The sequence below is a fragment of the Cryptomeria japonica genome, chromosome 4, assembly GCF_030272615.1.
Source record: "Cryptomeria japonica chromosome 4, Sugi_1.0, whole genome shotgun sequence".
Lineage (NCBI taxonomy): Eukaryota > Viridiplantae > Streptophyta > Pinopsida > Cupressales > Cupressaceae > Cryptomeria > Cryptomeria japonica.
In genome coordinates, this window is record NC_081408.1 from 774,506,715 (window position 1) to 774,650,893 (window position 144,179).

Genomic DNA, 144,179 nt, shown 5'->3' on the forward strand with positions numbered 1-144,179 from the left:
AAGGTTTTGCATCCGTTGCCTTTGTGTGGCCAATTTTGTCTCTCTCTTAGATTGGATGGATATTTCGTGTTCCTCTTCAATTGGCACCTCTTCAATTGACACCTCTTCTTCTATGGTATTCAATTTCCTTTGTTCACGAAGTTGCTTCATTTCTTCTCTTTTTTTTTGCATTCTTAGCTTCACACTCTTTCGGTGTTACATTTTTTGGTCGTTTCCTCGGCATGATGATGATGCTGCATATGTTAAAATGGATATATGAAATTGAAATTATTTCATGTATTCCTTTTCTAAATTATTTCATAAGATCTTAAAAAGGATGTATGAAATTGCAAATTTTGTTTTAAATCACTAAACAATTAATTTTCTTATGCAACTTCCTTCAAATGCATTGTTAAATCTAATGTAAATCTAATAGGATTATAATCAATTTTGACTCACACTTTTATTCTAACATTTAAACAAAATAACACTCAATAGGTATTTGAATTCTAAAAACAAGAAAATATTACCTCAATTATTCAAATTTGATAAAAAAACTATGTTCTTCCTCTTTGACGTTGCCAAATGAAAAAAAGGTGGTGGAGAGCTAATGGAATGTATAAAATAACCTTGCATAAAATGTCAACACCATGCAAAAAGCATTTTTTTGTCTGATCATGCGTAGAAAGAAGACAAAATGAGAGAATGTGGGCTTGGATCACAGGTCAAGGGTCCCATATAACCGTTTTTTAGTGCAGCTCATTTGGCTAGCACCAAATGACTTCCATTGAATTTTTTTACCTTAAACTAAACACTAACTATATACCCTATAACCTTTTTTTGTGCAGCTCATTTGGCTAGCGCCAAATGACTTCCATTGAAATTTTTTACCTTTTATAAATTTCTACTCTATACCCTATGACCTTTTTTTTGTGCAGCTCATCTGGCTAGCGCCAAATATGGCACTAGCCATATTTGGTGCTAGACAAATGATTTCCATTGAAATTTTTTAACCTTTGATAAATTTCTACTCTATACCCTATAGTTTGATAGCCACAACCATAAAAATTAAACCATATGACTCTTTAGGACATAATATGGTGTCTTAGGACACCATATGACTCCTTAGGTGTCGTTATGGGTCGTATGGTGTCATTATGGTGTTGTTATGGGTCGTATGGGTTGTATGGTGTTGTTATGGGTTGTATGGACACCTAAGGGGTCATATGATGTCCTATGGGGCCATATGACACCATATGACCCCTTAGGTGTTGTTATGGATCGTATGGTGTCGTAAGGGGTCATATGGTGTCCTATGACCCCTTAGAACACCATATGACCCCTTAGGACACAATAGGGTGTCGTTATGGGTCGTATGATGTCCTAAGGGGTCATATGGTGTCTTATGACCCCTTAGGACACCATATAGCCCCTTAGGACACAATACGCTGTCGTTATGGGTCGTATGGTGTCCCAAGGGGTCATATGGTGTCCTATGACCCCTTAGGACACCATATGACCCATTAGGACACAATATGGTGTCGTTATGGGACGTATGGACACCTAAGGGGTCATATGGTGTCCTATGGGGCCATAGGACACCATATGACCCCTTAGGTGTCGTTATGGGTCGTATGGTGTCATAAGGGGTCATATGGTGTCCTATGACCCCTTAGGACACCATATGACCCCCTAGGACACAATAGGGTGTCGTTATGGGTCGTATGGTGTCCTAAGGGGTCATATGGTGTCTTATGACCCCTTAGGACACCATATGACCCCCTAGGACACAATAGGGTGTCGTTATGGGTCGTATGGTGTCCTAAGGGGTCATATGGTGTCTTATGACCCCTTACAACACCATATGACCCCTTAGGACACAATACTGTGTCGTTATGGGTCATATGGTGTCCTAAGGGGTCATATGGACACCATATGACCCCTTAAGACACCATATGACCCCTTAGGACATAATATGGTGTTGTTATGGGTCGTATGGACACCTAAGGGGTCATATGATGTCCTATGGGGCCATAGGACACTATATGACCCCTTAGGTGTCGTTATGGGTCATATGATGTCATAAGGGGTCATATGGTGTCCTATGACCCCTTAGGACACCATATGACTCCCTAGGACACAATAGGGTGTCGTTATGGGTCTTATGGTGTCCTAAGGGATCATATGGTGTCTGAGGACCCCTTAGGACACCATATGACCCCTTAGGACATAATACGATGTCGTTATGGGTCGTATGGTGTCCTAAGGGGTCATATGGTGTCCTATGACCCCTTAGGACACCATATGACCCCTTAGGACACCATATGACCCATTAGGACACAATATGGTGTCATTATGGGTCGTATGGACACCTAAGAGGTCATATGGTGTCCTATGGGGCCATATGACACCATATGACCCCTTAGGTGTTGTTATGGGTCGTATGGTGTCGTAAGGGGTCATATGGTGTCCTATGACCCCTTAGGACACCATATGACTCCCTAGGACACAATAGGGTGTCGTTATGGGTCGTATGGTTTCCTAAGGGGTCATATGGTGTCTTATGACCCCTTAGGACACCATATGACCCCCTAGGACATAATAGGGTGTCGTTATGGGTCGTATGGTGTAATATGGTGTCTTATGACCCCTTAGGACATAATATGGTGTTGTTATGGGTCGTATGGACACCTAAGGGGTTATATGATGTCCTATGGGGCCATAGGACACCATATGACCCCTTAGGTGTCGTTATGGGTCGTATGGTGTCATAAGGGGTCATATGGTGTCCTATGACACCTTAGGACACCACATGAACCCCTAGGGCACAATAGGGTGTCGTTATGGGTTGTATGGTATCCTAAGGGGTCATATGGTGTCTTATGACCCCTTATGACACCATATGACCCCTTAGAACACAATACGGTGTTGTTATGGGTCGTATGGTGTCCTAAGGGGTCATATGGTGTCCTATGACCCCTTAGGACACCATATGACCCGTTAGGACACAATATGGTGTCGTTATGGGTTGTATGGCATCCTAAGGGATCATATGGTGTCTTATGACCCCTTAGTACACCATATGACCCCTTAGGACACAATATGGTGTCGTTATGGGTCGTATGGACACCTAAGGGGTCATATGGTATCCTATGGGGCCATAGGACACCATATGACCCCTTAGGTGTCATTATGGGTCGTATGGTGTCGTAAGGGGTCATATGGTGTCCTATGACCCCTTAGGACACCATATGACCCCCTAGGACACAATAGGGTGTTTTTATGGGTTGTATTGTGTCCTAAGGGGTCATATGGTGTCTTATGACCCCTTAGGACACCATATGACCCCTTAGGACACAATATGGTATCATTATGGGTTGTATGGTGTCCTAAGGGGTCATATGGTGTCATATGACCCCTTAGGACACCATATGATCCCTTAGGACACAATATGGTGTCGTTATGGGTCGTATGGACACCTAAGGGGTCACATGGTGTCCTATGGGGCCATAGGACACCATATGACCCCTTAGGTGTCGTTATGGGTCGTATGGTGTCGTAAGGGGTCATATGGTGTCCTATGACCCCTTAGGACACCATATGACCCCCTAAGATATAGTAGGGCGTCGTTATGGGTCATATTGTGTCCTAAGGGGTCATATGGTGTCTTATGATCCCTTAGGACACCATATGACCCCCTAGGACATAATAGGGTGTCGTTATGGGTCGTAAGGGGTCATCTGGTGCCCTATGACCCCTTAGGACACCATATGACACCTTAGGACACAATAGGGTGTCATTATGGGTTGTATGGTGTCTTAAGGGGTCATATGGTTTCCTATGACCCTTTAGGACACAATATGGCATCGTTATGGGTCGTATGGTGTCCTGAGGGGTCATATGGTGTCCTAAGGAGTCATATGACACTATATAACCCCTTAGGACATAATGACCCCTAACGACACCTAAGGGGTAATATGGTGTCCTATGACCCATTAAGACACCATATGGTGTTGTTATGTGTCCTATGGTGTCCTAAGGGGTCATATGGTGTCGTTATGGGTCCTATGGTAACCTAAGAGGTCATATGGTGTCCTATGACCCCTTAGGACACCATATGACCCCTTAGGTGTCGTTAGGGGTCATTTTGTGTCCTAAGGGGTCATATGGTGTCCTATGACCCCTTAGGACCTAGAGAGAGAAAGGAGTGAGAAAAAAACTGAGGGAAAGAGGTGAGAGAGGGAATTAGATGGTTGTAAGGATGAAGAGGGAGATAGCTCGAGGGATAGGAGAATAAGGGAATTGTGAGAGCTAGAGAGGGGAGGGACAAATAAGAGTTTGTATCTATTCCACATTTAGCACACACCAAATAGGGAGAGTGCCAAATGTGTACATAGAAACCCCCATCTCACCTCTCCCTTCTTTATCTCCCTTCCCTCGTAGTTCCATCTCTCTCTATGAACTAGATCTCATATTCTCTCTCTCCCCTTACCTCTTCTCAGGCTCTTCATTCTTATAGATACATACTCTTCTTTGTCCCTCCCCTTTGTAGCTCTCATAATTCCCTTATTCTGCTATCCCTCGAGCTATCTCCCTCTTCATCCACATTTGGCGTGCACCAAATGTGGAATATGGACTACATTTGGCGTGCGCCAAATGGAATATCCATTCATCACATTTGGCGCACGCCAAATAGGGGGAGCACCAAATGTCCCGATTTGGGAAACACCAAACCTATGGTTTGGATTTGCCTTAGGCATCCAACCCAAAGGTTTGGACGACCATTTTAGGCTAGAGACGTGTTTTTGTCAGAACATTAAAAATTTTGACATATTTTTGGTCGTGCTCTCCATCAGGTTTGCACATGTTTCAATGAAGTTAAAAAAAAATACTGTGGTAAACTTGAGCTCCCCCTTAGCTATCCAAAAATGTAATTTATTTCAAATTTTGATTTCATTAAGTCTTTCATCTATAATTTCTTTTGTTAGTGTGTCCGTTTTTTGTCAAAAACCAACATGCACTATTTTGGGTCTAGATTTTTACACATTCATCAGATTTTGAAAAAAATTACATTTTTAGAAACTAGACTCCATTCTACAGAATTTTAAAAAAAAAATTTTGATTTTTGATTTGTTTTCAATGATTTTAGGGGGGAGCACACTCAAATTTCTATTTTTCAGGATGTGTCCACTTCAAAAATTAGTAAAAAATCATATACTCATTAAAAAATTAGCTGAAAATTTTGGCATAAACTTCAAGGTGTTACCTAGTTTTTCACTGAAGCGATTTTAAAAATTCAAAAAAAAAGTTAGCATTTTAGGGGGGCCACAACAGACGCTATGTTATGTTTTTTGCATAAAAATAGGACCACTTTTTGTGGCCCCCCTTTTTGAAGCCCTTAATCTCCACCATTTTCAAAAAAATTTAGTTGTTTAGAAAGTAGACTCGAAGCACTCTGACTTTTGTTCTTGTTGCATCTTCAAATTTGGAGTGTAACTATCTTCAATTTGTCGTTGAAGTTCAGACTTTGCTGATTTCAGAAAAAAAGTGGCATCTTAAGACCCCCTTTTGGTACCACAACTTGGTGCACATACCCGCTTCTAGATGGATTTTAGGATGCTGAAGATGTTCTTTGATCGTGCTTCAACTGCTTGAAGACATTGCTTTGGCATGGTGGACCCAAAATAGGTTTGATACCTATCTAGGTTATGGACTGGTATCATGTTAACGTGTACTCTACACGTTGCCAGGATGTTTTGAGATGTTTTATGGATTGGTTATTGTTGTTTTGGTCTTAAGCCGACATGTCATATCATTGTGATATTAATTTATGTAATGATCTTATTGTAATATCTTTTAGGTGGCCGACCTAATTGGTTTAGGCCTTAGGGTTGGTATAAAATGATGTAAGATCTTATTGTAATAAGTGTGTCGTGGTCGTGGAATGTAATATCATATTCGAAGGAGACTTGGTCGATCATAGGTGATCGAATTGGGATTAAGGAAGAGGTCAAAGGCCTCCGGTATTGAGCTTAACCGAGACTCTAATCAGGCATGGTAGATGCTATCTCTGGCAGTTCATTATTCTGGATTGTTGTCCATTTATCTTGAGATGGTTGTTGCCTCTATGTAGTCAGTGAGACTCTTTTGTAATGAGAAGTATGCTCTAGGCAGTATGCCTTCTTGTATGTGTAGGCCCCTCATTGTATCACATACTTTCTGCAGAAGTATCATCTGACTGTGGGTAGACTTCCCACTGTGGTTTTTCCCTTTCCTAGTTTTCCATGTACAAATCATGGTGTTATGTGGTATGGTTGCATTGTGTTGATTATCTGTTTAATTGTTAAGTTGTATTGTTTACCGGTATCTATTTCTGCTTTACTGGTACTTAATCTGGTTTAAGGTTATGAAGTGGATTTAATGATATAATCTGTCAACAATTGATTCACCCCCCCTCTCAGTTGTTCACCGATTATCCTAACACTACGTACTACCTCAAGCTTGTCAAAATAAGAAATCGCAAAATAAGATATACCTATAACCTAAAACACCATGTAACAACACAAGCACAAACAAGTGAGAAAATGCAACTCATGTGCAAGTAAATGCAACACATGGAAATCATAGCTTTGAAACTAATTGAAAGAAAAATTAAACCTTGTATGCACCTTCTACTATTATGTAATTTTTCCAATCAAAATACTTGATACTTGTGCACACAACTATGCCATAACATGGAGATCTACGTCTTGCTCTTCTAGGTGAGATTCAATAACATAACTCTGCAAAGAAAAAACACTCATATATATCAAACCAAACACCCAATAAATAGGTGAGAAAAACACTCAAAACCATGAGTGGTTTAGGAAAACCATTAACAATACCATAGGTGGTGTGTTGCTCAATCTAAGACACCAAATGCTAATGTGCTCCAATTGGTAAAGTATCTTTCTAACTACTTTTAGCATATTTCTTGCATTGTCATACACATCACATTTGACTATCCAAGCTTGGCACCCCAATTTTTATTCTTTCAAACATCCAAAGATGCTCCATGACAAGCGATCACATCTATTAAAATGTTGGTCACAATTCTTGTAATCTCTCTCTTACATGTGTTATGAATATGTCATATGTAACTTCCATCATGATGACCTTACAAATACCACATGACATTGACATATGGCCAAACCATGTTAACTCAAAGCGAGACAACAACCTTCTCACACGAGGCTAAAAATCATTAAAGATGAAATTTAGCAATCCTTCAAATGGGACACCACTCACCCAAAAGAAGACAAAATCATTACTAGAAGACAAAATAGCAAGTGCATAGAAAAAAGTATTAAAATAAACATTAGGAATGCAAGGTTGAGACACCTTTTCCCAACAACTGTCACCACCAATGCTTGGATGGCTAGCCTTCACATAGTTGACAAAGAGACTATTTATATTCATTTCATCTTAGACGCATGTTTGAAAAATGATGTACTACACTTGAACCAATCATATGAACACCTAAAACTTATCAAAGCAGACACTCCATTATTTAATACAAATACTAATTTAACTTACTTGGGACCTACATAGAATTGCTAATCAACATACATGACAATAAATTACCTCAAAGCACTATCATAACCTTTGTAGAAAGACCCTAATTACTAAAGGAGGAGATGATTATGTTGAAGCTAGATATGGGTGTAGGAACTTTGTTGTTTTCACCTCTTTGAATTGTAGTTCTCGTGTCTCTCCTCTCGCACTATAATTGGCCCTTCTAATTGGTTTTGCCAAACAATATTGCTTGTCATCAACAACAAAATTGTTTCTTTCACATCAACTCTAACAATAATATAATTTCATATCAATTTTCTCTCACATTAATACTAACATCAATAATGTGTCTATCATTCTCTAATACATCAATAGCAACGATTCATAATAGTTGTAACAAATAAAGATAGTCGAGGAGGAAATTCATTACTTCGACCACTGGATCACAAGCAACAATGGCCAAAACGTTGGCACAAGAAAGAAGAATGTTACATGTTGCATTCACTTGAGGCTTGATGGTGTCTATCATATTGAATCCTCATTGAGTTTGCATTTGGCCAAATCATTTTTTTTCTCATTACATAAGGGATGAGGTAAAGATCTTGCCCCAAGTGACTTTGATACCTCTCAGTCTTTCTCTCAACTAAAGATATTTCAACCTAAGACTTGTGTTCCTCGTCTCCTTAAAAATAAAAAAAAATACAATGAGAAAATCGACCTCTCATCTTCATCTTGAATTATAAGTCAACATCCACCATGAAAATGTTATTCTATCTTATGGCCAACGTGTACATTTACAGACCCAAAAAACTTGCATGAGTTATGAGCCAACGTGTACATTTACAGGCCTAAAAACTTGTTGTACTCACTGTTCATTCACGTACAGGAAAACATGAGAGGAAAATTATTACTGTTCATCTATGTACAAATCAACACACAAGGAAAAGGATTTTCAGACAACTTGTTCATTTATACGGAATAAAAGAGGAATTCCAGCCATTTGTATTTTGGACTATGCAAAAAATGCAACACTCTTTCAAAGGCAAGAGGAACCGTCCTTCCATTGGGAGAAGGGCCTTTCACTAATACAGCTAAAAACTTCAATTTTATTGACTTCGTTGCAAATCCGAAGCTTCACACAATTACAAAACAAACAAGTCGGTACAGAATTCCCTTAAGGATTCCAATACGGCACTTTATCATGATAATGATATATATGGAAGATATCAGTTCTAATTTCTATACATTCTTAGTTTCGTGGATGTTAAAATTGTCTTTTTTTTTTATCAATCATATTAGTTTCTAAATATTATTATTCGTGCAACTATCAAAGGGCCTATCTAGTGCAATTCCGAAGCTATTGGAGCAAAGGCAAATAGAGCTATAAAAAATTTGTTTCTCTTTGAAATTGGATAGATACGAAGTATAGTAGGATCTATAGAGAAATGCATTTCTATAATTGTAGAGAAAATTGAGTTCAAAAGATAGTATTATTGATTATCTTAGATTTCAATAATACAGACAATATCAAATTTGGTTTGTGACAAATTTTATCAAATGCATACTGACTAAGGATATAACATTATACATTTTTATTATTTAAAAAATCACAAATTCAGATATAAAAGATGTCAAAGGGTTGTAGCTCAATTGGTTGGGCACAATTGGCGAGGATGATGGTATGAGATATAACAAGCCATCCACCAAGGTTTAAATCCTTGCTAAAGTTACGCTAAAGCATCGTGATATTTTGTTTTATTTCTTCAAACATTATTTAATGACCACACACACACACATATGGGTGAACCCACAATAGTGGGTTACAATTTTTTGGACGAAGGAATTTTACTCCTTTGTCCAAATCACATATTCAACCACGTTCTATCGAATGTCACTTTCGATTGCATGCATTGTTAGATCAAAAGTTATTTTTTGATTTATTATTATTATTATTTTAAAGGGTTCAATCAAACCCATTTTCGATTGAACCCTTTTTTAGGGTTTTTTTTAAAGAAGTTTTAATTGTCGAAAATGACAGTTATTGTCATTTTCTACAGTGCCTAGGGTCCTAGCAAACAATGAATAGAGCTTTGAGGGAACCTCCGAACCAACAAATAAAGCACCCAAATTTTGAGCATCAATTCCTCCAGGTTGGTTCTTATGATATTTTATTGCAAATTTACAAGTACACACACACACACACACACACACACACACACATATATAGTTAAAAAAATTGCATGTGTGTGTGTGTGTGTGTGTTTCATTAGGAAAAAAATGAGGATTTTAGTAAGTTTAAAGAGATAAAGTCTCTTAAATATATTTATTCTATATATAAATATATTTAAGAGACTTTATCTCTTTAACTAACTAAAATCCTCAATTTTTTTCTAAGAAAAACATGAAATATAAAGTTTACCAATGAAAGAACTGCTATAATACCAAACACATCCTTGTGTAAATGTGACCTCTTTATTTGTATATTCCCATCATATTAGCTTTAATTTACCAAGAGACTCAAATCTAATAAAAGACATATGTTTCGACCTAGATCATTTTCCTTACTTCTCTACTCACACCTTTCCTTGGAATATTTACAAGTAAACAATACTTCATTGGCTAATTTAGAGTTGTTCCACCTCAAATCCTCTAAGAAACTAATGAGAAACCACTACCTTGAATCAATAACCAAATTTAAATTTGTAGATCCAATGGCCATCACCAAATTGCTCTCTCTCTCTCTCTCTCTCTCTCTCTCTCTCTCTCTGTTGTACTCCATATTTGTTACACATGAACAAGCTTCAAATTTTATGTAATTACTCAAGAATCGAAAAGCATATTTTAGGTGTACAAACTAGTATTCAAAATTGATCCATGTTTATGATTCAAATTTATGAAATTGATGCATATATTATGCACGTGTGTTTATATGATTGATGCATACTTGATTGATGTGCATGCTATGTTCTCATGTGCACGATGTATTCAATATTTTTAGATATACTATTAGATATGAAATTGGTTGCAACATGGCACATGTTACTTTGATTAGTTTGTCTGAGGATCTTTTGGAGGCATATGCATTCACTGCATCAGAGAATCATATCCCTATAGCAGAGGTCTAAGGTCATGTGGGTTCCATCTTTCATGATCCACATTCAAGATCTCATCATTCTCATCACCTAAGTGGGCCTAGTATTAGTGCACATCACAATCCACCTACAAATCATTTTTTGCATAGTAGACCGATTAACTTGATATTTTAGTGGACACGATTGTTTCTAGAGAGTCCAAGTACTATCATGTGCCACTTTCTATAGAGGTGGAGTTTATTTAACAAGCCCATGCTACAAATTTCCAATATATATGTACATGTATATGTATATACATCTACATGTATATGGATGTATATGTATATACACATACATATACATATATATACACATACATACATATATATATATATATATATATATATATACACACACACACACACACACACACACACACATATATATACATACATATATACATATATATACATATGCATACATGCATACATGCATAATTTTGGTAGGTGGAGATGCCTCTTGTTAGTCCTACCTTGAGGTCTAATTGTGTACATTGGTGAGACACAGTTGATGATGCGACCACTGTAAGGAAAACAGAGTGCGAAAATGCCTTCCAAATGTTAAATTATTAGAGAAAAGAAGAAGTCATTAAGATGCACAACAATGAAATAACAAAGTAAACAACAAAGGTACACAATGACATAGAGTACACCATATTTCAAGTGGGAAAACCCTTATGGGTGGAAAATCCACACACCAAAGCAAAATACTTGTATTATCGTAATTTCAAATCACATACAAGATACAAATTTCATGCTCTATCCTAGTCTCTATGCAGGAAGCAATTATATAGACAAAAGATTGTATTCAATCTACAGATCACAGTCTCAAATTGTTCTACAACTAATTATATTCGACATCTAACAAAATCACCAATCGACCAACCACAATTGCAACTGTTTTCCAGAAGTTTATATCTCCTTCACAGAAATTGGTTTGATTTAGTTCTCATGGCTTCCAATCGTTTGACCCATGAGTTATTAAACATACACAAAGAATTCACAATGAAACCGCACTACTCCAACTTGGATGAATCATCATCATCCACCTCAACAGGCCAAACAAAGTCCATCGTGGTCCCACCTTAGTCTCAAAGGTTATCGGCAAGAGTTGCACCCTCGACAATGTCTCAAAACTCTCTTAGCAAACTTCATTTGTTACACTGAAAACCACTACATGTCGCCAAGATAATTCAATGCCTTATCAATCTAATCTTATCAACAAAAAGTATGACCTTGACATCCTTCTTGAAGAGTCTTATCGAACCCCTCAGTCACACAAAAAACATCAGCTTATCGCGAAGACTCACCATTGTCTCAATGACATGGTCTTATCGACAAAGACATATAGCTTTGGCTAGTTTCTAGAGACATCTTACCGAACCCTTAAAGTTACACCAAAAAATCAATCTTTGCCAAGATCGAACACTTGCTACACCAAAAACATCTTTATCGGCAAAGAGAAGAGACTTTGAAGAACTCCTTCGGATGACTTACCGAAACCCCAAGCTACATCGAAAACTTCATTTTTTCCAAGACTTCACCAAAGTCTCATCGATATGGCTTTCATCGATAAGAATTACAACTTTGGCTTATGGCTTAGAGTCTCTCACCGAACTCTCATGTCACCATGAAATCCTATCATGGAGCTGAGACTAACCAACTGTCTCATCGAAATTGGTAAGTAACAAGACTTTCACGAACTTCTTGTAGGGTCTTACTAAACCCATGTGTTACACCGATATCCATAGCTCGTCATCAAGACCATTCCACCGTCACACTGAAACCAAAGCTCATTGAAGAAAGAAAGTAACTTTGGCTAGCTGCTTGGGGAGACTTGCCAAACTCCAAGGTTACACCAAAATCAGTGCTCTGGTAGACTTCGGTAAGACACTAAATAGGTCACTTTGAACTTTCTAAAACTTTTTCTTTATAAGAGGTTTCAACTACTAAGATTGAGGCACACTTCCTCAATATTCTCCCACTTGAAAAAGAACTTATTGGAACCTCTAGAGATCTTAGAGACTACTGAGAATCATGGGCTCTAAGGCCCATAGAGTTAGCACAACATTTGAACTTATTCATGCTCACAAGTTTTGTCAACGCATTTGCAACATTCTTCAGACTATCCACCTTTTCCAAATTATCCTTTCTATCTTCCACCATGTCACGAACAAAATGATACTACACATCAACATGATTCGTGCTGGCATGGAAGGTGGGATTTTTCACCAAACAAATGGCACTCTGACTGTCACAATGGATCAAAATATAGCCTACATTAAACCCAACATTAGAACACAACTGCTTAAGCCAAAAAACCACTTGACAAGTATGAGTTTCTGCCATGTACTCCACCTATGTAGTGGACCAAGCAACTACAACTTGTCTCTTGCTCATCCAACTGATTGTACCACCATTCAATGTGAATACATATCCACTAGTGTATCTTTTTCTCTTAATGTCTCTTGCCCAATCAAAATCCACACATCCTTGAATGCTTATAGTCCTTTGCAATCCAACCTTGTTTCTATGGTAACACATATCATACTGAGAAGTACCTTTCAGATATCAAAACACTCTCTTCACAACATCCCAATGTGGCCTTCCTGTATTTGCCATAAACCAGCTTAGTGTTGGCATTCTTGATGGCTGATGTTGTGATTGTCATTGATGGACACACACTTGTTATGAGATCACTCTGTGAATGTATGAATTATGCTCAACTAGTAATTGTTCCTAACTAGTATCATTTGCTAGTCTTTAGACTATCAGTGTTTTGCCGAAAGTGGTTACCTGTCTCAAGCGGTATGTTGACCCCAAGCAGTTTAAGGATCTCAAGCGGTACGAAGAATGAAAGTGGCATAACACATATTTCCCAATCTTCATTTTTGTCAAACCGACAACCGGTATTTTGCTTAAACCGGTAATACTCTGTGATGAGTTACCAACCGACATTTTGTGATGAGTTACCGTCCACCGATTGTTTTGCGGTGCCGACACTCTGGCGGTGCTTTTTGTGTCGTATTACAGAATATGTCTAGATGCATTGAACCTAGGAAATTGTATTGTAATCCTATTGGACCGACATGAAATCAGATTCCTTTATAAGGACATCATGTCTAGGGTTTTTATGTTATTGCTAGGGTTTAAGGCGGTTGATGAGTTTTTGGAAGTACGATCTTAACTGAGAAGATCAAGTTTGTGAGTTGTAACAGAGTGAGAGTTACTGAAGACTGAAGTAATGTTGAAATGCATTAGCTATGAGCCATAGTGGATCTAATCAAGCAATCTATGCTATTTGCTAGATCACTCACTTGTTGATTACTCACATCTTCGATAAGTCTGAAGCCCTTAACTGGGTAGGCCCAAAAGCCTTTTGTAAATCCTCTAACAAGGTGGTTCACATCTATGGATCTAAAATCCTCTAGCAAGGTAGTCTTTAATCGGACTTATTTCCTAATAGAGATTGAGATTCCTAACAGGATCTGTTCTGGTAAAGAACATTGTATGACCTTAACCCGTCTGACCTTAACCGGCCTGGTTCCTATTCTACAGATAGTTACTTGTGAGTTTCATCTCACTATGGTTTTTCCCATTTGGGTTTCCACATCAAAATATCTTGTGTTATGGTGTTTGTGCTTCTGTGGGTGAATGCATTATTTGCTATTTGGTTTACATGTGTGCTAACTGGTTTGTTTGCTAAGCTGCTTTGCCGGTTTACTGTTAGAATAGTAAAGTATTTAAGTATAGTGATTTTTGGCATACTAATTCACCCCCCTCTTAGTATTCATCAATTGGTATTAGAGCCAACCTTTCTATAAGTCTAACCAATTGGAAAGAGATATGGGGGAATACACTGTGAGGGAACTTACTCATCGGCTCACTCAGTCTGAGCAAGCCTATGATGATCTTATGGTCAAATATAAGGCCTCTCAGGCAAAAAGGAGAGAACATGCTGAAAAACCGATGGAGCTATCTAAAAATAGTTCTTCTGATGAAGCGGATATGTAAGCCCTAATTCAAGAAGTAGAAAAGCAAAATGAATCAAACTCCAACCTAAGAAAGGAGTTGGAAGGAATGACTATCCGAATGTGTCAAGAGCTTGAGAACCAAAGGAAAACTGAAGATCTTGTTAAGGACAAAGATCATGAGATCTCCAAATTGAAGCAAGATATCAGTGCACTTACAACTCACCTTCATGAGAGGAAAATGGAAAAAGAAGAAGTACAAGGTGAACTAAACATGGCTATCTCTGAGAATGCAACCTTGAAGGAATCCAATGCTGCTATTTCCAAAGAACTCTCTGAGTCAAAGGAAATACTTGCTAAGTTCAACAAGAGTACTGTTAAGCTAGAGCAAAATCTTGAATCGGCCAAACCTGTCAAGAATACTGATGGACTTGGTTACTCCAGTCATGAGGTAGGTGAGACCTCTGGTGCAAATGCTGAAGCATCGAAGAAGCAACCGACATTCAAAGGTAAAGGTAAGAAAAAGTTCAAACCTATTTTCTTTAACTATCTTAAAGAAGGACACACCGCTAATGTATGTAGAAGTAAGGCTTACAATAATTTTCCTTATTTTCTAAATGATAAGCCTAGATCCTATAGATTCAATGGTAACTGTTATGCATGCAACAAGTTTGGGCATAGAGCATTTGAATGCAGGTCTGTTATGAACAACACTGGAAGATATCCTCAAAGGACTCAAGGAGGTGTCCTAGAACCTCTTGTAAACCGGAATTCCAACCGGTATAATGCCTATGGCCAATGGTCTGGTGGCTATCAAGCGACAACTAGTTGGAGAACAACCTATTTGATTTGCCATGGTCATGGTCACACTGCTGCAACATGCAGAAGGAAGAATGAAAACATGAACAATGGACCATGGAGAGCACCTGGAACAGTTTGCTATCATTGCAACAAATTGGGTCACATTGCCAGATTCTACAGAAGTAGAAAGAGTATATCAGATGATATACCGGTTACTCCGAAAGGAAAAATTGATGTTGAAACTGTTCAAGCGGATATGAACAAAACCTGGAAGAAGAAACCAGCGATGTTGCAAGAAGAACCAGTTTCTGCACCTAGTGTGGAAATCACGGAACCGAGAAACTAAGCATCAGAAAATCTTAGGGGGAGCAAATGATGAAATTCTTTGAACCCCTAGTTTACACTGGTAAAAGACCTTAATCGGTATGTGATACCTATCAGTTGGCAGAAGACCAGAAACGGTAAAAGGCAAATTAGGGTTTACGCCCTAATAGTGGAGCATTTATTATGGTAGGTGGAGAATCCGTTTAAAAGGAATTTTCAAATCGTTTCTCACTTATCATTTTTCGAGCAAAGAAGTTTTTCAAGTACAGAGTGAAGAAAAGCAATTTACACTGTGATTCAAAGAGCTTATCAAAATCCTGAAGGAGAATCTAAAGCAAACATCTGTTGGAGGAGTGAAGAATGCAAAGCGCTATCTCTGCAACCAAAGAAGAGTGTGGCAAAGTTCAAACTACGAAGCCCTAAATTTTGATCTACGAAGGTATTTTTCATAATTCTTTGTTCATCATGGCTTCCACAACACATGTTAGCTCTAGTGCACCTATTGATTCTATGGACTTCATTCAACGAAAGTCGAAATACAATGCCCTATCTCAAGTACCTGCTGGTGTAATAGTGGAAGAAGGCATTTCCAATTACATAGACTGTAAAATTGAAGACCTAGGGTCTCTTGCAATCCACTTTTAGCTAGGACTATTCTATGGGAAGGATAAAAAGATCAAACCAGAGTATAGCATCTTGGAGAAGAAGAAGCTTCACAATGCGGTTTATTTCCTTGAATATTTCACAGATGATCACATCCAAATTATTCTAAGCAGGGTACATGGTGGAAAGATGTACCTAGAGCAGACACATGATATCACACTAGAAGCGATTCATGCCATCACCAGTTTCTGTAACACAGGGGAAGTACCAACCCTAAGGAAGGTCGGCAAGACTGAAATGTCCAAGCTCACCAGTTCGGCGAGCGACTCACGTGGAATGATCGTCAACTCAATCAAGGACGATCTGGTCAAGTATGCCTGCATGGTGATAGGATACTAGACATTTCATTCTAGTAGAATTAACTTTGTATCTGCTATAGCGGTAAATGCCGCTTACAGGATGATCAAGGAAGATGCATCGTTTGATCTGTGCACCTGCATGCAAAGACAACTTCTGTTAAATCTCAAATCAGTCAAATAGGATAATGCATTGAAGCTTAAGTTTGGACAACTACTAGTAGGGTTATTCTTCCACTTCCAAGGTTATTTCCCATGAGTTGGAGATATTTAGTGGTCTGTTGACCAACCGGTTACCAAGCAGATCAAAAAAAGCCTGCAAGCGGTTGGAACCAGCTATCCGGAAGCACTGAACAAATACTTTGATGAGTTCGGGTGCAAGATAAGCCAAAGGATAAGGATATCTGGTGATATAGTCAAGAAGTATGAGGAGGACATATGGTTCACATTAAAATTGATGTGTGCATAATGGAGGTGGTTGAGCCTAGACAAGAATAAGTGGAGCCTATGGGCTATGAGGTAATGTATGATATGCTGGATGGATATGCTTCTACCCTACTTGCCTCGCCCCTTGATCCTAAGGCAAAGAGAACCAGTACCTATATAGAAAGGGTTACACCGATTAAATAACCCTCAGCAAAGAAAGGAAGGGAAGTGCCTTTAGCATCGACACCGGTTACTTCATCTAGTCCCAAAGTGACCAAGCGGTCACCTACAAAGAAGAAACCAGAAGCGACACCTGCCAAAGTCTTTGAGAGGAAGAGGAAGACAAAGAACAATTCACTAGACTCAAAGGACACTGTGTTTGAAGAACAGCCTAAGAAGACTAAGGAAACGAAGAAAAAGACAAAGAATGAACCGACAACATTGGCACCGGTAAATATTGACATCTCTTCCTACATACCTTTGACACATTGTCAAAGAACTATTAAAAATATTAGGAGAAAGTTGCTGAATGATTTAGTAGATCATTTTGATGATTTCAATAATGAAGAAAAGGAAGAAGTTGAACAGGAAATCATTAAGTATTTATGTGTTAATGACTGGTCGCCATCAGATATCAATTCCGTGACACTAGATTCGTTGTATAATTCTTTAGACCCCAAATGGCGCATTGCCATTGGAAAAGAACAGGAAATGAGGGAGGAAATATTTGCACAATATTTTCCTGATGTATCTAACTCAGAACTCTATGAAATCATGGAGAACTTTAAAGGCCTCTTCTTCATGAGAAGAAGAAGACTCATGTTGCTTGAAGGAAAAACCTCTGAAGTAATAAAAGATACTCACTCTCATACCAAAGCCACTCTGAGATTGCATCAAGTATCTAAGGCAAACCAACAAACTGAAAAGAAACCAGAAATTGGCAAACTGGATGAGGTGTATAACAATGAAGGAGAACTGGTCACAGGACAAATGGACCCCATTGATGTTGATGCCTTAGATGGTGAAAATGTTACTCAGGGTACACCATCTGAAGAGGTAGGACATGAGAAGTAGGTTGAAGAAGAAAAGAAGCAACAGGAAGATAAGAAGAAGGAAGCAGAGGACAGAAAAGAGGAAGCAAAGAAGCAAGAGGAAGAGAAGCAAAAAGAAGCAGAGGATAGAAAAGAGGAAGCAAAGAAGCAAGCAGAGGAGAAGAAAAAGGAAGAAGATGAGGAGAAAAGGAAAGAGGAGGAAAAGATCAAAGAGGATGAGAAAAGGAAAGAGGAGGAAAAGAGAAAAGAGGAAGAAGAGAAAAAGAAACAAGAAGATGAGAAGAAGAATAAAGAAGAAGAGGATAAGGAAGAGGAGAAGAGAAAGGAAGCAGAGAAGAAGAAAGCAGAGGAAGAAAAGGAAAAGGAGAAGTAGAAAGAAGTAGAGAAGAAGAAAGCAGAGGAGGAAAAGGAAGAAGAAAAGCGAAAAGAAGCAGAGAAGGAAAAGAAGGAAGAAGAGAAAGTAGAAGCAACAAAAAGCACTCAGATGGAGACACCAAAGGCAACCGGTAGTCAAGCCAAACCGACTGACCTCACTAGTCCTATTGACCTCCAGTCTGCAAATGAAATGGAGCTACTACAGAGCATTAAGGTTGCTCAAGAATGCCTAGATGTGATAAGGAGGAAGAAAGAGCAAGATGTGATCCAAGTTACGGTGGACACTCTTACCGGTTTGATACCCGGTACAAACCTCCCCAGTATTGATTGCTCATTGGCACAATTGAAGCTCCTATGTGCAGTTGTAGATGATCAGGTGCAGAGCCTAGAAGAGGCCACAAAGGCAAATGCCAAGAAAGAACATCAAAAGGTTTTGAACACTACCCTGGTGAAGAAGTTGAATGAGCTTTGGTTAGAACTACAGAAGGCACAGAAGGACATCAAAGATGCAATGGATGAGGGCAATCTACTTCTCAACAAGATATGTCAACCTCATTTATTCTATGATGATGTGCTCACCCAGAAGAACAAATTGCAATCAGATATGCAGTAATTTATCAGTACTTTCAAGATGCCATATGATTCCTTCTCCACATATGGACAAACTGTTCACATGCTTCAACTCCAGTCTGCACGAATTGAGGCAAAAATAAGCAACTGGACAAGGAACTTGTAGGAACTTCAACTGGTCCTACTGCCAATATTGCAAATTCTCTAGAAATGCTATCTAAATCTTGATGCCCTAACGGTCACTCAAGAAATGAGCACGATAGATGTCATGAAAGAACAGGTCTCCCAGATGTAGACAGAGAAAGAAGTGGCTACCTCCCTACTTGACTCATGGTCCTTATCTATGAAGCAATTTTTGCAGGACTTTAAATCAGTTTTTGACAAATTTTACTCATTATTGTCATAAACATTTATTATTTTATACTAATGGAACAGGGGTTTGTCTGTAGTGTTTTTATCATTGTTGGCAAAGGGGGAGAAGTCTATAAATTTTGATATTTTGATACATACTTTCATGTCCATCTTTGATAAAGAATAGTATACATTATATTTTCTGCAAAAGGGATAGTGTATATGCTTAGGGGGAGTAACTTTGCTTATGGCATATTATTTGTTGTAAAACACTTAGATGTCAAAATTTTTCCTAAGTGTTGCCATCAATGCCAAAGGGGGAGATTTTTGGCATTCTTGATGGTTGATGTTGTGATTGTCATTGATGGACACACACTTGTTATGAGATCACTCTGTGAATGTATGAATTATGCTCAACCAGTAATTGTTCCTAACCAGTATCATGTGCTAGTCTTTAGACTATCGGTGTTTTGCAGAAAGTGGTTACCTGTCTCAAGCGGTATGTTGACCCCAAGTGGTTTAAGGATCTCAAGCGGTACAAAGGATCAAAGCGACAGAACACATATTTCCCATTCTTCATTTTTGTCAAACCGGCAACCGATATTTTTCTTAAACCAGTATTTTGTTTAAACCGGTAATACTCTGTGATGAGTTACCAGCCAACATTTTGTGATGAGTTACCATCCACCAATTATTTTGCTGTGCCAAACTCTGGCATTGCTTTTTGTGTCATATTATAGAATATGTCTAGATGCATTGAACCTAGGAAATTGTATTGTAATCCTATTGGACCGACATGAAATCAGATTCCTTTATAAGGACATCATGTCTAGGGCTTTTATGTTGTTGCTAGGGTTTAAGGTGGTTGATGAGTTTTTGGAAGTACGATCTTAACTGAGGAGATCAAGTTTGTGAGCTATAACAGAGTGAGAGTTACTGAAGATTGAAGTAATGCTGAAATGCATTAGCTATGAGCCATAATGGATCTAATCAAGCAATCTGTGCTATTTGCTAGATCACTCACTTGTTGATTACTCACATCTCCGACAAGTCTGAAGCCCTTAATTGGGTAGGCCCAAAAGCCTTTTGTAAATCCTCTAACAAGGTGGTTCACATCTGTGGATCTAAAATCCTCTAACAAGGTAGTCTTTAATCGGACTTAGCTCCCAACAGAGATTGAGATTCCTAACAAGATCTGTTCTGGTAAAGAACATTGTATGACCTTAACCAGTCTGGTTCCTATTTTGCAGATAGTTACTTGTGAGTTTCATCTCACTGTGGTTTTTCCCATTTGGGTTTCCACATCAAAATATCTTGTGTTATGGTGTTTGTGCTTCTGTGGGTGAATGCATTATTTGGTATTTGATTTGCATGTGTGTTAACTGGTTTGTTTGCTAAGCTTCTTTACCAGTTTACTATTAGAATAGTAAAGTGTTTAAGTATAGTGATTTTTGGCATACTAATTCACCCCCCCTCTTAGTATTCATATTGCATACATTAGGCTACCAATTGCACTTGCATAAGGCACCTTGGACATTTCCTGCATCTTAGAAGAAGATTTTGGACAATCTTCAACAAAAAGATTCATTCCCTACAACACTGGAACAACTAACTGCTTGCAATCTGACATGTTAAATCTCTCCAGGATATTACTAATGTACTCTCTCTGATTGAGTCAAAGATTTCTATATTTCCTATCCCTACTAATTTCCATCCTCAGAATATACCTCGCTACACCTAAGTCTTTCATTTCAAAACACACTGACAACTGAGATTTTAAATTAGAAATCATACCCTTATCATTCCCAATGAATTACATGTCATCCACATATACATCAATGATAAGAACATGACCATTCTCAGTTTTGTAATCCACACAATGATCAGATTTTGATCTTACAAATCACAGTGACAACACAAAGGTGTTGAACTTTTGGTACCACATTTTAGGTGTCTGTTTTAAACCATAAAGAGACCTTTTAAACTTGCAAACCAAGGATTCTTTACCTTTTACCACAAAATGCTTAGGATGGGACATATAGATTTCTTCCTCCAAGTCTCCATGAAGGAACAATGTCATCACATCCATCTTCTCAATCTCAAAGTCATAAGTTGTTGCAAGTGACAAAAGAAATCTAATAGATGTCAGATTTGCTACAAGAGAAAAAAAATATCCATAATCAATTCCCTCTACTTGGGAATAACCTTTCACGACCAACCTAACTTTTTACTTTCAACACTGCCATCCAGACCAATTTTCTTCTTAAATACCCATTTGCACCCAACTAGCTTTCTACCTTTAGGCAAGGGCACTAGATCCCAAGTTTCATTCTTCTTTATTGAAGGCATTTATTCATTCATAGTCTGCAACCAATAATCTAAATTAGACATTTGAATTGCCTCCTTCATAGTCCTAGGCACATCAACATTAGTAATCAAAGCATAGGCATAGTTCAAATCTAGCATTGAAAAACCATACCTATCAGGTTGCATCTTCTCTCGTGTAGACCTCCTCAATGGATGAGGTGGAGGTTCTTGTTCTTCTTCTTGATCACAACTCTTAGAATTGCTTGAGCTCTCCTCTCATTCAGGTACATACGGACATAAAAGTTCCTCCTTTTCTGTAGTTAGAGGAATTTCAACTTCAACTTCCTCTTTCTCTATCTTTTCAAGTTGTAGACCAACTAAGGTAGGTTGTAGCTTGTAAGGAAGTTAAGTAGCGGAACAAATTCCTACACTAACCTTGAGAGGAGGGTAATGGAAAAAAAAATACAGATAGTCACAATAGTTATAGAAAATAGAAATAGATATAATAACATTCAAACCATAACATAGTGATTTACGTGGGGAAAACCCTTTCGGGAGAAAAATCCCACACTCCAAAAGCAACCCAATATATTATTTGGCAATAAAAAATAAATTACAATATACTTGCAGAGAAATCTCTTCATAGGAGTACCACTAATCAAAGATTCAAAGGTAACTCAATAGCCATAAGACTCTTACACACAACCTCTATCTGATGCTCCTCATATAAAGGAGATACAATAGAAGAAATCGTCAAATGATATTACAAAACCATGGGCTAAAACCACCCAATGAGGTGTAGCTGACCTTATCTCCCTTCTATATGCCCTATGACGTGTTAAAACACACATCAACACGTGTCACTCCCTTTTACAACTCATTTATGTGATCAATGTATTTTATATTTCTTATTTCAGGAGTAAAAACTTATGAAGGCCATAACTTGTGAACCATGTGTCCAATTGATGAAACGTTTGAAGCACCAGAAAGCTCGCGAAGTGTTATATTGCCTCATAAAATGCTGCATCATTTATGACCACTTTTTATTGATTTTTGGGGCCTCTAAAGTCTTCAAAATCAAATTTAAACCTTTCATTGGACCCCTCCAAAATGCAAAATTTAATATCTTCAAAACTAGCTGTGATCTTGCGACGTAACTTTACCAAAATGCTTATCTAGCCAACCAGAAGCTTTGAGAAGAATTTCGCACCATTTTGTGCCCAAATGAAAACTTACTATAAATAGTAACTTATGTAAATGCAATGTTGAGACACCATTTTCCCAACAAATCTCCCACTTGTCGAACACCTTGCAAGAGAAAAGGGAGTATCAACACAATAAATCAATTGCTAGGGGCCATGATGCCCATATACTTTGAACACCATCTGAAATTCTCTGTGCTCACAGTCTTAGTTAAAGAATTTACAACATTCATCATATTTTCTACCTTAACCAGCTTCACCCTGCCATCTTCGACCACATCTCTGACCAAATGATACTGAACATCAATGTGCTTGGTCCAGGCATGAAATGTCAGGTTCTTAGCTAGGTAGATCACACTCTAACTGTCACAATAAACTATCACAACTCCTTGTTTTATTCCAATGTTTGAACACAGTCTCTTAAGCCAAATGGCTTATTTACAAGCATGTGTAGCTACCATATACTCTTCTTCAGTAGTGGACAAAGAAACCACAACCTGTCGCTTACTCATCCAACTAATTGCACCACCAAATAAAGTAAACACATAAGCACTGGTGGATCTTCTACTAGCAATATCACCTGCCCAGTTTGAATCCACATAACCATGAATATCAAGGGAAATCACGTATCCAACTGAATTACCATGATAACACAAAGAATACTCTGAGGTACCCTTCAAATATCTGAAGACTCTTTTGACTGCATCCCAATGAAATCTACTAGGATTAGACATATATCTGGACAAAAATCCCACAACTTGGGCAATGTCTGGTCTAGTATAGACCATAGCATACATCAAACTTCCAACTGCACTTTGGTAAGGCACTCTTCTCACATATTCCATCTTCGATGGGGATGCAGGACAAGAAAATTTTGTTCAGTAGATAATTTCATTCCAACTATAAAAGGAACACACAATGGTCTACAATCCTGCATGTTGAACCTGTTGGTATTTTGGTATGGTTTTGTAATTGATGTCAACACCTACTAACACTTATCAACTCTAACCCTTTGAAGAATTGGCAATGTTCACCAGCAAGCAATTGAGTTATGCACAGTCACCGGTGTCTGGTACACCGACAAGATATAATGTTCACTGACACTTGGAATGATATGGAAAACACTTGGTTATGTCGAAAACATCGTTTGGAAATTTTGTCTTGGAGATTTGATCGTTGGTATATTCATAATTGCATATTTGTTGTTAATGGCAAATAGGTCTAGGATAAGCATCGATAGGATTATCTATTCCAGATCAGCACGACACGCTTTGGAGATGATTTTGTTGTTATTGTAAATGCATAAAGCCGACATGTTGAATCAGTTATTGATTTACTTGTTAAATATTTTATTGTAATATCTTTTGGTAGCCAACCTACTAAAATTGGTCTTAGGTTATGGTATATATGTAAGATCTTATTTGTAAGATCGATATGCGATAAGGATAAGGAATTGTAAGAAGGTATATGCGAGAATAAGCAGAGCTATACATGCAGACATCATTTGAAGGTAAAGCAAGGTTTTTTGTGAAGACAATCAGAACTACACCGGTATTGAATCCAACATAGAAAGATGCTAATTTGAGTCAGTGTGACTCCTATTTGTGTTTGAGCAGTGAGCTCTAGGTGCTTGGCCTTTCTGCATGTGCAGACCCCATTTGTATACACATACTATCTGCAGTAGTATCATTTGATTGTGGGTAAGGCTTCCCACCGTGGTTTTTTCTCTTATAGGGTTTTCACGTACAAATATTGGTGATACATGTTGTGGATGTTATTGTCTTTCTATTTCATGCATTAATCTTTACTGGTAGTGCAATTAATTGATAAAACTGTCTATCGGCATAAAAGTTTGGTTTACCAGTAAAGTTGGTTAAGTTGTTTTTGGTTGAATTTATTTGACAACTGATTCACACCCCCCCCTCTCAATTGTCTCTAAGACCTAACAATTGGTATCAAAGCATAGTCCTGTTTTGTAGAAGTTTAACAGCTTGAGGAGATCCAATGTCTACTAACTATTTCAGGAAGGACAGTCCTAAACTTGATGGAACAAACTATGACATATGGAAGATCATAATGGAGACACATTTGAATTGCATTGGAAAGGACATCTGGGAAGTTACAAAGAATGGCTATACTGCTCCTACTTCCAGTCAACCTAATCCACCTACCTTAGGAAAATATGAGGAAAATGATTGCAAACCTAGAGAAGCACTTTTGAGCGCATTATGAGATAAGCAAATCATGGGATTATCAAATAGATCAACTGCTAAAGATATTTGGGATCACTTAGAAACATTGAATGAAGGAGATTCCACAACCAAAATTGCAAAACTTGAAAGCTTCTAGGTCAGGTATGAAAATCTAAAAATGGAAGAAGATGAAAGGATTTCTGCTTTTATGGAAAGAGTTAATGAAATTGTTTTGGGTATTAAATATTGTGGAGGAACCTTAAGTGAAGATGAAATTGTTTCAAAAGTTTTAAGAGGATTGCCACCGGCATATAAAATGAAGGTTACTGCTATAAATGAGTTGAGAACAATGCCTAATACATTAGTAACTAGGGTTACATTGATTGGAAAACTTTTAGCTTTTGAAATCGAGGAATTTGGTCATGTTGCTACTATAAAGACAGATTTAGCTTTTAATGCATCATCATCTACACCTTCATTTGACAAGTCTGATTGGAAAGTATTTTATGCAAGAGAACTTGAGGAAAGCAGGAGAGAAAATGAAGAACTTGAAGCACTATTTGCAAGAAAAATGCCTAAAGGTCCAGTTGGAAGTAAGTATGAAGGTAAAGCACCCTTTAAATGCTTTAACTATAATAAGATTGGTCATATGGCTTTAAGATGCCCTGATAGACATGATAGACTAAGAGAAGAAGCAAGAAGAACATACAAGCCTAACACTGAGTATCAGAGATACAGATTTAAGAAGAATAAAGATAAATCTTGTTATCTTGCTGATGAAGGAGTCACTAATGATTTTGATGAAGATCCGATAGACAATTAATGGATGGGTTTTTGTTGCTATAACAGAAGATCAACTGACACCTACTACTCAACCGGTAGAACATGCCCTGGCAGCTAAAATTGAAGTTAAGGATGAATGGATCATTGATTTAGGATGTTCACATCACATGATTGGTGATAAAGGTAAATTCTTGAACTTTCAGGAATATAATGGAGGCCTAGTAAGATTTGGAGATGACAAAGCTTGTTTGATCAAAGTAAAAGGTACAATATCTCTTGATGGTAAGCATAATACTGATAATGTTTACTATGTAGAAGGTTTAAAGCACAATCTTTTGAGTGTTGGTCAATTAGTTGAGAAAGGATTTCAGTTACAATTCAAGAATAGTAAATGCAAAATTATGAACAGAACTGGTCTGGAAATTGCAAATGGTAATCAAATTAGAGACAACATATTTCATTTGAATAAAAATGGAAATACATGCTTGATTGCACACATTGATTAAAGTTGGCTATGGCATAAGAGACTCTGTCATGTAAATTTTGATTGCACGGTAAAAATTAGTACTACTAAGGAAGTTAGAGATTTACCTAAAATTGTTAAACCTCACAATCCGGTATGTAAGGAATGCCAATTTGGAAAACAAGTTAGAGCATCTTTTAAAAGTATTCTAGAAAAATCAAATAATGCTCTTGACTTAATTCATGTTGATTTATGTGGTCCAGCTAGAACTAAAAGTTTACAAGGTGATAGATATTTCATGCTAATCATTGATGACTATTCTAGAATGTGTTGGGTTACTTTTCTCAGAGAAAAATCAGAAGCACTTGGGAAGTTCAAACTATTCAAAGCAATGGTAGAGAATGAAACTGGTAAGAAAATCAAATGTTTGAGATTAGATCAAGGAGGGGAATTTACATCTAAGGAATTTAATGCATTCTGTGAAGTGAATGGAATCAGAAGATTATTATCAACACCCCGGACACCACAACAGAATAGAGTTGTAGAAAGGAAAAACATAACTATCTTGGATGCAACTAGAAGTATGTTATTTGAAGCAAATATTCCACATGTATATTGGACAGAGGCAGTAAGCACAATGGTCTATACATTCAACAAAGTTCACATCAAAGGTGAAACCAGTAAGACCCCTCATGAACTATGGTTTGGCATTACTCCTACTCTTAAATATTTCAAAATATTTGGTAGTAAATGCTATATTAGAAGAGATGAGTATATTTGCAAATTTGATCCTAGAAGTGATGAAGGAATATTTCTTGGTTATTCATCTAAGAGCAAGGCATACAGATGTTTTAACAAAAGATTGCAGAAAATTTTTGAGAGTACGAATGTGAAGATTGATGAACAATTTAGAGGAACTTCAAGGTATATAGATTCTGAACCAGCAACATAAATACTGGAAAATGAACCTACATTGAATCAACCGGTACATAATGAAGATTTTGTAGGATTTTGCCAAGATCAAGGGCACAATGAAAAGCATAAAAGAGACAATAGAATGACAAGAACAAACTGTATTCTCATCAATATGCAAAATGATCAACTGGATTAACCAATACAATGAATAGAGACCTGCTTATATAGGTAAGGCCATATGGATGTATGAGCACACAAATATGACATGTGGCTCAATGAGAAACAAGGGTAGGTAAGAAATACTAAGGGTAGGTAGGAGAAATAATATAATATTCCACAAGAGGTGGATGACCCACCAAATGTGGAGTGTAACAGCAAAATAAGACCACAAAAGGTGGAATTTCTCCTACAAGCTCTATCCCTATGTGCACACTTCCCTAAGTGTCTCAAATCCAAACTACGAAGAGATGCATTATCCTAAGTTAACTTAAGTAAGTGTAATAATATCCAAAATGAATATTTATTTACACCAACACCCCCCCTTAAGTGCAACTTAGGGGAATGAAGACTCAAGTCAACAATGCAAGATGGGTCCTGACTACTAGGCCATGATAGGAACCCATGTACAATATTCAAATGCAAGCAATCTCTCACAAACAAAGAAAGGGAGAAAACCCAGTGGGAAAAAAATCCCCCCCAGAAGAGAGATGAATGAACAAAAGACTCTAAAAGAAGGACAAAACCTCAAAGAGGAAAAAGTCCCCCCCATAAGAGAGGAAGGAGAAGTCAGCTGACCCCCCCTAATGACACATCCCGCACCCCCAAGAGAGCTCGCAACTGCTGGAACTTACTCTCTGTGAAAGGTTTGGTGAATATGTCAGCAACTTGCTCTGCTGTAGGACAATACTGCAAATCAACGACCTGCTCCTGGATGAGCTCTCGGATATAGTGCATATGAATCTCGATGTGTTTGGTCCGCTGGTGCTGGACCGGGTTCTTTGAGATCGCAATAGCACTCTGATTGTCACAATGTAGAACTGTCGGCCATGGAGTGGTGAATCCAAACTCTGTGAGAATCTGCTAGAGCCAAATGGTCTTAGTCGCTACGTTAACAGCGCCTCGATACTTAGCCTCAGTCGAAGAGAGAGCAATAGCATGTTGCTTCTTGCTCTACCAACAAATGGGGCCTGAACCAAGGTGAAAACTGTAACCAGAAGTAGACTTACGATCAACTAGATCGCCAGCCCAATCGGAGTCTGTGTAACCAACCAAGTGAAGTCCTGTGCCTATTGCATAGTGAATCCCATAGTGGTGTGTACCCTGGATGTAATGAAGGATGCGTTTGGCGGCTTTCCAATGAAGCTCATGTGGTTCCTACATGAAGCGGGAAACCATGCCAACTGCAAATGAAATATCAGGGCGTGTATGAGTCAAGTAGATGAGACTACCTACAAGCTGACGATACAAAGTGGCATCAACTGGTGGAGAAGAACACTGAGCCTCAAGCTTGACTCCTGAAAGAAAGGGAGTTGGGGTAGGCTTACAATCAACCATATGAAAGCATGCAAGTAGGTCAAGAGCATACTTGGGCTGCGATAGTGTAATCCCAGAAGGTAACTGTGAAATCTCTATCCCGAGAAAGTAGTGCAAAAGACCCAAGTCAGTCATAGAAAATCTGTCATGCAAAGCAGATATGACCCTGCTAATGATGGATGAAGTACTCCCTGTAATGATCAAGTCATCAACATAGAGCACAAGTATCAAGTGAGAGTCATCCTGTTGCAAAATGTAGACATTCGGATTGGAATGACACCTGGTGAACCCTGCGGAGAGAAGAAAGGAATCCATCTTGGCGTACCAAGCCCTGGGGGCCTGCTTAAGGCCATAGAGAGATTTCCTTAGTCTTCAACCCAAAGAAGTATCCTAGATGAAACCCTGTGGCTGCTCCATATAAATCCTCTCATCAAGATCACCATGAAGAAAAGAACTCTTCACATCCATCTGATGTACAGCCCAACCATGAGCTACATCAATAGCAAGTGTCAAACGAATGGAGTTCATCTTGGCTACGGGTGCAAAGGTCTCAGTATAGTCAACACCTGCAACCTGTGAGAAACCTTTTGCAACAAGCCGAGCCTTATACTTATCCACACTACCATCTGCTGCAAACTTGGTCCGATAGATCCACTTACATCGAACCATCTTTCTCCCCTTAGGGAGATGGACTAGATCCCATGTGTTGTTTTTGATCAAGGAACTATACTCTTCCTCCATAGCTTGGTCCCACTCAGGAACCCCTGATGCTTCCCTAAATGTCTGTGGATCGGAAGTGGTAGCAATGAATGCATGTGGAAGATCCTAATGTTGTGATCGAGTTCTCCGTGTATCTGAAGGATCCCCAACTAGAGAACCTGTGGACTCAAGTGTCTGTCGAGCCCAACGAGGTCTAGGTGGAGGTGGAGAACGAGGCTCCTCAACTGCAAGTGGACCCTGCGGAGGTGTAACCCTACGAGTCGAAGTTGAAGGAGTCTCATCATCTGAATCACTAACATCACTATCCACAATGGAGGAAGGTGGAGGAGGTAGAGAGGCTAAGCTAGGAGAGTTTTCCTCAAAGTGAACACTCCTCTCAATGAATACCTCATGTGTCTCTGGATCCATCAATCTGTATGCCTTAACACCCTCAGGATATCCAACAAATATGCAAGGTCGACTCTATGGTTCCAATGCCTTGCGTTTCTGTGGAGGTATGTGAGCCCATGTTGGACACCCAAAGACTCTGAAATGTCTCACAATCAGTTTCCTACCAGCCCAAGCTTCAAAAGGAGTAATACCTTGCAAAGCTTTGTGAGGAACTCGATTCTAGATGTGTATGGCACAACTGATAGCCTCTACCCAAAAGGCGGGATCAAGAGAACATGCATGAATCATACAACTAGCCATTTCTTTGAGAGTTCTATTCTTGCGTTCTGCAACCCCGTTCTGCTATGGAATGTATGCTACAGAATGCTAAAGACCAATCCCCTCAAATGTACAAAAATCCTCAAGTCTCTTGTTCACATATTCCCTTCCATTATCTATGCGAAGAATCTTGACAACTTTCCTTGATTGCTTCTCCACACGAGTCTTGAAGTCCTGAAATCTGTCAAATACTTCACTCTTATGAATGAGAAAGTAGACCCAAGTGAAGCGGGAGTAGTCATCAATGAAGGTGAGAACATAGCGGGCCTTACTAAATGAAGGTGCTGGAAATGGACCTGCTACATCGCTATGAACAAGTTGAAGAACTTCCAAAGCTCTCCAAGTTTTCCCTTTATCAAACTTCTCTTCGGGATGCTTTCCCATGGAACAACCTAAACATACACCCTCTGAAAAATTGATTCAAGGTAGACCTGTGACCATGTCTTTAGTGCTTAGCTGCTGAAGATAGTTGTAGTTGAGGTGACCAAACCGCTCATGCCATAGCTTACTTTCTAAATTTGAATGAGTAAGCAAGGCCCTAGAAGGTGAACTTGGCACAAAGTGGGAGAATGAATAAAGCCTTGAGTTGTCATTGACTTGTCCCACTGCTACCAAGGCATCATCATCAAGTTCCTTTACCACAACTGAATCTGGTGTAAACTCAACCTTTTTCCCATTCCCATAGTGAGTGATTTGGTAGATGGAGAGAAGGTTGGTAGACAAGTTAGGAACATAGAGAACATTCTCAAATGTTCCATCATCCATGTCAACTGAACCTTTCCCTTCAACCTCTACTTGAGTGTCATCACCTATGTAAATGTGAGGTACCTTAGATGGCTCCAATGAAGAAAATTGCTCCTTTGTAGAACCCATGTGATATGAGGCACCCGAGTCAAGTATCCATTGCTATGAAGAACCTGTTGTAGCCACAAATGCTTGCCCTTTTCCCTTAGACTATGCGGAAGAGGAAGGAGATGAATCCTTCTTTGTGTAGGCGGATGGAAAGTTGATGTTGTTTTTCTTAAGAAGATTGGTTAACTCATCAACTTGCTTTGCATGGCATCGATGCTCATCATGACCATACTTCTTGCAATATGCACAAGTTGGTTTATCCTTCTTAGGTGGTGTCCCCTTCTTGGAAGAGGATGAAAAATTGCCTTGTGATGGAGAGGATGATTGTCCTTTTTCCTAGTGTGGCTTACACTTAGAGTGCTTCTTCTTCTTGTTGGAATCTTTGCCTTGACTTCCTTGATTCCCTTGATTAGCCACCAAAGCCTTGGACTTTGAAGACTTGAGAAACCCCATGTTCAACAACTTAGATTGTTCCAATATTAACATTTCTGTGAAAGCATCAAATGAAGGCATAACATAAGAACTCCCCACTATCAAACGATGAGTTTGGAAGCTAGACACAAATGCTGCATATTCTGGTGCAAGCTTATCCAACAAGTTGAATATCAATTGAGCATCCTTTTTGTCTATTCCACAATCCTTAAGCTTTGCTCTTAGCTCATTTGCTTTGGTGACATAATCTTGGATTGTATCAAAACTCTTGGGATCCAAGTTGGTGAGCTCATTGTCAATCTGATAGCCTCTGATTTCATCAACTTGTCGATACAATTTCTGAAACATATCCCAAGCCTCTTTGATTGTTTTACACTTCTCAATGTGGAAAATGAGGTCATCTGATACATACTTGCGTAAAGTTCCAAGAGCCACGCAATTCTTTGTGAGCCATTCTAATTGAGCATTTGGATCAGCCTTAGGATCAGGTGGTGCTGTTATTGTTCCATCTATGTAGTGTGTGAGACCCTTTTCCATTAATTTACTCCATACTTTAATTTTCCATGATGCATAATTATGTGGAGTTAATGGTGGAAACTTATTAGGACTCATTGCAACAAGAATGGAAAGAGCACAAAGAGAGGCACAATCACACAAGACACCCCCCCAAATTCACTCAATCAAAGAACCCCCCCCAAATGTGATGATTTGGCACTTTATAAGTAGTGCGTATACAATGAGCCACTTGCAAAAAATGGCAAAGTGGACTTCTGATTTACAATTTTACAACTGCCTCAATAAGGCCAAAAGAGTCTCAAACTGATAATGCAAGAGATCCAACTAAGATCCAAGCAATTTACAAGTGCCTAATAGGCCAAATAAGACCAATATTTGAAAGTACAATTTCCACTCAAAATCTCTAAAATTTGATCATAGATTATGAAAGTAGACAAAAAAATAAGCACTTTAAAAAAAAATGACACTTGAAAAGGAGGTCGTATGAGCTCAAACGAGGCCTTTGAAGTTGCAGAATTGAGGATTGGACAGGTACAACTGAGAGAATCCGAAAATTTTGAAAAACCTGTGCACCAAAATCAGAAAATAACCACACCACTATGAAGATCACAAAATTTTAACCCATTTCAAAAAAAATTGCACCAAAAAAGGAGCAAAAATGAGCAAGATATGGCCTTTCAAATTTGGACTGCAAAACTGAAAAGCTCAATGGAGAGGGGTCAAAAAAATTTCAAAAAGTGCTGATGTGGCGCTGATGTCAGCAATTCATTGTGTTAAATTTGACGGTCGTATGACCATCACAAAAACTTTGCCTCCCTGCTGACTTGGCGTTCGTACTATACGGATTGCTGACTGGGTAGGTGACTGTGCAGGTCTGCTGACAGGGCGTACGACTCTGACATGGTTGTGCAGGGTGTACGGTTTAACCCGTGGGCCAGTGGCCGCCTGCCACGTGGTGGACACGGTTTCTGCCTGGTTTAGTGTCTGTCGGCGGAAGGAGGCGCTATCGGAGAGGAAGTTCTCGGCGGGCCGGGAGCCGAGGAAAGCTGGTGGCAAAAACTAGCAAGGAGGACAATCGGCGACGGGAGCTCTTCGGCGGCGGCGGGAGGTTCCTGGGACTCGGCGACATGGGGAAACTCTGCGGCGGCAGTGGCAGCGAGCGGGGCATGGAGACCGGGAGGTATAGAGGCGGCAGCGGCAGGTGACGTGGGCCTGCAGCACGGGAAAACTCTGCGGCGGCGGCGACAGTGAGTACGTCCTGCAACCTGCGTATTGCGGGTACAGGGGGGTCTGCGGACCCCCAAACACAGCAATCCAAAAAAAAAATTTTTTTTTTTATATTTTTTTTTGAAATTTTTGATTCACCTTTTTGATTTTCGAATTTTTTTTTGAAAAATAAATTTTTTTTTGTAAAAAAATTTCGAAATCCGTACGATAATAGCCAAAATGGGGAAAAACAATTTCTCACCAAAATAGGTTGACTTTATAGTTGAAATTTATGGAAACGGCCTCCCGGATTCAACGGTGATGTCCAAATTGCTGTATGACGCCCCCAAAAAATGAAGATCTCCAAATCCAAAAATAGAAGCCTTCCACGATGTCTCCAAAAAACCAATCAATAAAGCCCCAATAGCTCTGATACCATGTAGGATTTTGCCAAGATCAAGGGCACAATGAAAAGCATAAAAGAGACAATAGAATGACAAGAATAAACTGTATTCTCATCAATATGCAAAATGATCAACTGGATTAACCAATACAATGAATAGAGGCCTGCTTATATAGGCAAGGCCATATGGATGTATGAGCACACAAATATGACATGTGGCTCAATGAGAAACAAGGGTAGGTAAGAAATACTAAGGGTAGGTAGGAGAAATAATATAATATTCCACAAGAGGTGGATGACCCACCGAATGTGGAGTGTAACAGCAAAATAAGACCACAAAAGGTGGAATTTCTCCTACAAGCTCTATCCCTATGTGCACACTTCCCTAAGTGTCTCAAATCCAAACTACGAAGAGATGCATTATCCTAAGTTAACTTAAGTAAGTGTAATAATATCCAAAATGAATATTTATTTACACCAACAGATTTAGTTACATCGGTATCATTTGAAAATTCCATTGTAACTGAGGAACAACAACAAATAAAGACACCCTGATATGTAAGACTGAATCACTCTGAAGATCAGATAATTGGAAACAAGTATAGAGGAGTTATGACAAGAGGAAGACTGAAAAATGAAGATGTATGTCTTATTTCTCAAATTGAACCATCATCAATTAATGAGGCATGTGAAGATAAACACTGGATTAAAGCTATGGAAGAAGAATTAGAGAAAATTGAGAAGAATAACACATGAACATTAGTTCCCCGGCCTAAAGACAAAAATGTGATTGGAACTAAATGGGTATTCAGAAATAAACTTAATGAAGATGGTAAAGTAATCAGAAATAAAGCAAGAATAGTGTGTAAGGGATATTCTCAGAAAGAAGGAATTGATTATAATGAAACCTTTGCACTGGTAGCTAGAATTGAGACAGTCAGATTATTCTTGGCTTTTGCAGCACACAAGAACTACAAAGTATATCAAATGGATATTAAATGTGCATTTCTAAATGGAGATCTTGAAGAAGAAGTTTACATTGAGCAACCTGATAGATTTTCTTTGACAGATAACAAAGATATGGTTTGCAGGTTAAGAAAAACTTTGTATGGGTTGAAACAAGCTCCAAGAGCTTGGTATGCTAGATTGGATAAGTATCTTTTGAAGATTGGATTTTCTAAAGGTAATGCTAACAACAACTTATACTATAAAGTGACTAATGATGACATCTTGGTTATAGAAGTTTTTGTTGATGATATAATCTTTGGAGGAGAAGATGGATTATGTAAAGACTTTTCTACTGAAATGCAACAAGAATTTGAAATATCTATGATTGGAGAAATAAAATTCTTTTTAGGATTGCAGATTTCATAGACTGATAAAGGTATATTCTTGAGTCAATCCAGGTACTTAAAGGAGTTATTAAAGAAATTTGGGATGAAAAACTCTAAACCGGTAAGCACACCTATGACTACAAATGACAAATTATCACTAAGGGATGAATCTACACCTGTTAATCCGACTAGGTAAAAATCTATGATAGGAGGTTTACTGTATTTAACACAAACCAGACCTGATATTGTGAATGTAGTATGTATTGTTTCTATATTTCAGAGTAATCCTAGAGAAAATCATGAATCAGCAGTAAAAAGGATTTTCCAGTACTTACAAGGCACTACAAATCTTGGTTTATGGTATCCTAGAGATGAAAACTTTGAATTATGTGCATACACAAATGTAAATTGGGAAGGAGATGTGGATGATAAAAAAAGCACCACCGATGAAGCATTTTTTCTTGGCAACAGGTTAATTTCTTAGTTGAGTAAGAAACAAAGTTGTACATCATTATCAATAGTAGAATCAGAATATGTTGCAGCAGCAACTAACTGTACACAGGTATTATGGCTTAAGCAAATGTTGAAGGACATAAAGGTAAAATGCAAGGAACCTATAACTATCTATTGTGATAACACTGCAGAAATTGATATATCTAAGAATTTGGTATTACATTCTAAAACCAAACATGTTTATATCAAACTAAATTTTCTAAAAGAGAATGTTGAAGCAAAAGAAGTAAAACTGGTTTATGTGAATACTAAAGAGCAGATTGCAAATATTTTCACTAAACCTCTGCCTAAGGAGACCTTTGAATATATCAGAGACCAGCTTGGGGTCATACCCCCACCGGTAGAGATTTACACAATTGACGTTTTTCATCAACTGGCAGAATTAACAAGGAAATCTTTTACTCCAACTTTGATGAGGAAGATACTTCTCAGGGGGAGTAGTTGGTATACTGAATTGGTTGGTATTTTGTATTTGAACTTGGTTTTGTATTCATTTTTGCATTTGATGTCAAAGGGGGAGAGATATCTATGAAAAAACACATTATCTTTTGGGAGAGATTATTCATTTGGGAGAAAGATTAATACATTGAGGTGATAGATTACTCTCTGTATCTGAGTTTTTGATTTTTGGTTATGATCTCTTTTGGGAGATTGTTGGTTTTTGGTATTTGGCATTTATATTTTGGCACTTTGATGGTTTTTCCATCTTGCGTTGCCATCAATGCCAAAGGGGGAGATTGTTGATATTTTGGTATGGTTTTGTCATTGATGTCAACACCTACTAACACTTATCAACTCTGGCACTTTGAAGAATCAACAATGTTCACTGCGAAGCAAGTGACTTATGCACAGTCACCGGTATCTGGTACACCAACATGATATAATGTTCACCGACACTTGGAATGATATGGAAAACAGCTGCTTATATCGAAAACATTGTTTGGACACTTTGTCTTGGAGATTTGATCATTGGTATATTCGTAATTGCATATTTGTTGTTACCAGCAAATAGGTCTAGGATAAGCATCGACATGCTTATCTATTCCAGATCAGCATGACATGCTTTGGAGACGATTTTGTTTTTATTGTAAATGCATCAAGCCGACATGTTGAATTTTTTATTACATCGGTTATTGATTTACTTGTTAAATGTTTTATTGTAATATATTTAAGTAGCCGACCTACTAAAATTAGTCTTAGGTTATGGTATATATGTAAGATCTTATTTATGAGATCGATATGCGATAAGGATAAGGAATTGTAAGAAGTTATATGCGAGAATAAGAAGAGCTATACACGCAAACATCATTTAAAGGTAAAGCAAGGTTTTTGTGAAGACAATCGAGACTACACTGGTACTGAATCCAACATAGAAAGATGCTAATTTGAGCAGTACATTCTTATTGGATTTAACCATCCAATTGTAGTCAGTGTGACTCCTATTTGTGTTTGAGTAGTGAGCTCTAGGTGCTTGGCCTTTCTGCATGTGTAGACCCCATTTGTATACACATACTATCTGCAGTAGTATCATCTGATTGTGGGTAAGGTTTCCCACCATGGTTTTTCCCCTTACAGGGTTTCCACGTACAAATATTGGTGTTATGTGTTGTGGATGTTATTGTATTTCTATTTCATGCATTAATCTTTACTAGTACTAGAATTAACTGATAAAACTGTCTACTGACATAAAAGTCTTGTTTACTGGTATTAAGCATTAAAGTTAGTTAAATTGTTTTTGGTTGAATTTATTTGACAACTGATTCACCCCCCCTCTCTCAGTTGTCTCTGGGACCTAACATAACCTTTGTAACACTGAATTCTCATACTTACTCTAGCCTAGCCATAGATTTCTATTCACTCCATCTCTTCTAATTTCCATCTCAAGAATGTGTTTTGCTGCTCCACGATCTTTCATTTCAGATTTAGCGGTGAGCTAAGACTTTAGTTTTGAAATCATACATTTCCCTTTACTAATGAATAACATATCATCAACATACAAAGCAATGTACAAGAAATGATCACCATCAGATTTATAATAAACATAGTGATCTGATTTAGAATGCCCAAATCCTAAACTCAACACATATGTATCAAATTTTTGGTACCACATCCCGAGACTCTGTTTGAGGCCATACAAAGATTTTTTTAATTTACAGACCAAATTACTTTTACCTTTCACCACATAGTGCTCCAGTTGTGTCGTATAAATATCTTCCTCCAAATCACCATGAAGGAAAGCAATTTTCACATCCATTTGCTCAGCCTCTAAATCATAAGTAGAAACAATAGAAATCAAGAATCTAATGGATGTCATTTTTGCAATAGGAGAAAATATCTCACAATAATCAGTCCCCTCAACCTGAGAGTAGCCTTTTGCAACCAACCTCACTTTATACTTCTGAATGCTCCCATTGAACTAATCTTTTTCTTGAACACCCATTTGCAACCAACAAGTTTATGTCCTTCAGACAATGGTACAAGATCCCATGTGTCATTCTTTTTTAAAGCTGTCATTTCTTCTTCCATAGAAATATTCCAATATTTTGCATCATTCATTTCTAATACATCTTCTATAGATTTCAGTTCATCCACATTAGTATTCAAAGAAAAAATACATCTCCAATCATCAGCTGGTTGTCTATGTCTTGTAGACCTTCAAACAATATGAGTTGGAGGTTCTTCCTCCTCTTCTAAAGATTCAGAGCTAGATGAGCTCTCCTCAACTTCTTGCCTATCTAGGGATCTTGATTCAACTCTTTTAGGTGTAGAAGGGAATTGAATCACATCTTCCTTTTTTGTCTATTCTAGCTGCAATGTAACAAAATGAGACTTAATTTCTCTAAAAATAACACTTGTACTATGAATTACCTTTTGTGAAACAGGGTCCTAAAGCTTGTATCCTTTCACACGATAATTGTACTCGATGAAGATACATTTCATTTCCTTGTTCTCCAACTTTGTCTACTTCTCCTTTGGGACATGTGCATATGCCTCACAACCAAAAACTCTAAGATGTGTCAAAGAAGTCTTGCAACCTGACCTTGCTTCTATAGGTATTTTATCAACAAGATCTAATGTAGGAGACCTCTTAATCAGGTAGCAAGCAGTGGCAACAACTTTAGCCCAAACTTTTGTTCTAGACCAACACCACTCAACATAATCCTAGCCTTCTCCATCAGTGTCCTATTCATTCTTTTTGTAACTCTATTCTGCTATTGAGAATACAAAGTTGTCTTCTATCTATTCATGCCACAGTCTTTACAAAATTTATTAAAATCATTAGAGAAAAATTCACCACCATTATTAGTCCTGAAATATTTAATTTTCTTTTCAGAATGTAATTCAACCATTGCTTTCAATTTTTTAAATTGACTGAAAACTTTAGATTTACTCTTTAGAAAATATACACATGTCCTTCTACTAAAATCATCAATAAATGAAAAATAATATATGGATTTTCCAATCGAAGGAACATCTACAAGACCAAACACATTAGAATGAATAAGATCCAAAACACCACAAGTTTTATGAGAACTCAAGTAAAAATGAACACAATTTTGTTTTTCATAAATGCAATGCTCACAAAAATCAAAAGTCAAGATTACAATCATTCAACCCTTCAATAAGGTTTTTATCTTCAAGGTCCTTAGACCCTTTTCTCCAATGTGGCCAAGCCTCTGGTGCCATAACATAGTCTTCGCTACAGGTAACTTTGCTTCAGAAGAAAGAGAACCCTTAGGTAACTAAAATCCATTTCCATCTGCTGAAGGTGAAATCCTAAAATCTTCCACATATTTACTTTTTATAGAAGTGCTATTACACTCAATAGTGTATGCGTCTATCTTATATGAAGTGTCGCACCTGACACCTCTAGCAATTACCATAGCACCCTTAATCATCTTACATCCTGCTTTAGAAAATACTACTTGCACACTCGCATCTATCAGTTTGCTCATAAATAACAGATTTTGTTTTAATCTAGAGATATGCAGCACACTATTAATCATTTTTATTCTACCATCAAAAAACCAAATTCTAACTTTACCTAGACAAACAATGTCTAAATGTGAATCATCACCCAAGTACACCTTACCTTCATTAAATTCTTCTATAGTGTCATGAAATTGCGACCCTTGCAATTGTCGACCACATTAGGTTCCTCACGCACACAATTCGAATCCCTAAGCCAGATCGGAGACTGTAGACTTTCTCAACAGCTGAGAAATGTACCTTGCTTGCTCTCCGCACTTCCCAAACTGCATCTTGTCCTGCAAAAAAGGGCAGGTCAGGGGCATGGTGCCCCTGTCCCCTACCCCATCTTGGAGCAGGACCCATTTCAAATGTGATTTGGAGGTTGCACATTGAGTGGGAAAACTCCCCCAGTGTTGGCCTGCGATGGAAAATCAGTCAATTAGCCCTAATTGACCAGTATTTAAGTCACATTTCCCCTTCCATTTTGGTGTAAGATAGATACATGAGATCATGCATTAAAGCATTCGAGAGAATTCAAGCATTCACGCATTCTTTTCCAACATTGAGCATTCTCAAGTCTCCTTTCAAGTCTAGGTGTTGCATTCAAGTCAAGGATTCAACCATTGAAGAGGAGATTCATTCGGACATTCAATTACACACAAGAAAATCTACCTACATTCTATCTACAACCACCCTTGAGGTGATTTACATTTCAGTCCTTCATTTAAATTTACTTGCAAGTACTTTCTTTCATCATTTAGGTAATTCCAAAACTGAGGTTTGACCTGAAGGCAAACCCCCAATCCCGACACCTTTCCCTCTCTTTTCTATGTGTAGGTTGTAGGTGCGTAGCTGTACTTCAGATTCGGGCTCCATTTACAGAGGCAGAAAACCCTTTTTGTTTCACGGATTTTTCGGAGGACCGTATACATTCCCGTCACGGTCCGGGCAACTTTTTCCCAAATTAGAAGGATGACTTTGTCTCAACAGATTATTGCTAGATCTAGGTGCATAGCTTCATCCTATGCTTCTATCTTGAGTTATAATAAGATCTTTGTCACTTTTACACTTGATCATAAGTACACAATTCAATCAATTCAAATATAGATCTCAAAAGAGGGGATTCACTTATCATCACTTAGAATTCAATATCTTTCTCTAGAGGTTGAATCTAGTGTATCTTCCCCCCTTTTCTAATGTAATGCGGAAAATGTGTTTGAAGAGAAATCCAAAGTGAAACTTTTATCTCTCCTCGGAGGGAAGAAAAACTTTCCTCTCGATATCTCCATCATTCACCTTTTTCCAACATTACATTTTGGTGAACTTGACGTCTTACATGCTTTATTCTGAAAATCATTGCATATTTTTCATTTGGAAGTTTAATTTTTATGCAAACTTAGTGGTTACTTCATTCAAAGCCCTAGTTTTTTAAATTGAAATTGAACATTGTGTTTTGCAAAAATTGCTTGTTATTGTCTTAGATTTGAAAATTGCTTTGTTCATCAAATTCAATTTCTTTATTGCCTTGTTAAATTTGCAAATCAAATTCACAAAATTAAGAGGTTAATTGTCAAAACCCTAATTTTTAACAATTATCTTGAACTTGTGCAAAAATTGAATTTCCATTTAATTTTCAGATTTGTGACTTTTTTCTGACTTATCTTCTATCCTACAATTCAAAATTTCAATTTCCCTCCCTTTTCAAAATTCAAAATTTCAAAAATTAAGTGGTTAGGTCATAAAACCCTAATTTTCAAAATTCACTGGATTTTGTGCAAATTTCAATCAATTTCATTCAACTTTAGATTTCTAAGACATTCTCCAAGGTGTCCCTCCCCTTTAGGTGTGACCCTTTTCAAATTTGTAGTCCAATATTTCTTTTTCTTCAAAACGCTAATAGGGTCATATTCTCACATTTGAACCTTCATTTCACCTATCTCGAAATTGTAAAATTCGTCAATTTTTTGGGGTTAGCTTTAAAATCATTATAATATTCATCCCTGAAAATTTCAAAAAATGTTGGTCAGACCGTGTGCGTTCCCACCACAGTCCTCGACTTTTTTCTTGAAATTTTGGGAGACTATTATGACTATATTTAATAGCCTAAATCCAAAAGATTGGCTGATTTTGTTGATTTTGGATCCCTCTAACATCGAAAATACCTCAAAAATTCAACATTTTCAATTTCAAGAATTCTTTTAAAATTACGAAGTTAATTATAATCTGCCCTAATTTTAAAAATTCTGATTTTGTTAATTTTAAAATTAAGTGGTATTCCCTTGGCCCTAATTTTAAAATTCCAATTTCCTTTCAATTTTGGAAATTGTGTCATCCTCTTCTTCCAACAAAGTTCAAATTGTTTAATCATTATTTTTGTAAATTTCGCATTTCTCAATTTTGTAAGCTTTGTTCAACATTCAAAATTTTAATTTTCCCTCCAATGCATGAGTTTCATCACTATTAGTCCTACCTACACTATCCCTGTTAGACGAAGCATTATAATTAAGGCTTCCCAAGGTTTAATTATCGAAGAGATGAAGCATAATTTGGGTGACTTCTTTAATGAGGATAATGCTAATGCTTAATCATGTCCCTATCTATCCAATTGATGAATCCCATAATGAAGAAGAAGCTTTGACTACAGTTTCTGATGCCCTGCTAAATAGACAAGGTTAGTATGAGATAAATAACACACACACAAGAAACCGTTAGTGTTAATCAATCAAAAACTAAACTAAACAGGCATATCAAAAGAGACACTAAAATCATGCTAATATATCTAACAAATGAAACAAAGATAATGAGGCATCTCCAAATGCCTCTTCGCATGTTCTTAGCTCCTTCTCCCTTGTTCCTCTCCTCTCCAAGTTCCAAAATAGTGTAGCTCTCAGCAGCTTTTTGCACTATGGATGCTTAAGGAGGATTGAGATTTGGGTATTTTGCTCCAAATGTAAAATGAAAAGCTAAAATACTAGATGCTATTTAAAAATGATTGATTTTAACCAAAATGACAAGATTTTAGTTTGCTATGCTAAATGCTCTCTAAAATGCCTATAAGTTAAATGCATACAAGTTTTCAGGATCTGGATTATGAAGAAATGAGCTCTATTTATAGAAAAAATGGAGCAATGGATGGTTGAGATTGAGTAATCTCAACAAAGGTCAGGATTGAATGATTTCAAATCCATGTGAGGGCTTTCAACCTAATCCCAGGATGACAAGTGTCAATGTGAGATAGGTTGAGAGGAGAGGGAATACGCATTAAATGCTTGATATAACCTTGAGAGTTAAAGTCAAGGTTGGTTGAATGAATAAACTCTTTATTCAAAGAATAAAACTTTTATCCAATGGATAAACTCTTGTGCAAATGTAAAAAGGATAAATATGGTCAAAACAATAAATGTTTGGGGAGACAAGTTTGAAATAACCATAAATGGTTATGTAAGAGCCATAAATGGTCATGTAAGAGCCATTAGTGGTCTTGGAAGACTTTGAGGGTTAATTTGTTGAACACACAAAGCATTAAATGTTTTTCAAAGACTTTTGAAGTCTTTGAGAAGTGACTCCATTTTGCTTAGGAATGTGACAATAATTAGGGGATGGATTAGGCTAATTAGGAAGGGTTTAGAAGAATCTAGAAGGGGATTAGATTTGCAAGTGGATTTGGTGGGTGAGGGAAAATAAGATTTTATTAAAATAAAAATTCATTTATTTCAATAAATGTGTGCAAGTTGCATTTGTAAGAAAATGCAAGTGGGGGGGGGGTAATGATTTAAATAAATATTTTTATTTAATTTATTTAAAAGAGGAAAAGGGGATTTAATTAAATAAATAGATTTTATTCATTTAATTGATTGTGAATTTGATTTAATGAATTAATTAAAATAAATTGAATAATTTATTTAATTAATAGAAGAATGTTTGGAGATGAATTAATTAAATATTTATTTAATTAACTGATGGCTAGTGGATTTTTAATCAAATAAATAACGAATATTTATTTAATTAAGCTAGACAGATTTGTGTGACTACATTTGCCCCTCTTTGAGATGGTGTGGTTTATCGCATCGTTTCAAAGAAAGAAAAATTGGTGTGAAGAAATGCCCCATAAAATGTAAATTTAATGGGTGGTATGCCCCCTCGAGAGATGGGCCGAATTTTTTTTGAAAAATCGGGCGATCTCTCGAAAAAGAATGAAAATTGGCAGGGTGCTAGAAGAGAAGAAGTTAGCCATACGGGTGAAAAATAGAAGAAATTGGGAGAAAAATGGAGAAATGGGGGGCTTGGGAAGTTTATAGGGACCACGGCGGTGAGCGGGGGGAAGTTACGGTGACGGCGAAGAGTATAAATGGGGTGAAAGGGGTGAAAACAAGATCATTTATGACCGTGACCAGTGTGAAACCAGAGCTCTGATAGTGACATTTGGAGGAGCGAGCAGCAGTCAGAATGCTGATATTGATTACAGAGCATAGATTTGAGCGAGTCCGACGGTTCCAGCAGCCAGACGACTACGGACTAGCGGTAGGCAAATTGGAATTTTGAATTTTGGTGCATTTTTGATAGGCTTTTTACTGAGTCCAATTTGAGTCAGAGAAAGAGCGCTGAAACTATGGTTTTGGCACTTTTGCTCAATGAATTAGCACTATGGTGCCGCAATGGCGCTATTGGCCTATTGTTTGAGCACTTTTGCAATGTTTTAGCGCTATTGCATGCATCTTTAGGCACTATTGATTAATAAGTGCTATTGAGTGCTTAATTGAGCGCTATTACTCTTGATTAGCACTACTGTGTAGTTGTTTTAGCGCACTTGTAGTTTGAGTGCTATTGGGCAGCTGATTGAGCGCTTTTGTTAGGGTTGTAGCGCTATTGTTGAGAAACTAGCACTTTTGTTGGTAAAATAGAGCTGTTGTTTTAGGATAAAGAGATGCCCCAGTGTGGATGAAGAAAATCTATCCGATGTCAATGATCGATGGATGGCGATGTGAAGTGGGAGTTGTTTTGAACCATAGCAGTCTGATGAGACTTAGGTCATTAGGATAAATGCCTGTTGAAGTCTAGGTTGCCATGATTTCTTACTTGTTGAGACCCAAAGATACTTGATCAAAGTATCTGTTGATAGTCTAGGTTTAAACTTAAGAAAGTTTGAAAATAAAACAACTGATGGTGATTGATGAATGTCCATGTGTAGGAGGAGCTAGGCGTGTTGCAGTTACGCGAGAGACATCCTGCAACACAGGGGTTGCGAGATCGATTGACAGAGATAGAGAGAGATTGTATTGCGGCTACGAGACTATATGAGGTGATGCACATGCCCGTGATTCAGATGAATCACGGATTGATCATAGCATTAGCCAAGCGGTGGCACAGCCAGACGTGCACCTTCCATCTAGCACAAGGGGAGATGACAGTGACCCTAGAGGATGTGTGGCGCATCCTATGGATTTCGATTCGGGGGGAGCTAGTCACATATGACAGATCCTGGGGGACCCTTGCAGTTCAAAGGTTTTTTGATGAGAACGTTTTTATTGATGATGGTTCTATTGCCTGGGAGGAGATAGCGGCGTTATATGTGCCTCTACTAGTAGTTCTATCAGGTATCGTGGGAGGACTTCTGTGTCCGGACAAGCGATCCCATGGTTTGGCCGTGGGGTGGGGGTGGGTGATTGAGATGATGATTACCGAGGGGACTTGATTTGCGTGGGGGCCGTGCATACTGGCGCACCTGTACTAGGAGCTTCATGAGGTGGTCTACTGGGGGAGGGGTTCCTTAGTAGTGGGAGTGACGCTGCTACATATTTGGACCTGGGAGCACCTACCAGTGACTCGACCAGTGAGTCTGAGGTTTCATGCAGTGGATCAACCATACATGTTTATGTATAGTGGCATGATGAGTCAGCCCCACCTGGGGAAGTTAGAGTGGTGGCGGCGGGCACTGGATAATCTAGATGCAGTCATATGGCGACCATACCTGGAGTGTGAGCCATGGGATGATGATGTAGAGGCACTGCCCTATGTTTTTATGACTCAATTTCTCATTGGGAGGACCTTGTACCATGTGGAGAGATAAGTGCCTGGGAGAGTGCTGAGACAGCTTGGATGGCAGCAGGGACTGCCTAGTGGATCAGGGGAGTATGCTTGGGTGATTCGGGAGAGGTACGCATGGGGTCTAGTGCTACTGTATGATCAGGCACTAGTGGAGTTCCAGACACTGCAGGCGAGACTATGGGACATACGACTGAGGGTCGTGGATGCAGGAGTATCAGATGAGTACATGCAGTACTGGGCAGTGCACCTGATCCTACAGATATCAGACCCAGCAGAGCGGATCCCAGATTTTGAGGATGAGAGGGGATGGAGACGGAGGAGGGTAGGAGGTCGAGGACCGAGGGTAGGTGGAGGAGGAGGAGGAGAGGGTGGAGGAGGAGGAGGTGGTGGGTTGGGGATGCGGAGTCAGCGGAGAGGGAGAGGTGGACTGCCTCTACGGATAGCACAGGGACCATTGATACAGGGAGGGGTTTGGCTGGGTGGGAGGAGGATGGAGAGGGAGATCCTGATGGACAGAGGGGAGGGAGCTACTGGAGAGGGTGGTATAGGTGATGCGGCTATGGATACCGGGGAGGGAGCCATTGAAGATCTTCGAGATCACATGATAGCACATTTGCAAACTCGGATAGAGGATTTGGAGGCGGAGGTGGCGGCTAGGGATGTGCAACTATTTGCATGGGAGTCAGAGCTGGTGGTGGTGCTATAGGAGAGGGATAGTGTAGTGGAGATATTGACAGAGCTACAGGAGAGAGTCCGGGTTGGAGTAGGAGCATAGAGGCCTATGGGGGAGGTGATGAGGGAGATGCGGCGAGCACAGGTGAAGATAGACTACTGGCGCGGTTTATATGAGCAGGTGGTGCTAGTTAGTCAGCGAGCTTTGAGCTATTCTCAAATGTGGCAGGCTAGATCAGAGCGATCGCAGAGGGTGCAGAGCAGTGGGGGTGTGATGGGTCCTTTGCGGAGGGAGAGATCAGGGGATGCAGGAGTGAGTGGGGGTTCGATGAGACCTCCACGGAGAGAGGGATCAGGTGGTGCCGGTACCAATGGGGGAGCAGGTGGCGATGGTGGTACAACATCTGGCCAGAGTGGCATTTGAGAGAGCATTTTTTGCATATATGTATTTGTATCATTTGTTTATTTTTTTGGACTGTATCTTGGATGGCTCTTGGTAGTCGATTTTGTAGACTTCATTGTACTCTGATATATGAGATGATATATATGAGGAGATCCCATATTTTGATGATATGCAGTTGATATGTATGGATGTTTATGTAGGATGATGAGTTATTGCTTAGATGGATATGTGTACATGTATGCATTTGATGAGATGTTTCATATATGCATGTTTTTATGATGATTTATGATGTGGGATACTGACATATGAATGCAGGTTTATATATGTATGATTTATTTGATTTTTGATGTAATGCTTTATGTATGTAATGCCATGATGATGATGTATGCTTATGATGATGTATGAACAGGATTTTGGTGTTTCCTATCGCAATATAATGATGAGATAATTTATGTGATGATGTTAATGCAATAGTTGAATGAATGATGTTTATGTATGGATATGCATCTAGATGTTTTTAGATGAATGTAATATGGATAAACAAAATGTAAAGTACAAATGTTTATATGATAATGCCTTAATGAATGCATATGTAAAATGGATATATATAATGGTATGAACAAATTTGCTTTTTGGAAACAAATGGTGTTATGATTCTAAATGCGTAACTATGTTTAAGTAAAAATGATAAGATGATGATAATACAACTCCTAGTTTTAATAACTGTACCTTAATGCAATTTAAAAAGGATAATGAATGCAATGTGACTGAATCTTAAAATGAGCATAATAAGATACTTTAATAAATGGACGAATGAATGCACTTTTTCACTAATGAATGTATGCAATGATAAATGATAAAGAATGATGAAATGATGATAATGGATAATTGACACTAAATGAATGCCTAGTAAATGATTTAATACAATCAAGGACAATTTGATCCCACGAATGAATCTAATTATTTATGATTTGATGCCATGATGCAAATGATTAATGAAAAGTAATGTCAAAAATGAACTATATGCAATATTAAGTTAAAAAATGACATGAATGGACTTAATGCAAGATGCATCTAAATGCGATGATGATATGACCATGAAGAATGCAAGGTTTTTAAGACTTTGCATGATGCATTGATGATGTATCAAAGTACTCAGTCGTGATTGTATCCAAGACCAGCTTTAATGGTCACTTTTGCATATAAATCTTACATATGAATGAATGAATGGATGGGTGATATGCAATGAAATGCAATATATAAATAGATGAGATGAAATGATGATCCATAGTGCTCTATTTTCATCATTGAGCTTTGAAATGTTGGAAGAGAATACAAGCATCTTGACATAATGATTCAAGATGACCTGAGTATTCCTTACATGGATTTTATATAGCAAGTTAATACAAACGACTTGATATATAAGGGTCAAGTCGACCGGAGTATTGCTTGCAGAACAAACAAGGATTATCTATGTTCATGCATGGCTTGGATCGTCCTCCTTGATCTTAGGCTGATCATATCCTGAGACAAGTGCATACCGTACTAAGAGGTAAAACCTTTATCCAGTTTGGATGAGGTAGGAGGAACCAAAGGAAGAGCATTGTACCTACAAACAAATAGTATATACATAAAGAATAAAGAATATGGATCCTTGGTAATGGTTCATGCCCATATGGTCAAGGTATACGTTGTAGTCAGCAAGCCGTAATGATCTATGACTGCATTTTGCATAAGATCACGTATCTTGGTGAACTTCCCACGTAGATACCACTAGTACATGCCCCAAAACTTCATTGGAAATAATGCGCAAATGATACAAAATAATGTTGAAAGATCCTGATACAGATAAACAAATGATTGTACTCACAAATCAACCAAGTATTTGATAGCTTAACATAATTTTCTTGTCAAAGAAAACATCATCTTGTCTTTGTTTTGGTAAGGAAGGATGCATCCTTGTTGAAGACAGTTTTGAGTGTTGATGTCGATTGATTTGTTTGATTTTTGAGAGGTGATCTTCATGCGAGATTTGTTCAATGTTTGTTTTGCATTTGTGTGAATGAGTATGTACAAGGTGTTGCCATGTTTTTGTGTGTTTTTTGATGGTTTTTCATTTTTTTTGGATTTTGTGGAACAGTTTTGAATGTTTTTGGATTTTGTGAGACATTTTTGAATGTTTTTGGATTTTGTGAGACATTTTTGAATGTTTTTGCTAGTGAATCCCTAGTAATGTAGAATCCACTTCCATCATCTAGATTTTAAGGGTATTGCCCCCAAGTGTAGACATGACTATGAAAAAGTGGGATGCAAGACGCATGAAGTACTATCTCTGATTACAGATCAAATAACAAGCCATGGTTTGGATGGATGGATGTGTGTATGTATGAATGTGATCGCAACGAGCCTGAAAGATACTAGAGCCATTGTCTTTACGAGTGGCACCTGTTTGCCAGGTTTTTACCATCACACTTACCCAAGGTGCCACCAGAGTGGTTGTTCACCATTTGGATGCATGATTTTTCTTTGCTTTTTTGAATGTTTTTGTATTTTCTTCAGGTCATTTATCTGGATGTTTTTGGTATTTTTTGGTATGCAGGGGAGCCTGATGCTCTATGTAGCTTAGGTATAAAACCGTTTGAGGTGCATGCTATTGATTGGATCTGCAAGCGGTTCTCCTTCTGATGTAGCCAATTGATATGCCCCAGATCTGAATACAACAGTGATAACATATGGGCCCAGCTAGTTTGATTCAAACTTGCCCTGATGTTCTCTATTTGGTTGGTTACGAGGATTCTGTCGGAGAACAAGATCACCTACCTCAAATGTATGAGTTCTAACTCGGTGATTGTAGCTTCTGCTCATGCGCCGCTGATAGGCTTTGAGATGGTTGTACGCAACTTGTCGCTTCTCATCAAGTAACTCTAAGTCCTGAAGGCATGAGACTCTGTATGCTTCATCATCGATGAGATTGTAGAAGGAAACCCGTAAGGATGGTATCTCGACCTCAATAGGCAAGATAGCTTATGCACCATAGACCAATGAATAAGGAGTTGCACCTGTAGGGGTTCGAATGCTAGTTTGATATGCCCATAGCACTGGATTTAGTTGAACATGCCAATCATAGCCAGCATCATTGACTATCTTCTTTAGGATTCTCAATATGTTTTTATTGGATGCTTCGGCCTGACCATTGCCTTGTGGGTAATAGGGAGTGGAAAAGCGGTGTTGGATATGAAATTTCTCACAAAGTTCACGGACATCCTGATTTTTGAAAGGAAGACCGTTATCTGTGATGATGGACATGGGTACACCATACCAACAGATGATGTAGTTGAGGATGAATGAGGCGATCGGTTTGCCAGTGACTTGGGTAAGTGGAACAACTTCGATCCACTTTGTGAAATATTCGGTGGCGGTAATAATGAATCTATGGTCATTAGATGAAGATGGATGGATTTTACCCACAAGGTCAAGGCCCCATTGGCAAAAAGGCCATGGTGTTGTGATTGGTTGCAGTTCCTGTGCTGGTGCATGTATCAGGTCTCCATGAACTTGGCATTTCTTGCACTTTCTAACAAAGTAGTAGGAGTCCTTTTCCATAGATGGCCACTAATATCTAGCTCACATGATCTTCTTGGCTAGTGATGGGCCACTTGAGTGAGTCCCACAAATTCCTTCATGGACTTCTTCCAAAGCTTTTGTTATGTCACCTTGTTCCAGACATCGAAGGAGAGTACCATCAAGACCACATCGGTATAGGGTTTCAACAATAATGGTATATCAAGCAGTTTGGTGAATGAAGGTTTTATGTTGGTTATCTGATTGGTTGGGAGGAAGGGTGTGATTGCGGAGCTAGGTGTAGAACTCACCGTACCATGGGGATTCAGAACCGACAAGGTGACATATCATTTTAGTTTTGGGGATATCATAAGCGGGAATCCAAAGCTGTTCTACCAAGAACTCATAGTGTGTTGAATTCTGTGGAAGATCTAGGAGAGATGCGATGGTAGCCATAGCGTCAGCAGCTCAATTTTGATCTCTTGGTATCTGCTCAAAGGTAATTGTAGTAAATGATTCCTTTAGTTTGTCCACCATTTGCTTATATGGCATGAGCTTATCATCCTTGGTTTGATATTCATCTGTTGCTTGTCGAATGACCAATTGGGAGTCACCATATACTTGTAGTTCTTGTAATTTCCATTGTACGACTAACCTGAGTCCTGTGATCAAGGCCTCATATTCTGCTATGTTGTTGGTGCATGGAAATGTGAGCCTATAAGACTTTGGGATGCTATCACCTTGAGGTGTGATAAACAGAATACTTGCCCCCGAGCCATGCCTAGTGTATGAACCATCAAAGTATAGTTTCCATGGTTGTGTTGTTGTAATCATGAATATATCTTCATTTGGAAAATTGGAAATGAGAGGATGATCGCCTATGAGAGGCGCATTGGCCAACTGATCTGCAATAACTTGACCTTTGATAGCTTTACAATCTACATACTCAATGTCAAATTCACTTAGAATCATCACCCATTTAGCCAAGCGACCTGTCAATGCTGCTTTGCTGAGTAAATACTTGAGTGGATCAATCTTTGCAATGAGTTGCACTTTGTGCGTCAATAGATAATGCCTTAATTTAGTGGCTGCTAAGATTATTGCTAAGCAAGTTCGCTCAATAGGCGTGTAACTGAGTTCATAGCCCACCAGTGTGCGAGAGATGTAGTAAACAACACACTCTTTTCCTTCTGTATTATGTTGTGCTAGTAGTACACCCAATGCTGTACTTGTTGCTGAGATATAGAGTAACAATGGTCTACTTGGATCTGGTGGCATCAACAATGGTGGATTCATGAGATAGTCTTTAAGCATCTGAAATGTTTATTGGCATCTAGTATCCCACTGAAAGCGGATGTTCTTGTGTAGCAAGTGTGTGAAAGGGTGACATTTATCTACCAACTGTGCAATGAATCTTCGGATGGATTGAGCTGCCCTTGTAATGTCCTTAGCTGACTGATATTCTTTGGTGGTGGCATGTCCATGATTGCTTTTACCTTTGCTGGGTTGACCTCAATACCTTTGCTTGAGACAATGTATCCTAGAAGCTTCCTAGAGGTTACTCCAAAGACACATTTCTTTGGGTTGAGTTGAACATGGTATTGTTCCAGTCATGTCATGGAAAATGGTGGTCATTTCTCATTGATAGGTCACTCCTACATTCTTGAGACCAAAAGGCATTACATTCCAGCAATATGTACCCCATGGACATGTGAAGGTTGTCTTATGTTGATCCTCTGGTGCGATCTTTATTTGATTGTATCCTGAAAAGCCATCCATGAGTGAAAGCATGGCATGTCTTGTTGTGAGATCCACTATGACGTCGATATTTGGAAGGGGGAAGTCATCCTTAGGACATGCCTTATTTAGATCTCTGAAGTTAGTACAAATGTGGATGCCCCCTTTTGGTTTGCCGACAAGCACAATATTGGAGATCCATTCTGCATAATCAATTGGCCTAATGAAACCAACATCTAGGAGTTTCTTGAGTTCCATTTTGACTAGTACTGCAATTTGAGGATGCATCTTACGAAGCTTCTTCTTGATAGGTTTGGCTTTTTCTGCGATAGTGAGGTGATGCATGACTAAATCAGGATCAAGCCCAGGCATGTCTGCACTTGACCATGCAAAGTTGATCTGACGCTTCTGGAAGAACTCTATAAATTTAGGCTGTTCCTCTGGATTGAGAAGAGATGCCAGATGTATGAGGTGAGGATTTTCAGGAGTCCCCACATTGTATTCTTTGGTATCCTCGATGAGAATCATTGATCATTCCTGTTGTGTACTAGCAAGGAGGATGTCAAACCCTTCATCCTCAAGCGCCTCAGAGAGGTTTTCACCATTGGATATGCTCTTTCTTTTTACTTTTGTTGAATCAAACAGTGCCACGGTGTGATTTTCACTGGAAGATCCATGTTTTATTGTTATATTTTTGCAGCTGAAAGGTTTGGCATCCACCCCGAAGTATGTTGTGCTATTAAGTTTAATGGCAAATCCAACTTTGTGATCCCTGCTTGGTAGGTTATCCCTTAATTCCAAAAAGTCAATGATGGCCTCATCATTTTGGAAGAAGTCAAGACATGGGGGATTTGGGTTGTTCCATTCGATGAGTTCAGGGTGGATAATGGGCATTAATTCATCGATTAGGTTAAGTGCGTTAGATATATTAGTGAGGGTTAAGATGCTATGGTGAAGGTCATTGATGGTACTCTCCCTGTCAGAATCAGGCGTAGGATGAGACGTAGGGTCTGTGGAAGATGTTTCCAGTTCAGGAACCCATGTGATCTTTATCTGTGCTTCTCTATAAACAGGGATGTCTTTGCATGGCGGAGGTGGTGATGTTTCTTCCTCATCTGAAGTGTTAAGCTGTACAGAATCAAACTCCCACTCATGTGAGTCGGTCTCTGAGTCACTTTCCAGCATCTGATTACTATACCATACTGGGATGTCTTTTGAGTTAAATACAACATGTGTGATTGGTTGATGTACCTTTGTAGTGATCGGTGCTGCAGGAAGGTCGATGGGGATTAAAGAATCTGGTACGGGGAGTATCGGTAGTATTGACTCAGTGGCTTCTACTCGAACTGCTAGTGCCATAGATGCTGCTGCGGGTTCTGATACAATTGCTGCTGCTAATGGTGCTGCTGATGGGATTACTAGTTCGTTTGGTGAGATGAGTGGCATCGGTGATGGTTGTGTTGGGGTTTTGAGCCTCGATGGGGTAGTTGGGATGGTGCTTGACACTGCTTTAATAATGAAAGGTGTCCTTTTTGCAGTAGGCTGACATAATGGTTTGCTGGGTTTTCCTTTGAATCTTAGTTTAGGAGGGATCTCTTTTTCAAAGCCTAGGCCTGTATTACCCTTGGGCTTTAAATCCGGCAGATGAGGTTCATGTCATCCTTATTTGCAATACCCCAAAGCACTCTGACCATCATACCCCATTCTTTGCATAATGAGGAGACCTTTGCCATACTGATCCATAGGAAGTTTAACTTTCGGTATATCAGTGGTGATGGGATCTTTATAGATCCATTCTGCTAAGTCCTCATCTTGGGTTTCTTCTTCTTGACTCTTTCCAAGGATGAAAGGCATCAAAGCACATGCTGGTGTGATTAGTGGTTGCTGGAGTACCTGCTGTGGTTTACCATGTGTTCTAGGAGAAGTGGGCATTTGTCCTACATAAAAGAGTTGACTCAAGTTGTATTCCCCAGGACCTTCCTCTGCTATTTTCATCTTAAGCTTTTCTTGCTTGGGTATAGTGGTGTTTGAACTGGCAAGAGAGGCTGGACTTATATATGATGTGGAGGAAATGGCTTCTCTATTATTAGGAACAGTAATCTTTGGTTGATGGCTGATATTATGACAGTATGCAAAGGGATTTGCATCGCCCAGGATTGTGATCTCTGCACCGTTATGTGGGAACTTGATACATTGATGGTAGGTAGAGGGAATGGCTTGAATGGAATGTATCCAAGGTCTTCCTAACAATAGATTGTATGGTAGAGGAAGGTCCAAAACCTGACAGATGATGTGTTTTACCACAGGGCCCACTCGGATTGGTAGTACCACTACTCCTTTGGATGAATGCTCTGCATTGTCATTGGCTTTGATTGTGATCTTCTTACGAGGATCCACTGATTCGACCGCATAGCCCAATGCTGTGACCAACTATAGTGTACAAATGTTCAGGCCTGCTCCATTATCGATCAAGACTCGCTTGATCTTGTGTTGGTTGATAAAGCCTTCAATGTGTAGCGAAGCGTTATGAGGTTGCTGGAAGGAAGAGTTGTCACTTTCGGAAAAAGTGAGACAAGGTGATGACTTTAGACGTCCAACCATTGCTTGAAATTGGTCTGTATTCAGGTTTGCAGGGACTGACGCCTCTTGGAGTGCTTGATCCAAGATAGTTTTATGAGATGGCGATAGATGCAAAAGCTCTAAAATGGATATAAGTGCAGGGGTTTTGTCTAATTGTTCCACAAGATTGTACTTCTTTGGGATGGAGGTGGTGCCTTGTGGAGCTGCCTTTATGGTGACCTTGCCACGATGCGTAACAACATTGTAATTTGAGTTGGGATTTTTGAAGGTTATAGTTGCAATTTGTTCACTGGCATCATACAAATGATTTACAGTGTAATTATATGCAGCCTGTGTATAATAAGTGGTATCAGTGCCTCACTTGGAAGTGGAAGGACCCCTTTGATCTTGTGATGGAAGTGGATTTTTGAACATTAGATGATCATTATTTGTTGTTTTTGGGTCATGTCCTTCAATTTCAATTTCTCCTTGGTCAATAAGATCCTGAATAAGATCTTTTAATTGGTGACAATTACTTGTCTTGTGTCCTCTTCCTTGGTGGAAATCACAGTGTTCAGTATCCCTCCACCATGCCGGTTTGACCTGAGGCTCATAGTTTGATAGTTTAGGTAGAGTGACCAAATTTTGAGAAATGAGTTGTCGCAATACTATTTCAATGGGTTCCCCTAAGGGAGTGTATGTTCATTTTTATTTTTGCTGACGAGGTCTTGGTTCATCGTGAGATGTGATGCGACCTTGATTAGAAGGAACATTTGTGTTATTCTAAGGTGGAGGATTTTGTCCTGCAAACCGAACCACAAGTTGTGCATTTTGGATAGTCCGGGCATCCACAACCCCATCATTGACGATATTTTTGTTTTTATTCCAGAAGCTTGGTTTATCACTATTGAAGCACAGGCGAGGACCATCTTTTGGTTCATTAAAGATTTTGATGAGTCCTTTCTTGATGAGTTCCCATTCACATTTCAAACCCTTGGTGATCATATCACTAAAAGAATCTATGTCTTTGACATCCAGGTGAAATTCCATTTCTTCGTTTAAGTTGGAAATGAATATTTCCACTAGTTCTCATTCAGGTAACTGAAGAGAACATCTGCTAGACATTTGGCACCATCGTTGTAGGAATACTGAGAATAGTTCACCTGGTTTTTGTTTGGTGTTACACAACTCAGCCATGGTGATGTTGTGTTCAATGTTATGAGAGTAATGAGCTAGGAACTTCTGGATGAGTTCCTCAAATGGTCTAATGCCACCTAGTAGTCGGGAAAACCATGATGTGGTTGTTCCTCCCAAGCTTTGGGGAAAAAGGCACATTAGGTATGTGTCTTCATATGCCACTTCGAGGCAAGCAGAATGAAATTCTCTAACATGATCATGGGGATCCCCCTTTCCTCTATATTTTTCAAATTTGGGTGTTTCAAATCCTCGTGGAAAGGGTGGCATGTAAAGATTCCTATCAAAAGGATAGGGACAAATGTCATTGACTGAGAATTGGTTGGTCTTGACACCACTATGAAGTTGTTGGGCGTGATTCTCAACTTGTTGCCGCAACATCTCCATTTCATTCGGAGGAGGAGGTGGTGGGTTACCTCGAGGAATGTTATAGCTGATAGGATCTCCACCTCTTTCCTCTTCATGGTGACTTTGTCTTTTTGATGCTTGTCTTAATTGGGCAAGATCAAAGTCAGAGGGGAGTTTTTCTCCTTCTTGAGCGAGTTTTAAGAAGTGAGCATCCACATTGCTCCTGAGTATTTCATCAAAAAGTTTGTTAAAGAGAGGGTTATGCTGGGCCCTTTCTATTGTTGCAGGAGTAGGAGTACTTGGGTTTTCATCATTCACATTTCCTCCAAGTGCTTCTTGAAATTCATTGAGATTTTCCTCTTCTTCTTCTTCCATTTCTATTTCTTGTTGCCTTGACTGTGATTGGGTTTGGGCCATTTTGTTTACAAGCTTTTGTTGAAGTTGTGTGAAAATGATGATGAGTTTTTAATGAAATGAGAGATTGATAGTTGGTGAATTGTGTTGCATGTAGATCTCTAGCACTTTTAAGGTAGATGTAACTGTGTGGGAGAAAAAGTGACACTAAGCAAACATGCCCTAATCTCACTTTCAACCACACACTTGTGGAATACGAAAGAGCCTAGAGGTATCACACAATTGGCTACTTCTTCTTGTGAAAGAGAGAGCCACGGGCTACTTATTAGGATTTCTATTCCTTTGTTGCAAATGATAGATAGAATGATGCAAGTTCAATTCCTAACCCCAAAGTGCAAGTATGAACTACTAACAAGATTGCAGAATTGAACTTAAATAATGAAAAGCTGTAAACACAAGGAAAAAACAAGAATGCAAATGCATACCCGGAGTTAAAATATGACTGAAATGTTTGGGATGGGGGCGCGGGCACCACTGTCCTGATTCTGCCCCTGAAACTGTTGTTTTGCACTTTGGAAAAAGCTGTCAAAAATGCTGAAAATGCTGTCTGTCAAGAGGACCAGGGCGCCCAGCACCCCTGTCCCAGGGACCAGGGCGCCCAGTGCCCCTGTCCTGGCAGCACCAGGGCACGCCACGCCCCTGTCCTGGTCTTTTTCTCTGAAACTTGGTGGGAAGGTCGGTCTCAGTCTACTTCTCCCGGATCTGCAACCTGCGGCATCGTCCGAGTCCCGAAACCTGCACTTATATCTGAAAAGGTGTTTGGGTGGCTATATAGGGTTTTGCCTTAGTCAAACCCCCACTTCGGTGATTTCTACCTCCATGAATAGCCAAGTTGTATTGTAAAATGTATTGTGTGTGCAGACCTAGTGTGTGTGCAAGGTCCTTAAATGCAAGAAAGCAAACTAGAGCAACCTAGAAAGTAAACCCTAATTGCTTGTAAATGATAATGTAAATGCTCTAAATCAAGATGCAAAGTGATCTAAAGCATGAATAAAGGATATATTGAAGCTTATGCAAAGACATGAAAACAACATGAAATCATACCCAACCCTCAAGGGAGGAGTACAAGCCAATCTTCAGTCGGTAATCTCCTATTGTTCTTCAATGTCTTCCAAGCCCTAAATGGATGAATGAAATTGATAAATTCTTGATAGAAGGATGTTGAATGTTGTTGAAGTCTTCAAAGATCTGCTCTTTCACTGCATATGAGGTTCCTGAAAACAAAAATCCGATCCCTTCAAATGAGGAAAGAGAGCTTTTATGTATGAAACCCTAGGTCATAAATTTGTATTTTGGCTGACCTAGAGATTGAATATCCCGCCAATTTCTTGGGGTTAAGCTTTATTTTATGATTGGATCGTGCTCCCAAAATTTCGAGAAAAATGTCCGGGACCATGTGCACCGGGCGCCACGATCCCGACAACTTTTCACCAAATTTTCAGGGCCATCGGATATGATGATTTTAGAGAGAATCCAGAAGTTACAGGTGATTTCGAGATGTTTTGACCCCTGAAACCAAGCCCCCAAGTTCGAAATAGGGCCTAATTAGGGTTTTTGATTAAATGATGTATAGGAGGAATAAAATGAAAAGGGCACACTTTAATGAAAAGGGGCCAACTTTATGATGTGGGAGATGATAAAATAGAACCTTAGACCTAATTAATTTGATTAATTAAGTGCTAAAGGGGAAATGCAATGCAAAATACAAAATGCGCCAAGGCGGGTGCTAAACTAGGTGTGAAATTGTACCACCCTAGCAAGTGCGTACAATTTACGACGCTACATTTAGCCCCCACTTTAGCGGTCATATGAACACTACGTGCATATGCAAGCTAAAGTACAGAAAAGTAAACATTATTTGAAAAAGGATATATCTATAAGTCTGTCGAACGAAGCCCCCAACGGTATCTGCACTACACAGTTAGGAACCGCACCCTACAAAACACACGTTAGATCACAAAATCACCTAATGCTTACTAAGGATGGTGATGAAAATTTGAGGGTAGCTATATGCCCCTCCCTGTTTCGGCTTGCTAATTTTAGTGAGTTGAAATAGGGTATCATGTTTACCACTTCGATTTGTTAAAGAATATTGATGACAAATGCTCACAAGAAGATTTGATATGAGATCAAAACTAATGGAGAATTATTTGGTAAGAAAGAGGACTAAATCTCAATTCCAACACAACAAAGAGTGTGAGGCTTTGAGAGTTCTCTAACACAAGATGAAGGATGTAAATGGAAACAAAATGCAAAGAGAAGAAAAGAAAGGACAAAAGCATGAATACACACATTGGTGATCCATGAGAAGAATAGTGAGAGAGAAAACATGGACTTCTCGCCCCTAGATCTTGTCTAGGTGATCCATGGGAAAAGGACATGGAAAACTAGCCCCTAGAGTCTGTCTAGGTGATCCATGTAAGGGAGGAGAGTGAGAAAGTCTAGCCTTATGCCGCTAGTTCCACTCAACCTCGTGCATGTGTGTGTAAGTGAGGTTAGAAGCATCTCATAGGAGTCTATGCCCGAGTATGCTACAACCTGTATATGTATAGTACAAAAGCGTGACATCTCGCTCTAAGAGTCTGTGCTCTGGTTCCGAGAATAATCACCTTGGATAAAAGAAAAATGGAGACATCTCGCTCTAAGAGTCTGTGCTCTAGTTCCAAGAATGACCCATTGCTCAAAAAGTGTAATGTTTATGTCATAAGAAAAGTAGAACAAGGATACCTACCTTCATCACAAAAGAAGATACCCCGAAAATGCAACAATGTCTTAGATCCAAGCAAGAGAGTTTTGCACTCTTTAAGCAAGAATAAGATAGTTGAAAAGGGATATCTTGTAGTATGTGTAAAGGAGATCCTTAGAGGAGAAGAGATCTTTGTACAAAAGACACCTATCCCCAAGAGGAATTGTCTTAGACAAATATAACATCTTCTAGAATAAGACAAAGAAGAGACTAAGAATGCAATACTTCCTTCTTTTGCGAGTTGAAAGTGATTCTTAATGAAGGATGACGCTCTTTTTAACCCAATTAGGAGAGTGAATTCATTATGGATGTATTTTACCAAGTGCAAAAGAGGTTGTAGTCAAGGACTTACACCTCTTGTAAGAGAGAATCCTTGAACAAACAACAAATGCCTACAAGGAATAACATCAAGTAATAAAGTTCACACCATCCACAAAATAGGAAAAAAGTGGATCCTTAGATAAAAATAAGGAAAGATCATTGCCTCCCAAGGATAAGGACAATGAGAAGGACTTACACAATCTTCTAGGGAGAGATTTGGACATAAGAAAAAGAAGAGATGTATGAAATCACTCTTGTCCCCATAGGAACAAGAAAATTAGGCTATTATGTTGCTTCAAAAAATATGATTGCACTTGAAATTGTACCATCATGAATGACAATGAGCCCCCAGTAAATGAGCTACCAATGTCACACAGTGATGAGCAACATAATAGCCATTAATGTTATTTAAAGACATGATAGATTGAATGAGGTATTTGAATATGACATGCTAAATGCTCAACTATAAGTGAGATCAAAAACATGTATAAAATGATAAAAAATGAAGAAGGACAGTTATGAGAAATCTTAGAAGAAAGATGAGTGTAATTTATTAGAGCCTTATCCCTGGAGGAAAGGACTTTGTGATGAATAGGAGATAAAGATTCATAAGTGGATCTAGAAATTTGAGGGGAATCATAAAGAGATTTGTTCATCACCAAGATTTCCTTATGAGGGGAATGAGAGTTGATAGAAGTAGAAGATGATTTAGTTGAAGTGAGATCATCATCACTACTAAATATAGCATTCACATTGAGAGATGGTCTTTTAGATGCTTTGGTACGTTTGTAGGGATTATAGCCGAGTCCAAAGGCATAATTCTGAAAATTAGTCTCTAGAGGAACTTTTATCCCTTGTTCATGAGCACCACAACCATTTCCATGATACCCATGCTTAGCAAAAATGTGAAAACCACGACCATAACGATCAACCATTTCAGGAAGAGAGGGTGGTTTTTCATAAGACAAAGAATCAAATTCTTCATAATTAGAGGTGTGAGGAGAAGAAGTTTGAGAGGCGGCCACAAAATTATTGCTCATAGGTTCAAGTAAGACTGATTGATTTTTAGTTTCTTCCTTTTCTTTAACTTTAAGCACTCTAGGAGGAACCCTATACTCACCTACAAAGGTGGGATTAAAATCAAGAGATCCCCAATCATCTTCTGCGAGAACCTTCTCAAGATCAAAAGCCTTTTCATGTGTAGACTCAAGTCGAGAAGGATCTTCTTCAGGAGCTTTAGACTCATCCAAAGAATTTTGATTATTAGAGGGTGATGATTCATCCATAGGTATTTTGTTTAAAGAGTCGTCATTAGAAGAGGAAGATTTAGAAGAACTCCCTTTGGAAGTAGATGTTTGCAAACAAGCTTGAAAATTAGTATCACCTATCAAGGTATATGTCTTATTGTTATAAATGAATTTAACTTGTCTATGCAATGTAGAGGGGACAGCTTGCATACCGTGAATCCAAGGTCTCCCTAATAACAAGTTGTATGTTAGATTTCCCGACATAACATGGATAGGAGTAGGCAAAGTAACAGGTCCCACTGTGATGGGTAAAGTGATAATACCTAATGAAGACTTAGCCACATTATCAAAGCCTCGAATGGGATGAGAGTCAGGCTCAATAAGGGATGTATCCACATTCATCTTATGCAATAGATTAATGCTACATACATTAAGGCCAGAGCCATTATCTACTAGTGTTCGTCTTATAGCCGTGTCATTTATGATAACCACAATCATCAAGGGATCATATTGTTGTTGAATTTCACTAGTAGGCAACTCATCTTGGGTAAACACAATTTGAGCTTTAGGATTCATCACAGAGTTAACTAAAGATGCTATATTACTAGATGTATTCGGTGGAGGAACATTCAAATCTTTCAAGGCATCTTGTAACATTCCATGATGACCAGAAGAAGTTTGGATCAAATCCCAAAGGGATATCTTAGCAGGGGTAGCTTTAAGTTGTTCTATGAGATCATATTCCTTACCAAGAACTTTTGAAATACGAGGAGCTTGAGGAAGAATAGGTTGGGAAGGAAGAAGTGAAGTTGGGATAACTAGAGGAGGATTAGGTTGCCTATTGTTTCTTGTGTTATAAGTATGGGCAACCGCATGATAACTCTCTCTAGTTAGTTGCTTAGCATACACATAAGTTCTCTTAGAAAAACAACCTCCTTGCACAGTAATAATAGGTTTCTTAGGCGTGCAAAAAGAATCATTAGCATAACCACCTTGAACCACTAAGATAGGCTTATTTAAAGGTTGAGAATTTTGAGAAGGACAAGCACCTTGGACAGTGAAGAGAGGTTTGTTAGGTGTTTCATTCACATGTATCAAATTGATTGAGGATGGTTTAGAGGAATGAACAAAAGTGTTGGAAGAATTATTGATAGTCTTCTCTTGCACTAAAATCTTATCACAGATTAAATCAATTTTAGGAGAGAGACAAGGGATAGGCATTGATGTTCTAGTAGGAAAAGGAAAGGTCATATCATCCTCTATCATCAAATGATCTACATGGGGAATAAACTCTCCAGGAGAAGGACCAACATTACTCTCTAAAGTCTCACTTTTGAGAGGGAGATCTTTGAAAGAGATGTTAATCATCTTGCTTTGAACTAGGGTATCCTTATGAGTGGAACCAAGTTGAGGAGAGGGAGATGCTTTATTTTTAGAGGGAGAATAATTGAGATTCAAGGAAGGTGAGAAATTATCAAGGGAGAGAGAATAATCTACACCTTCTTCTAATGGTTCATCCCAAATAGTGAAGTGGTTGAAAGGAATGTTTGAAGTATTGTCAATTTCGGGAGAGGAGATAACATTGTTTATTAATTCCTCATCCTTAGAAGGGAGAGCATCAATAGATGTGTTAAACTCATCCTCTTTCCTCAAAATATGTTCAATATGATCTTTAGGGGAGAGAGAATTAAGGAAATTGCTTATTATTTCATCTTCTTTCTCTAAGGGATGCTTATGGGTAAGACAAACTTTAGGAGAAGGGTAAGCATTTATCATTAATTCATCATCTCTAGTGGGAATTTTGTTGGAAAAGGAAATGCCATCACTAGGAAATGTAGGGATAATGTCATCTTCTTGCACAAAAGGATCCTCATGAAGGGAGTCTTTTTTAGGAGGAACATGAACATATTTCTCCAAAGATTCATACTTAGGGAGGATATCTTTGAAAGAAGTGTTCATAACCTCTTGTTGCACTAACATGCCCCCATTGGAAGGACCAACTTTAGGAGAAAATAAGTCAATGTCCATCAATACCTTTTCACTTAGAGAGGCATCATGTAGGGAAGGTAAAGTAACATTAAGAAAGGTGTTTATGATATCATTCTCTTCCTCTAGGATAGCTAAATAGGAAGGGCACATTTTAGGAGAATTGTCAAGATCACTCTTAAAGACTTCATCCTTAGAGCATGGGAGAGTCTCAAAGGGATTGGTAGAAACTCTTTTAGGCACTAAAATGTTGTTATAGATGGGGGAAGGTTCCTTAGGAGAAGGAAAAATTGAAACAAGGGAAGCTAACCCATTATCACATCTATGAGATGAATGCATCATGACAACAATTTTCCTCTTTCAAATGATAACACATGCAAAATAGAAGGAAATGTTTAATTTTAACCAATGCAAGCACTTAGAATGAAATTTATGATTCAAATGAGTTCCTAAATCAGATTTAAAATTATTGATCCCAATTAAGCTATCCACAAGTTCAACTTTGAATTTTAGCCAAAATTTCCTCTAAATTTTTGAATTTTGCAAGAAATTAGAACTTGTAAATGCAAATTTGAATTTGAAATAGCATAAATACTCAAATTTGAAAACATAAATCAAAATTAGAGAATATTGGAGTTCACGTCGGGTTCACCAAAATGTGTGGGAGAAAAAGTGACACTAAGCAAACATGCCCTAATCTCACTTTCAACCACACACTTGTGGAATACGAAAGAGCCTAGAGGTATCACACAATTGGCTACTTCTTCTTGTGAAAGAGAGAGCCATGGGATACCTATAAGGATTTCTATTCCTTTGTTGCAAATGATAGATAGAATGATGCAAGTTCAATTCCTAACCCCAAAGTGCAAGTATAAACTACTAACAAGATTGCAGAATTGAACTTAAATAATGAAAAGCTGTAAACACAAGGACAAGACAAGAATGCAAATGCGTACCCGGAGTTAAAATATGACTAAAATGTTCGGGACGAGGGTGCGGGCGCCACTGTCCTGATTCTGCCCCTGAAACTGCTCCGGAAACTGTTGTTTTGCACTTTGGAAAAAGCTGTCAAAAATGCTGAAAATGCTGTCTGTCAGGAGGACAGGGGCACCCAGCGCCCCTGTCCCAGGGACCAGGGTGCCCAACGCCCCTGTCCTGGTAGGACCAGGGCACCCCACACCCTTGTCCTGGTCTTTTTCTCCGAAACTTGGTGGGAAGGTCGGTCTCAGTCTGCTTCTCCCGGATCTACAACCTGCGGCATCGTCCGAGTCCCGAAACCTGCACTTATATCTGAAAAAGTGTTTGGGCGGCTATATAGGGTTTTACCTTAGTCAAACCCCCACTTCGGTGATTTCCACCTCCACGAATAGCCAAGTTGTATTGTAAAATGTATTGTGTGTGCAGACCTAGTGTGTGTGCAAGGTCCTTAAATGCAAGAAAGCAAACTAGAGCAACCTAGAAAGTAAACCCTAATTGCTTGTAAATGATAATGTAAATGCTCTAAATCAAGATGCAAAGTGATCTAAAGCATGAATAAAGGATATATTGAAGCTTATGCAAAGACATGAAAACAACATGAAATCATACCCAACCCTCAAGGGAGGAGTACAAGCCAATCTTCAGTCGGTAATCTCCTATTGTTCTTCAATGTCTTCCAAGCCCTAAATGGATGAATGAAATTGATAAATGCTTGATAGAAGGATGTTGAATGTTGTTGAAGTCTTCAAAGATCTTCTCTTTCATTGCATATGAGGTTCCTGAAAACAAAATTCCGATCCCTTCAAATGAGGAAAGAGAGCTTTTATGTATGAAACCCTAGGTCGTAAATTTGTATTTTGGACAACCTAGAGATTGAATATCCCGCCAATTTCTTGGGGTTAAGCTTTATTTTATGATTGGATCGTGCTCCCAAAATTTCGGGAAAAATGTCCAGGACCATGTGCACCGGGCGCCACGGTCCCGACAACTTTTCACCAAATTTTCAGGGCTGTCGGATATGATGATTTTAGAGAGAATCCAGAAGTTACAGGTGATTTCGAGATGTTTTGACGCCCGAAACCAAGCCCCCAAGTTCGAAATAGGGCCTAATTAGGGTTTTTGATTAAATGATGTATAGGAGGAATAAAATGAAAAGGGCACACTTTAATGAAAAGGGGCTAACTTTATGATGTGGGAGATGATAAAATAGAACCTTAGACCTAATTAATTTGATTAATTAAGTGCTAAAGGGGAAATGCAATGCAAAATACAAAATGTGCCAAGGCGGGTGCTAAACTAGGTGTGAAATTGTACCACCCTAGCAAGTGCGTACAATTTACGACGCTACAGTAACCAAAATTCCTTCTTTGAATTGCTTGTTTGTAATTGATAAGGTTGGATGTGATAAGGTGTAGAGAAATCTAAGATGTGTTACAGATTTAACTACCTAGTAATGAGAGGATTCACTCATGAACTAGTTTTAACCTGCATAGATGTGTCTCTTAGGATGAGCTTATCCTATATGTAGAAACAATCTAAAAAGTGATGTGATGCGTTTGATTCAAGCAATATCTAAAAAGAGAACTTGGAGCAAGAACCTCTTAATGTTTTGAGAGTTGGAATGGATTGATGATGAAGTGTTGATGTATGAGTAAGATAATGGATGAGATGTTTTCAACTTCAATAAAAACTTTGTGTCACAAATGGGACAAACTCTACCTCTTCTCTTTTGGGTGTTGGTGGTATTTCTTGAGCTGTGTTGTATGTGATATAGACGTTTGGGAAAAAGTTGGGATTAATCTTACCTCCTTGGTTTTTGTGATAACTCAGAGCTCTATATTGCATAAAAGCTCTGCGGTTTAATGATTCTGAATCAAATTCATTTGTTTTGCCTTGAAGGTAGAGATGCATGTGACGCAGAAAAAACTCTATGGGAGACAAAGATTTGTCTGTTTAGATAAAAGAATTTTCTCCTTTTGATCAAAGCCTTTGAGCTTAATGGTCTTCTTTTCACATTGATATTTTGATGACTCTTTGTTGTTTGCACTTTGTTTTTGCTATTTTTGGTTGTTTTGAAAGATGTTTGGTTGGATGAATACTTTGTTTTTGAAAAGTGATTTTCTGATCTTTCTTTGACAAGAAAACAAAGCAAGCACACAAACACAAGAATGTTGCCCCCAAAAGCACAAATGAGTATGGGTCTAGATCAACCCAATCTTTGGACTTGTATATGACCCTTCCTTTAGATGTATTTTAAGGTGTATTTCCAAAGCCTGAAGTCGGCTCAATTTGCACTTGGTCTTTAAAATGAACACACTTCAAACACTTTTTATCCCTAAGGTCAAATGGCCAGTTGTGATAAATTTAGCCCACATCTTGATATTTCTTCGACGTTGGTACTACATACCTTATGAATCCCACCTTGGTAGGTAAGGATGTGATATACTAAGTCTTGCACGAGCATAACAAATAGATGATCCCTATGATGGGGGAGTCACCACTTTTATCAAGCCACAAGTGACTTTTCAAAAAAGCTATGTTTCTACTCAAGGAAATATGTATGGTGAGTATCTTGGGAGCAAACCATCTATGCTCTTGCACTAAATTATATCTCAAATATCCTCAATCAATAGAATGGGTGGGCTACTACTTAAAGGTGTTTAGTCATGTTTGATGTTTTTGGACATAAGTTCATTCTGCAGTGACTCACTTAAGATCCTTGTAACTAGTGGTGGGGCCCATTTGTCCTTTCGGCCAGTTACACTATAGGAACAGCTATACCCAAGGCTACAGCTTTCGCTCTCACCTAATTTCTATAGCGGCTCGAAGGATTTACCACGTGAGGTCATTCCCAAGAGTGATGTGTCTCTTGGCAGGCCTCTATTAAAAAGATAAAAATTTTGAGTGTTACTAACACTTTTCTCTTGCACCTAGGACCACGAAAGCCAAGGGAGAGGATAGTGTGTGTTAGAAGTGGGACCACTCGACCGACTTTGTGCACAAGTGTGCCAAGCACGAAAAACACTTGTTCTTTTTAATCTGCCATTGCAATGTGATCTAACTATTGGGAGATGTTGCTCCAATAGTCATGGTGTTCGTTTTAACTTTCAATGGCAAAATGTGTTGTAATCTAGAAATGGGAAGTCCTGGTCAACTTAATGAAAAACATGTTTGCATGAAGTAAAATCGCTTGCAAAAATCAAAACAAGTGGATTGTGTATTTTATGTGCACCAAAATTTGAAGTGTGGATTGTAAATGCTTTAGTTTGATGCAAGGAAATCAAATTTGTGTTTGTTGATTTTAAGCACCAAAGAAAATGAGTCCTAACTTGCGATGAAAGCAAATGTTTGTTTTGTTCAGTTTTAATGCACCAAAGACAAGTGACCCTAAGTAGAAAGCAAGGAAAATTTTGTTTGTTCAAGTTTTAAAAGCACCAAAAGAAAGTTTGTGATTTTTAATGGTAAGTTTTAAACCTGCACAAACAACAACTGGTTAGTAAAATCCATGTTTAAGGGGGGCTTCCACAAGCCTAAAAACTTTCACTTTTCGGTTACAAGGTCTTTTTTTACAACATTTTGTTACAATAGCGCTAGTCTGTGTTTGAACAGAGGCGCTACTTAACACAAACGCGCTAAAAGAAAAGAGAAACAGAGAAGGCAAAAGCACTGAAACAGGGTGAATAGTGCCAAAACAATGTCAAACGTGCCAAAACAGTGTCAAAAGCGTTGAACTTGATACAATAGCACTATTGTAAGAACAATAGCGCTAAAACCATAAGTATCGATTGCGCTAGAACGAGTTCAATAGCGCCAAAGCGCAACCTGTGTGACATTTTCAACATTCAAACATGTTAGTAGTTTAAAAAGATGATCTTTTTTGGTGTTTGGATTCATGTCGGGTTCACCAAATGATGTCCTACTAAATAGACAAGGTTAGTCTGAGATAAATAACACACACACAAGAAACCGTTAGTGTTAATCAATCAAAAACTAATCTAAACAGGCATGTCAAAAGAGACACTAAAATCATGCTAATATATCTAACAAATGAAACAAAGATAATGAGGCATCTCCAAATGCCTCTTAGCATGTTCTTAGCTCCTTCTCCCTTGTTCCTCTCCTCTCCAAGTTCCAAAATAGTGTAGCTCTCAGTAGCTTTTTGCACTATGGATGGTTATGGAGGATTGAGATTTGGGTATTTTGCTCCAAATGTAAAATGAAAAGCTAAAATACTAGATGCTATTTAAAAATGATTGATTTTAACCAAAATGACAAGATTTTAGTTTTCTATGCTAAATGCTCTCTAAAATGCCTATAGGTTAACTGCATACAAGTTTTTAGGATCTGGATTATGAAGAAATGGTCTCTATTTATAGAAAAAATGGAGCAATGGATGGTTGAGATTGAGTAATCTCAACAAGGGTCAGGATTGAATGATTTCAAATCCATGTGAGGGCTTTCAACCTAATCCCAGGATGACAAGTGTTAATGTGAGATAGGTTGAGAGGAGAGGGAATAAGCATTAAATGCTTGATATGACCTTGGGAGTTAAAGTCAAGGTTGGTTGAATGAATAAACTCTTTATTCAAAGAATAAAACTTTTATCCAATGGATAAACTCTTGTGCAAATGTAAAAAGGATAAATATGGTCAAAACAATAAATGTTTGGGGAGACAAGTTTGAAATAACCATAAATGGTTATGTAAGAGCCATAAATGGTCATGTAAGAGCCATTAGTGGTCTTGGAAGACTTTGAGGGTTAATTTGTTGAACACACAAAGCATTAAATGTTTTTCAAAGACTTTTAAAGTCTTTGAGAAGTGACTCCATTTTGCTTAGGAATGTGACAATAATTAGGGGATGGATTAGGATAATTAGGAAGGGTTTAGAAGAATCTAGAAGGGGATTAGATTTGCAAGTGGATTTGGTGGGTGAGGGAAAATAGGATTTTATTAAAATAAAAATTCATTTATTTCAATAAATGTGTGCAAGTTGCATTTGTAGGAAAATGCAAGTGGGGGGGGGGGTAATGATTTAAATAAATGTTTTTATTTAATTTATTTAAAAGAGGAAAAGGGGATTTAATTAAATAAATAGACTTTATTCATTTAATTGATTGTGAATTTGATTTAATGAATGAATTAAAATAAATTGAATAATTTATTTAATTAATAGAAAAATGTTTGGAGATGAATTAATTAAATATTTATTTAATTAACTGATGGCTAGTGGATTTTTAATCAAATAAATAGCAAATATTTATTTAATTAAGTTGGACAGATTTGTGTGACTACAGTTTCCATAGATCAACTTTCAAAATTGGACAATCAATTTGACAACTTTCAACAATGGATGTCCCAAGATTACCCTAATAGTGAAGCTATTCCATTAATTGAAGGCCTTAAACACATGATTCAAAGTGATAAGAATGGAATTGATATATTGCATGGCATTTATCATATTGTTGATTCTAATATCATGCATATCATGATTTCTGTTGAGAACTTAGGTTATTCACAACCTTCAAATAAAATCAATTCTTCTATTCCTTTGACCACTTCAATGGCTAGTATTCCTACTTTCACTTCAAACATTATGGCTACATCAACTCAAAATGTCATTCGTACAACCATTGGTCATGGGGGTAATCCCTCTTCTTCATTTAATCCTCCATCTTTACCTATGTCCTCCATAAGTATTCCTATTATCCCTCAACCAATCAATGTGACATAAGGGGTAATTCATTCAACAATTTTATTCCTCCTTTGAGCATCCTGTTTCCTACACAATCATCACCTATGCCTACTTATCATAGTGTCCCACAACCTTATTCTCAATCCATGCCTTCCTTCAATAACATCACACCACCTTCTCAATCAACCATGTCTAACATCAATTCTTCTACTAGATCAACCATTACAATATTGCTCAAACCGTGTCTTCCTTATGACAACAAATTGCTTCTATGAGTCAATCCAAGTTTAATGTGCCCACCTTTGATGTTGCGAGCCCACTTTCTCTTGATATTTTTAAAGTTGTGCCACCTAATCATGTTGAGGTCCCTCAATTGGAACTCTATAATGAAAAAGGTGATCCTCTTACACATGTCAAAACATTTCAAACCTTGTGTACCGATTTTGCTTATGATCAAAGATTGCTTGCAAAACTGTTTACACGAACATTAAGAGATAAGGCTTTACAATGGTATTGCTCTTTGCCTTCTTATTCAATCACTTCTTTTTCAAACACTAGCAAATGCTTTCATTCAACAATTTCAAAATAACATTGGTCCTAAAATCACTTTGATTGATTTAATGCATTGTAAACAAGGTGTTAAAGAAAAAGTGTTTGATTTCATTGGTAGATATAAGCATTTGTGTGCTCAAATTTCTTTTCATGTACCTGATAATGATATTCAATGAATTTTCATTTCTAATGTGCAAAAAGATATCAGGGAAAAGCTTCTTTTATCTGAGTTTGCTTCCTTTCCGCAGTTGTGCACAACACTCCATAATTATCAATTGGTTGTGAGTCAAATGGAGCAATCTAGTCCTATGGCTCTGAGTGATAAGGGGGAGAGTGTTCAACAATAGTTTTCAAAGTTCAAACCAACAAAAAGCTTCATCAAGTTCAATGATACAATCAACAACAACAATGTGAATGCTACAAAAATTGTGCCTTCTATTTCTAAATTTTTCAAAAGAGAAAGACAATTTACTCCTTTGAATGAATCTTTACATAGTATTATGTCTCAGTTGTCACAAAGAAATGTTATCAAACTTCCTCCTATAAAACAAGTTGATCCTTCTAAACTCGCATCCTCTTATTTTGATAACAATTCCTTTTGTCAATTTCATCGTCAACCTAGTCATGATATTGAGAAATGTTTCACAATGAAAAATAAGATTGAAGATTTGATTGATAACAATACTATATCTATGGTAGGTGTGAGTGATAAAGGGAATAAATCAATAGCTCCTCCAAATCAAAATATTAAAATTTTTGCTGATCCTTTGCCTTCTCATACCTCTAACATGATTAAGACTGAGTACACTTCTTTCTCCTCTGAGGAATTCACTTCTATGGCTCCAAACTTGGTAAATATGGTAGAAAAACAAGATACACATAAGGATCCTTGTATTACATGTGACCATAGTGAGACCATTAGACCACTCGATGGCCCTTTATACATAGTTGCGAAGGTTAAGGATATCCCTTGCCGTGGTTCTCTTTTTGATCCTTCTTGCATGGTTAATGTTATCACTGAGGAATATCTTTTCAATTTACGACTGCATAAACCAATATATGATGCCTCTAATGTAGTGGTAAAGTTATTTGATGGATTCTCTTGTCCTACCATTGGCTCTATCACCCTTCCTGTTGAAGTTCATAGTAAACCCATGGATGTTGACTTTGTTATCATACCCTCTTTCGAGAAATTCCGTGTGAAGTTGGCCTATCCTTGGCTATCTTCCATGAAGGCTATTGCTTCTCCTATCCATAAGTGTTTGAAATTTCCTCACAATGGAGAAATCATAAATGTAAACCATAGCTTATTTCGTCCATTTGAAAGAAGCCCTAGTGTTCCTATTGATCTCTTTTGGCCTAAGCAATTTCAATCTCTTCTATCAAGGAGTGATTCTCTTTTTCAATCTTATAAAAAATGGAAGAAAGATATGATCATATCCTTAAGTCAACCTAGATCCCCAACAATTGACATTCCTATCATACTTGAAGATGAGGTCTTTCCCCTCATGGATAGAACTAATCTCCCTCATAAGGAAGATCTTCAACATATTTCTATGGATGTGACTATGCCTTCTCCTAAGAAGAACAACAATATTCCTCCTAAGGTTAGACCTATACCTCCTCCTCATGATGGACCTGGTCTCCTTCCTACACCTAACATTCCTCCTTTATATGGCATAGTTCCACCTCCTTCCTCTTATAGAGATAAGAGGCATGCTTCTCCTCTTGTTCAACCTAAACCTTCAACTATCAAGGAGAGAAAAATTCCTACTTTTTCAAAAATTCCTCCTTTTTCTTAGCCTTCCACTAAGACTTGACGAAATTGTTGTGTGAGAGAACTCCAACGAAGACATCATGTTCGAGCTCGTGAAGTTTTCCCTCAAAATAATCAATCTCCCAATACTCCAATAGTTGACATGATTCACTTTTCTCCTAAGCAAGATGTTCAACCTACATCTCCAAATCATAATTTGCATAAAACATGTGATGGTTTTACTCCTATTCATTTTCTTGCTCCTCTTTCTCTAAATTTTGATGAGGAAATGAGTGAAAATGTTATTCATGATGGCAATACAACTCCTAATGCTTTTGATAGTAAGTATGAATATGTTGATGTGGACAAGAATTTATCAAATGAATTTTCACAAACCCTAATCCTAGCTCCTAGAATCTAACAAAGTGACTTACCACATGAGCATAGGCCTTGTTTGGATCTTGTGATAGCTCCACCTATTATGCTCAATGCCACTCCTCTGACATGCTGATCAACTTCCAGAAATAGTAATCAGCAAGATCAAGAGGTGGATGTCATGCTAGATTAGCAATATTGTCACTTTAGATCTTCTCTCTCTCCCTCTCTCTCTCTCTCTTGCTCTTTTGTGACCATTCTTCTATGTGTATCCCTGTTCTTCTATTGTTCCCTTAATGTCAACTTGGGGACAATGCAAAGCATTGAGATATTTTCTTGGTCTCTTTAATGTCAACTCAAAAGACATCCTCTCTTCCCTTTCTTCTAAGGTAGGGTCCTTTCTTTGGGGAATGACAATTATTATATGCACATACATGATATACATGAGTTACCATATAGCATACTGACCTCGAGGAAAGAAAAACTACCTCATGTTTTTATGTCCATTATCCTTGGGTTTATTGCTCACTTGGGGGCTAACTCCTTATGATAACATTCTCCCTCTCTTCACTCTCTCTTGGGTGTATCCTACCTTAAAGAAATCGCTCCTGAGAAGGTGCACACGATCGCTTTAACATGGGGGCATACACTCCACTCATATTTTTTCATTTTTTATTGCTCACTTGGGGGCTAACTCCTTATGATAACATTCTCCCTCTCTTCACTCTCTCTTGGGTGTATCCTACCTTAAAGCAATTGCTCCTGAGAAGGTGCGCACGATCGCTTTAACATGGGGGCATACACTCCACTCATATTTTTTCATTTTTGATGCTTAGAATTATTTAGTGAAGTTGGCTTTGCTTCATAATCTTGGTATCTTTTTCGTGACTCATAGTGAGGGGAACCTTGCTACTTGTAGTCATGGTTTTCCCTTTTTGATCTTCCCTTTTACTTTGTCAATCGATGTCGTAATATCCTAAGTCCATTGGGAGCTTGGTGCATCTTGCCTCCTTGACGTGGTAGAAGTCTTTCAATCTTTCTTTGTTGTACTTTACCGAGAGTATTAGCGTACTCTTATACTCCTACTAAAGTGGGGGCTAAATGTAGTGTCATGAAATTGCGACCCTTGCAATTGTCAACCACATTGGGGTCCTCATGCATGCGATTTGAATTCCTAAGACAAATTGGAGACCAGAGACTTACTCGGCACCTGAGAACTGCACCTTGCTTGCCCTCTGCACTGCCCAAACTGCATCCTGTCCTGCAAAAAAGGGTAGGACAGGGGCGTGGTGCCCCTATCCTCCTAGGACAGGGGTGTGGCACCTTGTCCCCTATCCCATTTTGGGGCAGGACCCTTTTCAAATGTGCTTTGGAAGTTGCATATTGAGTGAGAAAACTCCCTCAGTGTCGGCCTGTGATGGAAAATCAATCAATTAGCCCTAATTGACAAGTATTTAAGTCACATTTGCCCTTCCATTTTGTCATAAGACAAATACATGAGATCACACATTCAAGCATTCGAGAGAATTCAAGCATTCTTTTCGAGCATTGAGCATTTTCAAGTCTTCTTTTTAAGGCTAGGTGTTGCATTCAAGTCAAGGATTCAATCATTGAAGATGAGATTCATTCCAACATTCAATTCAGCACAAGCAAATCTATCTACATTCTCTCTAAAACCTCCCTTGAGGTGATTGAGATTTTAGTCCTTCATTTACATTTACTTGTAAGTACTTTCTTTCATCATTTAGTTAATTCCAAAATTGGGGTTTGACCTGAGGCAAACCCCCAATGCCAACACCTTTCTCTCTCTTTTCTGTGTGAAGCTTGCAGGTGCACAACTATACTTTCAGATTTGAGCTTCATTTGCAGAGGCGGAAAAACCCTTTTTGTTTCATGGATTTTTCAAAGGACCGTGTACATTCCTGCCATGGTCTGGACAACTTTTCCCAAATTCGCAGGGCGACTTTGTCTCAAAGGATTATTGCCAGATCTAGGTGCACAACTTCATCCTATGCTTCTATCTTGAGTTATAATCAGATCTTTGTCACTTTTATACTTGATCATAAGTACATAATTCAATCAATTCAAATCTCAATCTCAGAGGAGGGGATTCACTTATCATCACTCAAAATTCAATCTCTTTCTCTAGAGGTTGAATCTAGTATATCTTCCCCCCTCTTCTACTATAATGTGAAAAATGTGTTTGAAGAGAAATCCGAAGTAAAACTTTTATCTCTCCTCGGAGGGAATAAAATATTTCTTCTTGATATCTCCATCATTCACCTTTTTCCAACATTACATCTTCATATTCATAAAACCAATCTCTATTGGTAGTCATATGAAAAGATGCACCTGAGTCATTTAACTAGACATCATTACCTTCTTGATTTGCCAAAGATACAATAAATGCATCACCATCTTCCTTCTCGGAGTCAAAATTAGAATCAATCATCCTCTTTTTCTTCCTCTTTTTTTCTTTGTAGTCCTTATGGATGTGACTTGATTTACCGCAATTCCAGCAAATGACTTTGGAATTTCTAGGAGGTTTCGATCTCCCTCTCAATTTGGACTTATCACACTTCTCATTATTCTTGCCTTTCTCATTAGGTCTTCCACAAATAGTTAGGGATTCCTTTGAACTGAGGGATACCTTCCTTCACATCTCTTCACCAAGTAGAGTACCCACTACATATTCAAACTTCAAAACAATAGAAGTACTACTGATAGCCATAACAAGAGAATCCCACAAATCAGGAAAAGAACAAAGCAAGATCTGACATTTCTCCTCTTCGTTCATCTTAACATCGAGAGATACTAATTGAGCAACCAAAATATTGAATACTTCCAGGTGGTCTACAATTCATCCACCCTCTTCCATCTTCAAGGAATGCAATTTCTTCCTCAAGAAAATCTGATTTAATAAAGTTTTCGCTTGATATATTTCACCAAGCTTAGTCCATAGCTTCTTTGTAGTGTTTTCTTCATGGACATCGATAAGAACACAGTCTGTCAGGCATAGTCTGATTAGACCCTTGGCTTTTAAGTCCATAACATCATACTGAGCCCCTGTAATAGGATCTAAGGGCCTTTGGACATTTGCATCAACAACATCCCATCGATCTTGATCTATTAACGAATCTTCCATCTTTAGCTTCTACATCTCAAAATTCATTCCATTAAATTTCTCCACCTCTATTTTCCCTGACAAACTTGCCATCTAAAAATTCTTGCAACAAGATCAACACAAACTCCCACTCAAATATGGATTAGTTCAAAAAACCCAACAACCCACAATTGAAACCAAAGGTGATCAAGCTCTTATACCACTTGTAAGGAAGTTAAGTAGTGGAACAACTCACTACACTAACCTTGAGAGAAGGGTAATGCAAAAATTTTTATAGATCATCACAATAGATACAAAAAGAAAAAATAGATATAATAAGGTTCAAACCATAATACAGTGATTTACCTAGGGAAAACCCTTTCGGAAGAAAAACCCCACACTCCAAAAGAAGCCCAATATATTATTCAGCAATCAAAAATAGATTACAATATACTTGTAGAGAAATCTCTTCGTAGGAGTACCACTAATTAGAGATTCAGAGGTAACTCAATAGCCATAAGAATCTTACACACAACCTCTATCTCATGCGCCTCATATAAAGGAGATACAATACAAGAAACCTTCAAACGGTATTGCAAAACCATGGACTAAAACTACCCAATAAGGTGTAGCCAACCTTATCTCCCTTCTAGATACCTTATGACGTGTTAAAACACACATAAACACGTGTCCCTCCCCTTTACAACTCATTTATGTGTTCAATGTATTTTATATTTCCTATTTCAGAAGTACCAACTTCTGGAGGCCATAACTTGTGAACCGTGTGTCCGATTGACAAACAGTTTGAAGCGCCAACAAGCTCGCAAAGTTCTCTATTGCCTTAGAAACTATTATTCTATTTATTCCAACTTCTTAGGCAATTTTGAGCCCTCTAAAGTCCTCAAAAACAAATTTAAACGTTTCATTAGACCCCTCCAAAACGGAAAATTTAATATCTTCAAAACTAGTTGTGATCTTGCAACGTAACTTTACCAGAATGCTTATCTAGCCAACTAGAAGCTTCAGGGAGAATTTCACACCATTTCATGCCCAAATGAAAAATTACTATAAATAGTAACCTTATTTAAATGCAAGGTTCAGACGCCATTTTCCCAACACAACACACATAATATCACACTTTTGTTGTACAATACCTTCTCGTAAAACTAGATTCCAAATTTTGTATCCCTTCACACCCAAGCCATAGCCAATGAAGACAAACTTAACAACTTTGTTTTCCAATTTGGATCTATTTACATCAGGTACATAAGCATATGCCTCATAGAAAAAGACACAAATATGTCTCAAAGGGGGCTTCTTACCAGACCATGCTTTGATAGGCGTCTTGTCTACCAACACTGAAGTGGGAGATGAATTATATAGATAACATGTTGTGGACATAGCTTCAACCCAAAACTTTTATCCCAGGCTAGTACCACTCAACATGCTTCTCACCTTTTCCATCATAATTCGATTCAACCTTTCAACAAGTCCATTTTGTTGTGGAGTGTAAGGTGTAGTCTTGTGCCTCTTTATTCCATGATCTTTGCAATACTGATCAAATTCTATAGAACAATACTCACCGCCATTACTAGTCCTTAAGCATTTTATTTTTCTACCAAGTTTTTAAATTCTTTAAACCAACTGAACACTTTTGATTTACTTTTGAGAAAATACACAAATGCCCTTCTCGAATAATCATCTATAAAAGAAACATAATATCTAGAATTCGATAACAAAAGAATATTAACTAGACCAAAAGCATTAGAGTGAACATAATCTAGTAGACTAAAAGATTTATGAGGACTAGAGTAAAAAGAAACATGGTGTTGCTTTCCATATATGCAATGTTCACAAAAATTGAATTCAAACTTACAATGAACAATCCCCTCAACAAGATTTTTATTTTTCAAATCATTTAAGCCCTTCTCTCCTATATGACTAGGTCTATGATGCCATAACATTGTTTTCTCTAAAGGAAGTTTAACCTCCATTGAGCTTGCAATGTTCTCCTTCTAGGTAGCTTTTTCTGATTTTTTAGAGACACTGTTGCACTGAAAAGATTGTGCATTGAGCTTGAATAGATTACCAATTCGTGCACCCTTATCCAACACAATAGAGAGACTTATCATTTTACAGCCACCACCAGAGAATGTAACTTGTACACTAGCATCATTCAGCTTACTGATAGAAAGAAAATTTTGAGCGAGAGTTGGTATGTGCATTACACCACCAATTCCTTTAATTCTTTCATCAAGAAACTGAATTCTGACTCTTCCTCGACGAACAATTTTGAGATTTGAATCATTAGACAAATATGCCTTTCGACCATCAAATTCCTCATACTTCAAGAACCATTATGTATGAGATGTCATGTGGAATGATGCACCAAAATCAATCAACCGGACATTATCAACTATTTGAGTTGCCAAGGCAGCAATGAAGGCATCTGCATCACTATGAGAATATTTAGTATCAGAAGAGTTCTTCTTCTTCTTTTTCTCCTCTTTACAATCCTTTCGGATATGGCTAGTCTTCTCACAATTATAACACTTCACCTTGGACTTCTTCCTAGGAGACTTTGATGTCTCCTTCGATTTGGATTTAGACTTCTTGTCCTTCTATTTGCCTTTCTCCTTTGATTTTCCTCAAACTGCAAGAGCCTCCATGGCCATCTCATAAGATTTCCTCCATGCCTCTTTTGAAAGCAATGAAGCAACCACATCTTCCATTTTTAAGGTGGTTGTTGTACTTCCAATAGCCATCACTAGATGATCCAAAGTGTCGAGCAAGGAACACAACACAAGCATACAATGATCCTCATCCTCAATCTTCACTCCAACATAAGTTAATTGTGCAACTTTCATGTTGAACGCATTTAAATGGTCTGCAACAAATGTCCCTTCACTCATCTTCAAAGAGTACAACTTCTTTCTTAGGAACAACTTATTTACTAGAGACTTTCCCTGAAAAATGTCACCAAGTTTCTTCCATAAAGAAGCTGTTGTCTTCTCCTCATGAATGTTCAAGAGAACAAAATTTGCAAGACATAACCTTATCAACCCTTTATCTTTCCTATATGTGGAGTCCCAATCTTCTTGTTTCATACGTGATGGTTTAGTTCCAGACATTGCAACCTAGAGATCCCTATCTACTAATAGGTCTTACATCTTGAGTTTCCATAACTCATAGTTGCCACCATTGAACTTCTCAATATCTACTCTCCCTAATGTGCTCACCATCTTCAATTTGCAATTTTAATAAGTCCTTTGCGAATCTCCCACTGCATAATTAACACAAAAAACCTATCCAACCCACAAGGATAATGCAACTAGTCAGGCTCTTATACCACTTGTAAGGAAAGCAGAGTGCGGAAACACCTTCCAAATGTTAAATTCTTAGAGGAGAGAAGTAGATATGTATTTCAATTTCACTTAGAGTCATTAACATGCATAATAATGAAATAACAGAGTAAACAAAAAAGGTACACAATCACATAGAGTACAATTTCACATGGGAAAACCCTTATGGGTGAAAAACTCACACATTAAAGAAAAACACTTGTATTATCATAATTTCAAATCACATCCAAGATACAAATTTAATGCTCTAACCTAGTCTCTATTTAGGCAGCAATACATACAATATATTATATTTAACCCACATATCACAGCCTCAAATTGTTCTGCAACTAAATACATTCAACATCTAACAAAATCACCATTCGACCAACTACAATTGCAACCATTTTCCAGAAGTTTATACCCCCTTTACAGAAATTGGTTTGATTTAGTTCCCATGGCTTCCAACCGTCAGACCCATGAGCTATCAAACAAACACAGAGAATTCACAAAGAAATCCCACTGCTCCTACTTGGATGAATCGTCATCATCCACCTCAACATGTCAAACTGGGTCCAACGTGGTCCCACCTTAGTCTCAAAGGTTATCAAAAAGAGTTCCACCCTCAACAATGTCTCAAAAATCTTTTAGTGAACTTCATTTGTTATATTGAAATCCACTTTGTGTTGCCAAGACAATTCAATGTCTTATCGATGTGATCTTATCGACCAAAAGTATGACCTCGACATCCCTCTTGAAAAGTCTTATAAAAAACATCAGCTTATCACCAAGTCTCAATATTGTCTCAATGACATGGTCTTATAAGAAAATACATATAGCTTCAACTGGCTGCTAAAGACATCTTATTGAACCTTCAAAGTCACACCAAAAAATTCACCTTCGCCAAGACAAAACACTTGCTACACCAAAAACATCTTTCTTGGCAAAAAGAAGAGCCTTTCATAAACTCCTTAGGATGACTTACCAAAACCCAAAGCTACATTGAAAACTTCATTTTCGTTAAGACTTTGCCTAGGTCTCATTGATATGGCTTTCATCAGTAAGAATTACAACTTCAGCTTCCAGCTTGGAGTCTCTCACTGAACTCTCATGTCACCCCAAAATCCTATCATGGCATGAAGACTAACCAACTATCTCTCCAAAATCAGTAAGCAACAAGACTTCTACGAACTTCTTGTAGGGTCTTACCAAACCTGCATGTTAAACTGATATCCACAGCTTGTCTTCAAGACCATTCTACTATCACACTGAAACCGAAGCTCATCATAGAAAGAAAATAACTTCCGCTAGCTGATTGGGGAGACTTGTCAAACTCCAAGGTTACACTTAAGTCACTACTCTACTAGACTTCACCAAGACACTGAACAGGTCACTCCGAACTTTATGAAACTTGTTCTTTATGAGAGGTTTCAACCACTAAGATTTAGGCACACTTCCTCAACAACCACTAGTGGACCTATTGTTGGAATCACCACTGCCATTCCGCCAAAAGCTTGAGCTGTCAATGAATGGGAGAGCGGCCAAAGAAAAGGATCCATGGGAGGTGGGATGAAGCACATGTCGCAAATCTCGAAGGTGGTGCTGACCAATTCAACGATCTCCCCCTTAGCATCGACTAAGGGTTGCACACCAACGGAATGAAAGAGGCCTCCTAGGATTCAAAACTGTAACCTAGTGCTCTCATACCGATGTTGCACTATCAAACTCCCTTTATCGACATAGCTATTCCAAAAGCTCAACTTCATAGTTTCAAACTTCATCGGTATAGGTTACTCCAATGAGAACCTCCATTGAAAAAACCAACACTATCGATTTAGCACTTCGACACTAACCCATCAAAACAAACCTATTTTGATGACCCAACCAGAACATGCATCGACATAGCTATTCTGAAATCAAACTCCAATGGACCTTCACCATATCGGAATTTGTTATTCTGATTTACTCACCAAGGGGTCTTCTTAACATTTTCTTCTATTGGAATAGATTACACTATCAACATAGTGGAAATTTTTCATTCCGCCCTTAATAGCTACTCTAATACACATCCTTGGTCTTTTGGTCGACATAGCTATTCCAACATAGTGATTGTCAGAGTAGTTCACATTATCGGTATAACACAAAATCATTATGCTACCTTTATCAGCTAACCTAATAAGTGGCTCTTACATTGTGATTGGTATTGCTATCCCAATATGATAACTTGCACAACACTTGATCGGTATTGCTATCCTGATATGTCTATATGATAACTCTGCAACATGCAACACTTGTAGTTTCTTTGCATCCTCAATTCATCCCTTCAACACTTGTTGACATCAATGACAATAATGCCAACAATCTCCCCCTTTTTCATTGATGTCAAGACATATAGGCAACTCATTCTCCCCTTTTGACAACAATGGCAAAGGGACCTGCACACTTCCTGCCATAACACCTATACACTTCTTCTCCCCCTGTAGACATTTATCCTGTAGACGTTCATCCTGGACAAAGCTTGCCAATTGATATTTTTTGTAGATTCATTATTACAATATAAAAGGAAGCTTTGATGTTGCTCACAAAAATTTCAGAACTCCCCCTGAGACAAATGTGATGTTCAAGGATGAAATATAGTAAAATAGTATGCTCCCCCTGACCATAGACCACAAAAATATGTTTGTGTTGAAGGATGGTGGGACAACACCCAACTTATATCTTAGATACTCAAATGTATCCTTTGGAAGAGGCTTTGTAAAAATGTCAGCAACCTGCTCACTTATGGGAACATATTCAATGTTTACCTCCCCTGCAACCTTCTCCTTGAGAAAATGATCATTTCTATGTGATTGGTATAACTTGTTTGGTATAAATTGGAATTATTGTCATTGATGTCCACAAGTGTGTAAAGCGGAAAATCGCGATCGAACCCTAGTTGCTCTCCCCTCTTCCAACTCCAAGGAGAGAGAAGGGAGGTTCGCTAGGATTCGATGGTTTTCACTTAGGGGAGAGACTTTACATTCAAAAGAGGGGTTGAAACTCACAAGATCCAATCCCACGCAATGCAAGATTGGATGCTAAATGTGTTTCAAGGGTTAAGAAAGCAAGGCTACCGTCTTTTTAAGCTAGGAATGCATAGAAAGTGACAAAGATTCGCTTATAAACTGAGATAGGAATACAGTATGAAGCTGCAGACCTGGAATTAGCAGTAAAATGTCGATACGGTGCTGTCCTGCAAATTTGAGCAAAAGTTGTCGGGACGATGGCGCCCGACGCCACGGTCCTCCGAAAAATCCACGAAACGAAGGGGGATCTGTTCGTCTCTGCACAAGGATTCCAGATCTTCAATCTCAGCCGCGTACCTGCAACCTACACACAGAAAAGCGAAGAGGACTGGGGGGTTAGGGATTAGGGGTTTGCCTTTAGGTCAAACCCCGATTTTGGAATTAACCAAGAAATGAGCAAGAGCTGTAAATGTAAATGACTATAAAACAAGTACTAATACCTTGTTCTAAGGATGTTTGTATCCTTATGTGCGAAGGTTTAGATGTTTTATGTTGTATGTTGTATGTTGTAGTAGTATGTGATCTCCTCTTCAATGGTTGAATCCTTGTCTTGAATGCAACACTTAGCCTTGAATGGAGACTTGAAATAATCAATTGCTTGAAGGAATGCTTGAATGCTTGAATGCTTGAGTATAGTTTCCACGCCTTTTTCATCATATGACCTTCTTACCCAAATGGGAGAGGCAAATGTAGTTTATATACTTGTCAATTAGGGCTGATAGACTGATTTTCCCGACCTTAGGCCGACCAGGAAAGTTAATTTCCAAATTGCAAACAAAAAGACCCGCAATCTCCTTAGGAGACCGGGCCCAAAATAGGACCCAGGGACCAGGGCGCTAGGCGCCATGGTCCTGGGGACCAGGGCGCTAGGCACCCTGGTCCTGAGGGACCAGGGCGCTGGGCGCTCTGGTCCCACCTCCCTGGACAGCAGGGTGCAAGGAGGTTCAGGCCAAGGTACTTGAAAAATGCAGTTTTCAGTGTCATAATCAGGTTTCGGGGTCTCCATTCAGGTTGCGTGTTGCGTTGCCATCGTGAAGACCGAAATGCAGTCGAAATTGCAAGTGTCACAATTTTAGGACGCTACAAAGTGCTCAAGAGATGACTTGAGGATACAAAGAAACAACAAATGTTGCAAGTTACAGAGTTATCATGCAGACATATCGGGATAGCAATGCCAATCAAGTGTTGTGCAAGTTATCATATTGGGATAGCAATACCGATCACAATGTAAGAGCCACTTATCAGGTTAGCTGACTGTTACTACATCATTTATTCCTCATGGCAAGAGCGAGTCATCCTATAAAACTTTCATTTAGAGTCCTTATCTTTCTTGTGATGCCTCAATTCATGTCCTTAGTACGTCTGTAAATCCTCTTTCAATCATAAATGTCGAGTTTTAGTAATTGGTTGAACTCTATGAACACATTGAACCATCTTGAACCAGGTTCAATAGGTTCATTTAGGTTCCATAGGTTCCTAGGTGTTCAGGGAGGTTTTTCATACTAATATTTTCTTTAAGTGTCTTGCAGCGGCTTTTTAAAAGTTTCTTGTTCGAAAAAATGTTAGTTTATTTCTCTCCGAGTTTTGAATTCATTGAACCAAGTTCAAGAGGTTCGAATGTGTTCAACATGTTCAATATAGCACAAATGGTCAGTAGCTTGGTATAATTAATTTTCTCGGCAAAGATTTTCCTTGAGGGCGACATACATCTTGAACTTCTTGAACACTAATGAAGTTTGTTCAGGATGTTCAGATGTGTACGAAGTTGGTGGGTCCTGTGGGTTTAAATGATTTGATGGTGCATTCATTGCCAAATATGAGGAAGGTGAACCATGTTTTAAGTGATGTCAATTCTTGGCTTTTCGAAGTAAGTAATCATTTTAGGAACTGGCGGTTACTTCAAAAATGCTGCCATGCATTCAATGCATGCGTACGATGTCCAATCCAAAAATTTAACACACTCATACTGAAAATTAGAATTATTGCATTTAATGGTTCTATATCATTGCCCTCACTAATAAGGTATGAAGGATTATTAGTGTTCTGCATTTGTTTCTTGCTGCTGTGGTTTTGTTTTCCCTAGATAGAAGTCTTGTTTGCTGCTAGTCGTCGTCTGGTTGTTCAACTATGAAGGTGAGTCCTTTTCTTGTTCTCTCTAGTAGTTTTTGCTTGCATTTTCTCTCTCATAGAAAGTTTTTCTGCAACCGATCAAGGCTCATTGCTTTGAATTATGAAGTCTACACTGCATTTGTTCAGGAATTTTTTTAGCCTCGCATGTACTGAACCCATAGTTAGCGATACCAACCTAAAAGGGGAAAATCTTGAGGTTTTGAAAGAGAGGGTGTTCAAGGGAATTGACAAATCTTTTGGTGTGGAGACTTTGAGTAGCGGCCTCAAAGAAGTGACAACTTTTCCCCCAGTCGTTCCTTGCCCAGAATTGATTAGGGAATGTATCACTAGATATGACCCAGTGTCTGAGACCTTTAGGAGGGACAATGGTGAAACCCTTCTTGCCATAAATCATGAAGTAATTTCCTCCATCTTCAAGATACCCGATTACTAGTTATCCAACTTTTCCCCTACTCAGTCAATCACTGAGTTCAACGCGGACATAACTGAACACCGTTACAATGTAGAAAAATTCTGGTTGAAGGTTCCTCAAAGAGGTGGTTCCAGGTTACCCAAGAATCCTAATAAGAATCACATGTTGCCTCACATTCATGATGTTATGCTTTTGTTGCATCGGGTCAGAGGATCTATTGAAGCTTACAGCTTCAACGACTAGATTTATTGCTATGTGTAGCTGGTTTTGGAAGGGAAGTAGTATCTGGATTGGACTGAATTGATTGATGATTCAATGAGAGAACAACTGAGTATGGCTAAATTGTTCAAAGAGAACTTCTTATGTCTTTGTATCTTTTGTATTGTTTGGCGTGTTGATGCCCTCCTAAATGGCTATAGTCTAAATGCATACAAGTTTTCAGGATCTGGATTATGAAGGAATGGGCTCTATTTATAGGGAAAATGGAGCAATGGATGGCCAGGATTAAAAGGTTTAATCAAGGGTCAAGCTTGAAAGTTGGGGATCCATGTGCACAATTTGCACCAATGACATAGTGACAAGTGTCAACACAGGATTGGGTTGAGAGAAGAGGTTGGAGGCATTAAAGGCCTGAGAAGACCTCATGGTTATCTAAAGGCTAAGGGTCAAGCCTAAATTATTGCTATGTGTAGCTGGTTTTGGAAGGGAAGTAGTATCTGGATTGGACTGAATTGATTGATGATTCAATGAGAGAACAACTGAGTATGGCTAAATTGTTCAAAGAGAACTTCTTATGTCTTTGTATCTTTTGTATTGTTTGGCGTGTGTTAAGGAGTTGGTCGGAATACCGAAACAACTCACTGAGGAGGATGTTTTCGTATATGAGTTATATCCCATGTTGCAAAAGGATAAGGCCTTATAGGATTTCAGAAGGGTGCACAATGCTTTTCTGGGTGACTTGTGTCAAGGATTTCAGAAGGGTGCACAATGCTTTTCTGGGTGACTTGTGTCATGAATTGAAGAATATGAAAGCCAAAAGAATCTCTGAGGATGCACAGACATTGATAAAGATATTTGGTAGTTTTTATATCTAGTTTCCATGCTTTTGTAACATAAGGATAGGTGGCTTTGAAGAGGAGCCCTTCAAGCTCCCTCACTTTTGATCAGATTGCTTTGTTCTGGCTGAGATATGTAGATAGATGACCTCTGTAATCGAAAAGGCACAACCCAAGGATAAACGGGAAGGCCATTTTCCCATCTAATTGGGCATGTTGTCTTGCAGTTCAATGTCCGATGCTTTGAGTATTGGAGTAGATCTTAGGAATTTCAATTTTTCCCTATATCCTGAAAGGAAAGGTTTCGATAATAAGGGTTTTTCCTGAAGTCTTGGTCTAATGCCATATCTCCCAATGCCACAATTAGAGGATTTCTGGGAAGATTGTACTAATGAACTCAAGGTGTTCAAAAGGGGAAACATGAGGATGGTGTTAGAACAAGTCATTTCATTGCAGTTAAAGTTGGACACTAAGGGGCTTGAAGAGGACTATCTAGAGCTATTCGAACTAGGATACTTAGCTCGTGCAGAAATGGAAATGCCTCCAATTGATTGGGATGAGGAAGAGAAAGATGATATACAGTTAAGGACCAAAGAAGTTTTTGAAAGGACCGCACTGTGGGTTGCGAGGAAGAAAGCAGTGAAATTAGGCGTTAAGTCTAATTCAGCGAAGAGTAATGAGGTCCCTCTACGTTCACCAAAGCATCTTTCTAACAATGCTTCTATGCCTATTCATGCAGGTAAGGATAACAAGCCACCCTAGCTTAGACATAGGTCTAATTCAGCTTTGGATTTCTGTACTCCTCGGCATACCCGGTCCCAAAGTGTCACTCAAAGAAAGATGGATCAAGCAAAGGATACAGGGGTGAAAGATACGATCCTTGATGACCAGATATTTGAAGTTAAAGACTTGGATAGCGATGTTGCTAATGCCTTGGATTCTCATACGGTGACTATGGCTATGACACCACCTTCCAAAGCGATCGAAGGAACAACTAGCTCCAGTGTAACTCCTAAGTGGTTGACCACTTCGGTAAATAGAAAGCGGAATTTTCTTCCTGTGACTATTTCGATTTAGGAAATGGTCGTTAAGTACACAGAGAAGAGTCCTAAGATGAAATGGTTCAAGATAGCCGCCCGCTTGGACAATGATGAAGGAACTGGAAAATGGGTTTCTGAAATTGCCTCATACAAACCCAAGGACGCAAACAAGGAGGCTAGCCTCGATGATTTTGAGATCATGAAGGTGGAATTGGGAAATATGAGGAGAGACTCAGACAATCATTTCTTCCAGGTATCGGCAAAAAAAATGCTCACCAGATTGGAGAAAGATGGGCGAGAAAAGAGAGAGTTAAAGCGACACATAAATGTTCTTTCCCAGTTCATCAACAATATTGGTTGCTTTGGGGCACTCCCAATATCTCATGCTACAGAGAACTTTGACCCAACCTCGCCAGAAAATAAAAAGTTGATGAGCCAAGTTCAACGGGCCAAGAGTATTGCAAAAGCCGTGGAGAAATGGATTGAGGGAATAATCAAGGATGGGGAGAAGTACATCACCGACTCTTGTAGGTTATGTGATGAGATATAGTGTCTTATCGTCAAAGTTCAAAATCAGCTTGTGCCATGGGAGAAAGAGGAACACAAGTGGCAGAATATCTTGCCTTTGTTCGCCAAAATAGAAGAATATGGAGTTCCTAGGTTTTTAATGGAACACTCAATCAAACTGGTAGCGGATGAATGCTAGCTCTTTATGCTGAAGAAAACCATAATGTGGTAGGTGCTTACCTTCATGTCTGTGATCTTCGACGCTAAGACCTCTGTTTACGAGCTCCAGGATCTCCAGTGCAGTATAGTTAATGATAACAAGGTGGTTAACCCTGACCATGATTGGCAATTGGGAATTTGTGGGTTGAACACACAAGATGGAATTAGGGCTTTCTGGATAAACATGGAGAAAATCAAGGCCAATGGTAATTTCACTCTGAAAGATATAACAAGGGTGGCTAGGATTGAGTCCATGACTTTCATTGGAAATGATCAGTTGCCAAAACATGCTGAAAAGATGGTGAAGCACCGGAGGAATAAGGAGGTGGTGAAGGCAAAGCTCAACGCGATGAAAGTTCTGAACCAGTCTATTATTCAAGAACTCACTACCGCCCATGACGCTCGTGAAAGTGGAGAGGATGATGATGATGATGATGGAAAAGTGTCATAATGCATTGATTCAGGCCCGGTTTCCTTTATTTTTGTATTTTTTCATGTTTATGCAAAAACTTCGGGACATCTATCCCAAGATACTTCATGTTGGTTTCATAACTATTTTAGGGGAGGTCGAGTTTTCAGGGAGACCTCCCCTGTTGTAAAACTATAAATTAAGGAAAGATAGATAGAATAGGGGTTAGATCTAGTAAGAAAATTTTTAGTTAGTTTTTTTTTTTTTTTTTCCCTCTATTTTGTGAAGTTTCTGTTTTGAAGAAGGAAGGATCAGACTTTTAAATCTGGAATGGAAAAGGATTTATAGATGTATTATCATTCCTTTTTTGTAGGAGAATATATATATAAAGATCATACTATGTTTGGGAGAAGGAAAATCTGTGGGTTTTGAATCAATGTAGATACATATCTTTGCATATGCTAATCTAATCAAATAGTAGTAATGACCTTTCTATTGCAGAAAATTATTATTTTTCTAGTACTCCTTCCTTTGGGTGTTTTTTCTTAGGAAAAGATTTGTGTTTGAGAATAGATTCAGTTTCTCTTATCTGTTCATTTCTTATTGGAATTGTGGGAATGGTGTTCTGAACTTTGATTCAGTTACTTTCATCTCTTGCATTATAAAGATTGGAAAGATAGTTTTTCTCAAAAAAATGTGTGAAATATTGGCCTCTCATCCAAGAATGAAGTAGCCAGCCTTACATGCTTTCAAGTTAAAAGCTACTGCTAAAATAAAATAAATTAGATTATTCCTTGAATAACTTAAATAGGGAGTTGTACCTATGAAAATTTAGAGGGAAGTGGTTTATCCAACACTTACCCAACTGTTTAGCTGAGCACTTATCTTTAAAAGAAGGCGACAGAGTTTAAAATTGATCATTTTAAGAAATGACAAATCTGTTCACTAACAGATTTTTGGCAACTCTGCTGGGGAAGTAGAGGAAAACCAAACATTCAGTAGACTAGCATGCCATGGACATGACAAAATCAAACCTATAATCAACAAAAATTCACAGAGTTTGTTTTGTCAAAGACATTTCTATAATTCAAGAAAAATGTTGAGATTGAGATTTGCTTAAAAGAACTTAGGATTCCTAAGGGTGATAATGCTGGATTCTCCTCCATATACCAGGTCACAAAGGAGAGAAGGAATGATTGATAATTGTTTTGAAGAATTGCAAGGGTTGTCATTCACCACAAACTTTACTCCCAAAAGAAACGCTAAAAGTAGGCCTTCCTCTCCTGTCCGAATTACTCCTATACCTTCTTCTTCAAACCCTTGGCAAGCACTAACACTTACTGGAGTTCAAGCTCCTCCTCTAGTAACCATTTATCCTATGTTCATTATGGCCCAACCATGGGGTGCTGCTGTTGGACCTCTGGCTCTCACAGCTCATAATCCACTTCCAAAAGGGGCAAGGGATGTCCTACCTAAATATAATGGAGACAGAAAAGTCTCAGTTGAAAAGCACTTGAATTCTTTTAACGTAGCCACTGGGATTCTGGCAGTCCAATATGAATATGTGGCCGTTAGGATTTTTGCTCAAACTCTTACTGAGGGGGCAACAGATTGGTTCTGTCATCTGTGAGCAGGATCCATAATTGACTGGCAAACAATGAAAACCGCTTTTGAGAAAAGGTTCAAAAGTGCTGATGATGAACATTTGTTATTGGCTCAGCTCATGCAAATGAAAAAAGAAATTCATGAGCCAATGAGGGACTATGTAGCCAGGTATAATAAGATTATCCATAAGATTCCTCAAGCCAAAAGGCCAACCGCTAATAATCAACAATGTTTCTTCATAAATTCCATGCCTCCTGACGTAGGTTTTCACCTTAGAAGAAATAGGCCGGCTAATCTTGAGACTACACAAAATGAAGCTATACAACTTGAAGATGATCTAATAACAACCGAGAAATGGAGGAAAGATGTACAAACCCCTCAGAGTCAACCTCAAGCATCTACCTCTTCTACTAACCCAATTGTTCAACAACTTGTCAATGATATGATTGATTTAAAGAGGCAGATACCAAAGCCTGGAAATCCTTATCCGTAGCCTTATCAGGATATAAGCAGAAAAACTCCAAATCAGTATAACTATGGACGATCGTTGCAATTACCTACAGGTCCACAAAGATTACAAATAGAGGCACCTCCTGACAAGGGTGTCATGTGTTCATTCCATCTTACCATAGATCACGACGGGGGTTCTTGTCCTGATATGATAAGACATGTTCAGATGCAAAACACAAATGATGAATTAGGTGAGTTCACTGAAGCAGAAAAAATTCAAGAGGTACCTGGCGACTCTGGATCATTCTACCTTGAATATGAGTCAGATTCGGAAAGAGGTAGTAATATTTTGGTGACCCTTGAAGGTTCTGCATGTGCAATCCTAACAAGGAATCAATGAACTTCCCAGTCTTCTCCTTATGTGAATCCCCCTCGAGGTAATTTCAAAGGTAAAGATCTCCAAAAAAATAGCTTTTCATCTCATTCAAAGACCCCTAAGGTTAGCATTTTGCAAAGGAACCCCAAAGATGACAATAGCTCCCCCTCTTCCTCCTCCTTTGACATCAATGAGTTTTGTAAAGCTTCTACTGTTCAACTTCCCACTACTGAGTACTTGAAACTAAATCCAAAAGAACTAGATAAGTTGGTCAAATATGTTAAGGGAGACTCTTCTTTGGAGTCCTTGGTGCACGGATGTGTGGAGAATAGTGATTTGATTGCTGCTGAAAAATCTTCATCTGTCTTGTGCCCATCAGCTAACTTGGCCGATCCCTGTGCTTTTCATGATGCTAAAAATGGGCTTGAGGTTGAGATTTTGAAACCTGAACCTTTCTACATATCCTTTCTCCTGAATGGTCAAAATATTAGCAATTGCATAATAGATTCAGGGGCATCAGACAATATAATGTCTTCACCTGTGGCTAGGTCTCTAGGTTTAACTCTCACGAAAACATTTGGGAGATGCTTTTCGATGGATGGGAAACAGGTTCCTCTTATTGGATAGGTAAAAGATGTCCAGGCAGTGCTAGTAGCATGCCCTGATAAAAGAGTAAAATTAACTATCCTGGTTGCTAACATTCTGACAAGTTACAGGATGCTCTTGAGTAGAACTTTTTGTAAGGACCTTGGGGGCGAAATCAACATGGATTGGTCTAAAGCTATTATTCCTCTTGGAAAATAGAAAATGAAGCTTGAACCTTAGCTGAAAAATAAGTACACTGTCTTTCCTTCGGATAATCCTAAAGCCCAGTTTTTGTTTCAAGAATGCGAGTTTCGAAACTATCTCATCCTTGCACCTGGCAAAAGGGATATAGAAGAAGCCGTTGACGAACTTGGCGGGTTGTGGCAGATGGAATTTGATGGAAGTTGTGCCAACTTCGACTCTGGAGCAGGGGTAGTTTTGCTGTCACCCACTGGTAATATTTTTCCATTTTCTTTCAAGTTGGATTTTAAGAATACTAATAATACTATAGAGTATGAGGCATTATTATTAGGATTAAATGAGGCTAGATGTAAAGGTATTAAATTGCTCAGAGATAAAGGTGATGCAGAGTTGATTGTCAGATAGATGAGAAATGTTTATACAGTTAAGAATGACAGATTGAGACATTATAGAAATAGGGTTTGGGATGAGTTAGAATTCTTTGATGCTTTCTCGATTGAAGCTGTTCCAAAGGAACAAAATAGTAGGGCAGATTCGTTGGCCGTTTCAGCTTCACTTTTGTTACCGCATCCAGACTTTAAGGATAATTCATATAGGATTGAAATGATTTATAGGCCTAGTGTCCCTGATAATGTAAATCATTGACAAGTATTTGATGCAGATGCTCAAATCAAAGATTTTCTGGAATGTGTTCAATCATTCTCCCAATCATATTTTGAAGGTTCTGAAAATAACTGCAAGGAGTTTAGTCCAGACCCGGATGTTGATCCCAAAAATAGTTTAATCCAGCTCAAAGGCAAAAAATTTTGAAAGGGCTAGTGACTCTGGAGAGGTTTTTCACCAGAGATGATGCGTTCATAGGCAAGAAAGTCCCCAAGGATGATGGGAAAGGAAGTTGCGAGAAAATAAATCTGGGTGATGAGTCCAACCCAAAAGAGGTAACAATTGGCAAGTGTTGTTCTACGGAGAAAAAGTGAATACTTGGCACACTACTAAAACAATACATTGATGTTTTCGCTTGGTCCTACGATGATCTGAAGGAGTTTAGAGATGGGCATTTTTAGCATTAGATTCCATTGAAGCCAGGCGTCTCTCCTTTCAGTCAAAAATTGAGGAATTTCAACCCCATAATGGCAGATGCAATTTTTAAAGATGTTGATAAAATGCTTAAGGCCAGAATCATATATCCAATTCATCACTCTACCTAGGTAGCCAACATTGTGCCCGTAAGGAAGAAGAATGGGGAGATTTGTATTTGTGTCGATTTCTATAATTTGAATCAGGCAAGTCTAAAGGACAACTACGCTTTACCCAATATGGACCACATTCTACAGATGGTATCCAGGTCAGAGATGATGTCGATGTTAGACAGTTTCTTTGGTTACAATCAAATTAGTGTTGCAGAGCATGAACAACACAAGACGACATTCATCACTCCATGGGGAACATTCGCATATAACCGTATGCCTTTTGGTTTAATAAACGCCAGAGCCACCTTTCAAAGAGCTATGGATTTCTCTTTTAAGGATTTTCGAGATAGAATTATTGTTGTTTACCTAGATGACCTGACGGTATTTTCTAAAGAGAGGAAGAACCATCTCAAGGATCTGAGGGCAGTTTTGCAACATTGTCGAGAGCACAAAATCTCCTTGAACCCAAAGAAATCAGTTTTTTGTGTCACAGAGGGCAAATTGCTAGGACATATTGTCTCAAATGAAGGAGTCAAGATTGATCCTGAGAGAGTTAATGCAGTTCAACGTCTCAATTTACCTTCAAACCAGACTGGGGTAAGGTCATTCTTTGGTCAAGTGAATTTCTTAAGGAGATTCATTCCAGAATTTGCAGAAACTACAAAACACATCATTAGCTTGTTGAGTGAACAACATCCTTTCAAATGGACTGAAGAGGCCAAACAAGCTTTCAAAAGAATCAAGGGTTCAGTTGCAAATGCGCCTACTCTCATTAACCTAGATTTCACAAAAGACTTCATTTTGTATTGCTATGCATCAGAGCATACGATGTCTGGAATACTATTACAGTTGGATGAATCTAGGGCTGAAGCACCTATAGCATTCATGAGTATTCCACTCAAGAAGCACGAGCTTAAGTACTCACTCTTGGAGAAACACTCCTTTGCTATAGTCAAGGCTGTGAAATAGTTTTGGTATTATATTCTGCACTCTCACTCTTTGGTTTTTGTTCCATATTCGGCGGTGAAAAGCGTTTTAACTCAACAAGAGGTCAGAATCAATAAAAGAGAATCTTGGGTAACAAAAATTCAAGAATATGATTTAGATATTAACCCTACGAAGACAGTCAAAGGACAAGGCTTATCCAGGTTAATAGCAGAAAATGAGATGGAAACAGAGTCAGAATTACCATTAACTCTTTTTGTTGGATTGCAGGATACCTGGTTCTTTGATGTGGCCTATTACTTGACTTATGGCAGCTGTGCAAGTCATTTGTCAGCAAAAGAGCAAAGGAATCTTAAGTTAAAGGCTGCTAAGTATGTAATTTGGTGGGATGTTTTGTATAAGAAAGGTTTAAATGGAACATACTTAAGGTGTGTAGATAAACCTCAACAACAAAAACTTCTAGAGATTTACCATGGCGAAGCCTATGGGGGGCACTTCTCATCGTCCGTCACTGCTTTTAAAATTTTGAGGAATTATTTTTATTGGCTAGGCATGTTTAAAGATGCATATATTTATGTTAAGGAGTGTGAGAAATGCCAACTCTTTTCCGGGAAGCCACATTTAGTGGCCCTGCCTTTAAGGCTTGTAGTAGTACATGAACCATTCAAATAGTGGGGCATTGATTTCATAGGGCTGATTAACCCTCATTCCAGTGCTGGTCATATGTACATTTTGACAGCAACTGACTACTTTACCAAGTGGGTGGAAGCCATTCCCACTAAAAAGGCAAACTCAGAGGTTGTGTGTAGTTTTCTCAAAGATTACATCCTAGTTCGTTTCAGGGTTCCCCAAAATATTGTTGTAGATAACGCATCATATTTGTCTTCTGAGGAGTTAACTATGTTTTTCTATGAGCATCAGATTACTCTCTCACATTCCTCTGATTATTTTCCACAGGGTAATGGACTGGCGGAGTCCAACAACAAGAACCTAATAGCCATCATGAAAAATTTGGTTGACGAAAAAGCCCAAAATTGGCATAAGAAAGTATATGAAGCTTTGTAGGTAGATAGAACCACGCCCAAGAGGGCCATTGGAATGGCACCATTTGAGCTTGTGTATGGGATCAATGCAAAACATTCTTTACCTCTGGAGTTATCAGCAGCCAAGCTGTAGATAGTAGTGGAAGATTCTTTCTTTCAGAATGCTTTAGAGAAAAGAGTTATGTACCTGATGAAGGAGGAAGATAGGGAGTTGCTGGTGGACAGGATCACGATGCATCAGAGCCGGGTGAAGAGGATTTTTGACATGAGAGCTCAGCCAAGAGGTTTCCTAATAGGAGATGAAGTGCTGTTATGGGATAGAAGGAAAGAGCCAAAGGGTGCTCACGACAAGTTTGATTCATTATGGAAAGGCCCTTTCAAGATCTACGAAGTGGTGGGACAAAATACTTACAGACTCAACTAGGCCGATGGAGCAGTTATGCCCTATACCTACAACGAGCAAGATCTCAAATAGTACAAATTGTAAGTCCTGTGGTTGAGAGTTTTTGTATATAGTAGCTTAGGTGTTTGTTAGTTGTGAGTCTCCTTCTGCTTTCCCCTTTTTGTTTTTGGTCATGCGAAACCAAAGTTTAGGAGTTCTTTGCATTTTTCTTCGTAAAATACAATCCCCAGTCAGAGCCAATGTTAGTGCATCATTTATTCCTCATGGCAAGAGCGAGTCATCCTATAAATCTTCCATTCAGAGTCCTTATCTTTCTTGTGACGCCTCGGTTCAAGTCCTTAGTACATTTGTAAATCCTCTTTCAATCATAAATGTCGAGTTTTAGTAATTGGTTGAACTCTGTGAACACGTTGAACCATCTTGAACCGGGTTCAACAGGTTCATTTAGGTTCCATAAGTTCCTAGGTGTTTAGGGAGGTTTTTCATACTAATATTTTCTTTAAGGGTCTTGCAGTGGCTTTTTAAAAGTTTCTTGTTCGGAAAAATGTTACTTTATTTCTCTCCAGGTTTTGAACTCAATGAACCAAGTTCAAGAGGTTCAAATGTGTTCAACATGTTCAATATAGCACAAATGGTCAGCAGCTTGGTATAACTAATTTTCTCGGCAAAGATTTTCCTTGAGGGCGACGTACATCTTGAACTTCTTGAACGCTAATGAAGTTTTTTTAGGATGTTCTGATGTGTACGAAGTTGGTGGGTCCTGTGGGTTTAAATGATTTGATGGTGCATTCATTGCCAAATATGAGGAAGGTGAACCATGTTTTAAGTGATGTCAATTCCTGGCTTTTCGAAGTAAGTAATCATTTTAGGAACTGGCAGTTACTTCAAAAATGCCACCATGCATTCAATGCATGCGTACGATGTCCAATCCAAAAATTTAACACACTCAGACTGAAAATTAGAATTATTGCATTTAATGGTTCTATATCATTGCCCTCACTAATAAGGTATGAAGGATTATTAGTGCTCTGCATTTGTTTCTCGCTGCTGTGGTTTTGTTTTTCCTGGATAGAAGTCTTGTTTGCTACTAGTCGTCGTTTGGTTGTTCAACTATGAAGGTGAGTCCTTTTCTTGTTCTCTCTAGTAGTTTTTGCTTGCATTTTCTCTCTCATAGAAAGTTTTGCTGCAACCGATTAAGGCTCATTGCTTTGAATTATGAAGTCTACACTGCATTTGTTCAGGAATTTTTTTAGCCTCGCATGTACTAAACCCATAGTTAGCGATACCAATCTAAAAGGGGAAAATATTGAGGTTTTGAAAGAGAGGGTGTTCAAGGGAATTGACAAATCTTTTGGTGTGGAGATTTTGAGTAGCGGCCTCATAGAAGTGACAACTTTTCCCGCAGCCGTTCCTTGCCCAGAATTGATTAGGGAATGTATCACTAGATATGGCCCAGTGTCTGAGACCATTAGGAGGGACAATGGTGAAACCCTTCTTGCCATAAATCATGAAGTAATTTCCTCCATCTTCAAGATACCCGATTACTAGTTCTCCAACTTTTCCCCTACTCAATCAATCACTGAGTTCAACGTGGATAGAATTGAACACCGTTACAATGTAGCAAAATTCTGGTTGAAGGTTCCTCAAAGAGGTGGTTCCAGGTTACCCAAGAATCCTAATAAGAATCACATGTTTCCTGACATTCATGATGTTATGATTTTGTTGCATCGGGTCAGAGGATCTATTGAATCTTACAGCTTCGACGACTAGATTTATTGCTATGTGTAGCTGGTTTTGGAAGGGAAGCAGTATCTGGATTGGACTGAATTGATTGATGATTCAATGAGAGAACAACTGAGTATGGCTAAATAGTTCAAAGAGAACTTCTTTATGTCTTCGTATCTCTTGTATTGTTTGGTGTGTGTTAAGGAGTTGGTTGGAATACCGAAACAGCTAACTAAGGAGGATGTTTTTGTATATGAGTTATATCCCATGTTGCAAAAGGATAAGGCCTTATAGGATTTCAGAAGGGTGCACAATGCTTTTCTGGGTGACTTGTGTCATGAATTGAAGAATATGAAAGCCAAAAGAATCTCCGAGGATGCACAAACATTGATAAAGATATTTGGTAGTTTTTATATCTAGTTTCCATGCTTTTGTTACATAAGGATAGGCGGCTTTGAAGAGGAGCCCTTCAAGCTCCCTCACTTTTGTTCAGATTGCTTTGTTCTGGCTGAGATATGTAGACAGCTGACCTCTGTAATCGAAAAGGCACAACCCAGGGATAAATGCGAAGGTCATTTTCCCATCCAATTGGGCATGTTGTCTTGCAGTTCGATGTTCGATGCTTTGAGTATTGGAGTAGATCTTAGGAATTTCAATTTTTCCCTATATCCTGAAAGGAAAGGTTTCGATAATAAGGGTTTTTCCTGAAGTCTTGGTCTAATGCCACATCTCCCAATGCCACAATTAGAGGATTTCTAGGAAGATTGTACTAATGAACTCAAGGTGTTCAAAAGGGGAAACATGAGGATGGTGTTAGAACAAGTTGTTTCATTGCAGTTAAAGTTGGACACTAAGGGGCTCGAAGAGGACTATCTAGAGCTATTCGAACTAGGATACTTAGCTCGTGCAAAAATTGAAATGCCTCCAATTGATTGGGATGAGGAAGAGAAAGATGATATACAGTTAAGGACCAAAGGAGTTTTTGAAAAGACCGCACTGTGGGTTGCGAGGAAGAAAGCAGTGAAATTAGGCGTTAAGTCTAATTCATCGAAGAGTAATGAGGTCCCTCTACGTTCGCCAAAGCGTCTTTTTAACAATGCTTCTATGCCTATTCATGCAGGTAAGGATAACAAGCCACCCTAGCTTAGACATAGGTCTAATTCATCTTTGGATTTTTGTACTCCTCGGCATACCCGGTCCCAAAGTCGGCATACCCGGTCCCAAAGTGTCACTCAAAGAAAGATGGATCAAGCAAAGGATACAGGGGTGAAAGATACGATCCTTGATTCCTAGATATTTGAAGTTAAAGACTTGGATAGCGATGTTGCTAATGCCTTGGATTCTCATATGGTGACTATGGCTATGACGCCACCTTCCAAAGTGATCGAAGGAACAACTAGCTCCAGTGTAACTCCTAAGTGGCTGACCACTTCGGTAAACAGAAAGTGGAATTTTCTTCCCGTGACTATTTCGATTTAGGAAATGGTCGTTAAGTACACAGAGAAGAGTCCTAAGATGAAAAGGTTCAAGACAGCTGCCCGCTTGGACAATGATGAAGGAACTGGAAAATGGGTTGCTGAAATCGCCTCGTACAAAGCCAAGGATGAAAACAAGAAGGCTAGCCCCGATGATTTCAAGATCATGAAGGTGGAACTAGGAAATATGAGTAGAGACTCAGAAAATCATTTCTTCCAGGTATCGGCAAAGAAAATGCTCACCAGATCGGAGAAAGATGGGTGAGAAAAGAGAGAGCTAAAGCGACACATAAATGTTCTTGCCCAATTCATTGAGAGTATTGGTTGCTTTGGGGCACTCTCAATATCTCATGCTACAGTGAATTTTGACCAAACCTCGCCAGAAAATAAAAAGTTGATGAGCCAAGTTCAATGGGCCAAGAGTATTGCATTAGCCCTGGAGAAATGGATTGAGGGAATAATCAAGGATGGGGGAGAAGTACATCACCGACTCCTAGAGGTTATGCAATGAGATACAGAGTCTTATCGCCGAAGTTCAAAATCAGCTTTTGCCATGGGAGAAAGAGGAACACAAGTGGCAGAATATCTTGCCTTTGTTCGCCAAAATAGAAGAATATGGAGTTCCCAGGTTTTTGATGAAACACTCAATCAAACTGGTAGCGGATGAATGCCAGCTCTTTGTGCTGAAGAAAACCATAATGTGGTGGGTGCTTACCTTCAAGTCTATGATCTTCGATGCTAAGACCTGTATTTATGAGCTCCAGGATCTCCAGTGCAGTATAGTTAATGATAACAAGGCGGTTAACCCTGACCATGATTGGCAATTGGGAATTTGCGGGTTGAACACACAAGATGGAATCAAGGCTTTCCAGATAAATATGGAGAAAATCAAGGCCAAGGGTAATTTCACTCTGGAGGATATAACAAGGGTGGCTAGGATTGAGTCCATGACTTTCATTGGAAATGATCAGTTTCTAAAACATGCCGAAAAGATGGTGAAGCACCGGGGGAATAAGGAGGCGACGAAGGCAAAGCTCAACACGATGAAAGTTTTGAACTGATCTATTATTTAAGAATTCACTACCACCCAATGTGCCCGCAAAAGCGTAGAGGATGATGATGATGGAAAAGTGTCATATTGCATTAGTTCAGGCCCGATTTCCTTTATTTTTGTATTTTCTCATGTTTATGCAAAAACTTCGGGACATCTGTCCCAAGATACTTCATGTTGGTTTCATAACTATTTTAGGGGAGGTCGAGTTTTTAGGGAGACCTCCCCTATTCTAATACTATAAATTAAGGAAAGATAGATAGGGTAGGGGTTAGATCTAGTAAGAAAATTTTTAGTTAGTTTTTTTTTTTCCCTCTATTTTGTGAAGTTTCTGTTTTGAAGAAGGAAGGATCAGACTTTTAAATTTGGAATGGAAAATGATTTATAGATGTATTATCGTGCCTTTGTTGTAGGAGAATATATATATAAAGATCATACTATTTTTGGGAGAAGGAAAATCTGTGGGTTTTGAATTGGTGTAGTTACATATCTTTGCATATGCTTATCTAATCAAATAGCAGTAATGACCTTTCTATTGCAGAAAATTATTATTTTTCTAGTACTCCTTCCTTTGGGTGTTTGTTCTTAGGAAAAGATTTGTGTTTGAGAACAGATTCAGTTTCTCTTATCTATTCATTTCTTATTGGAATTGTGGGAATGGTGTTTTGAAATTTGATTCAGTTACTTTCATCTCTTGCATTATAAAGATTAGAAAGATAGTTTTTCTTAGAAAAATGTGTGAAATATTGGCCTCTCATCCAAGAATGAAGTAGGCAGCCTTACATGCTTTCAGGTTAAAAGCTACTGCTAAAATAAAATAAATTAGATTATTCCTTGAATAACTGAAATAGGGAGCTGTACCTATGAAAATTTAGAGGGAAGTGGTTTATCCAACACTTACCCAACTTTTTAGCTAAGAACTTATCTTTAAAAGACGACGATAGAGTTTAAAATCGATCATTTTAAGAAAGGACAAATCTGTTCACTAACACTGACAAAGGTAACATAATGATTTTGTGTTTTACTGATAGTGTTAACTACTTTGAGAATCACTATGTCAGAATAGCTATGCCGACCAAAATACCAAGGATGTGTATCAGAGTAGCTATTGAGGGCGGAATGGCAAATCTCCACTATGCCGATAGTGTAAGCTTTTCTGACAAAAGAAAATGTTGAGAAGAACCCTTGGTGAGTAAATAGAAATAAGAAATTCTGATATGGAGAAGTTCCATTGGAGTTTGATTTTAGAATAGCTATGCCAATGTATGTTTTGGATGGGTCATCAGAATAGGTTTGTTTTGATGGGTTAGTGTCAAAGTGCTAAATTGATGGTGTTGGCTGTTTCGATGGAGGTTCTCATTGGAGTAACCTTTGTTGATGAATTTTGTCACCACAAAGTTGAGATTTTGGGATAGCTAAGCCAATAAAGGGAGGTTGATAGTGTAACATTGATATAACTTGTTATGTCGATCTAACATGTTTTCTCTATGCTGATAGTTATGGCTATTTCGATGAGTGGTTATTTGACTCATAGTCTTCCAGTTTGGGGTATCCTAAGCTAATAAAATAAATCAACATGGAGGTTGAGCTTTGGGATAGCCTATGGTGATAGAAAAAATCTAAAGTGAGGATTTCATCGGAGTAACCAATGCCCATGAAAGGAATCAAAGGTATTAAACGTCGTCGGGATAAGTTGTGAAGGCAAAGTAAGTGCTAGATGTTAGCCCGATAGTTAAAGCTATTCCAATAGAGCTTCAAGGAGATGTATCAGAATGAGTTAACCCGATATGAGTAACATGGAAACATAGTGGATCAACATAATAACTTATCATAAACCTAATAGGTGCGATATGTTTGCATAACATCAAGGCTAGTCATAGCATGAAAATCGACTAATCTGAGCAGCCTGATTGTCCACATGGATTTTGAGAGACCGTGACCATCTACCTTGGATGAAGAATGTGAAGACATGTGGCTCCCTGATGGATATAACAAATTATATTGGCAGACTTAGTGCATCTGATGGAGGTTGTTGTCGATCTTGTTTGGGTAGGTCAACAAAGGATGAAGAAGACATTAATGGTGAACTAGGTGGAGATTTTTGTAGGGCTCGAGGTGATTGAAAATGACAGAATCAAATCTGTGAGGTAGATTTAGATTGCTAAAAATATCAACCCAGTATAAAGGACATGCAAGAAACTAGAGAAGAGTCATTTAATTCAGTTGGTCGATTCAGGAGAGAAAATCTAATCTTCTACTCACCAGATCCTTAGATAGGTATAATGAATCATTTTTTAATGTTGATTTGGAGGGAAAATCATCCTTTGTTGAAGAACTAATAGAGCATAGTAGTAAATGTGATTGGATAGGGGTAGTTGTTTTTGAAGAGATAGAGATAGACACGAAGTATCGTAGAGAGGTAATTACTAGCTAGTAGTTGTTGTTGATCATGTTGGCATTTGCATGATGATTGCATTGATGAACTATTGTGCTATCATTGATGTCAATTGCAACCAGTAATGGAAGTTTTAATGCAACCGGTAGTTGAGTAAGTGAAGGAAACCGGTATTACTTTAGAAGCAGTGAGATCAACCGGTAACCCTACTTGTTTATGTGCCAAACCCTAACCGATGGAGCTTGGTGAATCGGTTGCATTGATCTATGATCAAATGGTGATCAGAGGTGATCATGCCACATATGCATGATGCACGTGATGAGTTTCAAAGTTGTTTTGGAACATAGAGATAACTATTTTATCTTTGGAATGAGCAAGTACATTGCATGAAAATGAAACCGCATGATGAGTTACAAGACTCGATGAAGCGGTGATCAAGGAGTAGTTGAGGTTGTCTTGTACAATGTATAATAATTGCTATGTAATCCAACGGTCATGTTTGAACATATTTGTTTGTAATCTCTATGAGATCTTAGGGTTATGATGTGTTGACCTATTGTTTTTCTTATAAGGTCAATGAGTCATTTTGTTGTAGTGTTGGAAATTTTGGTTAAGTGTCAATGTAATTGATTGCCAAACTAGAAGGAGTATCTATAGTATGTGTGAAGGAAGATAGGAGCATGAAAAAGATCTGATCAAGCAGAGTACTACTATTTACCAGATCAAAAAAACCTTATTATTCTCTAACAATTACAACAACTAAATCCCTTAACTGGGTAAGCTTTAACATGATTAGTGCTTTCTAAATCCTCTAACTAGGTTATCCATTAGCTTGGATTTCAAATCCTCTATCGACATTACTCCTAACAGAGTATTTCTTTTAATAGGGCATTATAGTCAATCCCTTAACCAGGTGGTCCCTAACAAGATCTGTTCCTAATAGGAAATTTTTTGTAAAGCTTCTAATAAGGCTTGGAACCTAACAAGGTGAACTTCAAAAGAGTTTAGAATACCCAGAATACTTGTGGGTATTCATCCCCATCATGGTTTTTCCCATTTGGGTTTCCATGTAAAAAACCCTTGTGTCAAGTGGTGAATGGTTTTTGTGGTTATGTTTTGATATGGTTAATTTTCTTAATGGATGAATCCACTTAGATGTGTTAAGATGACCGAGAGCAATCTAAAATGTGATTTTACTATTGTTAGTAAAGTTGTTTGATATTTTGGTTTAATGGTTTGAGAGTTTCAGATATGTTATACTATTATTTTGGTATGCTAGTCAATCGGTTAACTTGATAGTGCAGTTGCAGTTTGTAGTTTAGTGTTTGAACCAGTTAGTTCAGAGATTGATTTATGAGTGGGTTTTGAGTTTGGTGAAAGTTTTGTATGTTATTATATCTATTGATTCACCCCCCTCTTAGTAGTTGACCGGATCATTATTGATTCATCATATCATCAGTTGGTATCAAAGCACTTCAGGTCCTCTAGTGTCTAAGCCTAACAACTTGAGGTAAAGATCTAGGAGATCATGATGAAGAAAGAAGGTTTGAAGTTAAATAGGGAAAACTAAAGAATATTGAGTGATAGGATGAAGATCTATATGAAAATATTAGGAAGTCAGTATTAGGAACATGTTATTACCAAATATACCTTACCTAGTGGGATTGCGACTGATGATCAAAAGAAGGAGCAACAAGAGAATAATCAAGCATTGGAAGCCATTATCAGTTTCTCGTTCGATTTAGAGTATGTTGATGTCCATGGTCTGGAGACTGCTTATGATGTGTGGAAGAAACTTGAGGATATCTATAGCGGTGATGAGCATGTGAAGATTGCCAAAGAAGAGAGTCTAAGAGGTAAATTTGATGACATGTGGATGGCTAAAGGTGAGAATATTCAACAGTATGGTCAGAGGATCAAGGAGATAGTCGGTGAGATCAAAAGTGTTGGTGGTAAAGTGGAAGATACCACAGTGATTAGTAAGGTGTTGAGAACCCTTCTACCGGTCTACGCTATCTGAGTTGTAGCCATTCAGGAACTAAAGTCTATTGATAAAACAAAGGCAACTCTTGACTCCATCATTGGTAAACTTAGTGCATTTGAATTAAATAGTTTTGATGGAAGTGTTAAAAGATTAGAGTATCCATTTAGAGCTTCAGTTTCTAATCCACCTATAAGGAAAAGTAGAGAAGCCAGTCACAGTTATGAGTCTAGACCCAGTAGAGAAGTTGATGATGAAGATAGTTTGATTGAGATTGAAGCCTTGTTGGCCAAGCAGTTACCCAGATTTATGAGTAAGTACAAAGGTAAATTACCTTTGAATTGTTTTGCATGTAACCAGATTATGTTAGGTCCAACAAGGAAAGCTAATGTACTGAGAGGGGAGGGGTGAATCAGTACTTCAAAACTTTTCTTCAAAAACAATCTTACTGATAAACATAAACTATGTAAAGCTGATCCCATAATATATAATGCTAAAACATAATCATAGAAATAACATCCATACACATTTCACTCCATAACACAAATATTTTGGTTACGCAGAAACTCTTGGTTAGAGATAAAAACTGCGGTGGGGATGGCACCCACAACTTCACTACTACAATAATAAAGGTTGCTTGGTTAGAGCTACATGTTTAGCTATTTCTGATAGCTTACCCTATTAGGAGTATCAAGATCTTTATATCTACCTTGCTAAAGGATTTTACAAACACTTTTAAAAAATGTTGTACCTGGTTAAAGGCTTTACAATTTATAGACTTTGTTAGAGTCTTTTACCCTGTTAAAGGTTTCTATTACAACTCAAATAATTCAATCAAAATCTTTACAAAATATCTACAACTTTACATCTGAAATGTTATAGCAGACTCTATGTGCTCAATATGAAATTACCACACTCATAACATCCCTCGGTAATTGATAAATCAACTCGGTGACTTCTTTTGTATACTCTATCCCTTAGACTATATTCTGGAAAACCTTCTCGGTGACCTCTGAATATCTCTGTTCAATCATCACATCTTAACTTCTCTCAAGATTTTCATTTTCAACTCATCATCTTCCCTCTATATTAGATATTAAAAACACTCTGTATATATAGATCTTTGAGGTGATGATCTTGTTCATACATCGATCATACGAACATGTTTTATCGAATGAATAAACATAGAAATTATTTCATTGGATAAAATTCCTCAGAATCATACAAAATCTTTAAGTGCAATTCCCTCTGTAATAACGGTTCCTTGTTCTCGAATCTTGTAACATGTTTCCTCATATGTGTCCAGGTTCATTGAATTTGGTAACACATTTCCATTCAGTTCAGACTAACTCGGTATACCTTCTTTGCTACTCGGTAGATACGAGAACTTTACTCGGTAGACAACTCGGTATTTCTCATCTCGATGACTAGCCTTTCTTCTGTAACCGACACTCCTAGTACTTACCGACTGAATATTTCGATAGTATTAACAACCTAGAGTATATAGGATGACTTTGGACATAAAACTAATGACAACTTAGTAAATAGTAACAATCTCCCCTTTTGACATTAGTTTGGTATGTTTGACAAAATTCCTTTCAAAGTCATAACACAAAATTGATTGAAATGATAGTATATACATTTTTTCAAATACATACTTCATATACATACTCCCCTTAACAATATGTTGTACAAAACTTGATTTAAATGCTCCTAAAGTTCCATGCTCCCCCTGTTAATGATATCTATACACTTGGTAGATAGTATAAATTTTGTACACTCAAATACTCTGTATACTCGGTACACTCCCCCTTTTTGACAAACATCAAAACTAGTTACCATTAGGTGGGGGCAACTAGTCAAAAATAGATTTATACTTAGGAAGAGCGTCTTTGAGAGCATTGGAAAGTGCATCCTTAACACTATCCATTAAGGAATTCCGAGTTGTAATATCAGCTAATAATGAAATCAAACCATCTAAAGTGCTTCCTTCTGCTTGTGTGGACAGTTGGGTAGCTCGGTTGATCTGCTCTTGTACTGAGGATAGATGGGGAATAAATAATGTCTGAAGAGTCATAATATCCATCCTTATTTTGTGCTCTTCATTTCGAAGTTCTAACTATTGAGCCATAAGAGTTTGTAGCTTTGTATAAAAATTCTGAATAGAATTTGGCTCGGTAGTCAGTTTATTTGAGAGATTGGTAATCTCTTTTTCAATGACTTCGGTCTTATGCTTGATATCTTTAATAAAGAATGAAAATGTACATAACTTATGGAATAAATAAATATTGTGCTTGAGTTGAGGAGACAACTCAACAATGAATCCAACAAGCTTGACTTTACCTATAGCAATTGCTTTCTGCACTTCTTCAATCATCTTGGCAGTTATGTCTTTTTCTTTTAATTTGCTAAGGTAGTCTGATGCCTCTACTCCTGATGTTTCCAATTGAGTGAGGAGTTCATCCAGTTGCATATGGATGGCAGCATCTTTACTTATGGTAGCTTCAGGTAGCATGTCTGTCAATAATGCTTTAACCTTCTGAAGTACTCGATTCTTCTTCTGAATAGCTATCTATTTTTCTTGTTCAGCTTTGGCTTTATAAAGCTCACCGAATTCAATAAGTGCTTGCCCTTTTAGTTTTGAAATGTCAACATTCGGTAGCACAATAGGTTTTGACAGATCTATCATGAAACTGTGCTTCTTTGCTTTCTTCTCCTTTGATGATGATGCCTTCATGGGTTGAATGAGTACAATGGCTTTGGAGGCTTGATCTTCCTCAATATGTTGCTTAGTGGGAGCAACACTTTTGTCATTTTCTGGAGCCTCTTTTGTATCCATCGGTGATTCCTTTCTTGGGGTCTTAGTGGCAATAGTTTTAGTGCTTGTAGGAGCTTGAGAAGTTTGCTCGCTTGTGGCCTAAGAGGTAGATTCACCTTGTGTAGCCTGTTGATCCTGTTTGCATTGTTCAGTGTCCTGAGGTTTCTCAGTTGTCACTTGTTGAGTTACCAATGGATAGGACTTAACTTGTTCCAAGACTGATTCACTAGATACCAGTTTGGCATAGGCATTTCCTTCTATCATTTCTTCTTCCCGTGCCTCAGTGTCCATGACAACCTCATCTAGTTGAATAGTTGAAGTAGGATCTTGCTCGATAATGTCAACTATTTCCACTTCACCTTGAGTCTCTTCAGTCTGAATTCTGAAAATTTCTTGCCATTTTTCTTTGGTTTCTTTTTCCACTTCAAGATAAAGTCCATTCATCATTTTCAAGGACCTTTGCTTTACTTGAAAATTTGTTTGGTAGTTTTTCAAATGATTTCTTATATCATCTACCGACATGTCTGGAAAGAGATGTACCAAAACTCTTTCTCTTATTTGTTTCTCCAAGTCCATAGCATATTTCCATCTATTGTCAATATGATAGTACAATGCTTTTGGAAGAAAACCAGTTACTTCCAATGGAACTACTCGAAATTTGAGAAGTGTACATACTACTGACTCTTCTATTTGCCTTTTCTCTTCTTCTATTCAGGAGTCATATTTTACATACCTGAATGACCCAAATCCTCCATATTGTTTCAAGTTTGCACAAAAATTGTCAATATTGTGTACATCTTCCTTTGTGCTTTTAAAAATCTGAAATTTATTTGCATCTTCATATTCTGTCTCACTTGACTCCTTGTTCAAAATGAGTCTCCTGGTCGACTTTCTATAAGTCTTTGTGACCTTAGGCAATTCAACATTTTTCTGCCTCTTATTGGGTGACACTACAGATGATCTAGTGTTCGGTCACTTAACTGATGGAGTCGGTGATACCTTAGTTGTATCATGTTTCTTTCTTTTCAAAATTTTGCCCTTTGGCAACTTGGTGCTCAGTGTAATAGCTGCTTCTTGAGCTTCAGATTCTTCCTGAATTGAAAGTTGATCATCATTCCTACCTGTTGACTTAGTAGGTGTGGAGGTAGAACCTTCTCCAAATTTCTCAATTAAATCTTTGATCATTTTATTGGCTTTTCTGGTAGCCTTAGGTACTACCATGCTCATTTTTACTTTCTCTTTTACCTCTTCATAGGTACCATACCTGATCTTGGTCGTATGCCTTAGAAGTGTCAGAAAGGCATCTATCTACTGTTGAGTAATATCAAAATCAATCTCATAACCCATAGGCGGTAAAGATTGAGTTCTAGGTTCTACTACATTGACATAACAGTAGTCGGTGTCCACTTCAAAACATATAGTATCCTTATATTTTTACACTAGTTGAGGTGGGATCCTATACTTGTTATGCATCTTTTCCTGAAATTTGTTAAAATAATCATCCATTATCTCATTGAAATTATCACCTAGCTGATTGATAAAATCATTTATTTGATGGGTGATTGGTCGGTGTAGTTCCCAAACAATGTTACCGACTGAAGGAAAGAACTTCTGAAAATAGAAGAACATACACACTAAGAGTGACCCAAACTTTAGTGTGTTAGCAGTGTTATTCTTCTTGGGTTTCCTTATTTTGTTGAGATTTTTAAAAAGATTCTTCAACAATACTTCACATAAATCAACTTTCATACCCTTTTTCACAATTTTATAGGCCAAATCCACAACTGCACATGGTACACTATTTTCTCTTGCCGACTGGAAGAAACAATAACCAATGACTATAATTGCAAACTTTAGTTCTGCATCTGTTACATTATTCAACTTAAGACCTCTGTAATCAGACTAAACTCCAATTAAAGTTATCAATTCCTTCTGTGAAATCATCTTCTATGCTCAAGCATGGTCGTATATAGGGTATCCGGTTATTATGTGAACAATCTCTTTGGTGATTTTGAACGGTTGATCCTCTAACCACATAAAGTCATCATGCCTTCTGCTCAAGATAAATTTGACCCATTGGGGTTTGAAAACTCGAGGATAGGTTAGGGCTTCAGTCAAACCCTTGACTTTTATATGCTCAAACTTACTATCCAGGATTCCATCGGTGCATAATTCATCATACATGTCCTTAATTTCGGTATGACCTAGCTCTTCAACCAAGAGGAACCCTATTTGGAATAAGAGAAAATGTAGTTTTCTCATCGGGTTCAGATGCCACTTTGGGAGGTAAGGAATACTTTAGCGAGGGCTTCTCAATAGTCTCAACTACAATGGGTTTTGGAGCCATTTCAAACTTGGATTTTTACTAACAAAATAGCTTAGGGTTCCAACTAACCAGAAAATGCTTTCGACTTAGTAAATATAATGCAAATATTCTCAACTGATATTGATCGGTTAACTTTCTTGAAAATGCGTTTAGGATTATGTGAAAATACCTTGAATTTGCTCTAGAAATATCTGATCACCTTTGATTTGCTTAGCTCTGCTTCTTTGAAAACTAGTAAGTGTAAAATGACTGCACAAAGAACTTTAATACACCCTTTACCTTATTGGGTTTCATGCTGTTAGGTAAGATAAGCATTAAATGCACTCGGTTCCACTAAACTAACTAACTTTCTTATATGCTTTTACCAATAAAATAGGTTAATGCATATACCGACTTCTCTGGTACTTCAAGTAGACTAGATAGAAAAAAATTGTTATTGCATCTTGGAATTATGTTCATGATTTGAAATAGAAACTGTTAAGATTTAACCTTGTGAAAACATAGCCCCTTCTTACTTTTATTGATTAATTAGAAGTAGATGTACCTAACTCGGTAGGTAAGGTGCTTTCTTCATTATTTGACCCAATTTCCTTCTTTTTCTAGATTTTTTGTAATTTGATTTTTATCTCTTCAGTATCTCCTCTGGGTTGATCTCTGCAGTCTTTAGCTAAGTGTCCAACTTTATGACAATGAAAGCATGCCATTCCAGGATTTCTCCATGATCTTCGGTTGTTCATTCCAAACTTTATCATACAGTTTGCACTTATATGTCCATACCTTCCACAATATTCACACCATATCCTTGTATTGTAATCACATGGTACTTCAGAATATTGATGATTGAGATCTCTGTGCATTTGGTAGCTTCTAGTATTTGCTCAGTGTGGAGACCACATATAGTTTTTTTGCTTAAACCAACACTTCTCGGTACTGTGTCCATATCTATTGCAGTTTTTGCAAAACCCCTTGAATTTTTCCTTTTAATGATTGCTAACCAAATTTGTCCTACATTGATTATATGTGTGCCCATATTTATTGCAATTGTAACAATAACTATTAGACCTAGTGACATTCGGTTGCTTACCCTTTTTGATTCGGCACATGTTGGTAGTATGTCCTTGTTTTCCATAGTAATTGCAAATAGGCTTCTTATCTTTCAACTTATCTTTGTTTCCAACCTTCTTTGATGATTCTCCTTTCTCGGTGGTGTTTATTCCTTTCTCAGTAGAGTTGTTTCTTTTGTAACTGAGTCCGACAGATTTGTTGGGTGATCTTATGTTTAGTTGCTCATCCAACATTCTTGACGCTTCACAGTGTTTCTTTTGACTTCTTTTCTGCTTCAAGTTCATTGGTCAATCTTGATAGTTCAAGTTTCAATGCTTGATTCTCATTTTCTTTTAGATTTGCTTCATTATGTGCATAACCCAATTGATCAGACAAATTATGTTGAATTCCAGTCATCCTTGATATTTCATCAATCTTTTCAGACATCGATGCTTCTAGCTGTTGTTTTTCTCTTTCTAATTCTCTTGTTTTATCTTCAGCTATTCTCAATGCATCAAGATTTTTAGCCATCTGTGTGCTGAAATACTCATGTTCCCTTCTCATTGCTTTTAGTTGATCATTCAGTACTTTGTTCTTTTCTTTCAACTCTACAATTATTCCATCATATTCTTCTAATATGCTATTTTCAGATGATGACTCAATTTGTTCCACCAACTCTTGTGAGTCCTATAAATCATCAAACAATCTTCTTCTGACTTTCAATGATTTTTGCATATGTCTCTGCATGTCTGCAATCACTTGATTAGCATGATCCAATTCTTCTTGGAGATTCACAATTCTGCGTGATTGTTTATAGCCTTCCATTGATAGGATTTTTCTCTTTAGGCTGTAAAACCCTTTTCCAAGAGTAGAGCTCTGATACCAATTGTTAGGTCCAACAAGGAAAGCTAATGTACTGAGAGGGGAGGGGTGAATCAGTACTTCAAAACTTTTCTTCAAAAACAATCTTACTGATAAACATAAACTGTGTAAAGTTGATCTCATAATATATAATGCTAAAACATAATCATAGAAATAACATCCATACACATTTCATTCCATAACACAAATATTTTGGTTACGCAGAAACTCTTGGTTAGAGAGAAAAACTGTGGTAGGGATGGCACCCACAACTTCACTACTATAATAATAAAGGTTGCTCGGTTAGAGCTACATGTTTATCTATTTCTGATAGCTTGCCCTGTTAGGAGTATCAAGATCTTTAGATCTACCTTGCTAAAGGATTTTACAAACACTTTTACAAAATGTCGTACCTGGTTAAAGGCTTTACAATTTATAGACTTTGTTAGTCTTTTATCCTGTTAAATGTTTCTATTACAACTCAAATAATTCAATCAAAATCTTTACAAAATATCTGCAACTTTACATCTGAAATGTTATAGTAGACTCTATGTGCTTAATATGAAATTGCCATGCTCATAGCATACCTTAGTATTTGATAAATCAACTCGGTGACTTCTTCTGTATACTCTGTCCCTTATACTGTATTCTGGAAAACCTTCTCGGTGACCTCTGAATATCTCTGTTCAATCATCACATCTTAATTTCTCTCAAGATTTTCATTTTCAACTCATCATCTCCCCTCTATATTAGATATTTAAAATACTCTGTATATATAGATCTTTGAGGCAGTGATCTTGTTCATACATCAATCATACGAACATGTTTTATTGAATGAATAAACATAGAAATTATTTCATTGGATAAACTTCCTCAAAATCATGCAAAATCTTTAAGTGCAATTCCCTATGTAATAACGGTTCCTTGTTCTTGAATCTTGTAACATGTTTCCTCATATGTGTCCAGGTTCATTGAATCTGGTAACACGTTTCCATTCAGTTCAGACTAACTCGGTATACCTTCTTTGCTGCTCAGTAGATACAAGAACTTTACTTGGTAGACAACTCTGTATTTGTCATCTTGGTGACTAGCCTTTCCTCTATAACCGACACTCCTAGTACTTACCGACTGAATATTTCAGTAGTATTAACCGACTAGATTATATAGGATGACTTTGGACATAAAACTAATGACAACTTAGTAAATAGTAATAGATTGGACATATTGTAGCCAACTGTCCAAATGAAGACAATGAGCATAAACAGGAGAAGCACGAGAAGTACAAAGGAAAAGGTAAAATAGATTGCCTCATTGCGGTTGATGAGGGAATCAATGATGAGGAATCTAAGGGAGATGCAAATGAAGACATTGTCTTTGTTTCCATTAAAGAGGAGACATCTAATCATAAGGCATTAGTTTTTCGTATGGATAGTTTAGATGATTAAATTATAGACATTGGTTGTTCACACCACATGATCGGTGACATAAGTAAGTTTATTACTTTGAAGGAATCTAATGGAGGAGTTGTGAGATTTGGAAATGACTCACCCTTCATGGTAAAAGAAAAGGGAACCATTTCTCTTAATGGAAAGAGCAGTGCAGATGATGTCTACTGAGTTGAAGGATTCAAGCACAATCTTTTGAGTGTCACTCAACTCAATGACAAAGGTTATCCATTGGAATTAAATAATGGGATGTGCAAAATATATGGAAGCAAAGGTGAACTGATTGCAACTGACAAGTAGACAAAAGGTAACTTGTTTCACCTGAATCCTAGAGTCAACAGTTATTTAATTTCTAAAGTAGAAGATAGTCGGCTTTGGCATCAGAGATTTTGTCATGTAAACTTTGATAACATTGTCAAAGTGAGTAAGTCTAAGTCAGTAAGAGATTTGCCTCAGTTGGACAAACTGGTGAATGCTCTGTGTAATGAATGTCAGTTAGGGAAGATGACATCCTCAAATTTTAAGAGAAAATCTTACTCGGCAGAACATTTGCTAGATTTGGTTCATATAGACCTCTATGGACTAATAAGGACTAGAAGTATTCAAGGTGATAGATATTTTATGATCTTCACTGATGATTGCTTAAGAATGATGTGGGTCACATTCTTGAAGGAAAAAATTGAAGCCTTTAGCAAGTTTAAGGCATTCAGAGCCTTAGCTAAAAAGGAAAGTGGAAAGAAGATAAAGTGCTTGAGAACTGATCAAGGTGGTGAATTTACTTCAGAGGAATTCACTAGATATTGTGAAGGCAATGGAATAAAGAGGCAACTTTCTACACCCAGGACACCACAATAGAATGGTATTACAAAGAGGAAAAATCAATCAGTTGTTGAAGCAACTAGAATGATGCTAATACAAGGAGATGTAGTGAAAACGTTTTGGAGAGAAGCTATCAACACAACTGTCTACACTATGAATTGGATATTGGTTAAAAGAGGTAAGGATAAAACTCCTTATGAATATTGGTATGGTAGATCACCTAATGTCAGTTACTTTAAGGTTTTTGGCATTAAATGTTTTATCAAGAGAGGTGACTGTTGGTAAGTTTGATGCTAAGAGTGATGATATATAAAGATGTCTTACTGGAGCATGTATCTACTAAGGAACAGCTAGTGGATATCTTTACTAAACCTCTACCTATGACTACTTTTGAGTATCTTAGAGGTCAACTAGGGATTGTGACCCTACATGAGGTCAATTGAGAAGATGTGGAAGACATCAGTCCCAGAACCTATTGAAGATCTTGAAGCAGGATTGGTGTAGAGTGGAGCTACTCCAGAGGGGGAGCAACTTGTTGCAGAATAGTGAAGTATGACACTGCATGTTTTACTTTCACTCTGGCATTGTTGTCAAAGGGGGAGAAGAATAGTAGCCAGTTACCAGCCGAAGACATGGAGAATCAGTTGAAGGAAAGTACATGAAAAATGTAAACCGAGATTCCTATACCTGTGTATTTTCATTACTCTCAATCATCAAAATCAAAGGGTATTGATAGTTGTATTGCCATCAATACCAAAGGGGGAGATTGTCGGCATTTGCATGATGATTGCAATGATGAACTATTGTGTTGTCATTGATGTCAATTGCAAGCAGTAATGGAATTTTTAATGCAACTGGTAGTTGAGTAAGTAAAGGAAACCAATATTACTTTAGAAGCAGTGAGATCAACTCGTAACCCTACATGTTGATGTTCCAAACCCTAATCGATGGAGCTTGATGAATTGGTTGTGTTGATCTATGATCAAATGGTGATAGGAGGTGATCATGCCATGTATGCATGATGCACATGATGAGTTTCAAAGTTGTTTTGGTGTGTAGAGATAACTATTTTATCTTGGGAATGAGCGAGTACGTCGCATAAAGAGGAAACCGTGTGATGAGTTATAGGATTCGATGAAGTGATGATCAAGGAGAAGTCGAGGTTGTCTTGTATAATGTGTAATGATTTCTATGTAATCCAATGGTCATGTTTGAACCGATTTGTTTGTAATCTCTATGAGATCTTAGGTTTGTGATGTATTGACCTATTGTTTTGCTTATAAGGTCGACGAGTTGTTTTATTGTAGTGTTAGAAATTTTGGTTAAGTGTCTGTTTGATTGATTGTTGAACCAAAAGGAGTATCTACAGTATGTGTGAAGGTAGATAGGAGCATGAAAAGGATGTGATCAAGCACAATAGTGCTATTTACCAGATCAACAAAACCCTGTTGTTCTCTAACAATTATAACAATTAAATCCCTTAACCAGGTAAGATTTAACATGCTTAGTGCTTTTTAAATCCTCTAACTAGGTGATCCATCAACTTGGATTTCAAACACTCTACCGAGGTTACTCCTAACAAAGTATTTCTTTTAACAGGACATTACAGTCAATCCCTTAACCAGGTGGTCCCTAACAGGATTTGTTCCTAACAGGACAATTTTGTAAAGCTTCTAACAAGGCTTGGCTCCTAACAGGGCAAACTTCAGAAGAGTTTAGAATACTTGTGGTTATTCATCCCCACCATGGTTTTTCCCATTTGGGTTTCCATGTCAAAAATAATTGTGTCAAGTGGTGAATGGTTTTTGTGGTTATGTTTTGAAATGGTTAATTTTCTTAACTGATAAATCCACTTAGATGTGTTAAGATGACCGACAGTAATCTGAAATGTGCTTTTACTATTGTTAGTAAAGTGGTTTGATGTTTTGGTTTAATGGTTTGAGAGTTTCAGATCTGTTATACTGTTATTTTGGTATGCCAGTCAACTGGTTAACCTGACAGTGACGTTGTAGTTTGTAGTTCAATGTTTGAACCAGTTAGTTCAGAGATTGATTTATGAGTGGGTTTTGAGTTTGGTGAAAGTTTTGAATGTTATTATATCTACTGATTCACCCTCCCTCTTAGTAGTTGACCATATCATTAATGATTTATCATATCATCAGATCAGACAATGCGTGTTACCACCAAGAAAAGTAGTGATTAAGAATAGTGAAGTTGTAGCTGGTGAAGCAAGGCAAATAGAGAGAATAGAGAGTGTGAGCTTAGAGTTGTTGCAGAATCAGAGACAGAGAGAAGAAAAGATTAGAAAATATAGTGCAAAAGGTAAAGACTTGTAGAGACAACAAGAATTTGAGAAGGAATAGATAGAGTAGTAGAAGGAGAGAAGAGTTAAATAAGTTGCAATGAGTAGAGAGAAGAAAGAAAAAGGGTAATCAGTAAGGTGCTACAAAACTTCATTTGTAGCAAGTTGTCTAACCTGTATTTGAATCTATATTCATTGTAATCTTTGGGTGGGTGCTTAGAGGAGGGGTAGGTGCTTCTTTTAGTTGTAGCTCATAAAAGTAGGGGTTGGTGCTCCTTGGGTTGGTGCCCTAAAACATATTGTAATCAATTATTTATTGTGAGGTTGGATTTGAGCAATAGACTCCAATAACTATTCTCACTAAGGTTTTTCCCATATTGGGTTTTCCTCGTATATCTGGTGTTATGTGATGTTCTCTTGTGTGTGTCTCTATGTTTGCATTGCATTTCTAAAACCTGCACACTGAACTTAAAATTTTTAAAAATACACTGATTCATCCTCCCTCTCAGTGCCCATTTGTGTTCATCAATTGGTATCAGAACCTAGGTTCCCTCTATAGTAAAACATTCCTCTAGCTTGGGTAGATTCTGTCTAGTGAACACAATGGTGATAAATGAATCCTCATATTCTAAAGCACCTATCTTTGATGACACCAACTATGCCTTCTAGAAGAGAAGAATGGAAACCTGCATGTCTTCCCTAGGCTTTGATTTCTGGATGTCAGTGAAAAATAGTTATACTGTTCCTCAAGTAACCCCTACCAACCCTGATACTAAAAGAGAATATGAAAACAATGCTAAAGCTAAGAATGTCATTCTTAGTGGCTTATCTGATACAGAGTTTGTCAAAGTGATGCACTACACATCTGCAAAAGAAACGTGAGATAATTTGTAAAACATTTATGATGGGGATGTCAAGGTAAAGGAGGCCAAATTGAAAACTCTTAGAGGACAGTTTGAGGGACTGAAAATCAAGGAAGGAGAGAAAATAGTTGAATATAGTCAAAGAGTAGATGAAGTTGTAAATACCATAAGAGGACTTGGAGAAGAAGTTAAAGAGGAAGTGATTGTCAAGAAGGTCCTAAGATAAATGACCTCAAAATATGACAAAAAGGTTTCTACAATAGAAGAAGCTAAAGAACTGAAAACCTTTTCCATGGATGAACTGTTTGGCTCTTTGTCAGCTTATGGAATAAGGACTGTAGGTGGTGAAACATCAAAGAGAGAGGTTGCCTTTAATACTACCAAAAAAAGTAAGGAAGGTGCTACTCATGAAGAAGTTGAAGAATACTCAAATATTGTTGTAGCTAACTTTGTGAGAAAACTCAAAAAGGGATCAGGTAAGTATGAAGGTTAGTTGCCTCTATGGTAAAATGGGGAATTTTGCTTCTAAATGTCCCTATGGTGAGAAAGATGGAGATGAGAAGCAAAAAAGTAGACCTTTTGGTAAAGAAAAGATTAAAAAATCCTAAAAACCAAGGAGAAAAAAGTTTCAGGAAAAATAATATTATTTACACCTTTGAAGATGATGCTACAGATGAATAGAGTGTCTCTAATGATGATTGTAGTGAAGAAGAAAGAGAGATTAACCTCTTTATGGCACAAGGAGTGCTAAATGATGTTCAAGATGGTAGTGATGAAGAGGAAGAAGTTGAAGCTGTAGTTGATCTAGAAGGTGAACTTATAAGTGCTCTAGAAGAGCTGAGAAAAGTAAGAAATGATTTCAAAAAGTTCAAGTATGTTGCTACCGAAGAACAAGAGCTATTAAACAAATCCCTTGAGTCAAAGACAATGATTTCTGATTTGAGAATCTAGTTGGAAGAATAAAAAAGAATGTGTGAAGTCACAAAATCAGATTTAGAAGCCAAGGAGAAAGAGCAACAAAAGTTGGAGGAAGAGATTGTAAGTCTTAGAAGAGAACTTGAAAAGTGCAAATATGAACTCAAAGTGAGAATTAAATTTGAGGGCAACACTGATGCACTGGACAAAATGCTGAACAAGAAAAAACACTCAAAGGATACAAAAGGCATTGGATTTTGATGCTGGTCAATGCTCTTCCAGTAAAGATTCATCAAATAACAAAATACAATTTGTTTGTTCAAGTAAGAATGGAAGTGAACATACCTTCACTGTCAGCAAGCTCACTAAAAAGAAAACATATGTTGCTGCTACAAGAAATCAGTCAAGGAACTTGCATGCTGATCCTAGAGGAAAAGATAAGATTGATGATGGAGGCCTCACCAAGGTCAAGGACACAAGAAGAAAGAACTCAAGAAGATTGAAATATGCTACTCCAAGGAGACAAGTGAGAAACAAATTTAACAATGAGTGGTATGTAACTAAATTCCATGGCTACTGCTACAAATTTAATACATATGGTCATAAATTGATGACTGAAAATTAATGCATAGGTCTCCTCCTGTTTTTGAAAGTAAAAATCCATTTGCAACACTTAGGGATATGAATGTTACTTGTTATCATTGTAATGGATATGGTCATAGGAGTTATGAATGTAGGAAAAACATATCTCAACCCTACAATAGTTTTTCAAATTCATCATTTAGTGTGAATGTAAAATGCTATCTGTATAAAAACATGAGCCACATTGCAAAATATTGTAAGCTTAGAGATGCCAAACAAAAGAAGAAAAAGTCACATTTGGAACCAAAGACAAAATCAGATCAGAATAAGGCAGTAAAGAAGAAGCACAAATCAAATCAAGTATGGGTAGAAAAGGAAAAGGACAATTTGATTGTTCAAACTGCCCTGCATGCTGAAGAGAAAAACTTATGGGTAGACAGTGGCTGCTCCAATAACATGACCAGAGATGAGAATAAATTCATTAAATTAGAAGATTGGAATGGTGGCTCAGTTAGATTTGGAGACAACTCATCAATGAAAATCAAACGAAAAGGTACTCTAAGCATAGGCGGAAAATTAAAAGCTCATGATGTATACTATGTGGAAGGTCTAGAGCATAATTTGTTGAGTGTGAGTCAAATGTGTGACAAGGGATATGAATTTACCTTTGTATCCAAAGGATGTGAGATTAGAAAGGAAAGCAATGGACAACTTGTTGTTGAAGGCAAAAGGACATATGGCAATGTATATAATCTTAAGGAATTCTTTGAGTCCATATCTATGATGGGACAAGTTGATGAAAGTTGGTTGTAGCATAGAAGACTAGGCCACATCAATTTTGGTAACCTTGTCAGGGTAAGCAAGAAAGGGTATGTAAGACACATACATAAAATCATTAAGCCAACAAGAACCTTTTGTGATGAGTGTCAAAGAGGAAAACAAACCAAGATCAACTTCAAAACAAAAGAATATTCTACCACAAGGCCTTTAGAGCTTGTCCATACTTATTTGTATGGACCTGCAATGGCAAGAGCTCTAAATGGAGAAAGATACTTCATGCTTCTTATAGATGATTTCTCAAGGATGACTTGCGTCACCTTCCTACAAGAAAAAATACAAGCCTTTGAAAGATTCAAAATATTTAAGAAGATGGCTGAGAAAGAAAGTAGATACAAGCTGAAGTGTTTAAGATTAGATGATGGAGGTGAATTCATATCAAATGAATTTGAAGACTACTATGAAAGGCATGGAATCAGAAGACAATATTCAACTTCTAGGACACCACAACAAAAATGTGTTGTGGAGATGAAAAATAGAACAATCAAAGAGATGGCAAGGACAATGATGAATGAAGCAAATTTGCCTAATGTTTGTTGGAAAGAGGTAGTTCAGACCATTGCATATAAACTAAATAGAGTGCAATTAAGGGTGAATAGAAATATGACACCTTATGAACTATGGTATGATAAGAGACCCTCTATCAAGTATTTCAAGGTGTTTGGCAGAAAATGCTTCATCAAAAGAGATGAAAATGGATTAGGAAGCATTGGTTCAAGAAGTGATGAAGGTATCTTCTTGGGGTACTCAACTCATAGCAAGGCCTACAAATGTTTGAACAAAAAGATAAAGAAGTTGATTGAGAGTGTACATGTAAGAGTGGATGAAGATCTACATAAAGGAAAACAAAGCATAATAAATCAAATTGAAGAATCACATAGTGAAGATGAAGAGAAATCTGAGAGTGAACAAGAAGAAGTACCCAACAAGACTCCAAATAGGTATGTGCAAAAGAATCATCCTAAAGAGCAGATCATAGGCAACAAAAATGAGGGAGTACAAACTAGAAGAATACTTGCAAGAAACAATGAACAAGTAAACTTTTTCCTTATGACTGAGATGGAGCCAAAAATATATGATGAGGCCAAAAAAAGTGAGAAGTGGATGAGGGCTATGTAAGAAAAGATGTTGCTGATTGAAAAGAACAAAACATGGGAATTGGTTCCTAGACTTGCTGATAAAAATGTCATTGGGGCTAAATGGGTCTACAAGAAGAAGATGAATGAAGAAGGCAAATTGATAAGGAACAAAGAAAGACTTGTGTGTAAGGGATATGCTCAAGTAGAGGGCATAGATTTTGTAGAAACATTTGTACCGGTTGCTAGACTTGAAGGAATCAAAATATCCTTGGCATTCTCAACCCATAAAGAATACAAAGTATATCAGATGGATGCCAAGTCTACATTCTTGAATGGAAATCTTGAAGAAGAGGTCTATATTGAGCAAACTGAAGGATTTCAGCTACATGAAGATGAGAACTTTGTATGCAAATTGAGAAAAGATTTTTATGGTCTAAAGAAAGAACCTAGAGCATGGTATTCTAGGTTGGATAAGTACCTCCATCAACAAGGTTTCATAAAGGGAAATGTTGATAGAAACTTGTACATTAAGGTGGATGGAGACCACATGATCATAGTTGTGGTGTATGTAGATGACATCATCTTTGGAGGTAACAAGGGCATCTTATGCAAAGAGTTTTCTAACCAAATGCAATCCAAGTTTGAGATGTCAAAGCTTGGAGAGTTGTCTTGGTTTGCAGATTTCTCAGTTATATAAAGGAATTTTTATCTCACAAACCAAGTATGCAAAGAACATGTTGAAAAAGTTTCAAATGGAGGACAAAAAACCGATTAGTAGTCCCATGGTGGCAAGATGCAAATTAAGCAACGATGATGAGTCACCTAGTGTAGATCAGACCTTGTATAGATCCATGATTAGTATTCTAATGTATCTCATAGCTTTAAGGCCTGATATTGTGCAAGAAGTGTGCATAGTAGCTAGATTCCAAGCTGCTCCAAAGAAATCACATGTAAATGTTGTTAGAATAATCTTCAAATATCTACAGGGAACACTTATTTATGGCTTGTGGTATCCAAATGAAGGAGATTTCACTTTACAAGCCTTTACTGATGTTGATTGGGTAGTTTGTGTAGATGATAGAAAGAAGACTAGTGGTGGAGATTTCTACCTTGGTGACAAATTGGTCTGATGGCACAACAAGAAGCAAGATTATATCTTTATCCATAGCTAAAGCAGAGTATATAGCTTCTACCACATGTTGCTCACAAGTTCTCTACATGAAGCAAAAAGTCAAGGACATCCAAGTAGAGTATGCGGATCTAGTCTCCATCAAATGTTATAATTCAAGTGCAATTAACATTTCCAAGAACCCTGTTATGCACTCAAAGACAAAACACATAAATTAAGTATCATTTTCTTAGGGAGAAGGTTGCAAAGAAGTGTTGAACACTAGATGTCACTGAGAGGGGGGGTGAATTAGTGATTTCCAAACTTTTCCCTTTTCTATCCTATGTATGTATATTAGTTAATAGATCTAACATAAATCAGACATATTGGTTAGATGGGAGACTAACAAAAATGTAATCACACATAAAAGGGACATCTCATAACACCTGATGTACGTGGAAAACCTAAGATGGGAAAAACCTCGGTAAGAAGTGCTTCTGTAGACCCAAGGAGTACCACTCCTACTTTAGGGCACCAACCCAAGGAGAACCAACCCCTGATTTAAGGGCACCAACCCAAGGAGCACCAACCTCTACACCGAGATCCAACTCAGTGATTACAAAATCATATTTTAAATACAAATATTATCTTCTTATTACAAAAGAACTTTGTAACTCTCATGTATGTCTGTCCACCAGTTCTCCTCTCTATAGATCTCTGTCGGTTCTCTATCCACCCTCTCACTGCAACAACCTTATTTGCTACTCCAACTCACTCTCTGCTACAACCTTACCACTTCAACCTCTTCTTCTTCTCTGTCAGTTCTCTTTTCTCTCTGTCACACTGATGCTATTCACAACTGGTCTTGATAACTTAGTCAAATAACAACCATCTGATTCTTGTTGGTTCTCAACTTTCCTTCTCTATAATCTTCTATTGCTCTTCTCTACCGATTCAGTCACCACCGGTGTACTCCTCTGTCAGACTCAATGATAGACTACCAGTTGCCTCACTCTTTCCTAATGAACTCTTCAGCCCATTTCTCACTCACACACTCAGTCTCTCTTTTGATTCTTGTTGAGAACTTGACTGATTTTCTCTCTCATGCAACAACACCAACAACATCTTTGGCTCACACTCTTATAGCCATATTTTCTTGCCTAAACACGAGTTTTAATATTGGCACGCTAGGGTTTCTGCCATGCACTTAATTTGCATTCGATCTGATCTCTGATCATAGTGACATATCAAATCCGATCTGATATCATGTTTTTGATCGATGTTCAACACTTAATCAATGAGAATTGCCCATCTATTTACCTTGCAAAACATGACTTCTCTCTTTAGCCGTCTGTAGCATGTTTTTTGGCCTTTTGTCTAATCGATCACATGAATGATGTAGTTTCCTTGATCCTCTTTGATATGCAAGATTAGTCTTTTCTGAATTTCTGATGTTTCCTTCATCTCATGTCGCAATCCTCTACCTTCATTCCTTGAGCTTCGCAATTGCCATAAATGTTGGACCAGTCACCAACAAATTCATCGACACATCAAACTGACCTGTGTATGCATGCCACTTCACCTCCACGTGGCCCATTTGTTGGCATCCACCTTTTCTAGGTCAGTTATGTTGGTCCAAACAAGATAACCGACCAACCACACAATCAGGTTTATCTACTGGTTCATAGACCCTACCAGTTATACCCTAACCGACCTGCCTTCAACCTTGCACTCTTCTTCTCTTCAAGGGGAGCACCTAAACCAGTTAGCACACTTCCTAACCTACCTTATGCACATATTCAACAGATGGGAGCCTTTCACTTCTGCACCTATACTTTGTCAACATAATCGGTGGATATACTTATGGGTGACCACCTTTATGACACCTTGTCATCAACCTTCAACAATCTTCATCTATCTGCATCTATGGAAACACCTTTCTCCATCTTCAAACAGGTTGAACTCTCTATCTGCAACTGCTCAACCTTGCCTTCTTTGTTGGGAAAAATGGTGTCTCAACCTTGCATTTATGCGAGGTTACTATTTATAGTAAGTTTTCATTTGAGCACGAAATGGTGCGAAACTCTCCATGAAGCTTCTGGTTGGCTAGATAAGCATTCCGGTAAAGTTGCGTCGCAAGGTCACAGCTAGTTTTGAAGATATTAAAGTTTTCATCTTGGAGGGGTGCAATAAAATGTTTAAACTTAATTTTGGGGACTTTAGAGGCTCCGAAACTCCCTAAAAAGTGGCCGTAACTGGCAAAATTGTTACAAGGTGATAGAGCACTTCGCGAGCTTTCTGGCGCTTCAAACGGTTCGTCAATCGGACACCCGGTTCTCAAGTTATGGCCTCCGGAAGTTTGTACTCTTGAAATAGGAAAAATAATTTGTATCGAATACATAAATGAGCTGTAAAAAGGGAGCGACACGTGTTGATGTGTGCTTTAACATGTCATAGGGCATCTAGAAGGGAGATAAGGTCAGCTACACCTTATTGGGTGGTTTTAGCCCATGGTTTTGTAATACCGTTTGACGGTTTCTTGTATTGTATCTCCTATTTATGAGGTGTGTGAGATAGAGGTTGGGTGTAAGAGTCCTATGGCTATTGAGTTGCCTCTGAATCTCTGATTAGTGCTACTCCTACGAAGAGCTTGCTCTGCAAGTATGTTGTAATTTGTTTTTGATTGCTGAATAAAATATTGAGCTGCTTTTGGAGGGTGGGGTTTTTCTCCCGAAAGGGTTTTCCCCACGTAAACCATTGTGTTGTGGTATGAATGTTATTATATCTATTTCTATTTTCTATAACTATTGTAATGATTTGAAAATTTTTTGCATTACCCTCCTCTCAAGGTTAGTGTAGGAAGTTGTTTCCGCTACTTTACTTCCTTACATTCTTCTCTATAGAACAAATTGTCTATCAATAGGTTTGTCAGAGTGACAACCATATCCTTCAATCTCTATACAGGCAACTCATCATTGTCTACTCGACTCATCCAGTGCATATCTCTGATCTCATGCACGTAAGGCAACTTAGTGTTTCACCAGTTGATCTGGTTTGAGCCATCAAGTACTAGCCTTTAACCCTTTTATCTTATCTTCGAGAACTATGATGCATTCCATGCATAATAGGAGATAGGGTCCACTTACCGGTTTGTTGGTAAACAAATTTGTCCCTTCCAAGAAATTTATTTATTCTCTCTGAACAAAGATGTGACTCTTGTAAGCCTGGTTATGAAAGTAAACAAATTACCAACAGTTGGATGAATTAATTAAAATTCAACCTCTGCATTAGAGGGAAACTCCTTGTATAGTTTGCAATGAATTTAGTACACAAATGAAATGTTGACACTTTTTTACCAGAAAGAGTAGAAAGGCTTTAGCATTCATCCATTGACGCAAAATAATGCTTTCAAATTGAAACAAAGAAAATATTCTGAAGATTCAATCAAGCTCATAGACTTTGATTTACACACATGCTCACTGTATAAATTCAAAGCATAGCAGAATCTCAACAATACTCAAGGTTGATCGATACTCTCTCGTGCCTTACAAGGCAAGGGGGATCAATGCAAATCAATACGTAATGAGTCTACTAAAAACTAATCGTAACCATGAATTGAAGAAAACATAGAAATGACTGAGCATAAAACAATATCATGTTTATAGTAAACTTCTCAGGAAATATTGCTATTCCTTAAACACCCAGATTTAAAGATAACACCATAACTTATATTGATCGATCAATCATTCCAATTTCCAGCAATTCCCTAAAGAAAAACACAAATATTATCTACTGTGCAAAAAACCACAGTTTTTCGGACCTTTGTAGAGTCTAAAAAACATAGATATATAGCCACAACCTGGCCAATGGTTAAAATGGGAAACACGGAAAGCCAACAACTTCTACCCCACAAAATCAGCGAAACCAACATCAAAATAAAATAGATTTTGCAACCAACAAGTAAAAGGATCTATCATCAACGAAAAATATTACTGTGGAGTTTTGGTAATTGCTTCTTTCTTCCAATCTGCATGAGCAATGGTAAAGTGCTGAATGATTTTGTTATGAGGTAATCCAATGTGTGCCATTCATTGCTTCTAGACTTCTTTTTCTTTCTGAACCTGTGCAACTTTGTCAAAGTGACTATCCAGATGTCTGATGCATAAAAATAGGAGTGATTCAATCTTAGCAATCACACTTAGGTCGTCTGAAACTAAACCCTTAGCTTCTTTCACATAATTGATTTTTCCCTTAAATGATTCGGTTATAACCTCAACTGTCTGTAGGGGTCTTCCATCATCTTTTAGACATTTTATCCCAATGCATACGAGTTCATTTCTCATGGAGGTGACTAACTCTGCGAGTTGATTTATCAGTTTTGTGAAGTCCTCATAAGCTTGTTTTATCAGATAATATCTCCATTCAATATTCTTTGGACACACATACAAAATACTATCATTCAAACCTACCACAGGTTTTTCAGCAAGAAACTTCATTACCCCATAATTTTGGCGCCCATTTAGTTGCTTCATTTTTCTAATTGATGATCTCGACTTCCAATTCCTTCATGACTTGTATCGCCCCATTATAGACTCTACTTAAATTAACAAAGTATTTTGCACTAGACTTCTGAATTCTTTCTAGCCACTCAATCACAGTTTCTGTGATCAACTTGCATTTTTGTATTTGTTCCAGAGTCTTCTGAATTGTAGGGGACTTAGGATTGAAAGACATTGGAAGCTATGATAAAGGTTGAGGATTTAGATCATTGATTGCCTCAATATTCTCTACCATCCTCTATAACATCTCCTTCATCTGATGTTTATGCTTCTTGTCTTTCCAGGTCTTGGTTATGATTTTCTTTGTTGAAGCTTCAAGATGAAGCACATCTGTAGCTCGAGATGTAGTTCCAATTTTAATCCTTTCAACAACAAATTCCTTAGCTGTAGGGCTCTTTGTCTTCTCATCTGTTAATGGACGCGCTATCTCTGCAATCTAGTTCCCACTATCTGCATCAAAATCAATCTTTGACATGGTTTTTGACTTCTTTGGCTTAGGATTTTTTCTCAGGCACTTACTCACTATAGACACCCAAAATTGTCCAGTCTAATTAAATAAATATTTTATTTATTTAATTATCTAAGCTTAATTCTTCTATTAATTAAATAAATCTTTATTTATTTAATTAATTCATTTATCCTCTTCTAGCCTTATTTCTCATTTAAATAAATACATTTATTTATTTAAATTATCCTTTTCCTAAATTAAATAAATATCTTATTTATTTAATTGATCTCACTTCTTCTATTAATTAAATAAATCTTTATTTATTTAATTAATTCATTAACCTTTTCTACCCATGACACATGTCATTCATCTCTTAATTCATACACTACCTACCCCTTTCATTATTTTATTATTTCTTTTACCTACCCTCTAATCAGAGCCGACCTCCTTTTACACCTCTCAATCTTATCCCTCCATTTCATATAGTGTCTTCTATATAAGGAGATGCTTCCTTCATTATCAAACCCTAACTAACTACTTGATCAATTGACTACTTTGCATATGCAATCCTACTTGCAACCACATTCCATTCTTTATTGAGCTCTTGTGCACATAAAATCTGAGAGCAAATACATCAAACAAGATAAATGGAGATAGGAAGAATGGAGATCCAAATCCTATTGGACATGTGATGGTATAAGCTTTGTGATTTCATTTGATTTGCATTGTCTTAGGTAATCTTCATATATTATGGTGGATCTTTGTTGTTGTTAGGCTAGGGTTTTATGGTTGAATTCATTTAGCCTTTCAATATCGTTATTATTGTTATCCATTTTCACCATAAACACTCACCATATCTTCAACTGGAATCAAGGTTGGAACAATATTTCTCTTCTTGTTGCTTAACATGTTTTCTAACCATACTGGTCCTGAAGGAACTTGAGACCTGTCTGGGTCAGTTCCAGTTTCTTTTCCATCCCTGACTAATATAATAGTAATTTCATTTTGGGCTTCTTGCTCTTGTTGATTATTACCCTCATCCACTAGACCTTGTCACTCTTTGATTGGATCAATTGAAGTAGCATCCATCTCAAGATCAACTACTACAATATCAACAGGCAAGGAATTTCGTTTGCCTCTTGTTCTTTAGCAGGTGACTCTAACAAAAGTCGTCTCCTTTTTGGTTTGCACTGTCTTTTCTCTCTGTCCTCCTTTTCCCTGTTTTTGTGAACCTCCAGCACAAGGTGTGACAAGAGAATTAGATACCAAGACCTTAGTGGGTGAGTTTGAATCTTTCCTCCAGCTTCTGCTTGGTCTTCACTTTTTAAGCCACTTCTTTGTTCTTCAAATGACCAAGATTGTCCTAGTTTGAATCTGTTCTTCCTCATCCTTTGTCCAGTCAATCTCTGGTATTACCCCTGGCTGCCTATCATCAAAAAGTTTGGAAACAAGCAAATCATTTTCACCATCCACAATATTTGCAGTGTTTATCTTCAAACCATAATCCTGAATTTGCTTCACTATGAATCTCAGGTGAGTTCTTTTTCGAACTTTATGCTCATCTACACAATCTGCCCAAAAGTCTTCTAAATCAGGTACATGTCAAAAATTCTCCCTGAATGTAAAGTGTGTCATTACAAATCCTTTAATATCAAATTAAGTGTGGGGGGAATACAACTAAAAATTGAACCTTTTGAACTCTAATTCCAAATTCAAAGCATCTGAGACAGTACTACAAGTGTAGTATGTGAGCTAAATGGGAAAGGAAACCCCTTCTTGGTGTTCTTCCCCATATTTCTTATCTATATGAGCCAATTGCTTGCAAACTTCAATTAATACTTCTCTATCAAAGGCATATCTCAACAATTTTTAGGGTTCTCCTTCAAAGCCACCAACCCTCAAATAAGTGAACCTGGAGAACTAAATATAGAAGCTACCATATATATTTATAAACTGCATAGCTTCCTCAGTCAAATTCTTATGAACATCTCATTTCAATTCAAATACTAACCTGTCCAGGAAAATATTGTGAACCTTATAATAATTTTTCAATAGCCCTATGTTGTTGCAAATGCGGGTGATATTCATATATCTTCATATCATTCTGCCAAGTTTCATGATACAAACCTACCCATTCACGAGTATAAGATAAAAAATATATTAGGTAGGATGACATATAGAAGTTTTTGTTCCCAAAACTGGATACTCATCCGTGTCAAATCCTACTGAAAAGATCAAGTTCTGACAGTTTATTAATGACAATTCTTTTCTCCTCCACATCCTTTACTTGAAATGATTATTTGGAATGATTATTCCCAAGTACAAATTCACATCACAATTAATTTTCTCGAGGTTCATCTTTTAAATATATAATATTCCCTATATGCTGACACTTGTTCACTTTATCTCCAAAGTCATCAATCCTCAAAGTTTGAACCTTGAACCTTGAACCCTTCGAAAAGAAGTTCAGAGGTTCAAGTTCAAAATAGTATTAGTGCAAAACATGTGAACATGAAGCTTACCCATTATAAAACATCAGTTACGTGAGACTTGATTTAACATATTGAACCTTGAACCTTGAACCTCTCTAAAGATTCACACTTCAAGTTCAATGAACTACGACCACCAAGATATTTAACACCTTTTTTTAAAACAAAGCCATTATGTCACATACCACACTTGAACTTGAACCTTGAAATGGTTCAAGTGAGAGGTTTAGTTCAAGAAAAATTGCAAAGGGGAAAAAATTTAAAGAACACGAAAAGACAAAAAATAGAAGAATGAACTAACATTTGCTCTGACTGGGGTCTGGGACTACAAAGGACCAATTAATGAACTCAGAATCTCTAGTTTTGCAAACACATCAAAACAAAAGCAACCCCTAACTACCCAACAAAAACTTATATACAAGGCCGATAGCGGACTCATGTTCGCAATTGATATAATTTCAAATCTTGTCCATTATAAGAAAGGGGAAGAGCAATACCATCCTAATATGAAAGTTTGAATGAATTTTGCCCCTTTACCTCATGAATCAAGAATGGTCCTTTCTAGAGTGATTCAAACTTTGTATGTGCTCCTTTGGGTTTCCTTCTTCTATCCCAAAGTAGGACCTGACCACCTAGCATGAAATTTCCGTAGCCTAGCCCATTTGTCAAATATTTTATTCATCCTCATCTGGTGCTCTATTATCCGGTCCACTAATTTATCTCTTTCTTCACCAATCCTCGTCAAATGCATAATCCATTTTTCCAGAGAATTATGAAAATAAGCATCCTCAATGATAGTTTGTAACTTAGTAGCTACAAGTTCCAAAGGAAGTGCTACTTGAGCCCCTACACCATAGACTAGCTTAAATGATGACATCCCAATAGACCTCTTTGGCAATGTATGATCAACCCAAAGAGCTTCATACAATTTTTTATGCCAATCTTTAAAGTTTTCACTCACTAATTTTTTCATGATGTTTATAAGGTTTTTATTGCTGGATTTAGCTTTACCATTTCCCTAAGGATAATAATCAGAAGAGTGAGCAAGGGAGATCCCATGATCATAGCAAAATAATGAAATCTTAGCAGAAGAGAAATTAGTAGCATTATCAGCCACAATTTTTAGTAGAACTTAGAATCGAACCAAGATATCTCTTTCAGAAAGTTACAAACAACCTCCGAAGATGTCTTTCGTACTGGAATGACTTCAACCCATTTAGTAAAATAGTCCATAGCTATCAATATATGTGTATGTCTTGCACTTGAAGAAGGTGTCAAAGGGCATATAAAATCCAAATCCCATTGTTTGAAGGGTTCATCTACAACCATGGGTCAGAGTGGTAATGTTGCAAGCTGCGGCTTACCCGTGAACAACTTACATTTCTCACACTTGGCTACCCATGCATACACATCCCTGAACATCCCTGGCCAGTAATAACTGAAGAGGGGGAAATAAATTAGAAGGGAAAATTATCAAAACATAATGAAATAAACATGAAAAATGCTAAAATATCATGAAGAGACCATTTCACCTTGCTATTTTACCTTCTCCTTCGGATTGAGCTTGATGAAGTGAAGGCGCCGCTTGGTGATGCTCCACTTGATGTGCTCCTTTTGCTTGCTTGATGTGGATGGCTCTCCAATGTTGTACACAAATGAGATGGATCTTGGAAGATGATGGAGATGAGATGATTAAGTATGAATGTAGGATGATTTTGACATGATAAGGATGCTAAAATGATTTTTCTAGCCTCAAAAGGACAACATAAGATTACTAAACTTGGAGCTGAAAAATAGAGGGATGGAGTCCTCAATTTATAGGAAGAGGCGAGGAAAAATGGATGGCTAGGATGGATTCAAGATGAAGGGCTAGGATTGCTTGTGAGCTCACACAAGGCCCAAGAGAGGGTGTGGAGACCAAGAGATATGCCTTAAATGCATTTCTTGTCTCCACACTCCTCAAGGTACATTGGGGAGACTTCCCAAGGTACCTTGAGAAGAGCAAAGTGCATTGGGAAGACTTCCCCATTTGCCTTGAGAGGAACAAGGGATGTGACATTCCTTGAAGAATGGGGAGGAGGAATTTAAAATTCTCCAAAAAGGGATAATCATGGGGATTGGAGGAATAAGAAGGAATTAAAAATTCCTTGGGAGAGGAGATGGCTTGAGGATTGTGAGATTTTGAAGATCTCACATTCACCTAGGAAAAGAGCATTAAAAGCTAGTGGTTGGATGGAAGGGACAAGGAGTTGACTTCGTGGCTAATCATCATGATTAGCCATTAGCAACTCATTAGGAGGGGGATTAGAGGAAATGTTAGATGGTATTAGGATTTGTAGGAAGATTTGACTAGGAGAGAGAATGAGTGGAGGGAATTAAAAATTGGAAGAATAAGGTTAAGTGAGTTTAGGGAGCTTCTAGAAGACTTTATTAGGTTAATGATGAATTAAGAAGATGGTTTGCAGGAAGCATGTGGGTTAACTAATTAATTGAAATTAATTAGCTAAGAGGGAGATTTGTGAGAATTCAATTTTTAGAAGAATAAAGAAAGGGATTGATTTATTAAATAAATCAGTCACATACTATAGTAACAATATCAATTATATTTAATTAATATTGAGGAGAATTTGAATTAACATAATTAATTAATTAATTATCTAAGGAATTAAAAATAATTAAAAATAATTATTTTTAAGTGTCTACATTTTGCCCCTCTTTGAAGCAAGGTGTGATGATGCGTTGATTCAAAGAATAATCTTGTTTGATTTGATTGATAAGATCTAGATTCAGTTTGGTTTCAGGAAGAGTTCATCCTGTATAAGACAAAGGTGATTAAAGCATCTAGTTTCAGGAAGGATTCATCCTATAAAAGATGTGATTGATCACAACGTCTAGTTTCAGGAAGGGTTCATCCTATATAAGACATGATCAGAGCATTTGGTTTTAGGAAGGATTCATCCTATATAAGACATGATTGATCACAACGTCTGGTTTCAGGAAGGATTCATCATGTATAAGACATGATCAGAGTGTCTGGTTTCAGGAAGGATTCATCCTGTGTAAGACATGATTGATCACAATGTCTGGTTTCAGGAAGGATTCATCCTGTATAAGACATGATCATAGCGCAATGTCTAGTTTCAGGAAGGATTAATCTTGTATAAGACATGACTGATCATAATGTCTGGTTTCAGGAAGGATTCATCCTATATAAGACATGATCAGAGTGCAACATCTAGTTTCAGGAAGGATTCATCCTGTATAAGACATGATCAGAATCAAAATTAATTACGTGAGGAATTTAATATAACTAAGATAATTATTTTTAAGTGTCTACATTTTGGCGATGTGTAGAAGATAGAAGAAGAAAAGGATGCCCCAACGTAAAGCATGGGAGGTGTATGCCCCCTCGAGAATTTTTTCGAAAAAAGGACGAAAAATTCTCGAAAAAAAAAGAGGAAGAAGAATCAGAGTGGAAGGGATAAATGAGGAAGAAATATGAAGCAGACGTGAAGAATTTGGAAAGAATAATAGTAGACGCGAGACTGTGGGGGAAGATGGGCCCTCATAGGGGCCCATATATGCCGCAACGGACCCCATGAGGGGTCATTGTATCATGACGAACATATTTTCCTCTTTATATATATATGTATACATGATTCGATTGGTGACAAATGATGTGTAGCATTTATTGTGATGGATTATTTTTGTTTGTCTTATGATGTCATATATGGATGCAATCATAGATGTGCTATGCTGACCTATTTTATGATGCAGAGTGAATGCTTATATATGTATGTTTATGATGTGTTGCTGACATAGTTTTTGGATGCAGGATGAGTGTTTTTTTATGCTTTATGTATAAATACACGTGCAAATGATTTATGATGCAGTCTAGATGTAATGTTATATGGATGACTGTATATTTTATTTATGTGATGTAATCTTATATGGTAGATATTTTATGGAAAAAATGTCTGTCTAAGAAATGCACTCTACATGATGTGAATGAATTAATAAAAAGAGTGAATATGGCAATAATAACACAGTGATCTTAGATAGAAGAATATGGAATAGATGGGAAGTGGGGGAAATTAAGAACTCCATGGGATTATTGAGTTTAGGATTTGATGGGATGATGGTGAGATTTTGTGCACAACAAATGTGGAGAGCCAACCTAGTTTGATGTTGCCCTGAGTGGCTTGCACCACTGATTATAGAAATCAGGATGCCATGAGAAACCCAGGGCATGGACTGACTCTATAGACAAACAGGAATTTCTCACACACAATAATGCAAGTGTTAAGAAACACTGATACAAAGTTGTGGGTTCGTGCAATTAAACCCTCAAACACACCGATACCTCTTGTACATGAGAAGGTAAGTGTTGATGAACACTAGTACTAGGTCTCCGGTTTATACAAGAGGGATCCCAAACATGCCATACTATGAAATATGCCCCAGTATGTGCCTATCATAACGTACCTAGGTATGGAAGAACCCAGGCAGTCATAAATAGTGGCAGTCATATGGCAAAAGATGCAAGTCTATATGAAAAGATCTAACAAAATCTAACAAGTCACTTCCTTGCGACCAAATGATACCTCTTGCCAAGAGTAGAACTAGGATGAAAGATTAGGTTGTCAGGAGAAGGAAGGGGTCATCCCTAGGGAAAAGTGGGCTTTTGGATTAGGCAAGTGATTCTATGGTTTTGGAGAGTGACTAGTGGATTGGGGATTGTTTCTCAAGACTTCTTGAAGCTTACACAGAGGCATAAAAGCTCAGTTTTAATGGGACATTCCTTGTTCATGACTCAGGCAAAGACTCATCATCATACGCATGTTTTATTGGGAGGCAGAAAAGAAGGAATGTTGTGCATGGGTGGGATAGATGGCGAATGATTTGTAGTATCGACATGATAGATGGTGGACCTAGTTATTTACCTTAGCGCCTGCGTAGAGGTTTTCACCAAGGTACTTGTCCATAGCACCACAAAGTGGTTTTCACTAATGGACGAATTGCTTTTCTTTCTTTTTTTGATTTTTTAAATTTTTTTGTGTCATAAGGCGCCTGTTTGTCAGGTTTTCACCAAAGTGATGATTTTTTTTAGGATCTTTTTCTCATTTTTTATTTTTATTCTTTATTTTTTTCTTTATTTTTTTGACAATTTAAGACTTTCTGAGGACTAAGCATAAAATCTTTTGAGGTGCATGATATTCATTGGTTCATCCAAAGGATCGCCTTCAGGAGTAGCCAACTGATAAGCTCTTGATCCATATTTTGCTGTGATTACATATGGTCCAAGCCAATTAGGCTCGAACTTGCCTTTTTTTTCTCTTTCTTGTAGATTTTTTTGATTCTCCATGAGGACAAGATCACCAACTTGGAATTCTCGGGTTCTGACTCTTTTGTGATAACTTTTCCGCAAGCGGTTCTGATATAGCCAAAGATGGTTCAAGGCCTTGAGGTGCCTTTCATCTAACAATTCTAGCTCTTGTAAGTGAGCAATTCTATATTCTTCCTCTGGTAGGATGTCTTGCAGCGATACCCTTAGCGAGGGGATCTTGATCTCAAGGGGAAGGATGGCTTTGGAGCCAAAGACCAGGGAATAAGGGGTGGCACCTGTGGGGGTGCGGATGGAGGTGCGGTAGGCCCACAAAGTAGGATGGAGTTGGAGGTGCCAATAATGACCAACTTCATTGACTATCTTTTTGAGGATTTTGATTAAGGTTTTATTAGAAGCCTCAGCTTGGCTATTGCCTTGCGGATAATATGGGGTGGAGAAGCAATGTTGGATGTTGAATTTTTGGCAGAGTTCATTGACATCCTAGTTTTTAAATTGTTTGTCATTATCTATGATAATAACTTTTGGGATGCCATACTAACAAATTAGATAGTTCAGGATGAATTTCAATATTTTCTTGCCGGTGGTGAAAGTAAGAGGGATAGCCTCTAATCATTTGGTGAAGTATTCGATGGTGGTGATAATGAATTTATGTCCATTGGAAGATGAAGGGTGGATTTTCCCAATGAGATCGAGCCCCCACTGTGAGAAGGGCTATGGTGTAATGAATGGCCGCAATTCTTGTGACGGTGCATGAATCTTGTCACCATGTTGTTGGCAAGGGATGCATTTCTTCACATAGTTGTATGCATCTTCTTCCATTTTAGGCCAATAGTATCCTGTTCTCAAAATCTTTTTAGCCAATGTGATCCCACTTGAGTGTGCCCCACAGATACCCTCGTGTACTTCGCGTAATGCCCATTCCGCCTCTTGTTTATCTAAACACCTTAGAAGGGAACCATCGAAATGCTTTCTGAATAGGGTGTCGTTGAGGATGGTGTAACGATCGCATCAGTAGATGAAGGTTTGTTGTTGGGTTTTTGTGAGATGTGGGGGAATGGTGTTGTCTTTGAGGAAAGCAAAGGTTTCTTGGTACCAAGGGGACTCAAGACCAACAAGAACACACATCGTTTCATACTCTGGTAGGTCATATGCTAGTACAAATAATTGCTCAACCAAGAACTCACACTTCTGACTGTGTGTTGGCATTTGAAGGAGGGAGCCAATGGTGGCCATTGCATATGTAGCCCTGTTGTTTGTTTGTGGGATTTAATTAAATGTGATTATTGTGAAATGTTTCTTAAGATCTTCAACCATGGTACGGTAAGGAAGGAGTTTATCATCTTTTATTTGGTACTCATCATTGACTTGTTTTATAACGAGTTGAGAATCACTATAAACTTGTAACTCCTTTATTTTCTAGTGGATAGCCAGATGCAAACTTGTGATGAGTGCCTCGTATTCTGCTATGTTATTGGTACATGCAAAGGCTATCTTGTATGATTTGGGGATGCCATCTCCTTGAGGTGTGACCAAAAATATTCCTACCCCTGATCCATTTTGGGTGTAGGAGCCATCAAAGTATAATTGCCATGTGGAGGATGTGGAAACAGTCATAATGAACTCATCTGGTAATTCTATGAGAATAGGATGGTCACCTAGAAGTGGAGCTTCAGCTAACTGATCTGCAATGACTTGTCCCTTAATTGCCTTTCTATCCACATATTCGATGTCAAACTCACTTAGGAGCATGACCCATTTGGTAGTTCTACCAGTGAGAGTAGCTTTTGATAGGAGATATTTAAGTGGATCAATTTTATCAATTAATTTTGTCTTGTTGTTTAGCATATAGTGTCGTAGTTTCTGTGTACTAAACACTAATGCCAAACATTCTCTTTCAATGGGGGTGTAATTGAGTTCATATCCTACCAATGTCCGACTGATGTAGTGAATGGTGTGTTCCTTCCCTTGATCATCTGTTTGTGCCAATAATGCCCCCAATGCCACTGTAGTAGCACATATGTACAAAATGAGGGGTTTTCCAAGGGTAGGTGGCATCAAAACTAGAGGTGGTGCTAGATATTCTTTTAATTTATCAAAGGCCTTTTGACATAAGCAATCCCATTTGAATTTTGGGTCTTTACGCAATTTGTGCGAAAGTGGATGGCACTTGTCTGCTAGCTGTGAAATGAAACGCCTGAGAGACTAGAGTTTTCCCTGGAGACTACGCAGTTGTCTGAGAGTTTTTGGTAGAGGCATTTCCATGATAGCTTTTACTTTTGAGGATCAACCTTGATGCCTCTGAGCGAAACAATGAATCCTAATAATTTTCCCGATGTGACTCCAAACACACACTTTTTGGGATTCAGGCATAGTTTGTATTTTTCTAATCTTTCAAAGATCTGCTTTAGAATGGGAATGTGTTCTTGTCTTGTCTTAGATTTGCCTAGCAGATCATCCATATAGTCCTCCATAATTTTGTGTAAGAGGTCATGAAAAATTGTTGTCATGGCATGTTGGTATGTAGCTCCAACATTTTTGAGACCAAAAGGCATGACCCGATAACAAAAATTACCCCATGGTGTTGTGAATGTGGTTTTATGTTGATCCTCATTTGCTATCCTGATTTGGTTGTATCTGGAAAACCCATCCATTAGCGATAGCATTTCATGTCTTGCTGTAAGGTCCACAATCATGTCTATATTGGGGAGTGGGAAATCATCCTTAGGACAAGCTCTATTTAGATCTCAAAAATCTGTGCAGATGCGGATGCCCCCGGAAGGTTTGTCGACAGGTACAATGTTAGAGACCCATTCAACATAGTCTACTGGTTTGATAAATTCTTCTTCTAACATCTTTTGGAGTTCCGCCTTGACCAGGAGTACAATATGTGGGTGCATTTTGTGCAATTTTTGCTTTACAGGTTTTGTGTCTAGGTGGACGACAAGATTGTGAACCACCAAGGCAGGATCCAACCCTGGCATATCAGAAAAGGACCATGCAAAATTGATTTTTATCTCTGTAAGGAAGTTGATGAAGTCTCGTTTCTCTATTTCTGTGAGGGATTTGGCAATGAACATATTTTTCGAAATGACTTCGGTGCCCATGTTGATGCTATCTGTTTCTTCTATCAACAAATTTGATTTGTCCTGTGGAAGGTAACCAATGGTAGGGAGGTCAAGTCCCTCATCGTCAAGTGGCTTTTCCAAGTTTTCATTTTTGGATACACTCTTTGTTTTTATTTTTTGTTCATCCAAAGGTGTCTCAGGGAGGTTTTCACCTAGGGAATCATGCCTTTTCCTTTTATTGTCTTTTTTGTGGCTAAGGGCATTGACCTGACTACCAAAGTATCCATTTTCGTGTAGTTGAATACCCTCGATTTTGTTACAATCTTCCAAGTTTCGCACCATCAGGAGAGCAATGAGAGCATTATCGTGGGCACAGATATCTAAAGTGAGTTTGTCTCGTTAGCCCCAGTCAATGAGTTCAGGATGGACAAGATCAAGCTCGTGTGAAGTGGGAGGGGTTACGAGGGTGATGGTATTGATGTAAGTGTCAAGGAAGATATCTTTCTCGTATGCATAGGGCATTTCATGGAATTCCTCTTCATCAACACTTTCAATATCCGAAGAAGGACTAGAAGGGGCACCAATGATAGTAATTTTAGGCACCGAGGTGTATCCCAAGCCTCTGTTGTATCTGTATGAGATAGGATTTATGGGTGCTTTTCTTCCTTTCTCCTCTGGTCCTAGGTCGTGTCCTTTGTAACCCATTCTTTCAACCATAGCAGATTCTTTTGGGTACATTTTTTGGATATTTTCGCTGGATCATCATCCTCTTCCCTGTACAACCAAGAAGAGACATCTGCTTCAAGGCTCTCCTCATTAAGCAGGCCCCATCACTGGAAGGTGGTATTTTGGCATTGCATGACTGGTTTTGGGTCCTTTTTGAGCTCTTTTGGTTTGCCAAATGACTTAGGAGAGAGAGGGAGGTTGCCTATTAATAAGACATCCTCCAATTTGTAATCTCGAGAGCCATTGTCCAAGATCTTGATTTGATTATATGGTAGTGATGAAGTGGAGGCAACATTTGATGTGTCAGATGGAGGCATTGGCAAGGATATATTTAGTGGGCAATGATACAGATGCTTCCCCTCTAATAGTTTGCAATATTGAAAAGGTTGGGGATCACCTTTGATAATGATCTCTCTTCCATTATAGGGGAATTTGATGCATTGGTGATAAGTGGAGGGTACGGCCTACAAGGAATGAATCCATGGCCACCCGAGGAGAATGTTGTAGGGGAGATCAAGATCTAGTACTTGGCAAGGGGTTTCAATTGTAATGGGGCCCACTTGAAGAGGTAAGGTGATCATGTCCTTTTAAATTCTTTCCACATCATCATATGCCTATATTGTGATCCTTCATGATGTGTCTATCAGATCCTCAGAAAGTCCCAATTGTTTTATTAATTTGTATGTACACAAATTAAGCCTGGATCCACTGTCTATTAGGATATGTTTGACCTTATGCTTGTGGATAAGAGCTTCGATGTGCAAAGGTTTGTTATGGTTTTCATCTGTGGGAGCATCTTTGGAGGTAAATACAAAGTGGTGCTGGGCAAAAAGGTTTCCAATGAGGGCTTGGAATTGGGTGGCATTGATGTTATCAGGAATGCGTGATTCGAGAAAGGCTTGTTCCAAAATTTCCTTATGGACCGGGGAAGTCTTGTGAAGTTCCAAAATGGAGATTTGTGCGGGGGTCTTCCCAAGTTGGTCAAGGAGGTCATATCGGCGGGTGGAAGACATGGGTGGGGGGTTTGGTGGGGGAGGGACTCCTTGGATGGTGACTTTACCTTGGTGTGTAGTTACATTGCAGTCATTCTAGAAATGGGAGGTGGAAGGCATGGCGCCTTGAATGACTGATGGGATGGTGTTAGGGATAGACTAGCCTAGTCTATGCTCTTGAATCCTTCCCTTGGATCACCTGGTGTTCTCTTCACACCCTAGGGTCTCTAGGACTTCCCTTGCTTGAGGAATCCCCTGACCTTTCCCAATCCACCCACCAATGAGTTGCAATGTTGCTCCTAATGTCTCACCTACTCATGAGACTCAAAACCCCTTACTATGGCTAATAAGGGCTTGACTTGTCCTACTGCTTCCTAGGTCTTAGCAAGGTTAGATCAGGTCTATTTCATGGTTTTTCCACCCATTCATGTTCCCCAAAGAGGTTTCAAGATTCCAACCCCTTACTGATTTCACTATTTTGTGTTTTTGCCTACAAAATAGGGCTACAAGGATTTTGACCAATTAGGCCTCCTACCTGGTCCTTTAGGGCTCCCTCTCACAAATGATGCACAAACTACCCAAACTCCCAAAATGGAATACCATTCATTTGGCAAGGGCTCAAGGATTTCTCTGGTTTTGGGCCTCCAAGTGGCCGTACAGTGCCTTGGGCAAATTTTAGGGTTTTTAAGGGTTTTGTGAGGGTTTTATTGTCTGCTTGGGTCACAGTGTATGTTTTGTGTTTTAGCCACCTTTTATGGATTGGTGGAGTCTCCTCCTTCACACCAGTGGTTCTTCACAAACTCCTCTACACCTCCTCCAAAAGGTGCACTCTCCTCTGACCAACCTTGCTCTCCAAGACCTCTGCAACTTAACACTTCCTAGCCGGGCACTGTTCAGTCTCGCCTAGGATTGGGTCTTTTGATGGCCTCCCTACATTTTCAAGGGACCTACTTGCTTTGTAGTATAGTAAAAGGTTTGCACTCTCATTCCCCATGGTTTCATGGTGGTTCCATAATGGAGAATGGAGTCATGGTTCCATTTGCACAAACCAGTCCAAAACTGGACAATGAGAAGACAACTTATAAAATATTTACAATCACACCACACTTACAAACCAAAACCTAATCTAATTCCTCAAAATGAAATTATTTACACCATAGAAGAAACTCCACATAGTTTTGCATGCAAATCAATCCATCAACAATCTTCCTTTACTCCATTTGTGCCGACTGGCAACAAAATTTCAGTCTCAGTCAGGTCACTTTGCTTGGGCCGTACAATGTCTGACATCCAACACATTAACTTAGGGTTTGGAAATACTTATACAACCCTCTCCTCAGTCTATGTGCCCATGTTAAGGTTTTCCATGCTACATTAAGGATTTTGACCTCTTGGTGGAAAAGTTGCTTGACAACTTTTAAAAGTTATCATGCAACTTTTGCAACTTTTGAGCAACTTTCCCAATGTTGCTTTTCTTGACTCCTAGACCCACATTGGGAAAACCTAAGGGAACCACCATGCTATGAAGGACCCCTAAACACCTCAAAGACACACATACCCTCTATTTTCAAGAAAATCTCAATTTTTGACTCATGACCCTAAGACCTCAACTAGAACCCTAACTAGGACCAATGAGCACATGGCTCTTTATTTTATATACAATGGCTTCAAAAGAAGCATAACACCAAAAAAACAAAGAAGGAGGAAGAGCTTGGAAGGGTGATCCTGCACCAATGACTATCCTAGCAAGATTTGGTCTACTTTGGGAAGAAGGAGGATTAACTCCTTGGATGGTTATGACATTGACATCAGTGTCTGCAGGTTCGATGCGACCTACTAAAAAATCAAAGCCGATTATGTGATTAGCGTAGTCATAACCCATTGCGTTAGATGATGAGCCTTTTCCTTTATCATTCTTTGGGAATGGTTCCTGGTACATTTTAAGTTTGTCATTGTTATTACTAGGTTTTACGTTTGTTACTTCAATCTCACCCCTATCAATGAGATCTTGTATGTAGATTTTGAGCTTCATACACTTTCGTGTATCATGTCCCTTGATACGATGGTATTCACGATACTCATTTTCATTATACCATCTTGGTTTAGGTTGATTGGGGTCAAATAGGTGAGTGATTGGAAAAACCACTACACCTGCTTGGGCAAGTTTTTGAAACACCATTTCAATAGGCTTAGCCAGAGGAGTGAAGTCTCTTGGAGTCCTGTTATTCGATTGGGGTGGCCGTCCCTGGATTGAGACATTTTTGTGAGGTTTTTGGGATTGATTTTGGTTGTTTTGATTATTGAATTGATGATTATTGGTGGTGGATTTTTGGGGAGCAACCACTGTTTGAACCCGCTTTGCATCAGTTACACCATCGTTGACCACATTTTTGTTCTTAGACCAAAATTTTGGCTTGTCGTTATGATAAGAGGAATAACTTTGTGTCTATTTTTGGTAATGTTTCAAGGTTCCCTCCTCCAACAAGACACGTTCGAGGGTGAGGCCCTTATCGCTCAATTTTTGGAAGGATTTGATACATTGGGATATTAAGGATCTCGAAAGTTTAGGCACTAAGTTCTTTTGAAATAGCTCAATTTGTTGTTGTTTTGGCATGTCCCACTGGAATTTTTTGATAAGATGTCACCATCTTTGTAGGAAATTGGCAAAGGTTTCTCCGGGCCTTTGTTTTGTATTGCATAGGTCCATCATAGAAACTTCATTAACCATGTTGTAAGCATAGTGGGCCACAAATTTTTCTGCCAAGTCTGGAAAGGAGACAATGGAACCTCGCGGTAGAGATGAGAACCATGCCAGGGCATCTCCTATGAGACTCTTGGGAAAGAGTCTGTGAAGATAAAGGTCACTATAGGAGACTTCTTGGCATAAGATGTGGAATTCTCAGACATGGTCACGGGGTTCTCCTTTGCCTTCATACTTGGTGAATTTGGGGATCTCAAATCCCGAGGGATAGGGTGCAGCTGATATAGACAGGTCGTAAGGACAAGGGAAAAACTCTTCAAATGAGTAATTTTTCCTTTTATTAGTCCTTTGTTTCATGTCCTTGATAATATTTTTCATGTCTTGAATTTCCTTGATGAGGTCTTGTTGTGGACTTTGATAATGATGAATTGTATTTGCCCCAAGAATTGGGTGAGCCAAAGAAGGTGCACTATCACCAATGTATTGATATGATGAGGAGGTGGGAACGTGGGTTGTGAGGATCGATGTCAGAGGGATTTGTGTGATAGTTGGTTGCGGTCCACAAACTATTGTGACGGGATTGAGAACGGACCGAATAAAATTTGTGACATTGTTGACAGGAAGGGAAGTTTGTGGAATAGAAATATGTGGTTGAATGGAAGGAGGTGGTATAAAAGTGTGTTGGAGAATAGATGAGATTGGATTTGATAGTGCTATAGATGGAAAGGAGGAAGACAGTGGGATGGAGACCACGGTGGGATGTGCTGCGGGTGGTATTGATTGAGCTTGGATGATTGATGGGGCTGCGATTGATTGAGTTTGAATAATAGGTGTAGCACTTTGTGTGGGAGTGAGGTCTCCTTGTGGTTGTTGGGCGAGAGAAGATCTATTAAATTCGGGTGGAAGTTGAGCTCCATTTTCAAGGAGAGTTTTTAGAAGTGCAGTAGGATTGTGTTGAATAAACTTTTCCATCATCTCTTGGTTATAAGAATCCGCTAGGAAAGTTTGCACTTCCAGAGAAAGTTCATCTTGGCTAACCATGTTAGGATTTTGGCTTTGATCTTGATTGCTATGTTTCTCACTTTGTGTAGGATCTTGCATGGGATCTTCATATAGGGAACTAATGTTCGGCATGCCATATTGTTGTTCAGCCATCTTTCTCTTTTGCGATTGAGTTGTAACCATACACAAATAACCTTGGAAAAGTTTGGAGGGGGAAATTTGTGATGAGAGGACTTAGCAAGATATTTGTGGAATTTTGGATTTTGTCTTTTATAACAAGGGATTTTGTTGATTGGTATGGTTCTTGGATTAGAGCCTGGATTTGATTAGGATTTGACACCTTAGTCCTTGGATGAGGATTTTAGGTGGTGGATGCAACCACAAGTAAGGTGATGGCCAAGTTGTGTAGAATGTAGACCTTGGATTGATGATTAAAAAGCCTCTCTTATACCAAGGGTTGGTTAATGACCCTAAGAAAAGTAAAGACGTGAGTTAAGAGTCTTGATTGACTCAAAAGGAGTAGGAAAAAGGTACTTGGAGAGGATTCCCCTTCAAGCACGAGAGCCAATTGATTAATGATGAGGTCTAAATGGAATTTCAAAAGGCATGCAACCTTAACGCGAGGTTAAATTGGATTAGATGATGATTGGATTTGAAATTTGATAATTGATTTGATAGTGGAGGGAGATTAATTTGATGTGTTAAGTCCTTGGGAAATTTGAGGATGATTGATGGAGGAGGTATGATAGTGATGGCTTAGAGGAAACTTGATGACTAGGTTGTTACTCAATGGAGGATAGATTCAAATGACAAGTTATATGAAGGGACACGAACACCCTAATTTGGATGATAGTTGGTGTTTCAAAGGACAATCTTGAATGTTGATGGAGAGGATGGACTCTTAGCTTCTCTCTTGGGCTTATGAAACATGGGACTGACGGAGTTTTGATGCAATTTTGGACTTTGTGTGGGTAATGACTTGGACAATTGTTTGTGTCTTGACAAGTGTTTTTGCAAAGTGTTTGGGGATAGTGATGTGTCTTTGGTCTAATCTTGGCAAGTATGTATCAAACAAAGCAAACACAATGATCAAATGCATATTATCTCAAAGACACTCATGCTCATATACAACATTCTTAAGGCTGGCAAGGACAATAGTCATTGGTTTCCCAGTTACACTTACCCAGAGTGGACACTTAAATGCTTCACCCCACTGGCTCCCCTCCATGACACTCACTTCTTGGGGCAGCCAAGCATCAATTCCCATGAAAACTCCTCATGGAGAACTTTGTGTCTCTACTAAGGGCCGTAAAAATATGGGTGGCTTCAGAGGTCTAACCTCCTGCACCAATGACTAGAAGGTTTTTGGCCACTATGAACAAGGTGTTTAGTAAGTCTTCCCATTAGGAGCTACCCTTCGAAGTTGTGCAAGTGCAATTGAGGCCTATAGCCCAATGAAGCACCAATAACTTAGTAGTCACGCAAGCATGATTGAGATCTCTAGGATCCTACTAAGCACCCAATGTGAGAGTGAACTCTCATATAGCTGCAACCATTGACCCTTTCGTAGTGAATGGCCTATTTATTATAGTGAGTTGGGAACCCCAGGTCTGGGTGTACTCACTTGGGTCATTCCCCTCTTACCTTCTCAAAGAGAAAGTTGGGAGGACAGGCCCGCTAGAGGTAAACATGCAATCAAACAAGAAAAGGTTGGAGGGTCTGGATTTCTGACCGTCTAGCTAGACGAGAGCATACTCTCCTACATTTACACTTTTCTTAAAGACACATAAGACAATGGTTCATTCCATTTTAATTAATATCTAGGTTCCTAATTTAAATAAATGCACAATGTTTGGTCGGATTTCTTAGGCAACCTGCAAAACAACTTGATTAGTAGTTTGAAAAATGGAGTCTTCAACAAGCATCCTGGAAAAGACAACAAAATGACAAAAATATTAATTTTTTTGAATTTTCGGGAATAAGTAGAAAAACATGAATAAACACTTTTTTACTAATGACAAATGTGGACTTGGAGGAAAATTTGATGGGTAAATGGTGTTTGACTAGGTTTTTGCTACATTCCAAGGGATAAGCAAGCAAAAAATGGGGATTTTGCAGGAGAGATGAAGGAATGGAAAAATTTGTCCAAGAGGGTCAAAGAAGCAAATGTTGGAGATGGACAATATGGGAAAATTTGGAGGTGATTGGATAAAAGGGGAAGGAGTTATGGAAAACCCTAAAAAAAGAGGAATGTGGGATTTTGGGCTTCAAAAAGTGGATTTTTAGGATAAGGCCCCCAAGGAAGGAAATGTGCAAAATGGGAATGTGGAGGATCTAGTGAAGTTTGGAGGGAAATGGAGTGAAGATAAAGCAGATATGGCAAAAAAATAGAATAAATCATGTCGAAAAGATTAGTTCTGACAATTTATTAATGACAAGTCTTTTCTCCTCCACATCCTTTACTTGAAATGATTATTTGGAATGATTATTCCCAAGTACGAATTCACATCACAATTCATTTTCTCGAGGTTCATCTTTTAAATTTATAATATTCCCTATATGCCGACACTTGTTCACTTTATCTCCAAAGTCATCAATCCTCAAAGTTTGAACCTTGAACCTTGAACCCTTCGAAAAGAAGTTCAAAGGTTCAAGTTCAAAATAGTATTAGTGCAAAACATGTGAACATGAAGCTTACCCATTATAAAACATCACTTACGTGAGACTTGGTTTAACATATTGAACCTTGAACCTTGAACCACTCTAAAGGTTCACAGTTCAAGTTCAATGAACTACGATCACCAAGATCTTTAACACCTTTTTTTAAAACAAAGCCATTATGTCACATACCACACTTGAACTTGAACCTTGAACCTTGAACCTTGAACCTTGAAATGGTTCAAGTGAGAGGTTCAGTTCAAGAAAAAATGCAAAGGGGAAAAAATTTAAAGAACGCAAAAAGACAAAAAATACAAGAATGAACTAACATTGGCTCTGACTGGGGACTGAGACTG